Source organism: Sciurus vulgaris (genome assembly GCF_902686455.1).
Source record: "Sciurus vulgaris genome assembly, chromosome: 5".
In the NCBI taxonomy this organism is placed as follows: domain Eukaryota; kingdom Metazoa; phylum Chordata; class Mammalia; order Rodentia; family Sciuridae; genus Sciurus; species Sciurus vulgaris.
Genome location: NC_136465.1, coordinates 166,775,816 through 166,891,084, shown reverse-complemented (window position 1 = coordinate 166,891,084; position 115,269 = coordinate 166,775,816). Strand labels below are relative to the sequence as shown.

Below are 115,269 nucleotides of genomic sequence, written 5' to 3'. Positions count from 1 at the left end.
CCCAGTGGTAGAAAACCTCTGGTTTCAATCCTCAGAGCTACAAAAAAGTAAATAAAAAGTCATTTCATAAATAGATTACAACCCACAGAATGAGTCCACACTGATACAGCTGAATTTATCCATTCGTGAGAAAGGGGGAAAGCTCTTCTGTACAGGAGAATGCCAACCAAGGAAATAGAAAATCAGCATTTGGCAACCCCTGGAGGTGACACAGACAGGAATGAATACCAGTGCTAGTTGGCCTAAATTCGATAAAGAACAGGGTACTGGCATAATGCTAGCACACCACTCTCCACCACCAACACTAACCAGTTACAAAGGGCGGATTTATTTATTTATTTATTTATTTATTTTTGGTGTTGGGGATCGAACCCAGGGCCTTGTGCTTGTAAGGCAAGCACTCTACCAACTGAGCTATCTCCCCAGCCCCCAAAGGGCAGATTTAAAGTAGAGAGACCTGGCACAACAACAGGACTGGGTGACCAAGCTGAACATCACCAATGGTGGGACGAGTCCCATACCCTAGTGTGAGGCGCTGAGAGGAGCCCAGCACAGCCTCTGTCATGTTCCTGCCAAGAACACATGACCTGCCAGGCAATCCCAGCAGCTTGGGAGGCTGAAGCAGGAGGATTGCAAGTTCAAAACCAACCTCTGCAACTTAGCAAGGCCCTAAGCAACTCAGTGAGACCCTGTCTCCAAATAAAATATTTTTAAAAGGGCTAGGGCTGTGGCTCAGTGGTTCAGCATCCCTGGGTTCAATTCAAGGACTAGAGTTTAGCTGGGTGTGCACGCCTGTAATCTCAACGATTCTAGAGGCTGAGGTAGGAGGATTGCAAGTTCAAGGTCAGCCTCGGCAAATTAGTGAGGCCCTAAGCAACTTAGTAAGACCCTGTCTGTAAATAAAATATTTAAAAAGGACTGGGGGTGTGGCTCACTGATTAAGTGCCCCTGGGTTCAATCCCAATCCTTAAAAAAAAAAAAAGAACTAGAGTTCATTTTCTCTCTCTTCAAATCTAGGCAACCTTGTGACTTGCTTTGACCAAAAGAGTTCAGATATTATATGCGTCCTGAACCTTGGCTTCCCAAGGCCTTGCAGCCTTCCTTCTTACCTTCTTGCTACTTTGAAATCATCACGGAAAGAAGCCCAGTCCTCCTTGAAGTCAAACCACCACACAGAGAGAGAGGCCCAACCCTCAGACAGGCAAGTGGGGCCACGTAACAAGTGACCATCCAGCCACGCCAGCCTCATTGTCTATAACCACAGATATGAACTTCAGGGAGACCAGCGATGTGCCTCTGGTCAGCACACAGAATTGAAGAATAAGAAATAATAAGTTGTTGCTGTAAGGCTTTTTTTGTTTGTTTCTTTGGTGTGTGTTTGCTTGCTTGTTTTTGTAGTACTGGGGTTTGAACCCAGCAGCGCATTACCACTGAACTACATCCCAGCCCCCCCCCTTTTTTTTGGGGGGGGGCGTGCTGGGGATCGAACCCAGGGCCTTGTGCTTGCAAGGCAAGCACTCTACCGACTGAGCTACTCCCCAGCCCCCTAGCCCTTTTTATTATATTTTTTAAAAATTTGAGACAGGGTCTTACTAAGTTGCCCAGACTGGTCTTGAACTTGGAATTCTCCTGCCTCAGCCTTCCAAGTAGCTGGGATTACAGGCCATATACCACCACACCCAGCTTGTTGTGAATGTTGGCCTGGCTTGTTATACAGCAATAGGTTCCCTAGTATGTCATTGTAATTAAGATCTTAACATTGACTGACTTCATGTCGAATAGAATTTCTCCTTAGACCAGATAGTTGTCGTTCTCTGCAAAGCTGGCCCCTTCTTTCCGTTAGAGAATCTATTTGCACATGGATTACTAGTGATGGCAGCACTTCACGGTTGGTAGAGATCTTTTATTTATGTAACCTCATCGCACCTTTACCACACCCCTGTGGGATGGAATGGACGTTACAGTACTTCATTTGAAAAAACAGAGGAAAATAGTCGACTGCCATGCCACTGTGAATGCGCCCGATCTCATCTGAAAAATGAGGAAATGGTTTGAGAAAGGTCACAGCACTGTCACAGGGAACAGCCCAGACATGCCAAAGTCAAGACTGAAACCTCGGTCCTTCCTACTTTGTCTTGGTGAACCTCAAGTCCTGGGCTTTCTGAAGAGAATACTGTGTTCTCCTTTCAGGTGTCAAATCAGAATCCTATCAGGAAGTGTTCTGAATCTACCTTGGTGCTGTGAAGAAGACCCCCTAATCAGCCAGGACCACAAGAACACTTTATTCTGCTTGCCCATTTTTTTCCTTAACATGCTTAGTGTAATTTGAACATGACAGCCGTGGGTCTCAAACAAGAAGAGCTTATGAGGGACCTACTGTCTTAAATAGACTGTCGTTACTCCCAGTTACCTCGCCATCTGCCTTGGCCCAGGGCTGAGCCTCCACAGAGGGACAGGAGAAAAGATGTTGGTTTAAAACAAGGGTGAAAAGTAATTGGCTTATAAAAACTTTGCTTTATTTTTCTTCTTAGCCATCATCACCATCCAAAACATTATGTATTTGTGGTTTTTTATTGACTCTCTTCCTCTTACTAGATTTAAGCTTCATGTAGGGAATCAGTAACTATTCCTGATGGATGGGCGGGTGGAGGTATGGACAGATGGGTGAAAACCAGCTGAATGACGGAGGACGGACTCAGCATTGGTCTGCAAGCAGATGGCCTTCTATCACTTACCTATGTAAAGTCACTTTGAATTGCTCAGCCTGTTTTCTCATCTTTAAAATGGAAGTGGTATATAATATACACACACCCTGTGGCATCATTGTGCAGATCAGATGAGTACAATGCACCTAGCAGCTAGCCTGCCTAGCATGCATCCTCAGGAAATGTTAGCTGCTAGGAGAATCTCAGTCTTTAAAGATCTTTTTTTTTTTTTTAATACAGATAAAAAAAAATTGTTTCTTATAGTTTTAGAGGCTAGAAAGAACAAGAGCACAGTCCTGGCATCTGGTGAGGGTCTTCTTACTCAGCATGACATGGTAGGGGATGAGGATATAGCTCAGTTGGGGCTGGGGATACAGCTCAGTGGGTAGAGTGCTTTCCTCACAGGCACAAGGCCCTGGGTTCAATCCCCAGCATCACAAAAGAAAAAAAAGAAAAACATGGTAGAAGACATCAAATAGCCAGAGAAAGCAAGCCACCTTGTTGAAGTCTTTCTTCTTTTTCATGTGAAGGTACTAATGCCATCACTGGCTTTAAAGATCTTGTAAGAGAGAACAGTTACGCCCTGCACAATTTAATCCTCATTTCTTTAAAACCCTTGGGGCTGAAGGCCCTTTCTAGTCCTATGACTCAGAGTTAGAATTCCTCAGACTGCCTTCTTCTGTCGAGCAAATGAGAAACGTCTTCAGGAGCGGTTCCCTCCAGGCCTGCTCTGTAGGTAAAAACCAGTTTGGAGAGTTTTGTCATCTGGATGAATATCCTTCTGCAGCTTCTGTGGTTTTCATTTTGGCAGCGGTTAATGTCAATGAGGAGCTCATCACAGAAAGGACTCTGACAGAGCCTCACAAGAGAACCCAGCTAAACAACTGTGAGAGGATTAAAAACCAATCTTGCCACTCAGAGTCTGCAGGTAAGACAGGCGCACACCTCAGTGATGATCCTCAAATGGCTGAAAACAGTTTCACAATTTCAATAAAGAAAATCTAAAGCGACTTCAGGCCCTCGCCCGCCCACCTGCCTGCTGTGGAGATGACAGGGAGGGTGTAGGGGATGGGTTGAGGGCTTGCCCAGCGGGAGGACCTGCCTTGACGGCCACCACCCTGCAGAGCTTTCTGCTGGGCCACACTTCTAAGCAACTCTCATTCCCAGGGTGACAAACAGGTCTGCTATCCATTTTTGGAAATGACAGTCATAACTTTATGGGCGTTGAAGAAAACCTTTGCCTAAGGAGAAGCAGTTCAGAAAGCCTTTGACATGCACCATCTGTGCGACACCTTTGTTAACTTGGTCACACTGGTATGTGACACCTTTGTTAACCTGGTCACACTGGTATGTGACACCTTTGTTAACTTGGTTACACTGGTATGTCCGACGCATGCTGTCCCGGGACTTGGCTCTCCAATTCAATCTAGGGTTTTGTCACAGTCAGTTTGGGCTGCTATTACAGAGTAACTGAGCGCAGGTGGCTTCAAGAACAATCATCTATTTTTCCTAGTTCTGGAGACCAGAAGTCTGAGATCAGGGTGTCAGCAGAGCTGGGCTCTGGTGAGGGTCTTCTTTGGGTTGCACACCACCATCTTCATGGTGCACCTCAAGCAGCAGAAAGACGGTGAGAGAACTCTCTATAATTTCTATAATAAGGACACCAATCCCGGCCACAAGGGCTCCACCCTCATGACCTGATCGCCTCTGGAAGGCCCCACCTCCTGATGCCATCACCCTTGAGCTTAGGATTTCCATTATGGCTGGGGAAGTACACTGCGGGTGGACAGTGTCAGCTGGAGTCAGGTGGGCCGAAATTAAATTCAAGCGTCCACACTGATATCGCCCCTGGGCCCAAACTGCTTGGTGAAAGGCACAGACACCACCTCTGCAGATCTGGGTGACTGAGGGCATCTCAGTTCTATTCTCCTTCAAACCCTGTTCTTTCCTGGGTTTTTTATTCTTCCTCCCCATCCCCAGAAATTCCACAAGGGGGAGAAAAGAAGGCACTCTTCTCCTCTTTCTCTCCAGCCCTTCATCTACTGCATTTACTCTGGACTGTGTTCCTTTTTAATTTATTTTTTCCCAAACGATAAATGTTTCGGTCAGTTTTTTCATCACCTTGACCAAAATGCCGGTCAAGAACAACTTAAAGGAGGAAAAGTTTATTTGGCACTCACAGTTTTACAGCTCTCAGTCCACAGACAGCTGACTCCATTGCTCTGGGCCCCAGGTGAGGCAGCACATCATGGGGCAAGGGCCCGGTCCAAGCATGGCAGGAAGCAGAGAGAGGAGGAGAGTGGGGAAGGGGCCACAGGAAGAGCAACCCTTCCAGGGCACACCCCCAGTGACCCATCTCCTCCAGCCACACCCCACCTGCCTTCAGTTACTACCCAGCCCATTCAAACTAGGATGGATTGACTAAGTTATAGCTCTCATGATCCAATCATGTCACCTCTGAACAGTCCCGCATGAACACAGGAGCTTTTGGGGGACACCTCATATCCAAACCATAACAACAAGGATATTTTGGTTTTTATCCCAGGAGTCACAGACAAAATAATAAATAATAAGTTATTGAGCACCTATTATTTGCTGCTTGACTCTTGGGTAACCTGTGTTGCATATATTATTAATTCACATAATAAATACTATAGAACTTTCCAGAGTTGAGTCATGAAGCTTTAACCTATGAAATAAATATGAATATCATTTTTAAAGTTTCATGTCCTCACAGAGAAGTTTGAGTAAAATTTTCAAGTCATTAAAAACTGAACCCAATGGTTCTGAAACCAGTCGGTGCCAAAGGAACAATTCTAAACGCATGTGCTCATACTTTTCATACAGCTCTCTTGTTTTTGTTACCATAGCAGAGCCGACTCCATCTTTAAGGACTTCAGTGTCTTAGTAGGCGGAACCCCTGCCCTCCCAGGTCTTCAACCTCTCCCATTTCTGGGACCACAGCTTGACCTCAGGCTCCTTGATGACTGGTCATCACGGGCGTCTGAATTGACCAGAACTGTCTGACTCTGAAGACCTGAGGCTCAGAACCATCTTTGATGTTCCATCTTTTCTTCCCCAGGGTCCTACTGCGCCATTCCAACTCTCTTCACCATGAAGCGCCTTGAAAGCACAGTCTTCAAGTTTATCTCTATTTCTCACTTTCCATTTATTCTTTGGTCCGCTGCACCTTTTTGCAAAGGTCCCTAGTGATCTTTAAATGGCTCAACCCAGTGGGTTTTCCTTATGCATAAACCACTTGATACTCTGATTCATATGCTGCTGGAAACCACTCACTCCTTCATATAAATTTATATCCTTGTTTAATTGCCATGATCTCATACCAGCCTGGTTCTCCTTCCAACTTCTCTGGCTTCTGCTTGTCAGCCCTCTTCAAAGACCTTTCTTCAGTCACACCTTCAGTGTAAGCCTGCCCCGACTTTCTTCTCTTGGAGATCTTGGTTACTGTGACTACTACCTATATGTGTATGGCCTCCCTCCTCATCATGACAGTAGCTTTTCCAATTGCTTATGGGCAAGAGTAAGTAGCCTATCAGCATTATAAGTTAGGCATCTTCAAAACAAGATGAGTACCTTTTAAACATGCTTATCTTTCTGATTTTAATTGATGGGAATTCTCTGGAGCTCTCTTTGACTTCTCTCCCTTCCCCATCCTCCAGTCCATCCCCCGAGTTGCCAAGACCTGGCAGCTCTACCACATTGTCTCCCAATCCCTCCCTTCCTTTCCATTTCCACTTCCATTGCCTTAGCTTAGCCCTCACACCACTTCCTCTCTCAAAATACTGAAACACCCTTTGCTCCAGCCAGCAAGCAAAAATCTCCCCCCACCCCTCCTTTCTCTCTCTCTCCATATATATTTCTCCTTTGGTTAAAAAATGGAGTACATACTCCGGAGTCTGAGGCAGGAGGATTGCAAGTTTGAGGCCAGCCTCAGCAACTTAGCAAGACCCTACCTCAAAATGAAAAATAAAAAGGGCTGGGGATGTAGCTCAATGGTAGAGCACTCCTGGGTTCAATCTCCAGCACCAAAGGGGAAAAAAAGTCCAAGCTCTTTAGTCAAGCTCTCAGTGTCTCCTAGAACCTGTCTTAGCATGGTCTCCTCATTCCTAGCCTCTGTTGTTCAGCCTGTTCTCCAGACATACTCCCTGCCTTTTCAACAACCCTGGTCCCCTTGTGCCCTCTGCCTGCATTGCCATTCCATTTTCCTCTCCCAATTGCTTCTCCCGCAAACCCGTTCTCTGCTCGCTTGAAGCTGGAACAACCCAATCTTTTCTCCGTGTCCGTTCCGCATCGTGTTACAGAGCACGGGCCTGCCCTGCAGCAGCGCAACGGCACTGAAAAGATTGCAGACCCGCTGCAACAGGGAACAAGCATGGTTTCATTAGGAGAGACGGAAGAGGGGGAAGGGAAGGCTCTCGAGGTAGAAAGGGAGGCGTGGGTCCTCGGAGAGGAGAGTGATGGCACCCCTCCTGCCCTCCTGTTTTATTGGGTGTCCCAGGAAGGCGTCCAAAGTCCTCCCAGGTCCACCTCTCGACTTACGACTGACAACAGGATTGCATCAGACTTTCAAGTCCCCACTGCACGTGGACTTACCCCACGGAGGGGAGATTTTACTTGGGTCACTTTGGCCCACACTGACGGTTCTACCTGGAACTTGTTCCTACACATTTTATGGTAAGGAGGCTTTGCTTCTACCCATCCTCTCTACCTGCGTCCTGGAATCTGGTCTGCCTCAAGGTCACAAAAGTCCCAGCTTTGGGATAACCTGTGTTCCTATCAGCAGGGAGGCGTCTTATTTTGGGCCTGCATTTCTCCTACAGATATCAGGTTGTTTGCTGAGGAATGTAGCCTATCCTATTGATTAAATCCAGGCAGGGGTGCAAGTAAATTGCTTTTTAAAAGAAAGCATGTGGGGCTCAGCACAGGTCCCATTTGTAGAATCATCCTCTTAACCTCGTGTACCCACTGTTAGGGGACAGTTAGACGCAAACGGCGGGAACACAAGGTGAAGAGAATAATTCTATAAAACGGGCCCACTGCTTTCTTTCCCAAGAAGCAATTTACCTGCAGCCCTACCTGGCCTAAGTGAACGGGCTGTGTCACAGTCCTCAGCAAACTACCTGTTATCTGCAGGAGAAATGCAGGCACAAAATAATGTCGATAGGAAGAACCCATTTACCCTGAAGGGGGCGACTTTATGATCTTTTTCACAGACCAGATCCTGAAACTCTGGGAGATAAGGATAGTTCCTCCTAACTATAAAATCTATAAGAATTTATGGTTAGGATCCAATTAGAACTGGTCAGCATGGACCAAGGTGACCTAGAGTTGTCATGGCAGTGGGGACTTGAAAGTCTGTCACCCTGCTGTCAGTCAAAAGTCAAAAGGTGGATCTGGTTGGGACTCTCTGGAAACTTCTGGGATCCCTAATAAAACTGGAGTGCAGGAGAGGCACATCTTCCCTCTCCTTTCTGAAAGGACCCACTTTCTCCCTTGCTGTTCCTGAGTGGTATGTCTGAAATTTTTCTTGTAATACAAAGCTGCTCCCCTGCCCTTTCCATTGCATCACAACCTAGCTTGTCAGTCTGAAAGCTGCTCCTCCGCCCTTTCCCCTGCAGCCATTTCCCCGCCTCCCAACTACTGTCAGTCTGTGAACATCCTGGCTAGCTATTGGTTCATCAGTCAGCTTGCAAGTATCCTTCTCTGCTATTGGTCCCGTTAGCCCAGTGACTTAGAGCTTCGCTGCCATCTTCTCTCTTGCTTTTCTCTCCCCTACTCACTTGCTTTGGCTCTCCTCCTCGCTTTTCCACTCTCTCTAGTGCTTGCCCTTTCTCTTTTCCTCTCATTTTCTCTCTTACCCTGCAGGGACACTTTGTTTGCTTAATAAACTCCCTTATGTGATTTCCGGTGTCCGGCGTGGTTTTTGTACATTTCTGACTTGATTGCAAGAATTGAAGGGGGAATCGTTGCCTTGTCTCAGTGTCCAGGAAGACCCCAGTTCTGAGACACCACCACTCATGTCTGCCTGTTAACTATCGATAGGATTTTTCAGTTAGGACTTCACTTATTGAAGGATATGGAAAATGACAACCCCCAAGACAGTGTGACGGGGAGGAGAGGGGGAGGAAGAAGACCAAACACTGATCCTTCCTCAGTGAATCCTTTCCCAGTGACGGGACAATCCTGGGAAGGAGGCAAACATCAATTCTAAAATGGCAATCCCTGGGAAGAGGGCAAACATTGATCCAGTGACAATGGAACCACACACATTAATCCCATCCCAGTGACAATACGATGACCCTGGGAGGAAAAAGATAAGCGCTGGACACTGAGCTCTGGACCCTCCATTCTTTCCCAATAAAAACAAGTTTCAAATGTTTACGACCTTTTTCCTGAATGCTCAAACTGACATGTTCTGTTAAAGTTTCCAATGATTAAGTCACCTCTCAGTGTCACCTATAAAAACACAAACCCCTCCTGGAACCGGTGGCCATTTTCTACCCAGGAAGTGAGCCCCTCCCATGCCTGACTGACGACTCCACAGCTGACTAACCGGCATTGCCAATCTGTGAGGTCTGCCCGTCTCCGTCGTTTGTGCTTATACTTGTACCTCTTTTTTTCTTCAATTTAAGGTCCTACTTTTCCACCAGTAGGCAAAATTCTTCAAGTTCTAATCAACAAAAATTTATAAAGCTTTTTAAAAAATGATGTATGATAACAGCAACCAGGACTCAAAAAAAAAAAAAAAAAAAAAAAAAAAAAAAGGAGTAGCCTTTAGCACCAGGTTGTCACATTCTAGTGGGAAAAGAGAAATACAGGAACTGAAAGCCACTGTTCTCAGGGGCAGGAAGCAGGCATGCCTTATTAGAGGACTTTGCACAAACCGGATGCATGGTGTTTTAGAGCTAGAAGAGGCTAAAAGATCATGCAGTCCAATCTCCATGTGTCCTGGCATAGGGAACTGAGACCACAGTAGTCAGGGACTTGCCCAAGTCACCAAGTCAGTGAGATCCAGCCCCAGGGCCAGGGCACACGCTGTCGCAGCCCTCCTTCTTTGAGCTCAGCTATTACTCAGGGTCTAGACACACTTCCATGAATATTTCATTTCCACAACACTCCTCTCCACTCCATTGCTCCATTGGGAATTTATTATCTTGTCATTTTGGGAAGCACAGTTGTTTTCTGGTTTAATGAAGTGATGGGCACAGGAAAAGTGAAGATCAAACTCTTTTTTATTTTGGAACCAGCAATTGAGCCCAGGGGCGCTTAACCACTGAGCTGGATCCCCAGCCCTTTCTATTTGTGTTTAGAGAGGCTTGGAGCCTCTCTGAATTGCTTAGGGTCTTGCTAAGTTGCTGAGGCTAAGATCAAATGTTTTAAAAACTCTCATTCCTGGAATGGTATTCCTCTGTGAATTACCCTGAAAGTTCCAGAAAAACTGCCTGATTTTTTTTTCCCTCTAAAAAGTTTCTATGGTTGAGATGGGACTTTTATTTTTATTTTCCCAGGTTTCCCCAAATCATTGCCTTATTCTCAATAGGGTTTCAAACAAAACCACATTAAGTCTCCCAATGATTTGGCTGATATTCTCCTCCAACTCAGCCAGGCAGGTAACCTAGGTTTTTTACCAATTTTTTCCTAATTAGCAAATTCACCTCCCTTAGACTGGCTTCATGGAAGTTCCCATTTGGAATAACAACCAGTCTGGGGACCAAAATAGAGGAGGCATTTGTGGGGGGGGGGGGGGGTTCATTGAGTAATTTGTGAGAGAAGCAAGCCATTGCATCTTGTTGAATCAACTAGAAGGCCCAGCTCTTAAGAAAAAGTTTAGTTGTGAATCATTACACAGCATCTCTCTGTGTGATGCAAAACAAGCCATTATTATAAATATCAGTAATTATATATTTTAATACGGAGTCAGCATTCCAGGGGTCAAGTCATTCATTTCTCTAGAACCTTAACAAAGAAGGTAAAATCCTAATAGAACCTGGTTATTCTTTCCTTTTAAACACTGAAGAGATCATATACCTGCCACCCAGAGGTTATTCTTAACCAGGCTTTACTCTCTATGCAACTGAGAAATAGTATAGGACTTTCTCCAAATAATGACACAACCTGTGGTTGATGAGTACCTTGGAGAGAGGCTCTCCACCTCTCCCCTCCTATAAAACAGAAGAGCAGAGGAAACAGGAGCAGAGGGGGTAAGTTTGCAGGCCACTTGGCTAGCAAATAACAGCAAGAGAGCACAGTGCACAAGAAATCTGGGCTTGGGGGTCAGATGGACTCAGGATTGGGTCTCAGTTCAATCCTAGCAACCTGGTCAAGGTATATCACCCCTTTGAGTTCCACTTTTTTTAAGCACAAAATAGGAACATTATCTGCCCCACACATTTTTGAGTATAAGACAAAATGTAAAAAGCACACAACTTAAGTCCTGGCACGTAAAAGATCATGAGTGAAAAAACAGCTTCCCTCACATCTCTAAAAAGGGGTAATAAAACCTACCTCATGAAGCCAGTGTGGGGAGAAGTGAAACTATACCTGGAAAGTGCTCATTTCATATCCCTCTTAATGCCCCTTACCAAAGCCGCCTTCATGGAAAGAGAAGCTCGGCATACTGGGAGACACTAAAGAGAACTTTATAAGCTGGGTGCCTTTACAAGCGTAGGCCTCTGGAAGCCCAGTGACTCAGAAGGCGGAAGCAGGAGGATCACAAGTTCAAGGCCAGCTTCAGCAACTTATTGAGGCCTGAAGCGACCTAGCCAGACTCTGTCTCAAAACAAAAAGGGCTGAGGATGTGGCTAAGTGATAAAGTGCCCCTGATTTCAATCCCTACTACCAGAAAAAAAAAAAAAAAAAAAAAAAAAAAAAAAAAAAGAGAGAGAGAGAGAGAGAGAGAGAGAGAGAGATAGAAACTTTATCTTCATATGTTAGTATTCATCTACTATATCTGCTGAGTTCATGCTTCTCAGAAGAAAATACCCAGAATTAATTTTTGTTTGTTTTTTGATAGCACAGGGGATTGAACCCAAGGCCTGGGGCATGCTAGGCAAGCACTCTATCACCGAGTCCCATCCCCAAGCTCCTAGATTAGGTATTGGGGACTGAGCCCAGGGGTGCTTAACCACTGAACCACATCCCAGCCCTAGATCAAAAAAAAAAAATTTTTTTTTTTTGTGATGGGGATCAAACCCAGGGCCTTGTGCTTACAAGGCAAGCACTCTACCGACTGAGCTATCTCCCCAGCTCCCAAATATTTTTAAAGTAACTGTTAACAGCCAAAATCACTGGGTAATTTCAATATACCTGAAAGCCCTCAAGGATAAAAAGTTTGATAATGTGCCAAGCTCAATCCATCCCTTGTCCCACATTCCTTCTCCGCATTCAGTTCAACTACCAAAAGGCATCAAGTATATTTCCATTTTATTTTAAAGTCGCGGTGTCCCTTTGATCAAAGGTTCTTAGATAGGGTGAGAAGTACAAAGGCGAATGCAAAGAGGAGGAAAACCGGTGGACAAAAGCAACTGAGAAGGAAAAGAAGTTGTCATACAGATCTGGGTTCTCTTCCAAAGAGCTCATCAGCACTAAGACATTTTACTTGGTAAATGCTACGAGGTTCTCAAGTAGCCACTTATTGATAAAACTGTGCACCAAACACAGACTGGCTGCGCTAGACCAATGTTCAGAACCAGCGGTGCGCGCTGAATTCTAGCTGCGGGTACTCTTCTCCAGGACCAGCGCAGAGTCGCCTTCTCCCAGAGCGCCGTGCCAATTCGATTCCTGAAAGGATTCCCAAAGGAAGAAATGCAAGGAAAATGTTCCTCTCATCTAAAGGACTGTCGCGTGTGTGTATGTGCTAAAGTTCTTCTTTGGTTAACGTATAACTTAACCATATCACGAACTATGGAAAATTCCACTTTTTACCGCCCTGAGTTTTTAGATAATCGTGTTTAGAACGAGGCGCTCAGAATCTGAAACAGTGTGCATGTGCAGTTAAAAGAATGGGGAAAGAATGTCCTTAAGTTGCCGGCACGTAAGCAAAAAGGGCGAGGGGAGGAACAAAAGCCCCAAATGGCAAACCCCCTCTTCCCCTGAAGCACTCACTTCTTTTTTCCTAAGATTTAGGGCTGCAGAAGAAACCAGATTAAAAATGCAAAGCACTTTCGGAAAGGAGTTTAGGTTGCCTCCAGGGGCGGCAGTAGCGGGCGCGGGGCCGGGCCGGGCGGCTCGGGGGCGCTAGCCCGCAACCTCCTCGGGCTCGCTGCAGGGCGAGGGCGCCGACGAGGCCTTGGACTCGCCGTCGCTGTTGCATTCGGCCCTGCGCTGGGACCCGGCTGGGCCCTCGTGCCCGCGCGCGTGGCGCTCCAGCAGCTCCTGGAGGTGCTTAATGTAGCTGACGGCGGCGCGCAGCGTCTCCACTTTGCTGAGGCGCCGGGCGGCCAGCTCCGGGGGCAGGTGGTCTCGGAGGCGCGCGTAGCCCTCGTTCACGCAGCGCACCCGCTGCCGCTCGCGCTCGTTGCGCAGGCGGAGGAAGGCGGGTTCCAGGGCGCCGCGCAGCGGTGGGGGCGGGCGCGGCCGTCTCCGCGCGCAGCCCCCGCGCACCCGCTCCCAGCACGCGGCGTCCAGACGCATGGCAACCCTGAAGGGGTCCCGCGGCGGGAGTAGAGGCAGGGTCCCTGGCGCGCCCAGGGGCGCGGTGCGCAGCGCATACTGCAAGGTCAGCAGTCCGGCCGACTTCCGTTTCTCCATCATTCGCCGAAAAGCAGACAGATCACCCAAGAGAGTAATCTCTCGACCGAAGACGAGATTTAAAATCTGATCTCATCCAGATTCTGATCCATCAAACAGCCTGGCACCGCTGGTCTGTCTTTGGAAAAGTTTTCTGGGGGTCCGGAAGCTAGGTTCCAGAACAGGCGTCAAGGAAACTTTGCATGGCTTCTGAAGTTCACCGCACTCCTCGATCTCTATAAAAATTAAGACCAGAGGTGGTAGATGGATACAGGACCCTCCTCCCCCGCGCCAATCCACTCTTGAAACCCCGTCTTCCCCTCTGATCTTATTTCAAAAGATAACAAAGGGGGTTCCTCTGCTCGTTCCCCTAGCCTGGATATGTGGGCGCACACCAAACAGTAATCATCCAAAGCCACCAACGCTTTCAATTGCTGTAACACACCGTTCCGGGGCTTCAAGAGATGAGTTTTTTGCCAGCAGCCTAGGAATCTTCAAGGTTTGAGAATTCTTCCCAGGAACCTACCGATCTCCTGGCGGGGAGCAAAAGTTTACCCGTGGCTTTCTCCTTGAAAATCAAAACTTGACTGCCCTGTGGTTTCCGGCGTCCAGGTCTAATGGAATGAGCTTTTAGAGTGTTTGCAAACTTACACTTGCTCTTTCATTTCTGGGGAGGTGGAGGGAAGCGCTCATCAAAGGGAAGACTGCTCTCTTGTGGTTAGAAGATGTGTCAAATCAAGGAGGACCCCCCCACCCCTCCCCGGGAAGCTCGTTTTCTTCTCCCAAACCGAATCTTTTAAAAACCCAATTAGACACTTTTGGAAAGGAGCAAGAAAAAAAAAATACATTCTTCAGAAAAGAATATAAGGGTCCGCATATTATGTTCCAGCGTCTGACTCAGGGTGCTTTTGGTCTCGATGCTACTTTTTAACATCAAAAGACTGAACAGTAACAGGCACTTTTAGCCAGTTATTTCCCACACTGCTTACTGTAAACAGTTTCAGTACGGTTTCCCGACTGTTCTAATCCCACGCAGGATATAAGGACACCATCTTTCCTTAGCACTGAATATTTTTCCATTGTTTCCTTCTTTTTAAAATACACTGTTTTCTCCCTTGAAGACAGGAAAGCAACATCTGAAAAGTGGGGAGCCCCAATTCCAAGGATAAAAAAAAAAAAAAAAACGATGGCTTTGAAGACTTGTCTTTTTAACACACGACCAAAAAATGAATAATTAATCCATCCGTGTTGGTGAAGGGCTTTGAAGATGAAAGTGTCATTAAAAATCCAACTGTACTGGTTAATGTCAAAGAATGTGTTATCACACTGAAAATCAGATTTCCTGTTCTGCAAACCAGCACATTAAAGCATCTTCGACTTTAAAAGTCCAACTTAAAAACAAGAGAAGCAAAAACCCCCTACGTTTATGATCAGACCTTCTGTCGATTCCTTGGGAGCCAAGGTGTCGCCCTAACATGCTTTTTTGACAAGTCCTGTGCTTCCCTGTTTACTCCAAAATGATCTGCCCGGAGCAACTGGAAAAACATTTCCATCAAGGCAAATAATATAGAAATAATTATTCCTTTCAGGCATAAGTTAGTCACATTTTAAAAGGCATAGCTCCCTATGAGGCTTGTACTGGCAAACAACCTACCATGTCGTCAGGATTTCTCAGTAGAATTGAGGATTCTCTTCCTGTTAGGAGAGAAGCCCTCCAGAGAAGCAGGTAGACTTTTAGACCGCAAGGTGTTTTTTGGTTATGTCAAATATTTTGCTCTTTATTCTAAGAGTGATAAGAAGAAATTGAAGTATTTTAAATGGGGAGGTGACATAGAAGATTTGTGTTTCAAAAAAAAATCACTCTAAATTGGACATGGTGGCACAGACTTGTAATCCCAGCAACTCAGGGAGGCTGAGGCAGGAGGTTTGCAAGCTGGAAGTCAGCCTGGGCAATATAGCAAGGCCTTGTATGAAAAGAAAATTAAAAGGACTGGGAATGTAGTTAAGTGACAGAGCATTCCTGGGCTCAATCCCTAATATGGAAAAAAGAAAAGATAAGAAAAATATCACTCTTCTGCAGAGTGAAAAGTAGATTGGAGGGGAGCAAAAAGGAAAACAGTTGCAACCAGGTCAGGCAAGGATGTGAGGAAGGGCTCGAAGCATAAATTACTGCAAGCTCCGGGAAGGAAGCTATTGACATTAGCCAACTTGAGCATGTGTGCACCACTAGAGATCAAACCCAGGGCCCTGCCCATGCTAGGCAAGTGCTTTGCCTCTGAGCTATATCCCCAGCCCTTAAAATTAATAGTGCACATCACACACTCTTTGATCCAAAGAATTCTATAACTTTGCCCTACAAAAACGAATACCCCGAGTTGGGTGTGGTGGTGCATGCCTGTCATTCCAGCTTCTTGGAAGACTGAGGCAGGAGGATCACAAGTTCCAGCCTGGGCAACTTAGCAAGACCCTAATCCCAAAATAAGACTTAAAAAAGGCTGAGGGTGTAGCTTGGTGGTAGAGCTTTTGCCTAGCATGTGTGAGGTTCTGGGTTTAATCCCCAGCACCAAAATAAATAATTAAATAGACAATGCACCAGTAGTGGTTTATAGGTACAGCAATGTTTATTGTACCATTGTTAGTGATAAAAAAAAAAGGGAAAAGAGGCAGGAGGAAACAGCCTTAATGTCCATTCATAGGGAAAGGGTTAATACTTTGAGACTATAATGCTGTTATTAAAAGTAATGAGTAAGATCTATATGTAAGAACTTGCATATATCCTTGATGTGTTAAAAAATCATAGAGTAACAATTATAGCATGAACATAAAACCATCCTACATGATGCATGTGTCTTTATGTGTTTGTGTGAGCAGAGAGGATTAAACGGAAAGGCGTGCACCAAACTTAGTCATTGGCTGCCTAAAAAGGATGGCATTGGGGCTGGAGAAGTGTTCATTTTTCTTTATAGACCTTTCTACTGTTTAACTCACTGCAAACAGCACATATTACTTTTTAAAAAAGCTATCATAAGAGAAAATGTACAGAACACTCAAATGACGCTCTAATCTACACCAAGCCAACAGATTTGTCATTATAATTTAAAACACTAGAAACAGGGTTTCCAGCTCCTTAAAACTTCTGTCTTTGAGGAAGAAGTATGCACAGGATATATATGCCGATACTACAATAAAAAAAAAAAAAAAGGCTAGATCTTCATTCTACAGTCCAGTTTTAACCTGGATAAATGTTCTCTCCAACTTAAAGAAGTCTTGCCTAAGGCTGGTGGTACGGTTTTGATCTGGAATGTTCCCAGGATCTCATGTGTACAAAGCTGGGGCTTCAGGCAATAATTGGATCATGAGGGCTCTGACCTCATTGGTGGATTAATCCACTGATAGCAGGCAGAGTACTGGGTGGTGGGATCTCCGTATATTCTTCTTCTCAGTCCTTTCTCTCCCTCTTTCCCCTGCCCCCCTCTCTCTGTTCCTCTCTCTACTTCCAGATGCTTTTCTCCATTTCCTCCACCACATCTTTCCACCATGATCATCTCAGGCCCAAAGAAATGGAGCCAACTCACTCTGGTCTCAAACCAGAGTCAAAATAAATCTGTCTTTCTCTAAGTTGTTCTTGTCAGGTATTTTGGTCACAGTGACAAAAAGCTGAGTAACACAGCTGGCAAGATCAGATTACAGATATGCTAACCCACAAGAACATTTGGGACTGCTTTGTGTGGTCCTCTTTAAATGTGTTCCTAAAAGGAGGAAGGGGCACTCACTAAAGGCCAGGCTCAACAGATTTAAAAGTAGATTTAAGAATAAGGAACCCTTCCACCCCTGATACTAAGCGCCTACATTACCTGCTTAAAACATGAGAGTCGGGAGAGATTTGGGTTGACTTTTCCTGCGTAATATACCGGTTTGGATTTCCTAGCTTACAGCACTGAGGTGTGCACACCCTTCTGCCCCCATGCCTGTAATTTGCATCAGCTATGACAAGGGGAACAGGGACCTGTATGTTATGACCTCATGCTAGATGTATGATTTCTCCTAGGTGTAGATAACTACATCTCAAATTGATTATTTAACATGATTGAATTCAATTAGTCCTTTTCTACATAGCTCAACTATTAGCTATCTGTATAACCACGTGTAATATCCACCAAGTATAACTAAATCTCTAGATTCATAAAAGTACTGTGGGCCACATTTGGCATCATCGGATTCATCTGGAAGGATAGGGGAGGAATGACAGCCTGGAGCAGGGTACAATTAGGCATTCACCTTCCTGGGAATCCCTGTGCTAATCTAGGTAGCAACCCACTCAGCTGCTCCTCTCCACCCCACTGCAGCCAGGTAACCACACAGGTGCAAAGGACCAAGACACATCAGACAGTGTGGCAGCTGCTCTGACTTAGAAATCACCTATCCATTAGGAGCTAATAGATTTAATAACCACTCCATAAATAGCTTCCAGGGAACCTGGAGGGCTGAACAAAACAGACTCCACACATAGGGAAGCCCAAAGCTATATTTCCCCAGCCGGTCTTTACAGTTGTGTCAATCTACCAATCAAGTGATTGATGTGGGTGAGGTTACCTAACAGCGGAATGGACCTTCTACCTTTATCAGGTTGCCAGAGGAACCAGAACAGAAGGTCCATTGTCAGTCGGGGGGGAAAGCTGTATTAATCTTTTACTCATATCATTGCACTCTAAAGATTATATAAAATTTACAGCAAAATTTAAAGAACCATAAGTACTTAGGTACAACTTATTACTGTTTTTCCTGTTCTTCTCAAGCACTATTTGAACTTTAAACTTGTCTCTGCAGTCTTTTGTCATGTAGAAATTTAAAGTTTTTTTTTCGTTTAATACTGAGGAATTGGGCTGGGAAGATAGCTCAGTTGGTAGAGTGCTTGCCTCACAAGCACAAGGCCCTGGGTTCAATCTCCAGCACCAAAAAAAAAAAAAAAAAAAAAAAAAAAAAAATATATATATATATATATATATATATATGTATATGTATAAGTATACATATATATATGTATATATACTGAGGAATTAACCCAGAGGAGCTTTACCATTGAGCTATATCCCCAACCCTTTTTATTTTTCATTTTGAGAGAGTCTTGCTAAGTCATCCAGGGTGATTTGAACTTGCCATCCTCCGCCTCAGTCTCCAGAATTGCTGGGATTACAGGCATGTGCCACTGAACCCAGCTTCTAGTAAGTGTTTTTAAAAGATGATTTTCTAGGATTTCTTAAACTGTAACCATGTTGGCTACAGACAGTCTTGTATTTTCCTTTGAAATATAAATCATTCCTTTTCCTTATTGAATTTCATTGCCTGAGATCTCCAGTTTGATGCCAACAGTAGTAGTGATAGCAGGCATCCTTTTAATGAGAAAGCTTCTAATGTTTCACCATCTCATAGGTTTTGTTTTGTTTTGTTTTGTTTTGCTACCAAGTATTGAACCCAGGGGTGCTTAACCACTCAGCCACATCCCCTGCCCTTTTTATATTTTATTTAAAGACAGGGTCTCGCAGAGTTTCTTAGGGCCTTGCTAAGTTGCTGAGGCTGGCTTTGAACCTGTGATCCTCCTGCCTCGGCCTCCAGAGCTGCTGGGATTATAGGCGTGCACCACCTTGTCTGGCTCCCAAATATTCTTTACCAAATTAAGGAAATGCGCTTCTACTTTTAAGCCTGCGATGAGTGTTATGAGCAATGGCCTGTTGCCCTTCCTTCTGACTGAAGCACTCTTTCTCTCCATGCCCAGTGAACCACCCCCTCCCTTTCTTGATTCAAATGAGACAACTTCTTTGTCTATCCTCTTGAAAACTGTAACCCCAACCCTGAGCCCTTCCATGTGTTTTCCCAGCCATGGTTTTTTTTTAATGGTATTTCCTGCTATCTGAAGCATTACATATTTTAATTATTTGTTCATTCTCTATCTTTTTCTGTTATAAGGGTAAGCTCCATCAGGACCGGTATTTTCTGCTTATTTTGTTCACTGCTATCTTCCCAGTGCCTGGTACATAATAGACACTCAAAGAACATTTGTTGAATAAACTCTAGCCTTCCGATGCCTTTCTGCACAATTAAATCAAGAAATAGATCTGTTAGACTCCACTGTAATTGATCAACTGCATCAGATTTCTGAGGGAGAGTCCCAAGAATGCCCAAGAATAGGATTTAAATATTTCCAGACTCTCCTTAACATGAGAGACCAGAAACAGAATTTGAACTCATATAAAGGTCAATTGAAAGAAGATATTTTGACCATCCCACTCTAGACCCAAGCTTACCCATTACTACTCTGTGTTTAGTGCCAGAAGATAATGTTTAAAGGTAATTTGTTCTTTGCACCTGTCTTTGCCATCCAGGAAAAAGAAAAATTGTGATCTGTTGTCTTAGCTATAATCATCTCTAAGGTCTCTCCTTATATGTCTTGATCTCACAGTCTTTCTAATAACTGGGCTCTAAAAGAGGGGCTACTGTCTTCATTTCTACTGGCCAGGTTGGATGGTAGAATTCTCCCACTGTTTTATTATTTTAATGGCACTATGGGGTCTCTTTGAAGGGTAAGTCACCCTAAATCAGCAGATATGGCAATCTCTGGGCATCCATTTCCTGTACATCTCCAAGTGAGTAAATACACGAGTCAATATGCCTAGCTTCAAATTACGCCAGTTTGATTTTCATTTACTCATCAAATGTTTATTGAATACCTGATATATGCCAGGTATCACTCCATGTCCTATAGCATTAAAAAAGACAGGGAACTTGTTCCCCCAAATTAAAATCATCATGGCAAGATGGAAGCTTAAACAAGTCACTGTGATAATGATAGGTACAAAGAGACAGCACACAATGGATCTAATTTAGTCTGGGGAACGGAGTCAGAATACTTCAACTTTAAGGGATCTTGACTTGATTTTTTTTACATAATTTTTTAAAGAAAATAGACTTTTGAGGTATCTTTACATTCAGTAAAATTCACCAATCTTAAGTTATTTGACTAATTAATATATATATTTTTTGGTACTGGAATTTCAGCCCGGGGTGCTTTATCACTGAGCAACATTCCCAGCACTTTTTATTTTTTTTATTTTGAGACAAGGTTTGACTTTGTTGCTGAGACTGGCCTGAACTTTAGATCCTCCTGCCTCAGCTTCCTGAGTTGCTGGGATTACAGGCATGTGCACTCGACCCATTTGATTAATTTTGACAAAATATATACAATTGTGTAACCACTGCTACAAATGAGACCATTTCCATCATTCCTGAGAATGCCTTTATGCCCTTTGTAGTCAATATTATCACCTTACTCAAGAATTGCTCATCTGCTTTCTGTTACTATAGTTTGCTTTTTCTAGAATTTCATATAAACCGACTCATAATATGTAATCTTTTGGGGCTGGGGTTGTGGCTCAGTGGTACAGCCCTTGCCTCGCATGTGTGAGCGCTGGGTTCGATCCTCAGCACCACATAAAATAAATAAGTAAAATAAAAATATTTAAAAAAAATAAAGGTATTGTGTCCATCTACAACTAAAAATAATTTTTAAAAATGTTATTTTTTGTGTCTGGTGTCTTCCACTTAAGCTAATAAGTTTTTTTTTTTATTATTTTTTGGGTGCTGGGGATCGAACCCAGGGCCTTGTGTTTACAAGGCAAACACTCTACCGACCGAGCTATCTTCCCAGCCCCTAATAAGGTTTTTGCGATCAATCAATGTATTGACAACTTGCTCCTTTTCATTGCTGTGTAGGATTCCACTATACTAATACACTAAAATCATTCACTCACTAGTTTGTTGGGTGGTTTCCAGTTGTGGACTACAATGAATAAAGCTACTATAAACATTCATGTACATGCTTTTGTACTTATGTTTTTATTTCTGTTGGGTAAACACCTTGGAATGGAATTACTGAATCGTATGGTATAAGAAATTGTCACGTTGCTTTTGAAAGGGGCTGGACCAGTTTGCATCCTGGGCAGCAGTGCATTAGGGGTCCAGGAATTTGCTCCAAATCTACACCAATACTTGTTATGGTAGTTCTTTTTAATTTTAGCCATCATGTTACCTCCTGTGCTTCATTTGCATTTTCTTAATACCTAATGATGTTGCATGCCTTGTTTGTGTGCTTGATCACCATCCATCTATCTTCATTGGTGAAGTGGCTGTTCAAATATTTTGCACAATTTTAAAAACTTTAAAAATTGCCTTCTTTTTGACTTTAAAAGGTTCTGAAAATATTTTCTCTATGTCTCTTCATCTTGTTGACAGTCTTTTCAAGAACAAACGTTTTGATTTTTATGAAATTCAATTTGTAAATTCTTTGTTTTGTGCTGTACTTTCTTCTACGTAAATATGAGGGTTTTATTTCTTAAATCTATCTGACCTGATTTTCCAAAAAAAAAAAAAAAATTTAGTTGTCAATGGACCTTTATTTTATTTATTTATATGTGGTGCTGAGAATCAAAGCCAGTGCTACGCAAGGGCTCTACCACTAAGCTACAACCCCAACCCTATCCGACCTGATTTTTACATACATCTTCGCACTTAACAATATTGTTTAAAAAAAGAATAGGTGCTAAAACTTGTTCAAAGCTTTTGGACATTAATGCACATGACCATTCTGTAGGCCCCAGGTATTTTAGGGAATGCTGGGGCACTTCCTTGTGATATGATGATTTACATGTCTGTCTGGTCAAGAAGCAAAACCGGTGTGACCTGCCCACGTTCAGAGATAAGTTCCCTCAGAGGAATGTGCTTTCTCCTTATGAGAAGTCAAGCGAGGAACACGTTACAAGAATCCACACCACCCCTGCTCTCATCCAAAACGTTGTGCTTACTTCTGCCCTGGTGAAATTCACCAGTCCCCACTAAACTACGAGCTGTCCAAGGCAGGTCCGGGCATCTTGTTCTGCACTTCTATGTTTGAAAGGTAATTTATTAAATACCTTCTGGATGACGGGAAGAATCCCTGGGTTTGCTGTTCTGCGGGTGTATGGCAGACAGCAGGTGTGGTGCAGTTCCCATGTCACCCTCTTTAAGATTGGGATCATTTTCCTGCAATATTTAAAGCCTTCGGAGTATGCTCCAGTCTTTTAGCACGGCAAATGGCACGCAGTAAGGAACGGAGGGCAAAAAGAGAAGATCCGTGCAAAACCCCAACGCCACCATTTATGACTCAAAGCGGGGAAACCGGCAACCTTCAGGTGTAACATGCAGTGCAAAACATTCGGGATAGAATCTCAATTCCTCTGGGCTACACCACCCACTCCAAATTTATTTCGAAAATTTCGGGCTCGCGTGGACCCACGCATGCTTCCCTCTTGGGAGCTTGGAGCATGCCGCGAAGACCACAGCCCGGAATCTGGGCACTTCGGGGATTCGGAATGCACACGCAGCCTGCACAGCCGCACGGGTCGCCTAGCAACCGTGGATCGATCGCTCGGCGCTCGACCCGATCGGGCCGGCCGGAGATGCGGCGCTCCAGGCTGAGCCTCTCGAGGCCCGCCCCCTCCGGCCCGGGTCCCTGCGGTGCGCACGCGCGGAGGGGGGCCGGGCTGGGGGAGGGGCGCGCGCGCGGGGGGCGGGGCGGTGGGCGCCCCGAGTGGCTGAGGAGCCGGAAACGCGCCGCGGAGGGTGCGGCGCTGAGGAGGCGGCGGACCGGGCGGGACCGGGTGGGGCCGGGCGGGAAACGTTAGGGGAGCGGCCCCGGGGCGCGGGGGTCGAGGGCGGGGAGGGCCCCCCGGCCAGCTCTGCCCGGATGAGGAACAAAGCGGAGGGGCAGGTGCGCGCCCCCCGCGCGGCCGGCAGGTGGGCTGCGCGCGGGCCGGGCGGGCGAGGGCGGCCTGCGGGCCCGCGGCCGGCGGGCGGGCGAGCGCGGCCCGGCGGCGCTCCGGGGGCGAGGCGACGGGTGCGTTCCCCCAGTTTGGTGACCGCTCTTTCCGCCCCACCCCAGGTTGGGCAGCTCCTCCTCGAAGCTTCTGGAGGAAAGGCCCTGGGTGTCCCCCAGCATGCCCCATCCCGCGGCGGGGTGCGCGGCCACCGGCCCTCGGGAGAAGTTGGGCGGCCCCGGGCGGCCCCGAGGACGAGTGGCCGCGGTTGTGCAGCGGTTGTGAGCAAGATGCGGTAGCACGTGACGCTGGAACGCAAACCCCGATGCCCGTTCCCCGCCTCCGGAGCGCTTTTCTCTGCGACGCTTGGCCCCGAAGCAGATGCATCACAGGTAAGGACGTGGGCGCAGCGCGGGTGACAGCGCTGGCGAACCTCTGGCAAATGAGTGGCCGAGTTGGTGCTTCTGTTTTTGGTGCCATCGGAGGGCTACAGGTGTGATGGTGCATCTGGGTTTGTGTCCCAAGGGAATCAAAATCCAGAAACTAGCGTTGGGTCGAAGATACTCTCATTCATCCTGATTTACTCTGAGTGTGAACAGTTGTTCCAAATTATCCACAGGCATATGTTGGCTGGTTGACACCTTTTTCCAATGTATTTGAGTTATTTGATCATATCATTATCAGGAAAGTGCTTTTTTCCCCTCTTCCTTCCTTCCTTCCTTTCCCGTTGTGCTTCTCCTTGCTTGAGTTTTGTTGGTTACCCCGTGGCAGGGGTAGTAGAGTGGAGAGATTATGTTCTTAATTCTGCAGGCTGGTGCTTAAGGTACTTTGTGAACCATACCCATAGACTTCAGAGGCAGACCAAAGACAGTTGTTTGGTTCGGTTTTCAGGATTCTTTCGAAGGCTGTATATTTAGATTGAGGAACATGAAACATGAATTCATTGAAATAATCCAGATTGCCCATTGCTTTTGTAAAGCATGCATTTCAGTTAGCTTCTTGTATGTCATTCCAGGAAAAAGGTGCAAGACCAGCAACTGACCAGTGTGTACATAAATCAGTTAAAAATACATAAACTGTACAGGAGGATAGGAAATGAGTAGGGAAGTGGCCCTTTCTTCCAAGATTGCTCCTTAGAATCCTTCATGAGAAAGGTAGTTATTAGCATACAGTTGCCCTTTAGAATAAGAAAGTCTTATGAGGATCACATTGTACATTCCCTTCCTCTGCCTCTCTCTGTGGGATACTAGTTACCTCTGGTTTATGGCTGCTGAGGTCATCACATTTTAGTGACTCAGAACAAAGCAGAAATCTGCTGAGCCTCTTGCATTAAACTCTGGTTGGAACTGGTTTGAGAAGGCCCAGAAGTCAACCTAGAAACACCATTTTGGTTTTTATTTTGAGGTTAGATACATAGATAGATATTCAGGAATTTTCAGAATGGGAGTGAAAACTACAAATGTTAAGTTCTACTTTAAGAAATAATTGTATCCAATTTGTTGTGGGCTCTTAATTGTTCCAGTGATTATTGTGTTTTAGTTAGAGTTGTAGCTATTAAAAAATTATAGGAGAAGTCTGTTAAATCAAGCTCAAAATCTCCCAGAATTAAGGTATCTGTGGTTTCTTTAGGTTACAAGAAGTTTTTGCATTTTGTGAGTAATAAGTAAGATACTGTTGTTAATAGACTGTCCATATAGTGTGCTTCATTTGCCATGTGACTCTAGATATCTTTCTTTCAAGGCTGATGAGTTTTACATTGCTCCATCAAATCAAATCAGATGTTCAGAGTGCCTTTTCTACTAGGTTTGCCTTGTATACTTAATATCCAAGAGCTTATGAGATAACCTGGCTAGGGAAAAGGGTGAACCCTATGGGTGTAGAATAATTCAAGATACAGGTGTGTATGGGACTTTAAGATGTACCCTACTAAATAGGTCCTAAAGCATTAAAACTATAAAAGCAAAAACAGTTCTTTTATCATAATTTTCTCATCATAGTTAAAAGATTGGATTTCTTCTTCTTCTTCTTCTTTTTTTTTTTTTTTTTTTTGGAACCAGAGGTTGAGCTTAACCACTAAGCCTCATCTCCAGCCCTATTTTTATATTTTATTTAGAGACAGGGTCTTGCTAAGTTGCTGAGACTGGCTTTGAACTAGCAATCCTCCTGCCTCAGCCTCCCCAGCAGCTGGGATCACAGGTGTACATTATAATGCCCAGCAACAATTTGTGTTTCTTAAATTAGATCTGGGTTTAAATCCTAACCCTACCTCTGACTAGTTACGTGTTCTTGGGTTAAGTTTCTTAGCCTGAGTCTAGATTTCCTCATCTTTAAAGCAGGATTAACGGAAGTACCTATGTTGCGGTATTTATGAGGAGTAAATGAGACAGTTACATGTAAATTGCTTAGCCCAGTGCCTAACTCGTGATAAGGGAGTAATAAGTATTAGCTATTATTAGTTTCAGTTTGATTGTTAAAATGTCATTGCTATTTTTCAGAATTAAAAACCTTTTGGGTTTGCCTTCACTGCTGAGGAATATGGAGCCCCATTTGATTCCCTTCCCTTCTCCTGTTTCCCCCACCCCAAATATAGGTAGATACACAAAGAAGAATGTGTAACACTGTTACCCAGCATAAGGATTAAAGGTCGCTAGAGACCACCTTGAACTAGCATGTTGGCTAGCCTCTTGAAATGGTAGTGATGATAATATGATAGTCTCTGAATTCTAATTGGGAACTAATACTTTTTTGAAAACAACCTCCAATAATGCCGTGTTCAAATCAGTATTACTCTTGTTTTTAAGATGTTTTTAGTGGCACTGCAAGATGGATTGCATAGAAAAGGTGATTTTTGATGCTTAAGCCTGCCAAAAGTGGTCTGTGTTAGAAAACAGATTGGCATATAAAAAAAATAAACTTGGCAGTATTTTACAGGATGATTTATGTTCTTTCATTTAATTACTCTGTGATTTGGGGCAAATGTGTGCCACTTTTGAGTTTTAGTTTCTTCATATACCTTATTTGGCAGAATAGGTATGAGGATTCAAAGTAATGTTTAATAATGTTCTAGCAAAGCTTATGTAATGAACCTTGATAGAGGATGTTGATTGATTATTAAGGTATTTTTAATAAAATATTGACCCCTGGGAAAAGTATGCTGCTTCACACCATTGGTCATCTGAATCAGGCCCAGGATTGCCTCAACTCCTGATAAAAAGGATTGTTAAAAATTTTTGAATAGTTTGAAATAATAAGCCAATTAGAGAAAATAACTTTGGTGAGAAGAAAGACTTGGGTGATTGAAAAAACAAATTCATTGCAATGTGCTGTACAGATTGCAGACTTTCCTTTGAATGGTGTGTGTAGGGTTTGGAACAAAGCTAATCTGAATTCAAATCCTGTTTCTGCTATGTGACATTCATGTAGGTTAGTTAACTTCTCTGAATCCCAGTTTCTTATCAGCAGAAAGAATATCACATTAGCTGTCTCAGAGGGTTCAGGGCATGGAAATGAGTAGTTAGTTGGTCAGGCCATTTCCCATCCCTACAAATTCAGATTCTTGAATATCTTCACATGAAGTCACTGAGGTAATGTTTGCATAACTGGTTGTGTGTGATCTTTCCTAGGATGAATGAAATGAACCTGAGCCCAGTGGGGATGGAGCAACTGACTTCATCCTCTGTGAGCAATGCCTTGCCAGTCTCAGGAAGCCACCTGGGGTTGGCTGCCTCCCCCACTCACAGTGCCATCCCTGCCCCCGGTGAGTGGTAAGGGAGTGCCTCTGCCTCTGCCTTGCAGCACTTCACTGGGTGGGCCGGAATGGCAGCCCCACACATGGTAGCATAAAAGAAAATATTTTTGTAGAGTTGCAGGGTTCTAGTGGATAAGAGTAGTAGGGGTTTTTTTGTTGTTGTTTTCGTTTTTTTCTTTGTTTTGTTTTTCTCTTACAGTCTCCTTTGGGTTAGTAGCCTTTTGTCCAAACCTTGGCATTCTATCAGGTTATCCATTCATCTGTTTCACACCTTGGCACTCTGTCTCTGGGTTAATAGAAGAGAATCAGCTAAATTTACTCTTTAATTCCCAGAAGCATGGGGAATTGGATTTTATTACTAGATTTGAAACTGAACAAATGTGCCAGACCTGAAATTCTGGCAAAGAGGTATCACAGATGCAGCTCTTCTGCAGAGCTCCCTGTGAGCCTTATCACTCAGAGAGAATAGCACAAGAAAAGTTCATTCTTCTGTCACTGTACTTTTTTTTTTAAATTTTTGTCTAGTTTTATTTTTTGCTATTGAAATGGAGAAGAATTAAATAAGCATTGATTTGTATTAATCTTTGACATTGTAATATACTAGACTTTGTTCAAAATAGGAGTTAGTGTTTAGGATTATCTTAGATAAATCTGTAAGTTGTTTAGTTAGTTCTCTGTAGAGAATTATCTGATTAATTAGTAAAACGCAGCAGTTGAGTAAGATCAAAGCCAGGATCTCTTTACATTTAAGTATCCACAAAAGAAATTTAAAAAACAATTATTAGTGGTTAACTCTTCTGATTGTCTCTGTGGCATTCCTTTTGTTAAGGAGGAAAAGCTTATTAAAAAATATTGCTCCTGACAAAAATATGCAAAGTCAGCACTATCCGAGTTGGTGAGTATTCATCATGATACTTAGGCACAGTGAGGGCCACTTCAGCACTTTGCAAGTAGATGTAATTCAAGGTAGTTATCATCGAAGCTTTACATTTTTTATTGATTGTGAGGCACAGCATCTGTTACAAAAGACTGTATGAAAGTGTCTATGTACAGTTTTTTTTTTTCTTTCCTGTTGGTTTCTCACATTATATTTATTTATGCCATTAGGAAGAATGATTTAGCAGCACTGTTGATGCTGCCTAGGTACAGGCATTCTTTTTTTTTTAATTTATTTTTATTGTAAACAAATGGGATACGTGTTGTTTCTGTTTGTACATGGAGTAACAGCATACCATTTGTGTAATCATACATTTACATAGGGTAATTGATTCATTCTGTTATTTTTTCCTTCGCCCCCACCCCCCACCCCTCTTTTCCCTCTATACAGTCCCTCTTCCTCCATTCTTGCTCCCCCATTATGTTTCATCATCCACTTATCAGCGAGATCATTCATCCTTTGGTTTTTTTGAGATTGGCTTATCTCACTTAGCATGATATTCTCCAGTTTCATCCATTTGCCTGCAAATGCCATGATTTTATTATTCTTTATAGCTGAGTAATATTCCATTGTATATATATACCACAGTTTCTTTATCCATTCATCAATTGAAGGACATGTGTACAGTTTTATATCTGATTTTGAATTGCACTCTTGAAAGTAGAAGCATATCTGAGTTTTTAAAAAGTAAAACATTCTCACCATATAGAAAGGAAAATAAGTAAAAAGAAAATCCATACTCCACTCCTGTGAATAATTTTTCCTTTGTTTTTCTGAATATAATTTGTTTTCTTTTTAAATGTTCTTTAAACTAGGTTTTTAATTGTAAATTAAATGTTTTGATGCTTAACCCCTTTTGACCCATTGTTCCAGATGTGGAACATCTGTAAACACATACAGTCTATAACATAGATAATATTATAACAATGAAAATGACATGATTGTAATAATCATTATATTAATATACATGTAGATTATTATTTTCAACCTATTTTAATGCACTGTTGTCATTATATTCACAGAATTGAAAACTTGGGACTCAATGGGTTAAGAGCAATACTGATAACTGAAGGATCATCTTTCATTTTTGAACTAACTTTGGGAACTAATTCTGGGACTAAGACTATTTTGCTTAGTCATGTATTGGATATTTGTCTATCTAGGGATGAGAAAGGCTACTAAGGTGAGATTTTTGCTCACATGCAAAAACTTTTCTGAGTTTAGCCAGTGGCTGTGGAGAGAATTTTTAAGTATGTATTTTCTTTTATTTATGGGGAAAAAAATTTTTTTTGTAGGTCTGCCAGTGGCGATTCCAAACTTGGGTCCCTCCCTGAGCTCTCTGCCTTCTGCTTTGTCTCTGATGCTCCCAATGGGTATTGGGGATCGAGGGGTGATGTGTGGGTTACCTGAAAGAAACTATACCCTACCTCCACCACCTTACCCTCACCTGGAGAGCAGTTACTTCAGAACCATTCTACCTGGTAAGTTTTGTAGTTCTTCGTTAGAGGGGCGTTGGTGGGGGGGGAGCATAGAGCCAGCTTTTAACCTTAGTTCTTGAAGATTTGAATAAAACTCTTGCCTCATTGACATTATTGGATATTAATCCCTAGGTGGGGGGAAAAAAACAAAAACTTTGTTTATATTTATATACTTTCCTCTGGGAATGTGTATATATTCTTTTTTGTTTTGGGCACCAGGGATTGAATCTAGGGGTACTTAACCACTGAGCTACATTGCCAGCTCTTTTTATTTTTTATTTTAGAGACAGGGTCTTGCCAAGTTGCTTAGGGCCTCACTAAGTTGCTGAGGCTGGCTTTGAACCTGCAACCCTCCTGCCTCAGCCTTCTAACCTGCAGGATTACAGGCATATGTCACCATGCCCAGCTAATACATTCTTCATATAGCAGTTTGACTAAGCCAAATTTTTTAATTGCACATAAACAATCTTTCTTCTTTCTCCTTTGGCATCTCCTTGATATAGTTTTTCTTTTTCTTTTTCTTTCTTTCTTTTTTTTTTTGGTGGGGTGGGAGTGGAGTACTGGGGATTGAATCCAGGGCTGTTGTGCTACTGAGCCACATCCCCAACCCTTTTTTATTATTTTGATACAGGCTCTTCCTGACTTACTGGGGTTGTTCTTGAACTTGTGATCCTCCTGCCTCAACCTTCCAAGTTGCTAGGTTTATAGGTGTGTGGACTAATTCTGTAATTATAATTCCTATCAACCACGTGTCCTGCTGCAGTGCCATTGTTTTTTAAAGTACATTGAATTTTTGTTCTTTTAGGAAAGTGTTAGAAGAAAACCTCTCAAAGTCCCTGCGTCCATCTTTTTTGATGTACTTCCTTCCTGTCTAGTATTTTGGGTATAGGTGTTTACTGTTTTTCATAATTAAGGTCATACGTATACATGATTGTTTACTTTTTCACTTAATATTTTTCTCTGCTTCAACTTTATTTTTCTGCTGCTATGTGCTTTTCATTAAATTGCATATTCTTTAGTTCATTATATTAGTCTTTATTGTTGGACAGGTTGGTTTTTCCAGGCATTATTACCATTCTAACTGAAGTTCTTATGAATATCTTTGTGTATAATATTTATAAAAATGTGTTTGGGGAAAGTCACCATAATCAGAATTTCTTGTGTAAGATGGTATGAATATTTTTGAGGTTCTTCATAGATGTACTTTCCAAAGAGGTTTTAGTAATTTACACTCCCACTAGCAGTTTAGCAAGTACCATTTCACTATGTCCTTGCAAGCACAAGTTGAAAAGTTTTTTGGGGTTGGGAACATAGCTCAGTGGTAGAGTACTTGCCTCGCATGCTTGAGGCCCTGGGTTCCACCCCAGCATACCACACACACTCACACAGAGGCTTTGTTTTGTTTCCGTAGAAGTGGTACATTTGTGACTTGTTTCGGGTAGAGTTTAATGTGTTGTGATAGTTTAGTGAGTTAAATATAATTCATTAGTAGAAGATCTAAGAAAATCTGCACTAAAATCTTTTTACTTTAGTTTCTTATAGAGCAAATTTTAGCATTGTAGGACTCAGAAATTGCTACCACATAAATATTAAAGGAAGCATTTAAATGATTTTCTACCTGGCTTCAAAGGAATGTGGCTAATTTTTTAGGATTTCACAGGAAGAACTCATTTATTCATATGTTGCTATTTATAAAATGGATATTGACTAAAATAGGAGATTTTAGTTATATTTTTAAGGAAAATAGTTTCTAGCATTTGGAATTTTTAATATGTAGCAATGTAAAACATCTCTGATCCCTAATCTTTTATTTTTCTCAGGCATTTTATCTTATTTAGCTGACAGACCACCTCCTCAGTATATCCACCCGAACTCTATAAATGTTGATGGTAATACAGCATTATCTATCACCAATAACCCGTCAGCTCTCGATCCCTACCAGTCCAATGGAAATGTCGGATTAGAACCAGGCATTGTTTCAATAGACTCTCGTTCTGTGAACACACATGGTGCCCAAAGCCTTCATCCTAACGATGGCCATGAGGTGGCTTTGGACACAACAATCACCATGGAGAACGTTTCTAGAGTTACCAGCCCAATCTCTACAGATGGAATGGCAGAGGAGCTTACAATGGACGGTGTCGCAGGCGAGCATTCCCAGATCCCAAACGGCTCCAGAAGTCATGAGCCTCTCTCTGTGGATTCTGTGAGCAGCAACCTTGCAGCAGACACTGTAGGACATGGTGGTGTGATACCCATTCATGGGAATGGCCTGGAGCTCCCTGTGGTCATGGAAACAGACCACATTGCAAGTCGTGTCAACGGGATGTCTGATAGTGCTCTCAGTGACTCCATCCACACTGTGGCCATGAGCACCAACTCTGTAAGCGTGGCTCTCTCTACCTCACACAATCTCGCCTCCCTAGAATCTGTTTCCCTCCATGAAGTTGGCCTCAGCCTAGAACCTGTGGCTGTCTCCTCCATCACTCAGGAGGTTGCTATGGGTACAGGTCATGTAGATGTATCTTCAGACACTCTTTCTTTTGTACCACCTTCACTGCAAATGGAAGACTCCAATTCAAACAAGGAAAACATGGCAACTTTGTTTACAATTTGTGAGTGTGCTTAGCTTTTCTTTTTCAAAATATTGATTTGAAAAGACCATCATGGGCCAGGGTTGTAACTCAGTGGTAGAGCACTTGCCTAGCACGTGGAGTGCACTGGTTTCGATTCTCAACACCACATATAAATAATAAAAATAAAGGCCCATTGGCAACTAAAAAATATTTTAAAAAATAAAAGACCGTCATTCCTAATAGGGTTAGTGACAAAGTCTGGCATGGATTAAGGGAGTATGGAAAGTTATTAGACTTTGGAGTTTTTCTTTGTATTTTCCTTTTATTAATGTGTTACCTTTTTCTCAAGTAAGCCAAGTAATGTACACTTCACTGGTTGTTATAGCATCCTCTTGAAGAAAAGTAGTCATTTCTGTACGTTACGAATAAGTTTAGCCTTACAATAATAAGGTGTTTTCTAAGTTCTCATAAATAGAATTCCAGTAATAAACTGTCCTAAGGCTAAACTGTGTCACATGACTTGAATACTTTCAACACAAGACCAAAAGAAAAAAAAATCATAAGATCACTTTTATAACCCTATGGAAAAATGTGAGTGGATGCAAATGCATTTTTTTCTCGGAATACATATCATGTGAAAGTTCTTTTTGGTGGGCAACAAAAACAAGTGATCACACTGTGTGCCTCACTCATGCAAGCAACGTGTTGCGCTGCCAGTATGCCAGGCTGGGTGCCAGATGCTGGGATGTGGCAGTCCTCAGAGGGCCCTGTGACGGGGCGTCGCCAAGGGAGCAGGCACTGCAGCTGCCACGATTCAAGTGAGGAGCGATGATCTCCCAACCTGGGGTGGAGATGATGAGGGTGAAGAAATCAGAGGCCATTTACAAAGAACTCAGCAGAGCTGTGGACTGGATTAAGTTGGGGAAGGGGAGAGGTTTGGGAGAAAACCCCAGTTTTTGGCTTGAAATTTGTGTAGCTAGGATAATGAAAGAAGAGATTCGATTATTGCATTTTTTTGGAGTGATGATGAGTTCAGTATTGGGCATTTGATTTGTGTTTATAAGCTGCCCTGTGGAAATGTCTAATGAAAGGTTGAATCTGGAGCTCGGGAAAGGTCTGTCTGACTGGAAACATTTAGAGATTATTAACACCAAGACATTGATTGTGGCTAAACTGTCTAGTGTGTGTGTACAATGAGAAGAGGGCAGGGCTTATCTAGACACAGCTGTAGAAGGAGAGCTTCCAAAGTAGACTGAACAGGAGGGTGAGAGGAGGAAGCCCACCACAGTGTGGGGCTGCAGAAGTCAGTCTATGGATTGATCCCCTTGTATTAACCTTTAAAAGCTCAAGTTTATAACATGTAAACATTTTTTTCTTTTTGGTATTGGGAATTGAGCCCAGGGGTGCTCTGTCACTGAGCTACATCCCCAGCCCTTTTTGTTATTTTGAGATAGGTCTAAGTTACTAAGGGTAACCAGAACTTTTGAGCCTCCTGCTTCAGCCTCCCAAGCTACTGGATTACAAGCATGTACCACTGCACCCAGCTTACATGTACATTTTAAAATGTACAATTTAGTGATTTTCCGTATATTCAAAAGTTGTGCTACCATCACTGGTAATTCCAAACATTTGAATCAGCCTATAAAGAAACCTCATGCCCACTAGCAATTACTCCTCATTTCCTCCTTCCACTTCACTCTGAGGCAGTCATTAATCTACTTTCTCTCTCTCTGGATTTGTCTGTGTGGACATTTCATATTAGTGGAATCATAATATAAGTGACCTGTGTCTGGCCTCTTTCTTTAGCATAATATCCTGGCTTATCCATGTGGTAGCATGTGTCAGTACTGCATTCCTTTTTATAGCTGAATGGTATTCCACAATTTGAATATACTACACTTAGCCATTCATCAGCGGATGTACATTTTGGTTGTTTTCGCTTTTTGGCTATTATGAATACTGCTGTGGATATTCATATATAAGTTTTTGTATGAACAGATGTTTTTAATTCTCTTGGATGTACATCTAGGAATGAAATTACTCCATTATTGACTTTAAAAAAATTTGGACTAAACATCGCACAGTGGTAGAGCACTTCCCCAGCATGCATGAGACCCTGGGTTTAATGCCCAGCATTGTAGTATATATACATACATAAATGTACACTTTTACAAATTTCAATTGACACATAATAATTGTACATATTTAGGGGGTACAATGTTTATATTTAACTTCTTGGGAATCAGCCAGACTGTTTTCCGAAGTAGCTGTGCCATTTTGCGTTCTTAGCAGTATATGAAAGTTCCAGTTCCTCTATTTCCGTGCCCACCCATGGTTTCTATTTTTATTATAGCCATCCTAGTAATGTGAAGTGGCACCTCATTGTGGTTTTTAACTTGCATTTCCCTAATGACTAATTATGTTAAACATCTTTTGTACTTATTGCTGTTTGTGTATCTTTGGAGAAACCTTTAAGCATTTTTTGCAGTATGAAGTCTGAATCTCCTTCGGAGATGATCCTCTATAAAGAGCAGAGGAGAATCGTTCTCTTCAGTATAGGGGATCTCTAATCTGATTAGTTGATTTTTTTTTTTTATTAAGTAATAGTAGAAGTAGAAGTTATATTACTAAATATGAAAACTTGGACATTTTATGCCATTTGAGTATAAATTTCAAATGGATTGTTAGCAAAATAAGACATGACTGTGGTTCTAAGGTTTATGTATTCAGCTACTTTGTGAATGAATTTGGAAAATCTGAACTCAGTCATTGAATAACAGTGCCATGAATACTATTCCTTAACACAGAGAAAGGGAAGTATAAAGAATAGAACAAAACGTGGAAAAGTACACTCAGTGTGTAAAAGTGAAGTGGCAGTAAAAATCGAGAATAGCTCATAAAACTGGATGTCATGGTGCATGGTTGTAATGCCAGCACCTTGGGAAGTTGAGGCAGGACAATTCCAAGTTTTGAGGCCAGCCTGGGCACCTTGGTGAAACCCTGTCTTGGAAGAAAAAGGGCTGGGGATATAGCTGGGTGGTAGAGCACCCTTAGGTACAATGCCCAGGACTGAAAACAAATGAAAACCCCCAAACCAAAGAGAACAGTGAATGCAGGCAGTACCCTCTCCAACAATGCAAACAGAAGGACTGCATGAGCAAGTAGCTGGGCATGAATATGATTTTGCCTGTTCTGCACAAGAGCAGATCACAATTTTTTTTTTTCTTTAGAATGTGTTATCAACTAGGCCTGACGTAGCTGGCTCTGACTCCTCTGTCCACAATGGCATCTTTATTTCTACTCTGCATGACTAACAACAACTCGATTTTCTCTTATAGTTCAGAATTGTAATCTTTTGCACTTTAGGATACCAAATCCAAAAGTATTGCTTCATCTCTTTAATGTAAGGGATAATACTACTTGATTGTTGAAGTAATAGAATGTTACTTTTTCACTTTTGTCGTAGTGCTGGGGATCAAACCATGGCCTTGTTTGTGCTAGGCAAGTGCTCTACCACTGTGCAGTTTCTCATGTTTTTTTTCTTTAATCAGTTTTTCTTTTATGCACTGAATAGGAAATTTATCCTGTCAGATCAAAAGAAAATTAGATCTTGTTGAAGTGTGAAGAGATAGAAGTGTGGACATATATTTTAGTGTAAGAAAGTGATTCTTTGATTGCAGTATTTCTGTTAGAACCTTGTCTTGCTGGTAATGTTTTAGGTAATAGCATTTAAATTTTTAAAAAAGGTCATAATTTAACCTGTGAACTATACCCATTTGTGTTTCTCAAATGTGCTTGTTACAGGGTGCACTCTTTGTGACCGAGCCTATCCTTCAGATTGCCCTGACCATGGACCTGTGACTTTTGTTCCTGATACTCCAATAGAGAGCAGAGCAAGACTTTCTCTCCCAAAGCAGCTCATTCTCCGCCAGTCAATTGTGGGAGCAGAAGTTGGTAAGAATCTTGGGACCATAAAACTGCCTCAAGTCTCTTTTTATTGGGGTAGAGTTGTAAGAGTGGATGTGTATAATTTATATTATTTAGTGATTATTTAGTTGATCCAAAATTTGTTTATGGCTCAGTGTGGTTTTAGAGAATATTTTTACTGTCTGGTGGTGGAGTAAATAAAGTTTCAAACTAGTGGGCAACCTCCCCCTACCCTTTTAAAAAAACATTTTTTAAATTGTTAGTGGATCTTTATTTATTTATATGTGGTGCTGAATATCAAACCCAGGGGTCACACATGCCAGGCAAGTGTTCTACCACTGAGCCACAACTCCAGCCCTGCATCCTCCCCTTTTTTAGAATCAGGATTAAATAGAGGAAAGAGTCCTGGCTTGAGTCTTGAAGACTTGACTTTTACTCTGGCTGTTTCATGCACTATTATACTAATAGCACTCTCCTTGAAACTTGTTTATTAAAACATGAAAAATCCACCACCAATAATTGTATGGCACAAAAGATGTTTGATCAAATGTTTGTAAGTTGTCTTATTCTCCTTAGGAAAAAGGAATGTAGACTGCCAGAGTATGTTTTCTCATATTCAAATTTAACGTGGCTTCGAAGTTACTATACTGTTTTTTTTGAAGATATGAAATTAGGTTTCATTATTCTTTCAGCTACAGCTTGAGCATGAGCCTTGAAAGTGCTAAACAGCTTAGATAATATAAAGCAGTGCATACAACATGAAAGATTTTAGAAGTTTGATTTTTTTATAGTATTCACTTTATATTTTTATTATATAACAGTGTTTTCTTTCTTGTGTATTAACTTCAAAGTAATGTATATGGAAGGACAAGGTCAGATTCCTTGTATGTACAACTAGGATTGGAAATTTCTGATACTGCTTCTTACTCTGCATTTCTTCTGAGCTTCGTTGAATCCATTCATTGCATTTTATATGCTTACAGGCCAGGACCCACACACAGCCTTAGCTACCTCTCAGGAGTGCTGACTTGCTTGTAGTACTTAAGGTCAATGAAAATGAGTCTTTGCATGAGTGAAGCACCCGTGTCAGTATCCTGTTAGTTGTTTAAATCATTGATTGTGTAGTTGGTGTCCGTCCACTGATAGGTGTATGGACTGGAGAAACCATTCCTGTGCGCACCTGCTTTGGGCCTCTTATTGGTCAGCAGAGTCACTCCATGGAAGTAGCAGAGTGGACAGACAAGGCTGTTAACCATATCTGGAAGGTCAGTGCTAATGTAATGTTCCTGGCTTTTGGCTTTTTTATCATGATGCAGTAGTTTTTAAAAGTGATATAAAGTAAGTATTAGTCAGAACTAATGCAGTGCTATTTAGCTGTCAGTTCTTTGTTTAATATTATATCCTTTTTGTTATTCTTGATGGTCAAAAAATATAGCACAATACCAGCTCCTGAACAAATAGAGGATAAACTGTTTTCATCTCTATTTTGTGAGCTAATCCAACAGTTTTAATCCTTTTTATGAATTTTAATTACTTTCAGCAGCTGAAGCTGAGAGCTTTGTTTATGTGATAAAAGTCATTTTTTAATTAAGACATTCCTTAAATATTTTGCTTGGGAAATAGTTCTAGAATTCGAAGCTAAGACTATTTCTCTAGTTTTCTGATGGAAACACAAGATTTTGACATAAATAGCTATTCCTATAACATGTTTTTATAGAATCTCAATGAATTGGAAATGATGCTTGCAAAACTGAAGTGGTGAGAAAGTAGGTCTTATGATAATCAGAAAGGTAAGGTGCCACTGTTTTGGGGGACTTCAGTTTTGATGTCCAAAATAGAACACAAAAGAATGCTAGGTCCAACAGGAAAAATGAGGAAGGATGGTCTTTTGCCCTTAGTGAATAGTCATTACTCTGTGCCTGCCTTGTGTTAGTGATGAAGATGGTTGGATAAGTAGACTTTTTGTTTCTTTTCTAGCCAGAATGTGAATCATCAAGAACAGTTGTTCTGTGCACTAAGCCCTAAGTGGAGGTCTCTGGTGCTCTTTACTCTGTTGCTGAAGTAGGAGGATTGGTGAAGTGATAAGCATGTGGAGAAGGAGTCATATATTTTCACACTGGTTAGGAAAGCTGGGATCTGCTGTACATGAGCAGATGAATGGATTGCTGATCAAAATTTAGCGTAGTACTTTATCAAGTGTCTTATCACATGTGTCTGCTTTCTTTTGGCAGATGTACCACAATGGTGTCCTCGAATTCTGCATCATTACAACTGACGAAAATGAATGTAATTGGATGATGTTTGTGCGCAAAGCCAGGTAAGAGTAGTTGTGGATGAGAGAAGTTGTTTCCATTCTGGTGTTTTTCAGTAAGAAGGTTTGCATAAAATATGGAAGAACTGAAGAATCCACATTACATCAGTACCTGCACATATTTAAAACCTAAGACTTTTTTCAATATTTTCACTTTAGTGGTGGTTGAATAATGGTGATTATAAATCAGAACACACAGAACTACCCTTTTTTAAATGAATAGTTTATTCAGCTTACTGATGTAATGAGGGAACGTATAGTCGTTGAATTTGCAAATTTTTTCTTTATACTGGCTGTTAGTCAACCCTTAGGCCGTTATTGGAGTTAATTTTTTTTCTTGCATGTGCTACTGAGGATTGAACCCAGGGACACTCTACCACTGAGCTGTTCCCCCAGTCCTTTTAAAAGTTTTTATTTTTGAGATAGTTTCTCATGAAGTTTCCAGTGCTGGCCTTGAACCTGTGGTCCTCCAACCTCAACCTCATGGGTCACTGGGGTTACAGGCATATGCCACTATGCCTGGCTGCAATTAATTTTTGTTAGCTAACTATCTTTGTTTTGTCTTAGTACTTTTTAAAACTTCATTTCATTTACACTTTTTGCTTCCAGTAATAGACTTCTGTGTTTCTGACTATAAAGGGTAATCAACTAATGTACCAAAGTAACAATTCTGTTTCTCTGTAAGTTGCTCCTAATAGGTGGGATAGGGAATTACAAAAATGATTTAGAGAAAATGGTTCTAAGTTTTCATAAATGATTTCACTACAGGAGGTATGGGAGGCTTAGTATACATTTCAAAATTAATATGCTTAAGGAGCTAGGAATGTAGTAGCTGGGAATCTTTGCCTAGTTTGTAAAAGACCCTGGGTTCAATCCCCTGCATTGGGGGAAAAGATTCCATGAGCCAGCTGTGGTGATAAACACCTGTAGTGCTAGGTAGTTGGAAGTTGAGGCAGAAATGTTGCTTGAGCCAGGGAGTTTGGTGCCAACCTGGACAAAATAATGAGACACCAAAATAAAAAAGAATATGCTTAATCTATTAAATGTGATAACTTAGGAATCGGGAAGAGCAGAATTTGGTGGCTTATCCCCATGATGGAAAAATTTATTTCTGCACCTCACAAGACATCCCTCCTGAACATGAACTGCTTTTCTATTATAGCCGGGATTATGCTCAGCAGATTGGTAAGTTTGTAAGATTTATTTGTCACGAATCTAGCATAGTAAGAACACTAAGGATCAGGAGTATCCTTTTGGAAATAATTTACATGGCAGCTGAAGTAAATCACAAACTTTTTTATACATAAAAACAAGCTGTTACTCTGTATTTGAGCATTAAAATCTGTGAGGTCCATCATAAGCTGAATGTTGCTGATCAAGCAATATTAATGTGAAATTGCTTTTATGTTATAACTTTGATTTGGGAAGCTTCTAAGGTTTTTGAGCTAGCAGTATTGAGATTTAAGCTCATGAAGGTCAGCTAACTTCATTGAGTTGATTTAATTTGAGTTGATATAAACTCTACTGTTATGTTGACAAGTTAAGAGTTTGTGCTACAAAATCTGAAAGTTCTCCTTAGGAAAGAGGCCATATAATGCGGTATTTACCAAGTGTTCTTTATGTACTTGGTACACTATTTGAGATGCTGGGGATAGAGTGTTGAGTAAGACATTTTAATTGTGTGGGTGGTGGATAGGTTGGGAATTTTGGTAAAAGGGAGATTTGTAAGCAACAATTATTAATATCAAGGACAGTTTTGAAATTTTAAGTATCAGAAGACACTATTTTTTTTTAAGGTGTTCCTGAACATCCAGATGTACACCTCTGTAACTGTGGCAAGGAGTGCAATTCCTATTCAGAGTTCAAAGCTCATCTGACCAGCCACATCCATAATCATCTCCCTAGTCAGGGCCACAGCAGCAACCATGGGCCAGGCCACAGCAAAGAAAGAAAGTGGAAGTGCTCAATGTGCCCCCAAGCTTTTATCTCTCCTTCTAAACTACATGTCCACTTCATGGGTCATATGGGCATGAAGCCCCACAAGTGTGACTTCTGCAGCAAGGCTTTCAGTGATCCAAGCAATCTGCGGACCCACCTCAAGATACACACAGGTAAGCTCTGTAGGACCATCAGAATGGAATTTATGCAGCAATTTGAAATTGCAGGTAGAGTTGAGATATGATGTCTGTTTTAGTCAGCTTTCTCATTGCTGTGACCAAAAGACCTGACAAGAACAACGTAGAAGAGGAAAAGTTTATTTGGGGTTCACAGTTTCAGACAAACATTTCCACTGCTCCAGGCCCCAGTGAGGGGGAATTTATGGTGGGAGGTTATGGCAGAGGGAAGCAGCTGTGGACATTGCAATCAGGAAGCAGCGAAAGCACTCTGCTCACGAGGGACAAAACATAAACCCCAAAGACATACCCCCAATCACCTATCTCCTCTAGCTATACCCCCTGCCTGCCTACAGTTATCATCCAGTGAATTAGTGACACAGAGTCTGTGTCAGTGAATTAATCCATGATCCAGTCATTTCACCTCTGAAATTTCTTGCATTGTCAAACATTTTGAGCTTTAGGGGGATACTGTGTATCAACAATGTCAAGAGAAAGAATTCAGATGACTACTGATAGGACTTCATTGGGTAGTAAACCTTTGTGAGATGGATAACTGAGGCTCCTTGGAGGGTGTTACTTCCAGTTAGTAAGATGCTTCATTTTCTAGGTGCTTCCACCAGTAGTTTGAATGTATTTGGAAAAATGCAGTTCACCAGAAAGTTGGCCATGGTGTTTGGACATAAAGCAAAGGGAATTGCATAGAAGTAACTGAGCTTTCCACTACACAACTCAGCCTGGGTTACTACCTCTTTGAATCGTGCTCTGTAAACTACCCAGACTTGATTTTTGCACTTCCATGGTCTCAACTCCACACACACCAACCCTTTGTTTCAGTGTTTTTTTGTTTTTGTTTTTGTTTTTTTTTTCATAGACACTATAACTGATGAGTTTTTTTGCTTTCTTGGGTGATTTGTTCTCTAAATCTTCAGAAGGAAGGTTTTTTGTTTTGTTTTTGTTTTTTTCTTTCTTTGTTTTGAGGTACTGGGAATTGAACCCAGGTTCTCACTTGCTAGACAAACACTTTCACACTGACCTGTATCCCAACACTTTTTACTTATTTTAAGACAGGGTCTCCCTAAGTTGTCCAGGCTGGCCTTAAACGTAGTCCTCCTGCCTCCAGCTGTGGAGTAGCTGGGATTACAGGAGTGTGCCTCCACCCTTGACCATCTCCATCCTTTTATGCTATGACTGAGTAGTTGTGGATGAGACTTGTGACCCACAAAGCCTGATTCTTTTCTTTTTTTTCTGGTTCTGGGGATCGAACTCAGGGCCTTGATGCTTGTGAGGCAAGCACTCTACCAGCTGAGCTACCTCCCAGCCCAAGCCTGATTCTTTCTAGCCTTTAAGAATAGTTTTGCTGAGTCCTGACTTGGATCTATTTATGCATTCTTGAAAGGATCTCATTTATGTACTCTTAAAAGGATGTATGGCTTGTGGGGTCATATTATATGATAAAAAGAGAACAGTACAAAGCGTAGCTTATAAAAATTGTTTGCCTGCAGACAAGTGCTGAAATTCATGAGTTGTTCTTTTATGTTAGGTAGGGCACTGGGATTATGAGTATCGTTACCCCAAATTTTGTGTCATGTGTCAGCTACAAACATTAACACACATACTGAGATAAGAGGTGCAAGAAGGAGAACAGATTTACTAGCTTTAGTTGCAAAATATAAACGATTCTGAGTGTTTCTAGGTAGATAGCCCAAAAAAGTGAAGTTGAGGTACAGTCTGTCCTTATTCCTGCCTTGCTGCATTATATATTATTTATCTGGAGAATACCATCAGTTGTTTAATTCGCAGTGTGATATTTTGGGTTAATTTGCAGGTCAGAAGAACTATAGGTGTACTTTGTGTGACAAGTCTTTCACCCAGAAGGCTCACCTGGAATCGCACATGGTCATCCACACGGGTGAGAAGAATCTGAAGTGTGATTACTGCGATAAGCTGTTTATGCGCAGGCAGGACCTCAAGCAGCATGTGCTTATCCACACACAGTAAGTACCTGAGCCTGCCAGCTCCAGCACTCGCAGGTGCTCCCCCTATCTGTTGACTGCCCTGGCAAATGGTAGATGCCTCCTATATTCTACATAGCCAAGCAGAAATTTTGGTTTTATCCTGGAAGCAAATAAATATTTATCATGGTGTGTTGCACTGGATGCTGAAAAGCCATAGGAAAAGGGCACGTAAACTGCTTGAAGATCTGTCAAAGCTTCCTGGTAGTTTGAGCTAAGTCTTAAGATAAATTAGAATTATTCATGGAGGCAGAGAAGGGCAAGGAGTGAGAATGATGTCAGGTATGTCAGGGAGAGTGTCACAGGCAGAAACAGACGCAGAAAGGACTTTTGAATGTGGTTCTTTATGGTTAGAACACAGTGTGCATGTGAGAGCGATGGAGCAAGAGGCAGCCACTGGACCATGAAGAGCCTCTTAATAATGGGAGGGCAGGGGAAGATCTGCCCCCACCTCTGCAGTGTATCATGAACTGTTCTGTGCTGTGTATGTGTGTGTGCACGTGTCTTTGTTGTTGACACGAAAACAAGCAAGTTGCTGCCTTAGCCAATTTTAGGTTTCCAGAACAGTTATGTTGGTTACATTCATGTGGTTGTGCAAGTACTGCAGGACTTTAAGGAAAGGGACGTCGTGATAACTCACCCATTCTATAGAGACAGCTCTGACAGGTGGATAGAGAATGACCAGATATCAGGAGGTTGATTAGGAATTGATTGCTGAACCCAGGTGTAATGAAAAGCAGTGGTAGAAGAAACAGATTTTACAGTTGTCACCCGTGAGCAAGTGTTGGAAGAGGGACAAAACGTGGAGGTGCTCTTTAGAGATCCGTACTCACTGGAGGCTTTATGTTCTGTAGTTTGAAGAAACACCTTGCTTTGGTATCAGCTCTTTTGTTTGCTCTCTAACTACAATGCATCCCGAAACATTGAACACATAGCGAGTCAGGATCTACATCTCAACTCTCTAAAGGACCTTTTTTTTTCCCCCTGAGATGGGGTCTTGACATGTTGCCCAGGTTGCCTTTGAACGTTTGATCCTCTTCCCAAATAGCTGGGATCACAGGTGTGTAGCACTGTGCCTGGCTGTAAAGGACATTTTAAAATAATTTTTAGTTTTATTATTAGTATAAAATTTGGGGAGATTAGACACTAATTATCAAATAGGGAATTGTACAAGATTAGAGCTGAAAGTCGAGACCTCTGGGATCATCTAGCCAAACAGCCTGTGTGGTCAGCTAAGGTAGCCAGAACTAAATACCACAGACTGAATGGCTTAAATAGCAGGGGAGGAAACCAGCATGAGAAAGCAGCCGTGACGAGCCAAGAAGACAATGCCATCTAGAACCCAACACACCAGCACCCTGATCTCAGGTTTCCTACCCCAGAATGGTGAGAACCCCCTTCGGTTATTTAAGCCACCCCATCTTCCATTTGGAAGTAGGTAGAGAGAAAGGGATATGGAGAAAATGAGAGCTTTGGTGTCTTCCTCTTATTAAAAGGCCACTGATCCCACCCTGGAGGCCTCTTACTCAATCTGATTATCTCCCATAGGCCCTGACTCATGTAGCAGGAGTTAGGGTTTCAACATATGAATTTAGGGGACATGGAGACAGACATTCCATCTATAGCACTGCCCCCTATTACCACCTGGTGAGTGTGAGAAGCAGGTGGGGCCCAGACCCCACCCTTAGGGGTTCTAATTTAATTGGTCTGGGGTAGAGTCCTGGCCTTCCTAGTTAGAAAGCTCCCCAGGTGTCTGGTGTCCAGCCAGGGTTGAGAACCTCGAACTTCCTCCAAACAGGACTGAGTCCCACAATATCTGGCAAGTGGATATATTGTTTCTTCTTAAATACCATATAGTCATAGAAAAGTTTTGCTTGCCTCAAGCTGACATCAGCCTCTGCCCTTTCACTCTGGAATGACATATATAAGTTTAATATTTCTTTTTTTTTTTTTTGCGGTGCTGGGGATTGAACACAGGGCCTTGTGCTTACGAAGCAAGCATTCTACCAACTGAGCTATCTCCCCAGCCCCTAATATTTCCTTAAAGTGACACCTTTTGTGCAGTTTGTGGACACTGCCAACATCCCATTAGACCTCTTTTTGTCAGCCCAAATATTCCTAGTTTCTGTGGTTTTTTATATCACCTTGTTTCACATTTGGTCACAAGAAATGAACAAAGGTTTTCAGATTGTCTATTCGGAAAACAGTGGAGTTACTCTCTTCTTGGACCTTAGAGATGTACACACAGTTTTTGCCCTTGGATCCAATTATATTGCTCTTACGTGTGTTCTTGGAGAAACTCCTACATGTTGCAGAGTAACTTGTGAATGTGGAAACATTCATAAACAGTCTTGCCTGTGATAATAATAAAAACCCTGAAAATCACTAGGGTGTCCATTGGTAGTATACAGACCCAGTACTGCAGAATTGTGGCTCGTTTATCAATGATATATAGCATTGGAAGGGAGCAAACCACTGACGTGCGAGTGAGTTTCACAAGCTTCATATTCAGTGAAAGAAGTAAGACGCAGGAGAAATATAAACAGGATGGTTCTGTTTATGTAGAACCTAAAATGGGCAAAGTTAGCATATGCTCTTCCAACTGTACCCATGTTTTAAGACCTCTGTGTATCTAAAGCTAAACCCGATTCTAAAAGGGTAGAACTTCTCTGACGAAGGCTGAGGTTATAAAGAATTCAGTGTGTGCCTCAGCTGTCATTTATAACCCCAAATCAAATGTGTTTCTTGTTCCTTGTAGAGAACGCCAGATCAAGTGTCCCAAGTGTGATAAGCTGTTCTTGAGAACAAATCACTTGAAGAAGCATCTCAATTCTCATGAAGGAAAGCGGGATTATGTTTGTGAAAAATGCACAAAGGCGTATCTAACCAAATACCATCTTACCCGCCATCTGAAAACCTGTAAAGGACCCACCTCCAGCTCCTCAGCACAAGAGGAAGAGGAGGAGGAGGACTCTGAGGAGGAAGATCTGGCAGACTCTGTGGGGACAGAAGACTGCAGGATTAACAGTGCTATGTTTTCACCAGATGAGTCCCTCTCGGCTCATAAATAAAAGAAAAAGCAACTGCTTTAGATGGAAAATGCAAAGGGAAAAACACATATAACGAGTTATCCACTACAGTGGTTTTTATATGAGATGGTTTCTGACTTCCTTCCAGCCAGCAGTCCACGTGGACTGATGGGAATGGATAAAGCACTTACAGAAGAGTATCTGAATGGAAACACTTTAGAACAGACTGGGAAGAGAGCACATGTGCTGTTTTTAAGCGATGGGCAGGAGGAAAAGGTCAACTTTTGAGCTCTGTTCTTTCCATAGTAATTTGGGAGAAGCATTTACGCCTGAGTGAAAACACTCTTCTGCCCAGACAGACTAGATTTATTTTAAATTTCTCCCATTATTCCATTTTCCTCCCAGCCCTATGCCTTGGTAACTCTCTAAACCAGATCCCTACTCCACAGCCATCCTGAGTGCTGACTGTGTTTTATGCAGACTGTTGTAACTTACGTGCATCAAGAATGGATTGGAAATAGCAGTGGCAGTGTGGAACCTGCAGCTCACAGGTTTAAAGCAGCACCTGCCCAGCCTCTCCTGGCTACTTGGGAATTTAGGGTAAATCGTGCTTCCCAGACTTTCAGCAGGTGCCTAGAGGGCAAATCAGAAAAGACCCATCAGTCAGTAGGCAGTGATGGCAAGAAGAAGAAAAGGAGAGATGCCTGGCTACTGACAAAAGACAGTAACTTTAACAGAGGTCGGGGTGAGTCACCTGGTTATTGTTACATAGAGATCTTTGAAGGATAGCCACGTTTTTGTCTCCATTAAAGCCACCAACCATTCAGATGAAGGAGACTGGGAGCGCAGAGTGCCCAAATAATGTCTGGTGGACTGTCTACTGACACATACAAATGAGTGGACTCACCTGGCAAAGTGGAACCTCAGCTCATGGAAGGGAAGGAGGGGACTGGTCTTTGTGTTTGGTTTACCCTGTGAAGAGTATCAAGATATCATTAAATTGTTGCCAGCTCCAAGCAACACATGACTCCAAAGGCATTAGTGCATTTGCAAGGCTGGGTCTTCCCAGTTGTCTGTGCTAAGGACCTCAATGGATAAGCATGGAGGATGCCAAAGGATTTGGAAGGTAAAGAAGTCTTAACGGTCACTAGATGGATCTGTTTTCAGGTCCCAGGGAGCATGCATACCCAACTTTTTGCAAGAAGCAGACACATCCTTCAGTTTACAGAGTTGATGGAGCATGCCCTCCTGCTTGAAATCACAACCTTTAGGCTGGAGATGAAGGTTTTGCTGCTAATGTATTTATGAAATGAATGTATTTCATTCAAATTTGTATTCCTCTAGGAAGGATTAAAATTAAAAAAAATTTTTTTTTTAAATACAGGACTTTTCTCATAATTTCATTTTGTGGAGAAAGGGGATGAGTCTTTTATGACAAAATTAGGTACGACTTGAGTTTTTCTAAGGTTAGAAGGGAAAAACTTTGAGATCATATTCTAATTGTTACTGCATAATAGTACTTAGACAAACAGTGCTTCCTGTACCTTCCCTCCCCTGCCTGTCCTCTTCCTAAGGTGCCTCCTTTCTCTGCTGCCTCCTTGCGGAGCAGTGGGTCTATAGCCGAGGGCATGGTTGGCATGGGTGATTAGGGTTTGCTGCTAGTACTGGTTGTGAAACCTCTAGCCGGACAGCTCTTGTGCCTGGGCCAGCTCCAAGGTCAGTCTTCTGCTAAGGAGGGGTAGCAGCCCCCTACCTCTTCTGTTTCCCCAGAAACCTCTGGTAGTGGATCCACTCTCTTCATTTATCTCAGCACATGTTGGGTTAAATTCCTTTAACGTGGAAATATTGCCCAAAATAGCCTAATGTCCAAAACACCAAAAGCAAGAAGAAATCTAAATGTTCAAGTGAGAATGTAGCCATTGCCACTTATCTACAACTCTCTTCATTTTTCTCCTAATTTTAAATGACACATTCCAAGTCATTCTCACAAGATGATAAATTAGTCCCTCCCTTTTGACAGGCCTTTTCTGAGCCTTCTCTGTCCCATTGCAGGTGGCCTCATCCACTGCTGCTTTGGGTAAGTGGCCACACTAAGAGGCAGAACATCAGTGTGGGCTCTGGAGTTTACAGAGTGGTCTCCTGGGCTTTGCAGCATGGTGGTCTATAACCTTGGCCAAATTATGTAACCAGTGTCTTTTAACTTGTAAATAAAGAATGAAGGGGTTCCCATGTCTTAATATTTGGGTGTTAAGTGACTTAACATGTCCACGGCTACCATAATGCTTGACATAAACAGTAGCTAATATTATTCAGTTGCATATTAGCCTAGATTTTTTATATTAGCCTACTTTTTTTTGTAAGAAATTTTGACTATAGATGACCCAAGAGACTAGAAATACAATAAAGCTGGAATAATGGTTTTCAAGGCCAAAGCTGAGAAACTGGCTCAGTATTCTCAAGGATCAGTGTATGCTTGGTGTTTCCTTCCTTAACAGGCCAATTGCTCGCAATCCTCATGTGTCATGCTGAGGTCCTCGGCCACATCAGAGGTAACGGTATTGCAGGCTAGTCTGTCGGCCGATCACATTGCTGACCTACGTGCACACTTCGCAGTAAACACTCTGTTACCTGTGTCCCGAGAGGCATAACATGCTGGGAACTTTCAGCTCCACATATCAGGTGAATTTACATTATCTGAACACCAAACTGCAGCCTGGGGCAAACGCTGAAGAACAGCCTTGCTCCATGTAGGCAGATGATCCACTGTCCATTATGGATTGAATCGTGCCGCTCACCTGTCTTCATATGTTGAAATTGTAACCTCCAGTATCTCACAGTGTGACCATATTTGGACGTGATTAAAGAAGTGATTAAAATGAGGTCCTTAAGTTGGGCCCAAATCCAGTATGACTGATGAAGGTTTGCGTGTGGATTCATACAGAGGTGGACAATGTGAAAATGGGGGAGAAAGGTGCACCCCTGCAAGCCAAGGAGAGGCCTGAACAGGTCCTTCCGTCACAACCCACAGAACTGTCCTGCCAACACCTTTTCTTGGACTTGGAGCCTCCAGGACGTGGGATGGTGTCATTTAGGCCCTGCGGTCTGTATGTAGTACTTTGTTGGGGCAGCCCTGGCAAACCAAGCCCTGGCGAAACAAACATCCTCTCTGTAATGACTGTAAAGAGGAGCAGCTTCCAGAATAGTACTTATAGATGCTGAGGAGCAACGTTAAAGGCGGTAGCAATCATGGTCTGTGTTGCCACCAGCAGATTTTTCTACCATCCGAGGATGGAATAGCTGGACAAATCTCTTAGTTTCTCTTGCATAAACTTCTTGAGGGTCATTGGGTCCTCAGGTCTGTAAAAACCTCAGCACAGCTTGCTTTTCAGAAACCATTTAAGTGTTGTCACAGTTTAAGGCACGTTAGGGGAAATGGAAAAATAACTAGAATTCTGCCCCTACCTGAGGATACTCAAAATCTTGCAGTGCCTCCAAGATCTGAGTTCATATCTGGATTATTTATGGAAATAACACACATCAGGGGTCCAGTCAGCCCCATCTGGGCTCTGCGGGTGATTCTGAAGCAGCCCACTGGAGTCCTCTGGGGGTCAGGCAAGATACAGATGCAGACATCTGTGTCTTAAGGCGAGTCAGGCTCTAGCTGTGTTACGTACCCTATTGTAGGTATGTGTTACTCTCAGTTGATCGATTGCTGTGTGAACCTCCTAGAGTATAAACAAAACTGGATGGCGTACGTCAGTCACTTCATGTGGCCATGTGTGTGTGTGGTGCTGGGGATTGAACCCAGGGCCTTGTGCATGCAAGGCAAGCATCTACCAACTGAGTTATAGTCCCAGCCCCCATGTGGCCTCTCCATGTAGTCAAGGGAATAAAACCTTGATGTATGAGATTGAAACATGGTTTATAGTAAACTTTAAAAAAATAAATAAGCAGTACCTAAACTAGTAGGAAGTATAGTAGATACAAAACCATTTATTATTAAGTGTTGACACATATCAATACTTGTATCAAGTGTGCAGTGTACATATGCATATGTGCTGTACCTCGTAACGCCTGGTAGTGCAGTAGGTGTGCTTACCAGCATCACCACAGACATGAGCAACGCGTCCTGCTGTGAGGTTATGACACCTCTGACGCTGCTAGGCGGTAGGAATTTTCAGCACCATTGTAACAGGACCGGCATGGTTTTTTTTGACTGGAATGTCATTATGCTGCTCATTGTAGGTGTGAAGTATTTTTAAAGTCCAGGAGCAGGGGCTGGGAATGTAGTTGAGTTGGTAGAGTGCTTGCCTCGCAAGTACGAGGCCCTGGGTTCGATCCCCAGCACTGTTAAAAACAAACAAACAAACAAATCCAGGAGCAGCAGCGAAAAAGGTACTCCTAAGGACAGAAGATGAGTAAGGGAAGTGGACAGGCAAGCCTGCTTGTGAGGTGTGTAGTGAGAGAAGACTGACCCTGAGAAGAGAATGAAGAGACTGGAAAACCAGAGCGTGCATTGAAGTAGAGGACTGAGCAGCATGCTGGGTTTATCACATCGGCCATTTTCTGATTGTTTAAATTACAGGTAGTGTGTGTTTGTGGTAGGCATCGTGCTAATGCTTTATTACTAACAATCTGCAAGAAGATCTGGACTCACCTTAGTTTACAGAAGCTACTGAGGTACAGAGAGGTTAAGTAATTGGCCCACCGTTACACAGTAAGAGGCAGAGCCTCGACCCCGTCTGTGTCTAACCACTGAGCTTTATATTATCTATATTTTTAATGAACATATTTTTTAACTTTATTTTTTCATGTGGTACTGAGGATCGAACTCAGTGCCTCTACTGCTGAGCCACAACCCCAGCCCACCACTGAACTTTGTTGATTCTCCAATAGTAGCTGGTTTGGAATTGGGATCTCACCAAGGCATATATCTAGGTATTATGATTTGAATCTTAACAGTCCCTCAAAGGGTCAGTGTTGAAGGCTGATGATACTATTGGGAGATGGTGTGGAGGCTGTAGGAGGTGGAGCCTAGTGAAAGAAAGTTAGATCATTGGGGGAGTGCCTTCCTCTCTCCCTCTGCTTCCTGGCTTCCATGAAATGAGCAGCTCTGTGCCACCTTGTGCTCCCTTTGCCACAGGCCCAAAAGCAATGGAGCCAACAACCATGGACTGAAATCTCTGAAACCTGAGCCAGAACAAATCTTTCCTTCTTATATATTGATTCTCTCAGTCAAGTGTTTTGTTCACGTGATGGAAAACTGGCGAACACACTAGGCTATAATTCTTTAATGGAAATCTCTCAAAATCTGAACTATGCCATTTAGACAAAGCCTATCGATAGCCATGTTTGGGGGGCTTGTAGAAAGCATGATCTGTTCTATTATCTGCTCCCTGAAGCCCTACCTTCCCACTTCCAAACTCACCTTTGTATTTTGCTGCATATTTGCTGATGCTCAGACTGGACATAAGGTTTTGGGATAGGACCAACATCAAGATAAATTTATGGCCAGTGTAGGGAGAGAGAGTCATTTAAGGTGAAGGGTACGTACTTTGGGAAAATTTATGTCTTGAATGATCTGTCATTGATCAATAGTAAGGAATTCTGGTCCTTCTTAGCTACCAGTACCTAGACGATTGTGACACATTTGCCTGCAGATATAGTCCATTTTTATCTTTTATTTAGTCCTCGTAGAACATTATGAAAGTAGGTTTTATGCGGTTTTATAGATGTTGGAAATGAAGTTCAGAAAAATTAGTTTCTTGCTGCCTGGGAGTACCTTTAAAAAAAAATGTGTTTCTTCGGGAGTTCCATGTTAACCTACGTGGAGCACAGAATATTTTGACTGCTTTGGTTCTGACATATCTTTAGGGTGTCTCACACTGCTACCTGTTAGTACAGGTGTATATGTGCCCTGTGGTTGTAAAATACATTTTTTATAAGCAGAGAACACCTCTGTAGGGCTTCACTCCTCGTAGGTTAGAGACAGCTAACACTTGGCTATGAAAAATGAATTATTCAATAGTGTGAAAGAGAGCATACTATTCTGTTAGGGACTTTTAAAGATGTCTGACCTAGATATGCTGTAGCATAAAGCATTGCATTCAAAATTCCCAGCATGCAAACAGGGTGTTTCATGGTAAGAGAAAAGCAGGTTAGTCACTCATTCAGCAAGTATTTGTTTTCTTTAGTAAAGGAATATGTTAGACTTAAAGGCGTGGAAGTGGGTGATTATATGTAAGAAGAGTGGTGGTAACCAGGAAATTCAGTTCAAGCCCAAAGCACCCATCATCAAGGGAAATAACTCCAGTATATTAACCCTATAGTGTGTTAAGTATTTTCACAATAACAACCTCATAAGGTAGGTTTTAATTTCTTGTTCTGCTAGAGCCATGGAGAGTCACAGACGTTAACCCAGCTCTTAAGGTCTAGGAGTGGAATTCAGAGTCATCTGCTGCATCCTGTGCTTCCCCCTGTGTTCCACAACCAGTTATTAGTGTGATTATGGAAAAGTCACTTAACTTGGCTGACTCTGTCCTCATTTTGGTAGTTTATAATGATGATTCAAATTCTGATTGATTAATAAGTATTCTAGAGAAATTCCAAGTCTGAATGTTGTGAACATATATTTTGAAAATTCCAAGTGCTGAGGCATCCCATTTAGCTGAATTTTATAACAAAATCACAATCATATTAAGTCTAAGGAGAGAGACTATTGAGCAGTCATAAATAAAACACATCAATGTGGAATGCATAGCTCGTAGAATCTTATGTAGGCTGGGGGAAGAGGGGAAGCTTCTCAGAGTGACATTTAAGCTAAACTCTGAAGGATGAATGCAAGTAGCCAAAGAGTGAGGTTTTCCAGAAGGAAAAGCATGATGATTTATTTGTTAAGTTTCTGTCAGAAATAGCACACGGCAGGAAGGGGTGAACTATTGGATATTTCATAAGGGATGTGACCTTGTGGTCCTCTCGCGGCTGTTCTTTCACATGGCACCAGAGATTGTATTCCACGGAATAAGGCTCATGAACTACCCCCTTTTTCAGACAAACTATTATGTATCAATAAAATTAACTGAAAACTAAGAACGGAGAAAGTGTAGCAAGGTGCCCGGTACAAAGAGAGCATAAAAATTTAGTAGCTCTTCTCTATTAGGAATAGCCAACTTCAAAAGCAACTGAGAGTGTCCTATGTACCTTAGCATTAAAGTCATAAGACTTAGGCGTGAATTCCACCACTGGCAAAGTTTATGAAAAGACAACTTCACTGAAAAATATGAAAGAATAGAATGGAAAGTTGTCTCATGAACCTAAATGAGATACATTTAATGGCATGGAATTTTAAAAATTATAACTGTAAATCCATTAACACCATTCAATATCCCAAAGGTATTTTTATGAAACTTGATAAGCTTATTTGAAAAAAGAGGGCATAGAAATATTTTCTTTCTTGGGAGATGAATTATGAAGGCAACTTGTCCTTTGGGAACCAGAATTTACTAAAGTTATATTAATGTATTATAAAATAATTGTTTTGGCACAGAAAAGAACAAATAATACAAACTAGAAAGTCCAGGATAAAATGCATAGAGATAGATATGCCTATAGTACAATGTTGGCATTTTGATCAGGAAAGAATGGACTATTTAATATTGGGATAATTCACTATTCATTTGGTTAAATAGTATATTTTTACCTTAGACTATACAGAAGGAAATTCCAGATCCACCAGGTATTTTTAAAATCTTGGAGTGGAGAATGTTTTCCTAAACAACAAATTTATAACCACAAGAGACAAATGACATAGTGGAGAAAAACAACACGCAGAAGACAAAACTGCAGTTACTAATCAATTTTTAAAAGCACAAAACAATTAGCAAAATATTTAACAGGTAAAAAAGAAATACAAGTAAAGAACATTAAAACACGATCAACCTTACCAAATACCTAAAAGTGCAATTTTATTGATTTTGCCTATAAAGTGGCAAAGATGTACATGATCAGTACTATCCATTCTTAACCTAGATTTGAGAAAAAGGATACTTCGGGAATGTTATTGATAAAAACTCTTTTAGAAGGCAATTTGGCAATATAACAAAAATATAGGAGATTATACACTTTATTCATTAATCTACTTCTTTGAATCTATCCTGTGGAAATGGTCATGCATGTGCAAAACAGGTATGTACAGTATCATGGTCCTTTCTTATGGGTGTGTGGTGAGGCTATGACAGTATTTGTAACAGTGGAAATGGAAAAAGAAACAACAGCAAAACAATGAAAAAACCCCTCGAAGTGTTCTCGAAAAGGAGATGTTGAATATATCCCTACCAAGCAATATAATGCTGACATTAAGATGAATAAAAAAATCCATATGTACTAACCTAGAAATGGCAACAAGACACATGGAGTGGAGGCGCATGTTGTCTGGTTTTCACGTCTCCCTACATCCGTATTAACACATGGTCCAGAGGGCTCTGTAGAAGCCAGTGTGGTTGGAATGTTCCCACCCAAGCCTATTGATGAATGTAATTCCCACTGTGAGACTGGAAAGGTGGAAACGTAATGTGACTAGGGGGAGGTAATTAAGGTTAAAGGAGGCTGTAAGGGTGGAGCTCTCATGGGGTGGGATTATGGCTTTGTAGGAAGAGGAGACACCTGAGCTAGGATGCCATTGATGCCCTAGTTGCCTTGGGACTACAGAGGATTCCCCACGTGTGGCCACCAGAACTTCTAGTCTTCAGAACTGTGAGCTGAACAAAGTTATTCTTTCCTAATTACTCAGGCTGTGGTGGTCGGTTATAGCAACAGAAGATGGACGAAGGCACTTTTCAGTGTTTGGTACTATAGAGATGAGAAAGTTAAAAACTCTCTGAGGGGCTGAGTTGTGGCTCAGTGGCCTAGCATGTGTGAGGCACTGGTTCTCAGCACCATATAAAATAAATAAATTTGTTGTGTCCATCTCCAACTAAAAATATTTTTTAAAAAACTCCCTGAGACTCCTTTTCAGGTAAGATTCCAAACAAACCTAAAGATACCTCTAATCAGATGACCTATAAGACTGATTTGGAACTGAATTACGTGGGGGGAAGAAGCAGGGTCTGAGGCATCTACTGTGCCGGCTTGTCATATGATGAGGGTGGTCATGGTGGGTGCAGGCTTTCCAATATGGCGGGAAGCCTCCTGATCACAGGAGCAGCTGTGCCTTGCAGGCACACTTTTGTGGGATGGAATTGGGAGTCATTCCTAGGAGTCAGCTTGGATTCATTGCTTTGGCCTCTTTGTGCGATTGCTGGGGATTGAACCCAGGGCCTTGTGCATGCTAGGCAAACACTCTACCAACTGAGCTATACCCCCAACCCCCATAAATCCCTTTTGCTTCAGCTAGCTAAAGGAGTTTTTTTTTTTTTCCCCCCTAAACATAAGAATCCTGAACAAATAATCAATTTAGGAAGTGTTGTAGGAAACAGCTCCTTAAGGAAATGGCCTCCTGGTCTAGTTGTCTGACTGGCCGGGGTCAAGGCAGCAAGGGTCCAGTTCCCATTAGGGGATGGGACATAGAATTGCAGCTGGTGCCCATGGCTGGTGTAAGGCCCCCCAAAAGGAAACCCCAACTCTGTCCCATGGATCGACGGCAACCCCAATCAACCACAGGAGGCGTCACTTGATGCAAACCGCAAGAGGTGTTTATTCCAGCGCGCTGGGACCCGACTCGTGACTCACACAGGAGTCCAGGAGTCGAGTCCTGAGCAAAAAATCTTGTAGGTTTACAAAGGCAGAGACCACACATCAGGAGGGGTCGCACATGAAAGGGAAAAGGGGAACAAAGCTGCCGGGAAATTTCAAAGGGGGTCTGGGTTTGCTGATAACATACAACATGTTTCACAATGTTTTACAACAGGGTGTAGATTCTGGTGTCTTAACTGCCTGAATACTATCTTGCTCCAATTACTCTTTTACTCTCTGTTTGGGGCTGTTTCCTGGAACAGCTTTAAGGGCTTTGTTCCCGTCACTGGGAGGGAGACCTTAGGGAGTTGAGATAAAACAGACAGCTTAAAAAATGTCCATTCTTTCATTTCCCCATTTTCTTTTTTGGTAAGTTCTAATCATGGAACTTCTGTCTCTATATACTCTTCTCCGAAGCTATTTCCTTGGCGGAGGGACTGGTATTGTTGCCTGAGCATTAGTACCTGTACAGCACTTACTCTCTCCCTGATGAAGGTGACTCCGTGAAGGAGATGTTCAGAGGGTTACATCACCCTTGGTTGTTACATTTGGGTGCCGTAAGATTTTGCTGTACAGTTATCAAATCCCAGGAGGAGGTGGGGCGCCAATAAGTGTTGCCAGTAGTCTCATACCCCCATGCAGAGCAATAATAATGGTCGATACCTCCACACGTCCTTGCCATATTCTGTGACCTCCCATCCTGGGGGCAGACATAGAAAGGGGTCTGTTTTAGATTGTCACGGGAGCGTGGGTAGTTACTTCCTGGCTTGTACCCTTCAACTAGGCAGTATTCTGTTCCCCCGAAAGGCCTGGGTGATGTTGGCCAATGTCTATGGGCCTCCTCAGAAGTCAGGGTAGGGATGTCCCAATTATCTAACCCAGCTACTAAGGCGCAGATGTCTGGGGTTAGGGACGCCCACCAAGCCCAAAGGGGTTTCTCCCTGGTGGTGCTCCATATTATATCTCCAGTCTGGGAGAGGACCTGCCATGTTAGTCATTGGGGGGCATGAGGGTTGGGACTACTTATTGGCGAGAGGTGCGTCAACAGGAGCAGGAACACGGTGGATGCGGCGCTTGAGGAGGTTGTCCAATTTTTCCACTTTCCACGTTGGGTCTGGTGGGGGTGCAGGCTTGACATGCGAAGCGTGAATCCAGGCGGCGATGCCATCGACTTTTCAGGCAGGCAAGGGCCCAGGGGGCACCAATTAGCAGCCCCTTGTTTGCAGTCCTTGATAAACAGTCCTTGATAAAGGCAGGTAAATTTGGTAATCAATGGCCTCATGAGATCCTTGACATTCCATTCTTCCAGGGGCAGTCTCCAACTTGCAGAGGCAGATGACTTTATGGCCTCCACTTCATTGATTTGACCCGATCCCCTGTTTCTACACTAACTACCTGTTCCCAATTCTGGCTCTGGCTTCATTCCCCCCTTTAGCTTTAGGAACCCCTAACTGCTTGTTAAGGAAATGAAAGGGGGTGTCGGTCATTCTGGCTGCTTCGAAGCTGAAAGGGGGCAGCGAGGGGCAAGCAGTTTGGAGTTCCTTTTTTAAAAAATTTCGGGTCAATTGAGGGATCCAAGGAAGAAGTCTGGTTGGGGAAGAGCAGGTTGTAAAGTCATCTGGGGGTGGGTGCTTCTATGATAGAAGAACAAAAAGACATGAGTACTGAAATGAGATTAGTACAAAGTAAATGTTGCAGCATCTGAAACATGCCACTGAGTATCATGAAAATGACAGAAGTCAATCTCTCACCAGGAGGTGGAAGAACTGAGAAATTGTTCCCATAACTAGGCCTAGCAAAGGCTGGAGAGGACAAGGCCTTTATTTGGGGACTTTAACATTGTCCAGGTTATCAGGAATGTAAACACAACATTTAACTCTTAATGTCATAGATGTCCCCAGAAAATATAGTTAAGCTACTTAATGTCATCTGATTTTGTAAAATATCCCTTTATTACCTGTGTTTAGTAGAGATCTCTATACTTCTGTTACTTAGGAATAGATAATCATACTAGCAAACATAGATTAAGTCTACCTGTGTAGCTTAGGAAGTTCTGCAGGCCTTAAACTGACTTAAAACTTCTGACTCTGGCAGTTTCTCTTGATAGTTATCAGGCTACATCTAAAGTTACATTTAACTATTATTTCCTTTAAATGCCCAAGAATGGCTATACTTTGGTTTTAACTGTTTTGCTGGGTGTCTAAGATCAAGCTGGTCAAATTGACCTGGTTCCTGTCTTGTTAAAGAGTCAGTTGAGTTCCCACAGGGGTCACTCATTGAGAACTTAAGAGCGGCTTCCTAGTTCCACCAGTGACTTTGGTTAGGCAGGGTCTCTTGATGAGGTGACTTCCTTTGGAAGCATCAAGGGATGTTTCCCTTTTCCCATGACCCTCCTCTGCAGCAGATGCACTGAGTGATTTTTCATCCTCTAGTCTCAACAATCTCCTTGATCAGGAGGTTGTGTGACCCAGAGTTGCAACGCTCCTTAGAGAAGTCCTCTTATTCCCTGGGTTCAGGCTGACTTTGAGGGCAAGACCCAAATATGGACTTTTCTTGACCTCTGTATTTAACTCCAATCTCTAAGTTTGATCTTAATCATCCAGCAAGCCAGTCTCACCAGTCATAAAGTAAGAGTACTGGGCTTTAACTTCAATGTCTATAACTTTACAGTTATTTACCCCTTTATCTAACTGGAGTCTGTATTAGTACTGGAAGTTACACTATCTGTTCCATAGGTGATGGCTTATTATCACAAGTTACCTAGGTTGTGTGTTCTTGAAGCAGCTACTTCTGCAAAACATTAACAGGTAACAGTTTTACAAAATGAAATTAGCAAGAGTAAAAATATATTCAGCTTGTATAATAGCTATCTTGAATTTTGATTGAGAACCACATTCTATCCCCTATTTGAGATCACAGTACTTTTACAACAAGAACCAATTTTTTTGACTATAACTTTAAATAAGCTGAAGTCTGACTTATTTTGGAGCTATTCTACACACAGTGAGGTGGGAGGCAGAGCCTTATCTCAGGTAAGGTGTGGCTCTTTACAGATCTTAAGTGTTCTAATTCTGATGTTGATCTTTGCTTCTTCCTTAAATATCATTAAGTAGTTTACATATGCTGTTTCCTGAGTCTATATAAACTTTATAATAACACAATTTAACATAGTATCTAAAATATGAATCAAAGAAAGGCTGAGAGAGCTTTTAACTTTCCTTTTGTGTGATTAAGTGGCAACATGTTTTCATGTTTCTTTCAGGTTTCACAATATTAACCTTTAAACAAATCAGACTCTAATGTTTAGAAATACATTTACATTTGAAATTCTTTATCTCAGTGTAAAAAGTGACAAATTTTACACATACCCTATCGATAGCAGGTCCTATAATAGAACATTAAATGATAGAAATAAATCCCCAATAAAATTTACTCTTTATGAGTTTAAAATTACCATTACAGACAAGTTTAATCTGGAGTATAGCAGAGCTTAATAAATTCCTTGCTTTAAAAACTTGTGTACCTGAAAAATATGAACACATTTAATATACAACTAGTGACCATTTCACAATTACCTTGACACTTTTATCTTACCAAATTTAGTTTTTAAAGAAAAATGTAGACTCTGTAACATACTACAATACTCTATAACAGTTGTTTAACCATAATTGTATACACCCCAATTTTTTTTTTCCAAGAGCATATGAATGTTTATTTCAACGAGCTGAAGTTTTGAGTTTGATGAGAGAAAAATGTCTCAGTCCAATTTTGCAGATCTCTTATTATGGGACTGTATATCAGATGCAAAGGTGTAGTATTTTATAGGGAAGCAACTAAGATTAGGGCCAATTTTTCCAAGGCAACCCTTTTGGATCTATTAAGCACCCAATATATCAAAGGATGCTTACAAATGGATACATCAGGTGTATTTACAATATTCTCTTGAGAGTTTATTATAAACCAGTCTCATAGGCCACAAGGAAATAAAAGGACTATGTACAGCCTTATGGGAAACAGGCAGGGAGCTGAGGAGGGCCAAGATGAGTCTAGGGCCTTGGTGAGTGCATTCCCGGGGGAGGGGGCCCTGTAAGGGAAACCAGACAATCCGGTGAGACTCCAGGAACAACAGCATAACAAACAAACAGGTCTGTGGTAACGTGGCCCTGGGGGATCGGGCCCATGCCTCTGTGGAGCTACTTCCATAACTCTGTGGCCAAGGGTCAAAGGAGGCCTCGCATCCCTGGGGGAGGGGGCCGTATTCCTGGAGGTGGCATGCCCATCAGGGTCCCTCGTCCAGGGGGAATCCCCATTGGGGGACCCACGGGAGGCCTCATACCAGGAGGCGGGCCCATCATGCCTGGAGGGGGTGTCCCTCGGCCCATAGGTGGTGGAGGACCGCCACGGCCTGGTGGGTACTGGGTTGGAGCCCCTGCAATACTGGCAGTGGCAGCAGCTGCAGCAGCTGCAACAGTACCTCTTCCTTGTGGGGTCATCACCTGTTGAGATGGCCCACCAACCCCGCGGACTGGTCCAGCAAGACCTGCAGGAGCCTGGGGCATAGGAACACCAGCTGGGATTCCTCTGCCAGCAGCCCTGCCAATTCCTGGGCCTCCAGCAGCTCCAGCACTCGAGCAATGCCAGTATCTTTGGGAGGAGGTCCTTCTACTGTCATTGAGACCAGGTTCTCCCCTCGAAGCAGCACCAGACTAAGGACTCGTTTCTCTTCCCTTTCTGCTTGTTTGGAGTTCTTCGGCTTGATCTTCCTGAACTCATCACAATCACAGAGGATCAAATTCATATGCTTGTCGAAAGCCTTGAAGGTACCAATGAAGATCCGGCCATCTTGCAGGATGCACCTCATCCTGTAGTCAATGTGCTGCAGCATCTTGCTGCTCTTGCCCACAGTCATGGTGGCGGTTCTGATGGCTTTGATTCCTGCTGGATTCGCCTCCACTGAGGCCTAGACGCCCGCCAACAGCCGGATTCCTGCCGTCGCTACCGGAAATGCAGCCGCCAGCGAAATGTACACCCCAATTTTTAAGACTAATTGTTCTAAAGAATAAAACTTAATAGACACAAAGTTAAGAGTAAATTAGTGTTCCAAATCCTTGTCATTTTACCATGTCATTCTACCATATAGATTAAACTTTGGTTTATATCAGAACATTAGTATTTCACCTTAGGAAAAACCTTAAATAGTTTTAGCTGTCTCACATACATATAACCAATTTAGTTACACTCAAACTTGTTGAAATTTGCCCTTTACTTACACAGACTTTCTTAGCACTTACTTAGACCCTCATGTGTTTCATCACACAAGCACTTTCTTACCCAGAAACATTTCCTTTTTCCTTTTACTAAATATATTTCCATACCCAGAACTTTTTATTTTCTTTTTTCCTTTCTGTCGACACCTTTTTGTTTACGTTCTGAAACAACTCTCATGAAATTTTTGAATTTAGATAAATTACTCCATTTTAACAAGATAAAATACTTTGTTGTTATAGTACTCTAACTGAAACACTGTGAGAGGGGAGACGGTAACATTAAAACCAAATCTAAGAGCTCCTTGGAGCTTAGCAGATGGAACGCTCACCCTCCAGGTTGGGGTTCTACCTGTTAGGACATAACTCTTAATAACCTAGTTTTTAGTAATGACACAAAGCAATTTTAAACACTTTTATTTACCAACCTATGAAAACACCAATAATGTTTAAGTATGATACTCCATGGAATTTAAGGAGTTAAAAGTACTCGATGTTACTTAACAATTAGCATTTTAACTTTGTAAATTAATCAGATGTCTCTACAAACACATTTGAGTAATCCCATACATGTTAACTCTAATTCACTTATTCTGTAAAAACCAAGATATCAGACAAGTGTCCTGAGCAGTATTTGCTGTCTCTTTCCTGTTGAAGAAAAGTCCTAGAAACAATTGATATTAGACACTTTATTAACATCAATATTTTATTAGCTTGACCACCTAGAGACTTGTGAGTTATTTTCAAAGACATTTTACTTTTATTAGTTTACCCAATTTGAACCTTTTTAAATCACGTGAATTAAAAGTATCTGGATCCATTTTTAAATTTTAATTTTAGGAGCGCTCAGTTTTGATACAGACAAAACATGACACCAGACAGCACAACATACAAATAACACAAAATCAAGGCCTTGTAACTTTATAGGTGAATCTCCATTGCAGTGTAACAGATGTTCAAACACTCTAGTTGAATAAAAATAGAACTGATCAAAAAATCTTGAGCTCAAAAAAACATAATTAAAAAAAAACCAAGAGTCCTGGAAAAAAATCATACGGCCGTTAATTACTTTAGTAAAGTACCATAAAATTTACTTTGCTGGAGTTTTAAAGACTCTTTTTAAGTTTTCTTTCCCTGGGTTTGAGACCGGTCTCCTACTGAGCCTTTAGGCTTCTTTTATTTATATTTCAGTGAAAGCCTTGACTGAGATCTGGAAGGATCTAACAGGTTTTAACAGAAACCTTGTGCCTAGGGCATTTTAGCCACCTCATCAGGACAGGTTGGATGTTAAAATTATGAGACCTTATTTTCCATTACTTTTGAGAATGAAGCTACTTTGCTAAGTTACCCTTCAGAGCTGTCGGGAGGGGGAGTCCGGAGAAGGAAACTTTGGGGTCCACCTGAGAGTAGCCCGGGCCGAGAACCCCGCAGTTGTTCCAACCCTTCCTCCACCTTGTCCGCCACAAACACACAACAGAATCAGACGGGCGCGATCTCAACCTGATCAGCGCCCTTACCGATGGAGACCACCAGGCGTCCCTGGCTCTCCTCCACCCTTGGGGCGTCCGCCAGGGCTGCAACCTGTGGCCCCCCAGGCACGTCTGCCGACCACTGTTCAGCCACTCTCACGAGTCACCGAACGGCTGCCAAACTGAAACCGGAAGCGCGCTCACAGAACCAGACCAACTAACAAAACACAAGACAAAGACAGACAACTTCGGGGTACCCCTTCTTACCTCCAAGGTCGACTCCGCGGATGAGGGGGGGCCGTCTTATCCCGGATGAGCCCCCAAATGTAAGGCCCCCCAAAAAGGAACCCCAACTCTGTCCCATGGATCGACGGCAACCCCAATCAACCACAGGAGGCGTCACTTGATGCAAACCGCAAGAGGTGTTTATTCCAGCGCGCTGGGACCCGACTCGTGACTCACACAGGAGTCCAGGAGTCGAGTCCTGAGCAAAAAATCTTGTAGGTTTATAAAGGCAGAGACCACGCATCGGGAGGGGTCACACATGAAAGGGAAAAAAAGGAAAAAAGGGGAACAAAGCCGCCGGGAAATTCCAAAGGGGGTCTGAGTTGGCTGATAACATACAACATGTTTCACAATGTTTTACAACAGGCTGTAGATTCTGGTCAATCGTTTCTGGTAATCTTACTGTCTGAGCACTATCTGGCTATCTGGCTCAATTTACTCTTTTACTCTCTGTTTGGGGCTGTTTCCTGGAACAGCTTTAAGGGCTTTGTTCCCATTACTGGGAGGGAGACCTTAGGGAGTTGAGATAAAACAGACAGCTTAAAAAAATGTCCATTCTTTCATCAACTTGTTGCTGTGATCATTGTTGCTATGGGTTTGTCAACTTTTTTACTATTCTAAAGAATCAGGTTTTTTTCTTTGATGACTTCCTGTACTGTGTATTTGTTTTCTATGACATTAATTTCTGCTTACTTATTTCCTTTCCTTATTTTTGGGATTAAATTGTTATTCTTTTTGTAACTTTGTAAGAAGGTCGCTTAGATAGTGATTTTCAGTTTTTGTTTTCTAATATGCATTTAAAGCTATAAAAAATCTGAATGCAGTTTTAGTTACATCCTGCAAGATTTGCTATGCCACACTTTGTCACTCAATTAAAATATTTTCTCATTTGTTGTGCCTTGTCCCTTTACCCATGGATTATTTAGAAATGAATCACATTTCCAAATACTTGGAAATTTTCTAGTTATTTTCAAATTGATTTCTAGCTTAATGTCAGGACAGAGAACATAGTTTGAATAATTTTTTTTTCTTAAAACTTTGTTGATACTTGGTTTATGGTCCTGCATGTGGTCAATTTTAGAAAATATTCTGTTTACTTGGAAAGAATGTACATTGTTATTTTTAGGTAGTGTACTATGAATCACAATTAGATCAACTTATTAAATCATGTTGTTTAGGCCTCTGTACTGAATTTTTTTGTCTGCTTATTTCATCAGTTACTGAGAAAGTTATGTTAAAATCTTTCATTCTGATTGAAGATTTCTTTCTTTCAGTTCTGCCATTTTTTGCTTTCCCTGTTTTGAAGCTGTTATTGGATATTTAAAATTTAAAAACGTATCTTTCATGTTGGATTGATAACTTCTATCATTATAAAAAGGAATTCACATTTATGTCTTTCCTTAAAGTCTATTTTGATATTAGAATACCACCTTAAATTTGTGATTTGAATAGTATGAATTTCTCTTTCTTATATTCAGACTTTGTGTCCTGATACTTCAGCTATGGCTTTTGTGAGCACCATAGTTATATATATTTTTTTTATATATTTGAATAACCTGCCTTTCACTTTACTGAATTTAATAGTAAACTGTGGCTCAGTGGCAGAACGCTTGCCTGGCGTGTGTGAGGCACTGGGTTCCATTCTCAGCACTGCATGTAAATAGGTAAATAAAAAGTAAAGGTCCATTGACAACTTTACAGAAATGCCCATTAATTTACATATAATTGTGAATTGGGCCTAAATCTTCCATCTATTAATTTTACCCACTTTGTATTTATTTCCCTCTACTTGTCTCCTTTGGGTTACTCTCCCTGCTTTTGGCTTATGTGTTTTTTCAGTAATCTTTTAGTAGGTAGCTTAGAGATTGCAACATACAGTCTTTACATGTCAAGTGTATTATCAACACTTTTATTTTTTCCGAAAGAATGTTGGGATCTTAGTGTAATGTACAAAGCTGCTCCCCCGCCCTTTCCATTGCAGCCATTTCCCCGCCTCCCAACTCCTGTCAGTCTGTGAACATCCTGGCTAGCTATTGGTTCATCAGTCAGCTTGCAAGCATCCTTCTCCGTTATTGGTCCCGTTAGCCCAGCGGAATTACAGCTTCCCCGCCATCTTTTCTCTTGCTTTCTCTCTCCTACTCACTTTCTTTCTCCTCCTCGCTTTCCGCTCTCTCTAGCGCACGCCCTTTCTCGTTCCCTTTCTCATTTCCTCATTTTCTCTCTTACCCTGCAGGGAGACACTGTTTGCTTAATAAACTCCCTTATGTGATTTCCCGTGTCCCGCGTGGTTTTCGTGGGATTCCTTACACTTAGAATACCTTAACTTTGTCTCCTTTCACCCTTTTATGTTGTGAGGCATTTTAATTTTACAAACATGTTAAGCCCTGTACATTATTATTTTATGTAGTGATGTTCATTTAAATTTACCCAGATTAATAATTTTTCCTCTTTCTATTTCCATGTTCCCATCTGGAATCATTTTTATTCTAAGTTTATTGTAGGATTTAAAATGTCTTGCTCTTTTAAAAAAAACATGTTTACTGGAATTTTATGGTAATTTATCATAAAATTCATCCATTTTAAGTGCACAGTTCAGTGGCCTCTGGGCTGTGTAACCCGCACCTCTATCCTATTTATTCCCATCGTCCCCCAGAGCTCTCTTGTGCCCATTGCTGTCATTCCTTAACCGTACCCCAGTTCCAGGAAATCATTACTCCAATGTCTCTACAGATTTGCCTTCTATGAAAATGAAGCCAGAATTGGGGACAGGCAGTTAGTGTAGAAATGGGGATCGAGTCAAATCCAGGAAATGAAGCCATGAAAGCCACCTGCCTCTGGAAGTTGGAGACTGTCCCTGGGAGAATGGAGTGTCAAGGATCTCCGGAGCCCATTGATTACCAAATTCACCTGCCTTATCAAGGACTGCAGGCAGGAGCTGCTAATTAGTGCTCCCTGGGCCCTCGCCTGACTGAATCACCTTGGCCCTCCTGCTGCCCATGGCTTCTCACTTTATGCAAAACCGGGCCTAGTCAGTAGGCAGGAAGGGGAGATAAGGGGGGAGAGAACTGGAGAACAAAAAAGTCCTTAACCTATAAAAGATGTAGGGTGTGCTTGCGTCTTGGGACTTTAGAACATGAGCCATGGCCCCCTTCTTCCTCCTGGGAGAAGTCTGTATTATTATTACTACTACTTTTAAATAAAACCTGCTTAATATGCTTGCCTTGGCTGCTTCTCTAGTGTTCAGACTTCAACATCAGAGGGAGCAGAACTCGTCACCGGTAAACGGGGGTATCAAAAATGTCATATAAGTGGAATCATAGAATATGTGGCCTCTTGTGTCCAGCTTACTGTAGCATTTTTAAGGTCTCATCAGTCTGTATCTTCATTCCTGTTTATCAGACTAGAAATCCACTGATGGATGTTTGGACTGTTCCCACATTTTAGCTTTTAACGTTTGCATACATGTTTGGACATGTTTTTTCTGGGTGTATACCTGGGAGTGGAATTGCACGTTCACATGGTAAATTTATGCTCAACTTTTAAAGAAACCGCGGAACTTCTCCAAAGTGGCTGCACACTTCACATTTCTACTAGCAACAGTTAAGGGTTCCAGTTTTTCCGTATCCTCACAAACACCTGCTTCATGTTTTCTTTGGGTGGAGCCTTTCCAGCTGTGAAGAGATGTGACTCTCATTTTGGTTTTGATGAGCATTTTCCTCCTGACCAGTGATATTCTGCATCCTTCTGCATACCTCTTGGCTTGACATTTTTTGTCACTTTGGAAAACTTCTTAGCCATAAGCTCTCTGAATTTTCGCTTTCCCCCCTCCCACTCCCAGTTACATGTCAGACTTCTGTACTGTCTGCTCTGTGTCCACGCTTTTTTATACACTTTTTTCTCTATGTGAAAAAAGAATACTTCTTCAGCTAATGTCATCAATCCCATGTATAAAATATACTGTTTCATCCATATGCAACAGAATGAAACTAAACCCCTATCTCTCACCCTGCACAAAACTCAACTCAAGATGGATTAAGGACCTTGGAATCAGACCAGAGACTCTGCAGATTATAGAAGAAAAAGTAGGTCCCGATCTTCAACATGTCGGCCTAGGACCAGACTTCCTCAACAGGACTCCCATAGCACAAGAAATAAAAGCAAGAATCAATAACTGGGATAGATTCAAACTAAAAAGCTTTCTCTCAGCAAAGGAAACTATCAGTAATGTGAAGAAAGAGCCTACAGAGTGGGAGAATATCTTTGCCAATCATACTTCAGATAGAGCACTAATCTCCAGAATCTATAAAGAACTCAAAAAACTCTACACCAACAATACAAATAATCCAATCGACAAATGGGCTAAGGAAATGAACAGACACTTCACAGAAGAAGATGTACAAGCAATCAATAAGCATATGAAAAAATGTTCAACATCTCTAGTCATAAGAGAAATGCAAATCAAAACCACCCTAAGATTCCATCTCACCCCAATTAGAATGGCGATTATCAAGAATACAATCAACAACAGGTGTTGGCGAGGATGTGGGGAGAAAGGTACACTCACATGTTGCTGGTGGGGCTGCAAATTAGTGCAGCCACTCTGGAAAGCAGTGTGGAGATTCCTTAGAAAACTTGGAATGGACCCTCCATTTGACCTAGCTATCCCACTCCTTGGCCTATACCCAAAGGACTTAAAATCAGCATACTACAGAGATACAGCCACATCAATGTTCATAGCTGCTCAATTCACAATAGCCAGACTATGGAACCAACCTAGATGCCCTTCAATTGATGAGTGGATAAAGAAACTGTGGTATATATATACAATGGAATATTACTCAGCCATAAAGAATGACAAAATTATGGCATTTGCAGGCAAATGGATGAAATTGGAGAATATCATGCTAAGTGAGATAAGCCAATCTCAAAAAGCCAAAGGACGAATGATATTGCTAATAAGTGGAGGATGACACATAATGGGGGGGAGGGAAGGGTTAATGTTAGGGTTAGAGTTAGGGTTAGGGAGGGGGGCAAGTATGGAGGAAGGAAGGACTGTATAGAGGGTAAAGAGGGGTGGGAGGGGCGGGGGGAAGGGAAAAAATAACAGAATGAATCAAACAACATTACTGTATGTAAATTTATGATTACACAAATGGTATGCCTTTACGCCATGTACAAACAGAGAAACAACATGTATCCCATTTGTTTACATTAAAAAAAATATACTGTTTCAGTTCTGAATTTCCCATTTGATTCATTAAAGTACTTGGATGATTTAGTCATTCTTGTTTTCTCTTTTCTTGGATGTATGAATACGGCTATTTCAAAGTTTAATGTCTAGTATAAATCCAGTGTGCATATTTCTTGTAGGTCTGTTTCTTTCTTGGTCCTGTTTCTTAATATTCTTAGTAATTTTTGATGGAGGGTAATTTTTGATGGAATGCTGGAGATTGAATATGAAAAACTGTGAAAGCAGTACATGGAACCATCCTCTGCCAGAGAAGATTCACCTTTATCTCTGACAAATGGGGCAGGGCCACCACCTTCCAGCCAAACACCAAACTTCTCAAGGACAGGCTTCAGGTGTGCTAGAGCTGGCTATACCTCTGTCTTACTTCAACTTGCAGGTGTGGCCTCCGGTTACAGTGTGAGCCGAGTGTTTTTAGAGCCTTCCTCCTCAGGTCCTTTACCTCAACTTCCCTTTTTCAGTATTGGGCTACCGAATGCTCTGCTGCACTTTCTATCCCCACCCCAACTTTCTCACTGCATAACATAAAAGTTGGTAAATGCCTGAGAAGAAAACCATCTTAGTGTAAGGGGGCACTGCTTTGCTCATCTCTTCTCCCAGGATTTTTGTCCAGCAGGTCCTGGCTGCCTTAAAAGCTTTCCAGTGACTTCAAATAGATGTGGTATGCATTCTGTCCAGCTTTTTGCTTGTTCTTGGTGACCAGACAGTACAAGCAGTTCTGTCAGCTGGAAATGTATGCAGTTGGCCCCTCCATATCTGTGGGTTTCCCATTCATGGATTCAGCCAACCATGGATGGAAACTATTTGAAAGCAAAAACTGCATCAGTACTGAGCATGTGCAGACCTTTTTGTTATTATTCCTTAAACAATACAGCATAACAACTATTTACATAGCATCTACATTGTGTTAGGCATTATAAGTAAGCTAAAGATAATTTAAAGAGTATGGGAGGATGTGCATTGATCACATGTAAATATTGTGTGAGGGACTTAAGCATCCCTGGCATACCCCATAGATACCACGGGAAGAGAGTATACATAAGTCATTTTAAACCCAAATTCTGGGTGTTTGCTGACAGAATTTTTTTCTTTGTCTTTCAAAGACTTCCTCTTGCCCGCCCCCCAAGTGCTTTTAATATTTCACCTCTGTTGAAAAGAGCTTCATAACACATAGGTGGGATTGTCCTGAAATTGATTGTCCTGTAAATTATATATTACATCTATATAATGCTCCACCATCCCATCTAAGTTTGTGTTTAAAAGGTAACTTTTAAAACTGGACTCTGAACTTGAATTCCAGGCTATAAGTAGTTGTAGGCTCCTTATATCTGGGTTAAATGTTTTTCACGTTACGTTTTTCACTTTGACAGATAGGCTTGACTCCGCAGCATTTCCATGTGCTACCGAATGAAAACACCAATCACAACAGACCATCAGTGAGAAAAAATAGTGCTCATTCCCCCATTTTTCAAGCCAGGAAGGCCTTCTCTCTAGGCCTCGACTCTTGAGGCCCAGGTTCATCCTCACTTCAGTGTAGTACACGCACGGCAGGAAGTGACAGGACCCCCTTCCTCAGTCTACGGGGCACAGCTGAGCCCTTCTGAATCCCTAGGCTTGATGCTGCCGTTCAGTGTACCCGGTGTTTCACCCGCCTCCCTGAATTTCAGCACACTGTGCGCCTGGCCAGGGCCGGGTCCCGCGTCCAGGTCCTGTGTCCAGGTCCCGTGTCCAGGTGTGCTCCAACAGTGCTTTAGAGCACACTTGGTTCTGAACACACGCCATGCTTGCGTTCAGCAGCCTTGTGATTTAAAATTGAAAAGAGAAGTGTCTGACCTATTTTAGCACTTAAAGTTTTTGATATGTGAATTTTTATTGTATGTGTATTTAGGCTGATCCATATGTCTACAAAAAACAGTAAAAGTTCTTTATGTATTTAACTCTTCCTGAGAACTTGAAGGATGCATTTTTTAAGAGTTTTTTTTTTTTTTTTTTTTTTTTTTCCTTTCTTTCTTTCTTTAGGTCCTGGGAATTGAACCCAGGGCACTGTACCACTGGGCTATATCCCGGCCCCTTTTGGGATGGTTCTTGCTAAGTTGCCCAGGCTGGCCTCAAACTTCTGATCCTCTTGTCTCAGTCTCCTGAGTATCTAGGATTACAGGTGTGTACCACTGCACCTGGCCAAGAGCTACTATTCTTTATAAAACACATCAGATTCGAGAGAAAATTAACTATTGACTTAAGAGTGATCAGACATCTCCCTCTAGATGTCATTTTAAATATGTTTTATTAACACATCAATTGTACATATTAATGGGTTTCACTGTAGTATTTCCCTGTACATATACAGTGTGCATTGCTTGAGTCCACCTCTGCCCCCGAGAAATTTCCTGGTCCCTAGTAATCACTATTCTACTTTCAGGTCAACTTTTCTAGTTTCCACATAAGAGAACATGCAGTACTTATACATGTATTTAGGTTACTGCACACCTGGCCAGTGCCCTGGTCCTGTGTCCAGATGTGCTTAGTGGCTTATTTCACTTAAGATGATGTCTTCCAGTTCCATCTGTTATGCTGCAAATGACAGAATTTTATTCATGTGTGTGTATATATACACGTGTTTATGTACACATATATACATCTATGTATGTATACACGGATATATATATATAAACTTCATTATCCATTCTTCTGTTACAGGCAGCTACATCCATTCTATCTTGGCTATTGTGGATAGTGCAATAAAAATGGGCATGTATTTTTTTCTCTTTTGTATGCTGATTTCATTTCTTTTGGATATATACATAGGAGTGAAATTATATGGTTATTTTTAGTTTTTTTTTTTTTTTATTAGAGATTGAATCCAAGGATGGATGGAGCGAAACTTCATCCTTTCTATTTTTTGTGAGACAGGGTCTTGCTAAGTTGCTGTGGCTGGCCTCAAACTTGTAATCCTTCTGCCTCAGCCTCCTGAGTTGCTGGAATGATAGGCAGGCACCAGTGCACACAGCTTATTTTTAGCTTTCTGGGGAACTTCCACATTGCTTTCCTTACTGGCTGAATTTACATTCCCACCAGTCATTTTCATGACTTCTTTTTTTCTCCACATTATCACCAATTGTTGTTTTTGATAATAGCCATTCGAACGGGGCTGAAATGGTATCATATTGTAGTTTTGATTTACATTTTTCTGATGGCTACTGATACTGAACATTTTTCATATATTTATCTTCTTTTGAGAAATGTTGATTCCAATCATTTGCCAATTAAAAACTGGGATTTCTTGCTTCTAAGTTCTTTATGTATTCTGGATATAACCCTGCCATAGGAATAGCTGGCACATATTTTTTTTTTTTTTTTCAAATTCTTTGGGTTGCCTCTTCACTGTTTGCTTTCCTGTGTCGTGTTTTAGTATGGCACACTCCTATTTTTTGTCAATTTTGTTTTCTCTGCTTTTGGAATCCTATAGAAAATCACTGTGCCAATATTGTGTTTTCCTATAGTTATTTCAAATCTTACATTAAGGTCTTTGACCAATTTTGAGTTGACATTTATATAGGGTGAGAGTGGGGTCAAGTGTCAATTCTTCTGCGTGTGGAAATCCAGTTTTCTAAGCACCACTTACTGAAGAGACTGTCCTTCCTTCCTTGTTTTTTGCACCCCAGTCAAATCAGCTGGCTGTGGATGTGAGGGTTCATCTCTAGGTTCTGTTCTGTTCCACCATCTGCCTGGTTTCATGTGAGCATGGCTTGGTGGTGTGCCTGAAATCAGGTATTGCTCCCTCCGGTGTGCTTGCTGCCCATTGCTTTGGCTACTTGAGGTATTTTGTACTTCCACTGGAATTCTAGGATTGGTTTTTCTAGTTCTCTGAAGAATGTCATCGGTATTTTGACGGGAATTGCAGTCATTCTGTTGAGTGCTTTTGGTAGTATGGACAGCTTAACAATATTATCTTTATAATTTCTTTCAGCAGTGTTTTGTAATTTTCACTGTAGAGATCTGTCACTTCCTTAGTTTATTCTAGGCATTTTTTTAATAATGTATTTTTTTTATTGTAAACAAATGGGATACATGTTGTTTCTCTGTTTGTACATGGCATAAAGGCATACCATTTATGTAATCATAAATTTACAAAGAGTAATGTTGTTTGATTCATTGTTATTTTTTTCCCTTCCCCCCACCCCTCCCACCCCTCTTTTCCCTCTATACAGTCCTTCCTTCCTCCATACTTGCCCCCCTCCCTAACCCTAACTCTAACCCTAACACTAACCCTTCCCTCCCCCCATTATGTGTCATCATCCACTTATTAGCGATATCATTCGTCCTTTGGCTTTTTGAGATTGGCTTATCTCACTTAGCATGATATTCTCCAATTTCATCCATTTGCCTGCAAATGCCATAATTTTATCATTCTTTATGGCTGAGTAATATTCCATTGTGTGTGTATATATATATATATATATATATATATATATATATACCACAGTTTCTTTATCCATTCATCAATTGAAGGACATCTAGGTTGGTTCCACAGTCTGGCTATTGTGAATTGAGCAGCTATGAACATTGATGTGGCTGTATCTCTGTAGTATGCAGATTTTAAGTCCTTTGGGTATAGGCCAAGGAGTGGGATAGCTGGGTCAAATGGTGGTTCCATTCCAAGTTTTCTAAGGAATCTCCACACTGCTTTCCAGAGTGGCTGCACTAATTTGCAGCCCCACCAGCAACGTATGAGTGTACCTTTCTCCCCACATCCTCGCCAACACCTGTTGTTGATTGTATTCTTGATAATCGCCATTCTAATTGGGTTGAGATGGAATCTTAGGGTGGTTTTGATTTGCATTTCTCTTATTACTAGAGATGTTGAACATTTTTCCATATGTTTGTTGATTGCTTGTAGATCTTCTTCTGTGAAGTGTCTATTCATTTCCTTAGCCCATTTGTCGACTGGATTATTTGTATTCTTGGAGTAGAGTTTTTTGAGTTCTTTATAGATTCTGGAGATTAGTGCTCTATCTGAAGTATGATTGGCAAAGATATTCTCCCACTCTGTAGGCTCTTTCTTCGCATTGCTGATAGTGTCCTTTGCTGAGAGAAAGCTTTTTAGTTTGAATCTATCCCAGTTATTGATTCTTGCTTTTATTTCTTGTGCTATGGGAGTCCTGTTAAGGAAGTCTGGTCCTAGGCCGACATGTTGAAGATCTGGACCTACTTTTTCTTCTATAATCTGCAGGGTCTCTGGTGTGATTCCGAGGTCCTTAATCCATTTTGAGTTTAGTTTCGTGCATGGTGAGAGATATGGGTTTAGTTTCATTCTGTTGCATATGGATTTCCAATTCTCCCAGCACCATTTGTTGAAGAGGCTATCTTTTCTCCATTGCATATTTTTGGCCCCTTTGTCTAGTATGAGAAAATTGTATTTATTTGGGTTTGTGTCCGTGTCCTCTATTCTGTACCATTGATCTACCTTTCTATTTTGGTACCAATACCATGCCGTTTTTGTTACTATTGCTTTGTAGTAGAGTTGAAGACCTGGTATTGCAATACTCCCTGTTTCACTCTTCCTGCTAAGGATTGCTTTGGCTATTCTTGGTTTCTTATTCTTCCAGATGAATTTCATAATTGCTTGCTCTATTTCTGTAAGGTACGTCATTGGGATTTTAATTGGAATTGCATTGAATCTGTATAGCACTTTAGGTAGTATGGCCATTTTGACAATATTAATTCTTCCTATCCAAGAACATGGAAGATCTTTCCATCTTCTAAGATGTTCTTTAATTTCTTTCTTTAGTGTTCTGTAGTTCTCATTGTAGAGGTCTTTCACCTCTTTTGTGAGATTGATTCCCAAGTATTTTATTTTTTTCGAGGCTATTGTGAATGGGGTAGTTTTCCTAATTTCTCTTTCTGAAGATTCATCACCTATGTATAAAAATGCGGTGGATTTGTGAGCATTGATCTTATAACCTGCTACTTTACTGAATTCACTTATGAGTTCTAAGAGTTTTCTGGTGGAATTTCCAGGTTCCTCTAAATATATAATCATGTCATCAGTGAACAGGGATTGTTTGAGTTCTTCTTTTCCAATTCGTATCCCTTTAATTTCTTTGGTTTGTCTAATTGCTCTGGCTAGAGTCTCAAGAACGATGTTGAATAGAAGTGGTGAAAGAGGGCATCCCTGCCTTGTTCCAGTTTTTAGGGGGAATGCTTTCAGTTTTTCACCATTTAGAATGATATTAGCCATGGGCTTAGCATAAATGGCCTTTACAATGTTAAGGAATGTTCCCACTATCCCTATTTTTTCTAGTGTTTTGAGCATGAAGGGGTGCTGTATTTTATCAAATGCTTTTTCTGCATCTATTGAAATAATTATGTGATTCTTGACTTTAAGTCTATTGATATGGTGAATGACATTTATTGATTTCCTGATGTTGAACCAACCTTACATCCCTGGGATGAAACCCACTTGATCATGGTGCACTATCTTTTTAATATATTTTTGTATGTGATTTGCTAAAATTTTGTTGAGAATTTTTGCATCGATGTTCATTAAGGATATTGGTCTGAAATTTTCTTTCCTCGATGTGTCTCTGTCTGGGTTAGGTATCAGGGTGATATTGGTTGGCTTCATAGAATGAGTTTGGGAGGGTTCCCTCCTCTTCTATTTCATGGAATACTTTGACAAGTATTGGAATGAGCTCTTCTTTAAAGGTTTTGTAGAACTCGGCTGAGAACCCATCTGGTCCCGGACTTTTCTTTGTTGGTAGGCTTTTGATGACCTCTTCTATTTCATTACTTGAAATTGGTCTATTTAAATTGTGTATGTCCTCCTCGTTCAGTTTAGGCAATTCATATGTCTCTAGAAACCTGTTGATGTCTTCGAAATTTTCTATTTTGTTGGAGTATAGATTTTCAAAATAGCTTCTAATTATGTTTTGTATTTCAATCCTGTCTGTTGTGATATTTCCTTGTTCATTCCGAATTTCAGTGATTTGGGTTTTCTCTCGTCTTCTCTTTGTTAGTGTGGCTAAAGGCTTATCAATTTTATTTTTTTGAATAACCAACTATTTATTTTGTCAATTTTTTGTATTGTTTCTTTTGTTTCAATTTCATTGATTTCAGCTCTGAGTTTAACTATTTCCTGTCTTCTACTACTTTTGGTGCTGGTCTGTTCTTCTTTTTCTAGGGCTTTGAGCTGTAGTGTTAGGTTGTTTATTTGTTGAGTTTTACTTCTTTTATTAAATGCGCTCCATGAAATAAATTTCCCTCTAAGTACTGCTTTCATAGTGTCCCAGAGATTTTGATATGATGTTTCTTTGTTCTCATTTACCTCTAAGAATTTTTTAATTTCCTTCCTAATATCTTCTGTTATCCATTCATCATATAATAGCATATTGTTTAATCTCCAGATGTTGGAATAGTTTGTGTTTTACTCTTTCATTTATTTCTAACTTCAATCCAGTATGATCTGATAGAATACAAGGTAGTGTCTCTAGCTTCTTGTATTTGCTAACATTAGCTTTGTGGCCTAATATATGGTCTATTTTAGAGAAGGATCCATGTGCTGCTGAGAAGAAAGTGTATTCGCTCTTGGTTGGATGGTATACTCTATAAATGTCCGTTAAGTCTAAATTATTGATTGTGTTATTGAGATCTATGGTTTCTCTGTTCAATTTTTGTCTGGAAGATCTGTCCAGTGGTGAGAGAGACGTGTTAAAATCACCTAGTATTATTGTGTTATGGTCTATTTGGTTTCTGAAATTGAGAAGAATTTGTTTGACATACATGGATGAGCCACTGTTTGGGGCATAGATGTTTATGATTGTTATATCTTGCTGATTTATGCTTCCCTTAAGCAGTATGTAATGTCCTTCTTTATCCCTTCTGACTAACTTTGGCTTGAAGTCCACATTATCTGAAATGAGGATGGATACTCCAGCTTTTTTGCTGAGTCCATGTGCATGGTATGTTTTTCCCCATCCTTTCACCTTTAGTCTATGGGTATCTTTTTCCATGAGGTGAGTCTCTTGTAGGCAACATATTGTTGGATCCTTCTTTTTAATCCAATCTGCCAGTCTATGTCTTTTGATTGATGAATTCAGGCCATTAACATTCAGGGTTATTATTGAGATATGATTTGGTTTCCCGGTCATATGGTTCGTTTTTAAAATTTTATTTATTTATTTATTTGACACTACTTGGTTCCTCCTTTATTTGACAATTCCTTTAGGATAATTCCTCCCTTTGCTGATTTGCTTCTTTGTTTTTCATCTCTTCCTCATGAAATATTTTGCTGAGAATGTTCTGTAGTGCTGGCTTTCTTTTTGTAAATTCTTTTAGCTTTTGCTTATCATGGAAGGATTTTATTTCATCGTCAAATTTGAAGGTAAGTTTTGCTGGGTATAAGATTCTTGGTTGGCATCCATTTTCTTTCAGGGCTTGAAAAATGTTGTTCCAGGCCCTTCTAGCTTTTAGGGTCTGGATTGAAAAATCTGCTGATATCCGTATTGGTTTCCCCCTGAACGTAATTTGGTTCTTTTCTCTCTCGGCCTTTAAAATTCTGTGTTTATTTTGTATGTTAGGTATTTTCATTATAATGTGCCTTGGTGTGGGTCTGTTGTAATTTTGTATATTTGGAGTCCTATAAGCCTCTTGAACTTGATTTTCCATTTCATTCTTCAGATTTGGGAAATTTTCTGATATTATTTCATTGAATAGATTGTTCATTCCTTTGGTTTGTTTCTCTAGGCCTTCCTCAATCCCAATAATTCTTAAATTGGCCTTTTCATGATATCCCATAGTTCTTGTAGATTCTGTTCATGATTTCTTACCAGCTTCTCTGTTTGTTCAACTTTGTTTTCAAGGTTAAATATTTTGTCTTCAATGTCTGAGGTTCTGTCTTTCAGGTGTTCTATCCTACTGGATATGCTTTCTATGGAGTTCTTAATTTGGTTTATTGTTTCCTTCATTTCAAGGATTTCTGTTTGTTTTTTTTTCAATATCTCTAACTCTTTATTGAAATGATCTTTTGCTTCCTGTATTTGCTCTTTTAACTGTCGATTGGTGCAATCATTCAATGTCTGCATTTGCTCTTTCATCTCATCATTCAGTGTGTGCATTTGCTCTTTCAACTCATTGTTTGCTTCCCTGATCATTTTAATTATGTACATTCTGAACTCCTTTTCTGTCATTTCTTCTGCCATGCTGTCATTGGGTTTTATTGATGTAACATCTAGATTTGTTTGTGGCATTTTCTTTCCTTGTTTTCTCATATTGATCAGGTATCAGTGGACCGCTGAGATATTGCAGATTTCCTCTATTGACTTACAATGTCCCTGAAGATTTCTATATATATCCCCTCTTAGCCTTCAGTAGGCTGAAGTCTTGGAGGAAGTTGATAATGCGGTGTGCCACAAAGAAGTTGCCTCTCTAGGAGTGGTGGCCTTCAGGTGGGGTATATTCCCTGCTAGTGGGCAGAGGTGCCTCCACTTGTTGACCAATGGTCATCCAAAGGGGAACTAGGCTGCGGGCTGAGGCAAGGCCTGTTTGGGCCTGTGTCTCTGGTTTTACCATCCTTTTGGGGAAACCTCACCCAGCAGGGAAGACTCACCCGGTGGGGAGGTCTCACTGGTCAGTTTCCCTCCTAGAGGTTCCCCTCAATTTACAGCTACCGCCTGGGCTGGGCTGCCTTCCTCTGCAAAGTTCCCAGGGGCCCGGTCCTACCTCCTGGGCCTGGGAGCCTCACCCTTTGCAGATGTATCTCCTTAAGCTGCCCCTCCTCAGAGAATCTGCCTGCAGTCCTGGAACCTTTGCTCCGCCCTAAGCCTGTCTCTGTGCGGCTCTTCCACCCAGAAGCCTCCTAGATCCTGGGACCCTGCTCTGCACCTAATCGCCTGGCTATGCGGCTCCTCCTCTGAGCAGCCGCCTGGGGCCCCGTACAATCGCTCTGAGTCCCAGAGACCTGCCGCACGCCTCTTCCTCCAGACAGCCGCCCAGTATTCCGGTGCGGTCACTAGGAGTCCAAGCAACTCACTGTGTGCCTCCTCCTCCCCCCACCAACCGCCCGTTGTCCTGGGCAATCACTCCGAGTTGAAGTGACCCGCCCCGTTCCTCCTCCTCCTCCAGGTAACCCCCCAGGTGTTCAGGAGCGGTCGCTCTGAGTGGCTCTGAAGCCACGTGACCCGCTGCACGCCTCCTCTGGGCAGCTGCCCGGAGCTCTGGTGCGGCCACTCGAGGCCAAGCGACCCACCGCGCTCCTCCTCCAGGTAGCCCCCCTGTGTTCAGGAGCGGTCGCTTTAAGTCCAAACCACTCACCAATCGCCTCCTCCTCTGAGCAGCCGCCTGGAGCTCTAATGCAGTCACTGCGAGTCCAAACGACCCGCCGCGCTCCTCCTCCTCCTCCTCCTCCTCCTCCTCCTCCTCAGGGCAGGCCCCCGTGTTTAGAAGCAGTCGCTCTGAGTCCAAACAGCTCGCCGCGCTGCTCCTCCTCTCTCCAATTTGTTTTTAATAAAGTATTTCCCATTTGTTTCCAGTGAATCAAAATGCAGTCTGGGGGGCTAGCGGAAGGACCAGTAATGGGCCAACTCTGTGGAATCGGTCCACCACCCTAGGGTGGCTGTCAGTGTCAGTGCTCTGCCACAAGAGTGCCAAGCCAGATGAGTCCAGTTAAAACCAAAAGGCAGATGGAAGGTCAGCTGCACCGGGAAATAAGACGTTCTTTTGTGTGACGACACCTCCCTGGGTCTCAGGACCCGTCTCGAACCGCTGGTGGCACGCTGCTCGGTTCCTGTGGTGGGGTGGGGCTATTCTAGGCATTTTTGTGTGGCTCTGTGTGAATGGGATTGCTTTCTTAGCAAATTCATTATTGTGTAGAAAAACTACTGATTTTGTATCCTGCCACTTCACTACATTCCTTTACCAGTTTTGTCTTTTGGTTTTTCTGTGTATAATCTTAGCATTGCAGAGATCATTTGACGTCCTCCTTATTTATACACCGTCACTTGCCTAGTTTCTAGTACTGTTTCGAGAGTGGTGAGAGGAGACACCCTTATCTTGTTCTTAGAGGAAACTGACTTTGCTTTTCCCCATTCAATATGCTGTTGGCTGTGGGTCTGTCATATACAGCTTTTATCAGACTGAGGTCCAATCCTTCCATACCTAAATTGTTCAGGGCCTTAACACAAAGGTATGCTGCATTTTATTAATTGCGTTTTCTACATCTATTGAGATGATTTTTTAATCATTCCATTTATGCGATGTATTCCATTCATTGATTTGCGTATGTTGAACCAGCCCTGCATCCCTGGAAGGAAACCAGCTTTATGATGATGATCATTCTGATGTGCAATTGAATTGTTTGCTAATGTTTGGAGGTTTTTGCATCTGTTTGTCAGACATGCTGGTCTACAGTTTTTTCGCTGTGTCCTTGTCAGGTTTTGGTAGTGATACTGCTGGCCTCAGTGAGTGTCAAGTTCCCTCCCCTTCAGTTCTGTGGGATAGTTTGAGAAACTTTGGTAAAACTCAGCAGTAAAGACGTTGGTTAGTCCTGGTCTTTTTTGTTGTTGGGAGACTTCATTACTGATGTAATCTCATTACTTGTTATTGCTGTCATTAATTTTAAATAATCTAGGGCTTGTTTTGATATCTGATTAAAAACGAAATCAAAACAAAAAAATAAATAGTTAATCCATCCTTCAGTCTGCTGTTCCAGAGAGGTTTCGGTGAATTCAAGTTGCTACAACTTTATACAGTGTCTGAAGCTGGAGTGACATTCCAGTCACATTCCTAAGTTATACAGGAATGATGACGTTCGTTAACTGAAAGCTCTAATAAGTTAGGGATGGATCCCATGATTCAAACTGATTTTTGCTGCCTGTTAACATGCACACTGAAGATAGTCTGTAATCACTGAGTGGAAAGCAAAACCCTTCCTGTTCACACTCTTCCCTCGCGTGTGCAGCAAAGGGAGCCCGGCATCCAACATCTGAGAGAGACGGTCTGCCTCTTCTCTTTGACCATGCTGGAAAAAGCAGCACACCACTTTTAAAAAAGTAGCACTGAGAACATTTTAAAATCATGAGCATTTGATTGAGAACAGTCAGGAAAGTGGAGTCCCTGGGGAGTCTGCCTGTTGGTGGCTATGCAGTCTTAGCCAGAGCACCACCTTCCGGGCCTGGGCTACCAGCTTCTGAAACCACAGGCTTTTCCCTCTTAACACTGTAAAGCCCGGCGTGTGCCTGAAATCCCAGCTCCTCAGGAGATGGGGGCAGGAGGCACACTCGAGCCCAGCTGTTCAAAGCCAGCCTTGGGCAGCACAGCATATCCCGTCCGAAAACAACAATGACAAAACTTTGAAGTTACTACCTAATTCACTAACCTAGATTTCCTGCGATAGATGGCAGGCTTAAGGAATTCGTTTTTAAAAACCTTTTTTATTATTTTCAAGAAATCCAACAATAACCCACACACCACCCACCTGGAGGCCAGCACGAGGCTGCGTCACCACTACAGCCACAGAAAGGAATGTGAGGCAGTAGGAACCGATTTTGTCTCCATCCCTGCAGAGCTGCAGCTGCATGGGGACAGTCTTGGGACCACTAGGGCTAAGCTAGGCCAACAGGCGATCTCATGATGCTCATCAGGTCTCCATGGGCGCGTGCGAGCTCCTGCTCCCAAAAGGGCCACTAACAGATGAGCTTCTGGCGTTGCTGAGAACCAGCCTTTCTCGTCTTCCAAATGCTTCATTTACTAAAACGCAGACCAACAGTTAAGAAACCACCAGATCAGGAAATTAAGTAATGCAAAAGAGACTAAGATATAGAAATAAGCCATAAAATTCTATTTTGGGGTGCCTGTGCCCTCCCCCTGTGCCTGCCTCAGCATCCTGAGTAGGTAAAATTACAGTGGGAGCCACTGTGTCCAGCTAAAAAGTATTAAGTATATTTTCATGACAGTTTCTATGCCATGCTTGGTGTGGTGGTGCAGTCCTGTAATCCCAGCTACTTGGGAGGCTGAGAGAGTTTGAGGCTGGCCTCAGCAACTCAGCAAGATCCTGTCTCAAAATTAAAACAAAACAAAACAGGGCTGGGGAGGGCTGGGGATTTAGCTCTTGGTAGAGTACTTTTCTAGCGTATGCAAGTCCCTGGGTTTGATCCTCAGCACCAAAAATCAATCGGTCTGTCAATAAAAATGGCTGTAGATGTGGCTAAGTGGTAGAGCGCCCTGGGTTTAATTCCTAGTACTTGGGTGTGTGGCAGGGCAATTAAGTAAATGAGAAAGTAATTAACTAACTTGGAAGTTAAAGGTAATATACTGCATGAAGCCAATAGTTTGTCTTTTTTTGTACTTTACCTCTGCTTGCCTTGGATTAATCTAGAATGTTTGGATAATGGCTGTCCCAGCCCTTCTAACAGCAACGTCCTTCCCGTATTCTACTCATTGTCTCTCGTTTTCTTTCATCTTTTTCTACGTCGTGACCAGCAGAGAACTTTTGGCATTTAGGACTCTTTATATGTAAATTCTAATTAGAATAACCCAAAGAGAAATCTCAGGATCCTTCTGCATGGAAGGGAAGATTCAGGAATCACATAGTGGGGACACAGTATCTCTATATATCTAGGACACAGCAGACGATCTTAAAATAAAAAAAGCAAACAGGATCTCCTGAACAAGGGGACTGGTCTCTAGGAAAGCAATCTTATAGAAGGTAGTTGAGGAGAGGGCAGATTTATTCACATTGGTAAAGGGAGAGCATGCTACATTCCGCCCAGCTCTGCCAGATCTTCCAGTTTTAAGACATTAAAAAAAATAATCTGCATTTGAGCCGGTTGTGGTAGCACATGTCTATAATCCCAGTGACTCAGGAGGTTGAGGAAGGAGGATCCTGAGTTCAAGGTCGGCCTCAGCAACTTAGCAAGACCCTGTCTCAAAGTGAAATATAAAACAGGCTGGGGATGTGGTTCTGTGGTAGAGCACCCCTAGGTTCAATCCCTGGTACAAAAGAAAAAAAAAAAAAAAAATCTACATTTGAGTCAGGGGCAGTACTGAATGCCTGTAATCCAAGCTACTCAGGAGGCCAAGGAAGGAGGATTACAAGTTCAAGGCTAGCCTGGGCAACTTAGGCAGACCCTATCTCAAAAAATAAAAGGGCTGGGAATGTAACTCAGTGGTAAAGGACTCCTGGGTTCAATTCCCAGTACACCCCAAAACAAAAACAAAACCCCCTCCTCCAAGAAAACAAAACTAAAAAGTGTGACAACAAGCTTACTTGTGAGTGTGAACACTTCCACAGTAAGGAGACCACGCTGCAGGCTGCGCACTGAATCTGCATCTGCTGCCTACCTGGCGTCCAGCCGCCCTCTGGGTCGGTACTTACAGAGCTCCTTCAGAAAGCACGGGAAGCTGAAGATTCTTACCTGAGGAGACGGTGCTTATATCCCAGACACGCAGCCCTTCTTTCTGACCTCCAAAGGCGTAAATAAATGGCAAATCAGGACAGCATGACGAACAGAAGAGAACTCCCTAGGGAGAAAGGAAAAGAAAGCCGGTGGCTTCTGTCCTTCCAGAGCCCTGGTGTCTGGATCCCAAGCCTCGTCTGAGGTCTCAGTGTGGACAGTTCCAGCGACTCACTACCACGGCGGCCTGCAGTCCTGAGGGAGGGGTGTCACCATGTCCAACAGGACGAGTGCAGCACAGTGGCCGTGCCAGGGAGATGTGCGCCTGCCCTGACCACTTAGGTCTCTTCATTCTAGATGCCATTTCCTAAGAAATCTGATCTGCTAAGACCCAGAAGCTGTTCTTTTAAACAATGAAAATAACACGAAGGCCACTATTTTTTTTTCAAACATTGCTGGGGCTTGAATCCAGGCCTCACATGTTAGGCAGGTGTTCTACCACTGAGCTACATCCCAGCCCTCAAGTCATGAAGTTTGTGATATTCTCACTTTTACATTTTTATTTCTAGATAATATATATGCATTATAGGAAATACGAATAAAAATTAGATAAAACTTCGTATTTTGGGATGTAATATGATGAACTTAAATATAGGCACTTAAGCAATTAGGCATTTATAAATATACACGATGCTGTAAAATATAACTTAAAATGATACTATAAGTACCTGCTGTAAGTTGATACACACAAACACACCTGCACACACACACTTTCTAATAGCCGTGTGGTGTTCTGTATTTATAGTCTAATTTAAATAATAGTGCCTTGCACACAGAAGGTGCTTAATATTTGTTCAAAGAATCCTGGTTATTTCAGAAATTTTTAGTACTACAAATCAACTTCAGTGTAGTCAGAGCTAGTTACGTGAGAAGGTAGTGAGAGGTACATACACTGACGCCAGCAGCTCTGTTGCCCTAAGGTCTAAAACTTCCTGGAGTGGTCCTGGTTTTAGGGTAAAATAATAGCCATGTCACTTGTTTGTGTCCCCTTCTCATCCTTTTTGGTCTTACTAAGTGAGTGATAATCATGTGAACTGGAAAAGGAATCAGAATAGTCACTGATTTTTCCAGAACTTTCCTAAGACATATAACTCCCACTAAATTTAAAGCTCAAAATTAACTTCAATACGTTCTTTAGTGCAATGATGTCCAGAAGAAGACAAGCAACGCGGGCAGGATCAGAACAGCAGGGAACAGACAGGCCAGGAAGTTCTTACCATCTTCATGTCCCGGGAATGAACTAGACTTGGTCTGTCTCCTAAGATGTCCCAGATCTTCACATATTTGTCTGCTGACGCTGTCACAAGACAGCCCTTGATTTGACTGCTGAGATCAAGACCTGAGGAAGATAATGATTAATTCAGAGACTCACTTTGAAATACAGATTTACTTCATCATAAGTTAATGGAAATTACACTATTCTTGCTCACCAGAGATCTCATCATTGTGTGCATTGAGTGTGAAAATCGGCTTATCTGAACGTGCATCCAAATTATATACAAAGCCATCATCTGTACTGGCCTGGAGAGAGGAAAGAAAAGGCCAATGAAATTAGCAATGGTTAAGTATAAATCCCAGTAAAAATCGGCTACACATCTCACCTGTGGAGCTTATAAAAAATTAACACGGACACAAAGAACTTCCTCTGGGCTGAGCCAGTTATGCCCACACGGACTACTTGCACTCCACTGGCCCAAGGCAGTGAAACATGACCACAAAACTCTCGGGGTGGCTGCGATGGCAGCAGGGCTGTAGGAGCAGAGGGGCAGTCACACCACCAGGGCAGAGGGTCAGACCTTGGAGTGCAAGTCTAAAGGGCAGGGCTGGGAGCAGAGGCCTGGTGACATGGCTGTTCCAGGTACAGCCGGGGAGGAGCCACAGAACCAGAGCCAGAGATCAGGTGAGAAAAACAGCTTCTGGAGAAAGGGCGGTCAGTGCTGTCGGTGTGGTGGCGGAGCAATTCAACCAGGTAGGAGGTGGAAATGGAGGAAAAGTAGGCAAAAAACCCCAGCCAGTGCAGTAAGAAGGGAGATGGAACCACTGGGGCCAGGGCCAAAAACTGAAATGGAAGGTCTTTTTCTCTGAGACTAGGAGGAAGGCAGCGACCATTTCATCACCTCCAACTTCCCTACATTTTTGTGACTTTAGCATCTATGACCATTTTTCAGCAAATAACCTCAGGAACAATCTGTGCCTGACTTGTGAGAGCCAATGAAGAACACAGCATCAAATACAGCTGTAGCTTCACTCCTGGTCACAGTGAAATCTGGCTCCCGGTAGGCAGCTTAGCTGGGATCTGCATGTGTGAAGGATGCAGAGTTGAGATCATTCTCAGAATTATTACTTCAGGAAACTTATGAAAACTGTCCATGTCTTTAAGAAAGCTATTTTTAAAAACAGTATTTATTTGAGATGGGGTCTCGCTACATTGCCCAGGCTGGTCTCAAACTTGCAACCTTCCTGGCTCAGTCTCCTGGTGGCTCTTTAACACACTTTACTCCCTTTTCATTATTTAGGAAAACGAAAGCACATGAAGGTCTCACAGCTTAATGAATATTCCCTGTGGGTGAGAGCTGGTTGTATTCCTCCTGGACTGAAATGTTGGTGGAACTCCTGGGGACTCTGGGAACTGTCCTTCCCACACAGCGAGGGTATTTGTTGAAGGGTCAGATCCTTCTTCCCCATTTGGGATGTGGGGCTATGAATGAAATAAAGCTGGCACTGTCATCACTACGACTCCACTTAAGCACGAGGATTTAAACAGAAGACTATCTTCCTGGTCTGATTTAACCATTAAAAATCAGGAATAGAAACTGTGCCTAATATTAAAAAAAAAAAAAGACACTAAAAAGGGATCAAAATCAGCAAGTAAAAATAAGATATGGCACACTCTTGAGTGGTTGGCGGTTAGCAAAATCGTTCCCGTGTGCACTAATGTTTTTGTGGCTGAGTCATTCAAAAAAACCCCCAACTTATTTCTTTGACCTTAAGACCCAAATGCTTCCCTCATAGTTAACACAGAAAAGGGTTTTTGGCAAATCTCTCTGCAATGGAATCAGGGAATCAGCTGTTAGAAACCTGGGAAAATCACAATAGTAACATTTGCGTTCTTACCAAAAAATGACAAGGTGAAAAGTGATTCCAGGTCACTCTCTCAATCTGCCCGCTGAAACGCCACATGCGATGGCTTTCGTCTGGACTTCGGCAGTCATAGAGAGCCACTGACCTGCAAACGTGCAGGCAAAGTTAGGCCTGAAGAGTTTAGTTCCCCTTTATGTTCTTAGTATTTTTATTCACTTTTTGAGACAGAGCCTGTGTTGCCTGAACTTGAAATTATTCTCCCTCAGCTGGGATTACAGGTATGCCACTACCATGCCTGGCTGACAATTACCTTTTTTTTTTTTTTTTTTAAAAACTAAATCCCAGAAACTCATGCATTTTAATTATAGTATTAGGTATGTAGTCTTGAGAGGATAACCTCAGCTCTGTTGCCTTTTTTTTTTTTTACTCTTTTGAAGATTCTTTTTTTTATATTTTATTTGTTCTAATTAGTTGTACATGACAGTAGGATGCATTTATACATTTTGAAAGATCATACATAAATGCAGTGTAATCTCATTTTTCTGATTGTACATCTTGCAGGATCACACTGGTCATACAGTCATAGAGGTACATGAGGTAATAATGTCTGTTTCACCCCACTATCATTTAATAACATAGTTAACAACAGATTGTGAAGTCAGGATCCCATTATTTAAAGCCTGTTTTAAAGTCCTAAAAGTAGAAAAAAAGGAGCTGCTTCTCCCCAATAGGTAGAGTCTAGTCTTGCCACATGAAGGTGCTGGTGGGCTCCGAGTGTCTGCAGGGCAAATCCTCCACTGACCAGATGAATCCTATTTCCAAAGTCCAGAACAGTATCTAAAATTTCTTAGCCACAGTTGCTCTCTGCAGTCAGATCACTGTTTTGGGGGAACTGAGGGATACCCTTTTGTAATTTTACAGGCAGGATACCTAAGAAATGTCAACTTACTACTCTTCAAACGGTAAGGAATCAAAACAGAGCAAGTCAGTCTGATTCTACTGCTGTACTTCCCACCCTCAGGTTGAGTCAGCACAAGGAACACACAGGTGACCGGAGGCTATCGCCTGTCACAGGTAGTTGCCTATAGTGGCCTTCACTCAACTCTCCTACCTCAAGCCTTCTACCTGGGATGTGGAGATTTCTCATGAAGGCACAGTACACCTCCCGACTCCATGTCATCTATTTTGGTCAAAAGAACAAGACAGGGAGGGTACTAGTTCTGAACCTAGATCTTCAGAGGTCGTGGTATTTCGCTTATATGTCTGCCCTCGCCCTAAGAATGTGTGGGCCAGCCTGCAGGTCTAGAGCCAGATCCCCTGCTGCTCAGCTGACACAAGCCAACAGGAGCAGAACTGCCAGGCAACTTCAGCCTGCGTTCTCCCAACCTCACGCAGGCATCGGGGACAAACGTTTATCATCTAAAGTAACTGAATTTGGGGACAGTTTGTTTCATAATAATGGTTAACTTGCACATACTCAAAAAACTGAAGAAGTTACTAATTCCTGTAGCTACGTTATTATGATAAAACCACACTTCTTAGACTCCAAGGACCACAGCTGAAAACCAGAGTTAAGTGGTGCTAACTGAAAGGACCACAGCTGAAGAGGACAGTAAGCAGGAGCCTCGACAGTATGTCCCATCTGGGCATCAAGAGAAACTTCTTGAATTAGCTCAAGAGGATAAAAAAGGGCAGCAATGATTCATGAAGTGCTTTCTTACTTATCATATGATCCAGAAATTAGAGTCTGTGCTTCAAATGGATGAAACTGCAGAGTCTGGACCTAAGGGGAGGAAAAGATAAATGAAGAGATCTATCTTTATTTTTTGTAACATTACCTAACATGGTGAGAACGGATTTCCATAAATTATTCACTTAGAAATTAGTAGTGTATTAAAAAACATAAATATACAGCTGGGCTCAGTGGTGGATGCCTGAATCCCAGCAGCTTGGGAGGCTGAGGTAGGAGGATCACAGGTTTGAGGCCAGCTTCAGCAATTTAGCAAGGCCCTAAGCAACTTAGCAAGACTGTCTCAAAATAAAAAATTTTAAAAGGGTTGGGGATGTGGCTCAGTTGTAAAGTGACCCTGGGTCCAATTCCCAGTGCCAAAAAAGGGAAAAAATATATGCCAAACTATATTCCCAAACAAAGGCCAGCACTTTAAATACATAATGCAGTATTCCTCAAACTTTTACATATATAAGAATACATATGTATATATGTACATGTACACACACACGGATACTTATAGCCCTCAAATGTTAAAAGATATTCAGAAGAAAAGGGGGGAATGGTCCAATGTCTCTGGGCAACTACACAGGCTTCTAAGTCCCACAGTGCACTTTAGCGTTAACAGAACCCAGAGGAATTCTGTAGTCAGATCTTGTCAAGTGCTCATGAGAAGCACTCTGTAAACCCCAGGACACCATATGGAAATGCCCAGATTTTTAGAATCCTCTTTATTCACTCAGTTACTGTACCTTGTCTGTGTGCACAGCGAGGCTGGCTGCTGGCTTCCCCAAGGACATGTCCCACAAAATGACTGTGCTGTCAGCTGACGCACTTGCCAGCACGTTTCTGAGACAGGGAACACACAAATTAGGTGTGATCATTTAAAAGCCAGAGCATTAAATTAAGAAAAGGAATCAATTTACCATAGCATCAAAATGAATAAAATACTGAGGAATAAGTTTAATAAAAGAAATGCAATCTATATACTATAAACTACCAATATACTGGAAACTACCAAAGATTATCAAAAGAAACAAAAGCCTGTCTAAATGGAAGGATATTGTGCTCCTGTATTGGATATTTAATATTGTTAAGATGGAAACACGGCAAATGCAAGATACCTAAAATAACCAAAAATCTTAAGAGCAAAGTTGGGAAGCCCATAATTCCAGATTTCAAAACTTAAAAAGTTATGGTAATCATGTGTTACTGGCGTAAGGACAGACCTATAGATTAACAGAATAGAATGAGAGACCAGAAATAAACTCTTGGCACTTATAATTTTTGACAAAAGTGACAAGATAATTAATGTTCAGTGGGAAAAGAAAGATCTTTTCAACTTAGGTTCAGGGACAACTGCATATCCTATACAAAAGTTAGGCCCTGCCACCTCACACCATAAATGAAAGAACAACTCAAGATGGATCACAAACTTAAGTGTTAAGAGCTAGTACTATTAAAGTCTCAGGAGTGTTCTGAGAGCACGGGTGTAGATCCTCACGATGCTGGGTTAAGGCGACGGTTTCTTAGATACAACCCAAAGCACAGACAAAACTGGGCATCATCAACCAAAAACACACTGCAAAGTAGTCTATAAAGAAAGCAAAAAGACAACCACAGAATTGGAGAGAATATTTCTGATTAGGCACTGATATCCAGAATATGTAAAGAACTCATACAACTCAGAAAATGGACAAAGGACTTGAATATACATTTCTTATAGGGAAGATAACACAGTGGCCAAAAGATGCTCAACATCACTGATCCTTGAGAAATGCAAATCAAAACCACAACGAAGGTCAGGCACGGCGGCACACACCTGCAATCCTAGGGCCTCAGGAGGCCGAGGCAGGAGAAGCACAAGTCTGAGTCCAACCTGGGCAACTTAGTGAGACCCTTTCTCAAAATAAAAAAATAAAAGGGCTAGGAATGCAACTTGGTATAGTACACCCCTGGGTTCAGTCCCCAGTGCCAAAACAGCAAACCAGATCACAACATGATGAGGCATAACTTCATACTTCTTAGGATGGCTATTGTTAAAAAAACAGAAAATAAATTTTGGAAGGACGGGGAGAAACTGGACTATGGAGTCCGTGTACACTGCTGGTAGGAATATGCAACGGTGTAGCTGCTATGGAACAGTATAGAAGTTACTCAGAAAAGTAAAACTAGTACTATAATAAGATCTAGCAATACTTCTGGGGACATGCCCAAATGACCTGAAAACAGGGACTTGAGATATTTGTACACCCACATTCATAGCTGCATTATTTGCAATAGATAAAAGATGGAAGAAATCTAAGAGTCTGCTGATGAATGGATAAACAAAATGTGGTATTAACATACAATGGAACATAACTCAGCCTGCAAGAAGGACACCGTGACATGAACAACAACATGTATGACCTGGGAGTCTTTATGCTGAATGAAGTAAGCCAGTATGAAAAAGTAAATACTGTATGATTCTATTCACATGAGGTGTTTAGAATAATCACAGGGACACGGGGAGTTAGTGTTTTAGTGTTTACAGGTTCAGAGTTTCAGTTTGGGAAGATGGCAAAGTTCTGGAGATGGATGTGGGGATGGCTGTGCGACAATGTGAATGTATGGAAAGTCACCAGACTTAAAAATGGTTCGAGTGGTAATTTCATGTTATGTATATTTTACTATGATTTAAAGATCCTATGACTTGAAACCCAGCCATCTGCACCCTGGGCGCCGCACCACATGCTGTGGGGGGAGCAGCGGTCACTCGGGGATGAGGAAGCAGAGCTGCTGCCCTCACAGCCACCCGCCGCAGCAAAGGACGGCGGAAGTGAAGGCCAAAACACTTAGGCAGACAGGTGTGGTGTAAAGCCACCGTGTCCACCCTTTTACAGTCCAGCAGTGCCAGTTCCTTTTACCTGATCAGTTTGTTCCATGAAAGGTCCAGGACAGCATCCGTATGCCCTTCTGCTGAGGAACTCTGCAATAATCGTTTTCATTACTTTCTGTATTGAAAGCCCCCCCTCCATAAAACTGATATATTAATTTGTAAGATGCTTTAAACCATAAGATTATGTTTTACTGTAACACAAACCTACTTGAAGAACTAAAGAAATAGACACTGTCTCCCTGTTGCCATAGAGAACCAGGACACCTGTCAGCTCTTAAGTAGGCACTGATCCTGCAAGTATCAATGTTGCCTTGCCTCCCCCAATCGTAACAATTAAAAATGCTACAGGAATTAATACATGGCTATTTAGAATTCAACACACAAGAGGCTAAACAGAAACATTTAAAAAGTTCAAAACTAGCATATGAGTATGAAGTTATTATATATGAGGGAGAATCACAACCTAAGCCATGTTTTGTGTGGGAAATAATACAATAGTGGAGGTATTATGCAAACAAATATGTTCCTTGGATGGAGTTTTTGAAAGTCGAAAAATTATAATACCTTCCTAACTACCTGTTCTGTCCCAACAAGACTATCTGGTAGAAAAAGTGTACGTTTGTATATGTTCTTATACTCTCCAGTAAACTTCTCTGTGTTTTTTAGAGTTTAAATATTTATTAACATTTTACCTTCTTTCCTTTCTTTTTCTTCTTTTTTGAAAGTTTACTTCCAAGTGTGAAGACTGGCTCTAAAGAGTCCACTATATCAAGGTCCCACACTTCAATAACAGGGGTCATGTTTCCCACAGCAATGTAATTTCCTGCAGGAAGAAACAATGTGCTTGTGATCAGGCAGGAAAAAAAAATACAGAAAAACAACTAAGCAAATACATTACACTGTAGATTAAATGAGTAATGGCTTCGAGCAGTTGCTCACACTTCTAGATGCACCATGTAAAGGTTGTTAACCATGCAAAGTCTATTTCAGGTGACCTTGAGTGGGCTCAGTCTGCATTTCTAAACAGTTCCTGGGTGACACACATGTTGTGCTGCTGGTATTAGGACTACAATTTGAGTCACAAAGGTTCAATCTTGCTTCAGTGTCCTCACTAACACAATGAGAATATCTGATGCCCACCAATACCACTCCTTCCTCAGGGGCTGCTAAAAGGATGAGGATCAGGTCAGATCATGAATGTGAAAAGGTCTTGCAAACAAGACAGATGGTGTCAGTACTGTCAGTGTGTACCTCTCTGAAGGAGTACTGCCAGAGCACATAGCGGGGCTGCAGGTGTGGCTAAAAGGACCCGACTAGTGATAAGCCTCTTCATTTTAGTTTTATCTGATGTTTTCCGAAACAGAGCGTACCACTCAACTCTAGCAGTTAACACATACCACACTACTTTGTATTGGGTTTTTATGGGACCACAACAGTTCTATAGTCCAAAGAGCTTTCGGGCTTTGTCCCTCAGCCTACAGTGGGGCTAATCTTAAGTCTAAAGATATACACACCCAAGAAATTAAGCATTGCTGTGTTAAGGACTACATGATCATAACTTCAGAAAATAACAGCAACTTGAGATCAGCAACAATTTTGAACACACTCATACAGAAAATAGTTTATTAGCTAGGAAAATGCCACAGGACTAGGGACCGTAGGGCAACCTTAAGTTTTCCAGTTACCTGTAGAATCATCTGGGCTGGGATCAAAATTCAGCCATTCCACACTGAGAGGATATGCAGACAAGAGTATATCATGGTGTACATAGAAAGAGTCTTCTTCTTGATTATAAACTGAAAAGATTGGAAAAAAAAGAAGTTAATGCATCAGAATAAGTCATCAGAAATTACACCCCACACAAAAGAACACTTTCCCTATAGAGACACATCTGATGACATTATAAGGAGATTCCATGATCATCATTGCCAGCTGAAAATTATCCATGTCTAATATATGCACATCATCTGCCATGCCCCATATAGGGACATGAACATCCACAGGTCCCCCACCCGTATGCCTGCCAGGCAAATGGTCTTGATCTCTAGTTTGTTCATTACAGAAAACAAACATTCATGACATATCCTCCAGAAGTACTTATTTGATTTTCTTAAAGGTCTAATTGATTAAAAGCAAAACTATGTTAAAAATCCATGACTAGGAAGTCATTTATTAAGAAATAAACATCATAAAATAAGCTGTGGATTCCTTATTTATTTTAATTCCTTGGGCCTCTGCTTCTGGGATGGCTCCTGGGATCAGCAGATTCTATGTAAAGTTCTAGCATATCAGTCTAGGATGAGAGTACATGTTCAACACGATCAGACTGTGGTCCTGCAATAGTCTTAACCATGCTCAAGGTACTCAGTTTACATCTTAAATAAAACTGGTGATGATACTTTAAAACACATTCTTCTTTTAACCACTTCAGAGCAACAAATGGATCCGTTTTAGAATACGAGTTTTGAAATCTGAAAACAGGTACGCTGGGTAATTTGGAGATTCCCTCCAAACCCAAATAATAAAACATATCTACAATGGCCTAACTTAGTAGGGAGTGGAAATGCACTGCAAGAGTAGAACTCCTTTCTACTCTTGGATCCCGAGTTCAAAGGAATGACTACAGTGTTCTTAGATGAGAATGTACACAAGTGATGACAAGAGACTGTCTTACAATTTAATTACTTGAAATTAGAATTGGTATTAAGAAAATCAAACGACATGGTTCTCATCTGAAATTTGTAACAGTTCAAAGATATCAAGAGTGAGAAAAATTTCACATTTCAGTGCCTGCTATTGGAAGCCCTTTTAAAGAAAAAATTTATAAAAAAGGTCACAATGAGTCATGGAATAAAATTGGCCTAATCTATAGCTTCCTGCAGGCAGTCCTGAAGTTTCCAAGAGTCACTGAAATCCAAGCTGGAACCAGGGGCCTCGGGTGCAGCACAGCAGCAGAGTGCGTGCCTAGCAGCCTAAGCCTTGGTTCAATACCCAGTACTGCAAAAAATAAAAAAAATTTAAGAAAATAAATAAATAAAGTAAATCTGATTTAAAACTTCATATCACTGTCTACTTCATGTCTCTCCATTCGCCTCTGGCTTTAGTATAAATATTTGCTGAGCTGGGAAGGTGAGCAAAAAATTTTGGTTCCAAAAGAGAATTATGGCTTATCTGTTGAATTATTATGAAGAAAACAAAGTGTTTCACAAAGAGGAAATACCTGAAACAACTCTGAAAAAAGCAGGATAAAAATCTGTCTATCCAGCATAATCACAATCACATAAAAGTGTTTGGGGTGAGGGGCAAGAAGGAAAAACCAGGGTGGCAAGTTATCACCTCAGGGTAACGGGATCATAGAGTTTTGTTATTTTGCACACAGTTTTCCTTCCATGTCTACATCGGAAGTGGGGAAAACTGGTGAACATATTTAAATAAAAGACTAAAAACCCCTATTAGAATTTTCCAAGGGACCTACTTCCATTAAAAAAACAGTTACCAAAGTGACAGTTCAGATTACACATGCCCAGAACAATAATCAGGAAAGGGACAAGTTGCATAAAATTTAACTTTGTAATTAACTCCAATGAAGTACAACAGAATTTAGCACTTAAGACTTCATAACAGGAACCATGACAGTTATTTTAACATCACTCAGAAAACCTCTTAGTAGAGGACTAACTTCACTTACCATGCACCTCTAAATTACACTGTTCCTGTTCAGCTCTGCCACAAACTATGAGATTGTCACTGGGCTTAATCAAGAAATCTTCACGCTCATATTGTTCCTAAGGGGGCAGAAAAAATAGTCATGGGCTAAAGGAAATATCCAGTGAGGTTTCTCAGGACACTCAAGGACATGATTAGAAAAGTGCTGTAAAAATTTACCGTATCTTTCAGAGTAACATAAGGATCTTGATCATTACTCCCATAGACTGTAAGACCCAGGAGAGATTCACCAAGAGTCTCAGCATCTAAAAGAATTCATCAAAATAAATAAAATGATCATCTTGACAAAAATGGTTTTCTGAAGACATCCATCTGTGGACTTAGACCCAATCATCTATTTTGTACTAACTACACATTATCCACAGTAGAGAAAGGACACAGTGCAGGAATTTTAAAAGCCATTTATATTTGATGTTTGGAATGCATTTCTGATAGTCTTGGGGTTCACAATCTTCCAATGAAAGAATTATATCAAAGAATTAAATCTGCTGGGAGGCTGAGGCAGGAGGACCACAAATTAGAGGATATCCTGGGCAACTTATTAAGACCCTGTCTTAAAAATAAAAAGGGCTGGGGCATGGCTCAGTGGTAGAGCTTTCGCTGAGCATATGCAAGATCCTACATTCAATTCCCAGTACCATGCCAAAACCCCCCAAAACAAAACAAAAGACCCCCCACCCTTTTAGAAAATATTAGAACTGTGCTCAGATTCTCTAGCTTTCTCGCTGCAATTGTGATTCAAAGCGCTACAGAGTGGCCATTTTGAGGACCTGGAAATAAAATTGCCCCAAAACACTAAAATCAACACAGAATAAACAAAGGCCGTCTGGTCAAAACTGAGAGTTGCCAGCTGCTGTAGTGTAAGCATTCTCAGAACTGTTGATAGGCTACTTTGCCTTATGCATCTGGGGGGGAAAAAAAAAAAAAGAGTTATATGCCCTTTTCACTAAACTTACTTGAAAATGGAATTATTCTTTCATGAGACATCTACAAGTATAGCATAGAGTTGACCCAGAGTAACATAAAACTCAAGGCAAGGAGGATATGCTGAATTGTTAGGGGAAGCTACTTTAAGAAGACAGGACTGATAGGGCCCAGACAAACGCTATTCCCATAGCACCATGTTCTTAACAAGGTGGGGGCCCACAACCCAGGGCTGAAGGATCACACCAAGAGAACACCGAAAAAGAATGAAGGATTTAGAGCCAGAGTGTGTTCAAACCTTACCACCACCTCCCCCAGCTATGTGACACTGGTCAATGGAGGTGACACTCCATTTCAGTATTCCATAATGCAGAATGAGGTAAACAGTAGTGTGCAGGACACAAGGCCAGGGGAATGGGGAATATGGAGGAAGGAACATCCAGATGGAAATAAATGGACAAATGACAATAGAATCTGACAATGGAGTAAGTCAGGGTTATTTATTGGAAGGAAAAGGGGTATACCACTAATAAGACTGAAACTGGGGGTACCAATTCTGGCAGAAAGCATCCCCGAGGATGATGCAAAATTCCTAGCCACCTCTGCCACCTTTTTCTACTTCTTCCTCCTCCTTCCTCGTAAGCCAGTCCGGGTCCTCCATGCTTCTGGCCTAATCTAGCTTGAAGCTTCTTGCTCTTCCAACGAGAGGGTCACCCTTTCTCCCAACTCATTCTCCACTGCTGCCTCAGGCAACTTCCTAAAATCCCTATTGAGTTGTCCTATCCAGTGCACATACCTTTAACAGTGTCCCCCCGTGCAGACCCCCAAGCCTGGAATTCAAGCTAGACCCAGTTAGTCTTCCTGGACAGCTCCCCACATACCTCCCGCATCTTCACTCACACAGATGGACTCACGGGCATTTCCCATGGCGGGTCTTCATTCCAGCAGTTTCTTCTCCCTGTCTGAGCTCAACCCTGTTGCGACACTAAGGTTCTCTCTAGTCTGCCCGTCTGCACTAATGTCTCCTCTCCTGGGGTTGACTCCCCCTCCACGCGTCACCTACAGCACTTGAACATGCCCCCACTGGAGGCATCAGGCCAAGCGAGCTCATTTCCATTCCATCCTCACCAGAACCCACTTCCTCAGCACTCGCTCTCCTGCCCTATTTACCAATCTCCCTGTGCCCAGTGCAGACCACCTCCCCGTGTCCTATTCTTCGAGCACTCCAACAACACCAACTGCTCTCTGGGTTCCCCACAGTGCTCACTGTCACCCCACACGGGCCCAATTTAAAAAACAACAACTGCGTATTACAGAAATTTCTAAACATGAACAAAAAGAGAAGAGGCATTAAAAAAACCTATGGCATATCCCCTAGCTTTAACAATTAACAATATTTTCCCCCTGTTGTTTTTTTACCCTTTCTCTCCACTCCAATCTTTGGAGAGCAAATTCTAGAAAGCATATTATTTTTACTTGACGTTTTACTGTGAACCTTTCCCTGATACGGGTATTTTTTGGTGCCTGATTATAACAGCTGTGAAACTTTTTCAATGTACTATGTTAAATGCACTTCATCATCCCAAGAACATCTAATCGTAAGGCAAGATATTTAATAAAATTGGTAAGATTTTATACTGGGTCACTGAATTCTTGCACAAATCCAGGCTCTTAGGAAAAAGAAACAGCATTCTTTGACTCCTCAGTGTCACTCAGTATAACACTCTGTTAAAGTATTATTCATATTCCCTTCCCACCCACCTGTTGAGTAAGCCAAGGGGATCAGAGCTTTAAAAGTATCAAAATAAAGGATACATTATTTCAAAATGGTATCATCTTTGAGACTTTATACATTGTGCATCACATAAGGAACAACTTTTGCTTAGTATCAGTCACTCATCAGAAATCCATCCAGAGTTGCTCCTCCATAATCAATAAAATGGTAGTGACTTTGCTTTGCTGCAGATAACATCCCTATTGAACTGATTTTTTATGTGTTGGGTCATTTATGGTTTTCTGATTTTATAACTTGGAAGTTGCTGATTCTGTTGGAGTCCCACCAGGTCCCCAAAATGCAGAGCAATTGATTTAGAAGTTACATACGTAAAATAATTAAATCATGCACCAAACATGAATGCCTATTTCTCAACCGTCAGGATCAGGTGTGAGTGCCAAGCAGGGTAGCACACCAGAAGACCACCATGGCAAGTGTGTCCCAGCTTCTGCTGGCCCCTTTTATACACATCTTCACAAGTCCAAAAAGATCAATAAAGTTCTGTTTTTGCTTTCTGAGTTCACTTTATTTCCCCCAAGACTTTCTACCTGAACTGCTCTTCTGTTCTCCCTTTTCTCTTCCCATCTGGGGTTCTCTTTTTCTAATGATCTCCAACAACACTATCTGAACATGCACATATTGTGAAAAGAGTCAGTGTAGTTGAGGAAAAGGCATAAAGATATAAGTTCAAGTACATTATAACTGCATACCAGAACTCACAAATGAGTTACAGATTAATATACCTAATACATGCAAGAAAATGCATAATATTTTTTTAAAAGATCTTAGATTTATACTTTAGATCAGTGGATTATGGTTTATCTTCTAAACTAGTTTAAAAATATGTTCTCTGTTTAAATCTTAGACCAGACAAATTAACTGAAGTCAGGGGTAATGGAACTTCGGGTAAAGCCTTGGACACCAGCATGGTGGAGAGTACTGTGCCCGTATATGATCAACAGCAGAAGTGACCGAGGCCTCCTCACCTGGGTCGCCGTCCTCATCGTATCTGTCTAGGTCGTACTCAGCCAGCTCATCGTCTTCTAGGGTGCGGTCATCCTCTGGGTCGCCATCCTCCAGGGGTTCCCTTGGTCGTGCCTGGGTGCGGGCGCTCTGCATGCCATCTTCTGAAGGATTGCCTGTCTCCTCTTCCTCACTGCCACCCTCTTCTCTATGAGAACAAAAAGAAAAAAGAAATCACCCAATGGCACTGTCTAATAACAAGACCACTAAGCCATTCTTCAAAACGCACACCTCGTCTGGATTTGATCACAGACAGCAACGTTTCTGAACTTACTGTAGCTTTTCCTTTGCTTCAGCAATGAGACGTTTTACTTCATCTTTACTTAACTCTACCTATAAGAGAGCAAACATTTCATTATGACTTTTTTGTTTGTCTGGCACTGAGGAATGAACTCAGTGGTGTTTAACCACTGAGCCACATCCCTGTCCCATTTTTGTATTTTATTTAGAAACAGGGTCTCACTGAATTGCTTAGGACCTCACTAAGTTGCTGAGGCTGGCTTTGAACTCATGGTCTTCCTACTCAGTCTCTGAGTTTCTGGGATTATAGGTGTGCACCACCATACCTGGCTTCATTACAACATATTTAAGGAAATCATCAGAAGTTTTTGAATGAACAAGTTTGTGAAAAAATGTAAAATATAACTTCAAAAGACATCAAGATGAGAGTCAAACATCAATCCAGGTTCTCTTGATTTAACATTAATAGAGTTTTTACAGGTCCTTACAATCAAGATCCTGTCTAAAACTGTCTTTTTGATTTTATAACTTGGGAGTTGCTGATTCTGTCAGAGTCCCACCAGGACCTGTACCCTAGTAAGAGTTCAAAACTGAGGTCACTCTCTTTACTTCAAAACTGGCATTCCGTCCCATTAGCAGTGCTTCAACCTTTAAAACACACTGAACTCTAATAAAATACAAGCTTCTTGAAGACAGAGGCCGACATGACATTGTATAAACAGTTTAGTGGCCCATGATAGTGATGTTTAATAACTGATGATGAATTCAATCATTCACCCAGTTTCTACTAAAAAGCCTTTGAGAATGGCATTCCATTGTGGAATAGCTCCAGAAAACAATTAAGTTTAGTGAAAATAGTTATTTGTCTAATTTTTCCTTTTGGAAATTTCACAGAATTTAACTACTTTCTTCTATAAACTCTTCAAATTTGTCTGCACCCAAGAATCACCTGGGGGATTTCAGGCCATGTCCTGGGGCTGTAGTTCAGTGGTAGAGCATTTGCCTAGTGCGTTCACTTCCCTGGTGCCACAAAAATAAACAAACATTCCAAGCCATACTCTAATCTCAATACTTCAGAGTGGAGCATGGTAATATCTGAAGCTCCCCAAGTGTTTCTGATGCGTAGACCCATTTGGAATCACTGTCTTCAAGAATCTGAAAGGCTGTATGTCCCCCTTTAATAAGAACTGCTTCCTCATTTAACAAATCTTAATGAGATAATTTTTTGTCCCTGTTCTATAAATATGCATTGAGTGTCTGCTGCAAGCCAAACATATGAGGAAAAAGTTAATAAAACAGTCCTTGCTCTGATGGAATGTGCATCTGTTGGGACTATTCCAACCCCCTACTCCTGTGAACTCCATGTCCAAGCCACTCACATTCCTACCGATTTCCCTATCTGTCATCATTGGCCCAGTCAATTACATTCAAAACGACCCGTCTTACAAGACTTATTCCCACTGACATTCAACAAACGCACGTTCACTCCATAAAGGTGGGGCCTTTTCTGTATTGTTTGTGCTTCTCGGATCCCGAACAACGCCTGGCCTGCAGAAAGCACCCAGCGATCTTCACATGTGCTACAGACTAAGTCTGCTTTTCATTCATGGGTCACGTTCACTCTTCACCCCCTGCCCGATCAACATCTCATTCGGATTACTCCAAGAAATTCCTGATTCGAGTCTGGGCCTCACGACATGGCAGCCTCCACGCAGCTTTTCTACATAGCTTCCATCCTCACTCCTCCGAGCACAAAGCACGAGAGTGGAAAGTGGAGTTTGGTCCCATGCGCTCTCTTCCCAAGGATGCCTGAAAATGCACTGGGCTGGGAGTGAAGCTGTGCTGCGGTCCGTGAGCGTTTTGCGTTGCTTCGCACCCGAAGCAGCACCCCGCCCCTTTCCAGTCCTCCAGTCCACGTGCGTGCGGATTTGGGGGTGTGGCTGGTCTTGGACGGACCCGCCCTGAGGAGCAAGGTCCTGACAGGCCCAAGAGACCCAGGCCATCGGAGCCGCAGCTCTCGTCGCCACAACCAGGCCGAAGCCGGCCTCGGCCGGCCAGTCGCACCAGCTGGCCAGGCCCGTGCAGGGTCCCCAGGCCAGGCTGACCGGCATGCCGCTCCCCCCGATCTCGGAGCGACCAGGCCTCACCTTGTCTGGCGTCTCTTTGGCCACGCCGCAGCGGACCCAGGCCACGCAGGTCACCTGGCGGCTGCGGTTCATGGTCCTTGGCTCAAGGGCGTGTCAGGCTGGAGACCCCCGCCGCAGGGGAAGGTGGCGCGCCGCCCCGAGAGCCGCACGCTCCTGAGGAAGCCGGCAGGCAGAGCGCAGGCGCGGGCTCTTGTCCGGCCGCGGCGCCCAGTTTGACGTCATTCGCGGGCGCCGAAGGCAAAGGGCGGGGAAGGGTCCGAGGCGGAAGCCGCCGGGGGGGTGGGGAAAGGCTGGAGGCGGAAGCCGCGGTGCGCGGGGGCGCGGAGTGACGAGCTGGGCGGTGTCCTGCAGCTTGAGGGGCTTCGGGACCGTCCGGCCGGTGGCGGCGTCTGCGGACTTGGTGGGAACAAAGGAAATATTTAGAACTGCAGGGGTTAATCAGAGGCAAAATGCCGCCAGCCTTTATGTATTTCGCTTGCAGTTCCGTAGACTTCGTGGTGACGGGTGGCTCTCTCCGATTTTCTTCTCCGTTGCTGGGGATCCAGTCCAGGGCCGAGCTCTCTACCACTGCCTCACTCGTGCCCGCCATTATTTTCTTGAATGTTGCCTTCTCACCTTAAAACATTCTGCACCTGTCATATACGAGGTGTCCGGTGGCATTGGGAATCACAGTGTGCTCTTTAGGTTGGAAGCAGCATTTTAAGTGCCTTATGTTAAAATGGTGGCTTAATTTTCTTTATCCTTCCCTCGTTTTTATTAAGGCAAGAGATAACGTAAAATTTGCCATCTGGACCATTTTTAAGCGTACGGGTTTAGCAGCACTAAGGTCGAGAATTTTTTTTTTTTTTTTTTTTTGAAGCAGGCAAGAACCGTACTATATTTAGAATAAAGCACATGAACTGATTTATTCCTCCAGGCTGGCTTATTAACATCTGTCTAGGCTTAGTCAGGTGGGCCCAGATGGGCATATGGAAATGGGCTTGTGTTTGAGTATTTGACTCTGGCTCAGTTCCCTCGGGGTTGCCAGTTTATGAGCCAGCTGCTGCTGCAAGATGACCAGATCCTTTGCAGCTGCACCCAGCTCAATGCCTACTGGGCACTTGATAAATATTTGTTAAATGAATGAGTAAAGAATAGAAGATGGGCTAGACTATGGTTATTTCAGGCCTGCCGAACCTACCCTCTTTTACTGAACTTACTACATTCTGCCACTCCAGCCCAAGGTGTGAATTTCCTTTGAAAATGAAAATCCAAATGCAGCTGGTGTAATTAATTCTTTATAACAAGAATTGACAAGAGCCAAGTTCTATTAGTTCTATTCCTAAGCCTTTTTATTGGGAACTGATGAGCTCATTTAATGTTGAAAAGTCTCTTTGCCAGAGGCCAGAAAAAATGTGCTTGGCAGCATGAAGGCTATTCTTAGTTAAAGGTCCCAGAGGATTGAACCCAGGTCCATGCCAGACTCTTGTGACACCTTCTAGCTCAGCACCCTGTGTAATTAGGTTCATCAGCCTTATTAACAAATGACCTTGAGTGCTGGGAAGGAAGTGAAATCTATCATATTCTTCTCCCCATTGTACTAGGCCCTATTTCTTGCCCATCCTCTAGCTAACTCTACAATATCACCTGATAAAGAGTTGGAGGAATAATAACAACTACCAGTTTCCAAATGCCAGAGTCTCATACCATGTCATTACCAGTGACAGGTGTACCAAGTTGGAACTTCATTGTTCCAGAACTGAACTTAATTTCCATCTTTGCAAGGACAGGAACCGTGAGGATCTCAACCACAGTACTGCCAATACCTGGCAGAGTGCCTGGCACAGCAAATACCAGTAAGTATTTGTCAAACGAATGAATCAGAATTCTAAACTGAAGTTCACAGACATTAAGAAACTTGCCTAACATCACTCAGTGACAGCAAGATACTGAGTCCTAGTCCAGGATCCTTTCCTTCATGCTACACAAGTTTTCTGGTAGTTGCTTGTCAGTTGATTCATTCATTTTCTTGGATGCAAATGACAGGTGACCCAACTCTAATTGCTGTAGGCAAGAAATGGAATTTTTATGCTAGGATGACTCAAGAATCTAATGACATAAATGACTTCAGACATATCTAGGCCTGGGGTTTAAACCACTGTCATCAAGCTTTGACCTCTCTTCCATATTTTCACTGTCTTCCAATATGTTGGCTTAATTTCAAGCCTTCAGCAACTTCAGGCTTGCAGCATCACCAGCAGAAAAGCACTTGCATTTATTTCTCCTTCTCCCTGTGCCCCTTGGTAACTTGGGCTAGACTTGGCTAGCCGTGGGATCAAGGGAAGTGCAGAGAGATGCCATCTCCTGATGGGAGGGTCTGTAAAGTATTTGTGACCATATTTAATTTACTATAGATGAGAAGGCGAGACCCATAAAAAGGAAGTGATTTACTAAGCCACACATCATGTAAGTGTCAAAATGGGTGACAGAGCCTAGGTTCTCCAACTTCAGTGCTGGGTGGTTCCTTCCACACCTGAGTAGCCTCTTTTGGAAAGGAAGTCGTGGAACTGTGTGCCGAGGGAAGAGTGAAGGCTTTACCCAAAGCCACAGATAAAATGAACTTGGTCACAGCCTCATCATCTCAAACCCCACTTAGGTGGCATTCAGGGATATTTCTCAAGGGACATGGACCACATCATTTACAGTATAGAGAGAGAGCTGACAGGGCGGAAGTTCTGATCTTCCCTTTCATGAGGCCAGGGTGAGAAAGGACTTGATGTTATTTCAGGGGTCCTGAGTTCTCCAGTTCAACTTCATAAACGTCATTCCCCCTGCAGATCAGGCCAAGTGGTCCTGGGTCACACGTTTGTCTATACTACACTGTCTTGTCCATCCCAGCATCTTTAGGTGGTGGCAGAGAGTTCAGACCAAATAAATATTTGAGAAAGGGAAGAATGAGATCTCTGGACCTTTTTAATGCTGAATAAAAGGAACCGTGGAGTTGCTGCATTGCTATGAGATTCCTTACAGAAGCAGAGAAGTTGCCAGACTATAATTACAGTGCTCACAAGTACAGTGTTTATTGTATCCCATGCCTGGTGTTAAGTATTCTCAGGCTCAGTGAATATTCAATGAATGAATGGATGGGTGGATGAGTGAGTGAGTGAAACTTCTCAGTCTCTCACAGGACAGATTGGTGTTCATTTGAAAACACACACACACCCCTGGAACTCCCTAATGCTGGAGTGTGGCTCCACCTAGTGGACACTCCCAGATTATACCTGGACCTTGACTGGTTTTCTCATTCCTTTTGTTCTGTGGCTTCTCCACTTGCTCATTCCTGCTTTACTCACTTTGGCACATGACCACCGAGCTGCAAGAGAACAGAAGCCTATCTGGAGTCCTGAAATGAGCAACTTGAGAAAGATGTTGTTAGGGGACAGCGTGGACTAGACAGGATGAATTGCTTTAGAGCTGATGGTGATGTGCAAAGGACCTTATGTCCTGAGGCCAAAAACTAGTTTGATGTATGGCCTTGACTGACCCCCCCACCCACTGTCTGTGACCCTTGTTTTTTTTTTTTTTTTTTTTTTTTTTTTTTTTTAATTCTGGGGAGGCAGGAGCTGAGCTTAGCACAGCTGTGTTGACTGAGTCCTTGCTGCGTACTCCTGGGCTAGTTCTCAGATCCCAACAGGATCTTGCTTGGCATGGGGGGACTGCTATATTCATATAACAGCAGAGCACACTGGCTTTAGATAAAAGTAAGGCACTCAAGGGATCCAGGTGGTGCATGCCTGTAATCACAGCAACTCGGGAGGCCGCGGCAGGAAGATCACAAGTCTGAGGCCAGCCTCGGCAACTTACTGAGACCCTGTCTCAAAATAAAAAAAATTAAAAGGGCTGGGAATGTGGATCATTGGTAAAGTGCCCCTGTGTTCAACCCCCAGTACAAAACAACAAACAAACAAACCAAAACCATGAATTCGGATCTTTCTGACTCCAGTGCCTACACCGTGGGCACTACACGGTACCACTCTTTAGAGGCTCCGGATCAAAATTGTTAAGGTGTGACCGCTGGAGACTTACTCCCTCAGTGTGGATTTCTGAGTCTATTTATGTACCTCTCATGAGATATGTGACCTCAGGTGAGTCTGCATTTTGGCTTCTCCATCTGTAGGATGGGATAACAATACCAAAGCGTCACTATACAATTTTATACAGACACACACACACACCCCTTAGAATACTGTCCGGCATTTCCAGTCTTTGTTTTAACTATAAATTCAGAGTTACACAAATTTGTATTTCATGCCTTCACAGTTATTTTCTGCCTCTGAACTTTTGCAGCTCCTTATGACATTGCCTGAAGGAGCTATAAATTTAGATCTTTAATATTATTTCCAAGCAAGGTTATATTTATAGTTACAGAGACACACTGACAGTTCTCAGGAAAAGAAAACTTTCTCTGTGCCTCTTAAAGATTGTGTCCCATTACTGCCTCCCAAGAAGGCACTATGAATTAAAATATGTCAATTTTATGAATTGTACTGTGCATGGTACAAGCACATTCTATTCCATTATTTGGGAAGTGGAAGTATTAATTGCTTATATGCAAATGTTTCAAGTGAACAGAAGTTTTTATAATCTCGTTTTGGCCTTTCTTCATTTCTGTACCTGCGGCGTCTGAAATGGGCATGACCTGGGTTTCTCTTGACCTCCCAGGACCCTGATCCATTCCAAGACACCAGAAGCTAAGTCCCTCTGGAGGACTGAAGTGTGAATAAGAGTCTGCCATTGTGGGATGCCCCATGGTGGCAGCAGAGCACGACTGGAAGTGAGTCAGGGGCATGGTGGGACCTGGCTCGTCCCTGGAGACTTTGCCTTGACTCTCCTGTAAACCACGGGGAAGCAGCACGGCTCCTGTCCTTCAGTGCTGCTGGCGTTTTCGCTGAGTGGAGGCTCCAACCATCTCAGACTGAGCCTGGTGACCTTGGCGCCATGACTCGCAGGGCCGGACAATTGTCCATTGTGTGGTCCTTCAATGTGCAGTGCAGTGTAGCATGCTGGTCAGCACCCCTGCACCCCTGGCCTCTACCCACCAGGAACATCTACCCAGTTACGAAAACCAAGAAATGCCTCTGGACGTTGCCACTACCCCCTAGGGGTAGAACTGTCCCCTGGGGAGAGAACTGTTGCCATAGAGTAAATGTCGGAAGTCCCAAGGCAGGTGGCTTGCTGTTTTAGTCAGCTTTTGTGTCTTCATGACCAAAATATCTGACAGGAACAGGAATTTTAAGTTTAGAGGAAGGAAAGATTATTTGAGGATCATGGTTTCAGAGGCCTCAGTTCATAGACGGCTGACTCCATTGCTCTGGGCTCAGCACGGGAGAAGGGCCCAGTGGAGGAAGGCAGCTCAACTCATGGGGTCCGGAAGGAGTATGAGGGTGGGGCAAGGGCCCTAGAGAAGCCCACCCTTCCAGGCATGCCCCAGGGACCCACCCCCCAGCCACGCCCCAACTAGTCCAGTTACTACCCAGTCAGTCCATTCAAAGTAGGATGGACTGATCAGGTTACCACTCTCTTAAGCTAATCATTTCACCTCGGAATATTTCTGTTTTCCCAAGTAATTTATTTTTTCTTTTGTATTTATTTTTTGAGGCTATGGTGAATGGGATAGTTTTCCTAATTTTTCTTTCAGCTGATTCATCTTTGGTATATAGAAATGCAATTGATTTATGGGTATTAATTTTATAGCCTGCTGTTTTGCTGAATTTGTGTATGAGTTCTAGAAGTTTTCTGGTGGAGTTTTTTGGGTCTTCTAAATATAGAATCACATTGTTGGCAAAGAGGGATTGTTCGAGCTCTTCTTTTCCTATTCATATCCCTTTAATTTCATTCATTTGCCTAATTGCTCTGAATAGGGTTTCAAGGACGATGTTGAATAGAAGTGGGCATCCCTGTCTTGTTCCAGTTTTTAGAGGGAATGCTTTCAATTTTTCTGTTTAGAATGATGTTGGCCTTGGGTTTAGCATATATAGCTTTCATAATGTTGAGGTATGTTTCTACTATCCCTGGTTTTTTTAGTGTTTTGAACATGAATGGGTGCTATATTTTGTCAAATGCTTTTTCTGCACCTATTGAGATAATTGTGTGATTCTTTTCTTTAAGTCTATTGACATGATGAATTACGTTTATTGATTTCCATATGTTGAACCAACCTTGTATCCCTGGGATGAACCTCACTTGATCATGGTGCACTATCTTTTTACTATGGTTGTGTATGCAATTCACCAGTGTTTTATTAATTGCATCTTGTTCATCAGGGATATTGGCTTGAGATTTTCTTTCCTTGATGTGTCTCTGTCTAGTTTTGGTATCAGGTGATACTAGCTTCATAGAATGAGTTTGGAAGAGTTCCCTCCTTTTCTATTTCGTGGACTAATTTGAGGAGGATTGGTGTTCTTTTATTTATGCGGTGCTGGGGATCGAACCCAGGGCCTTGTGCTTGCGAGGCAGGCACTCTACCAACTGAGCTATATCCCCAGCCCGTGTTCTTTTATTTTTAAAAAATTATTTATTTGTTTATTTTTTTAGATGTTGATAGACCTTCATTTTGTTCATTTATGTATCTGTGGTGCTGAGAATCAAACCCAGTGCCTCACACATGCTAGGCAAGCGCTCTACCACTGAGCCACAACCCAGCCCTGGGGTTAGTTCTTGACTATTCCTGTTTTAACACAGGAGCTTTTGGGGGACACGTTGAAGCCATAACATGTGTTAAACCTAGAACAAGTAACATGAGTTATCTTCCCACAGATAGTTTTGGAAAAGGTGATGATGATGGTTTGTGTATAGAGGTAGTTAGAGTGGGGTTGGCCTGGAATTATCTGGAAAATTGATCAGTACTCTTCCCCCATGCTGCATGCTGCACTATAGACAGGACTGTGGTCTCTTTTGGGTGTGAATACTTTTTTTTTTTTTTTTTGGTACCACTTAAAAGTCACTAGAAGGGATACAGATGTATAACCTAGAGGCTGAAGTGTTAGCAACTTGGAACATTCTCTAAATAGCAATTTCTTGTTACTGGTTTTATGTTCTCAAAGGTCATTTATAAGGAAGATGTTTCAGATGGTGACTTTCTTCCCTAAAGGCACCATTTAAAAGTCCTCCTTCAAATTAGTCTGTCTGGGCTGCCGTAACAAGAATGCGGTAGCCGGAGCTTAAATAGCAGACATTTGCTACCCACAGTCCTTGAGGCCTGAAGTCCAAGGCTGAGGTGCCAGCTGATTCCATGTCTAGTGAGGTGTCACATCCTGGCCACACAGACCTGGCAGAGGGGTGAGGGAGCTCTCCGGGTCTCTTTTATAATGGCACTAATCCCACTTGTGAGAGATCCACCCTCATGCCCTAATCGCCTACTGACGGGCCCTGGTCCTAACACCATTGCATGGGGATTAGGATTTTCTACATCCAGTCTGAGCACAAACCTTCCAGAAACTTCTTTCTCTGAAGCCCCCTCCTTCACTCCTGCCCCTTTATGGCTTGTCTGTCCCACTTTGGACACAAACTGGTGTTGGCAAATCTCATGCATTTGTATGTGGTTCCATATATATGAACCTTAACTTTCTGGGTCCTCTTTCCCCAGAATGGAAGGATGGTTATCTAATGCTTGGTAAAGATGCTGATTCACACAGTTGTCAGCAGAAACAGGCGGCTGGGCGGGACGACTGCATGTACAGCGTGCTGAAGCCCCTTCGTAACACTCCCCTCGGCGGAGACTTCAGGGGAAAAGCCACCCAGGGTTTAAGGTGATTTAAGCGACGTTCACAGAGGGCTTGAAAGACATCTCACACCCACAGGAGGAGGAATCCTTGGCAAAAGGACACACGGGTGTCAGAAAAGGTCTCTGAGAACATGGAGTTCTTAAAATGCCGCCTTATGGGTGAATAGAGAGAACTTCTTAAGACTCTTCTTTCACATTCCACTCTTGTCCCCTCCCCATGTCCTGACCACATACATATGGTGTGTCTGGGCACTCTGAAGTATCCTCCGAGAGAGAGAGAGAGAGAGAGAGAGAGAGAGAGAGAGAGAGAGAGAGAGAGAGAGAGAGAGAGAGAGGTGTCACAGCGGCCTAGAAGAACAGAGCATCGATTCTCAGACCTTGGTGCACTCAGCAGGCACCGGGCCTCGGTGGTAGATTGGGGGCAGGGCTGAGATTCCTGACAAGCCCAAGTGATGTCGGGGCTCCCGTGTGCAGACCCCACTTTGAGAAGCAAGAGAGTGCAGCATTGATTTTGGAAATTCTACATGTGCTTATGCAGAAGGAGGAGCCCCAGGGGGTGGGGGGAAAGGAGAAGTCGCCTGCTTGCCCCAAGTCACACATGCCAGTGAACCTGAGCTAGGTATGGCTGGCACCCCTGGCTCCTGGGCCAGTGCTCAAGTCCAGATCCTGCTGTTTCCCTCTGTTCCATGTGGACAGAGCCACAGATGGACTATTGCTTCCCCATCGGCCAATTAGAGGATTTTCCTGCTCTCTTACCTGAAGGAGCCATTGCCTTCCTTTAAAGCCACCGTGGGAAACCAGAGTACTGAGACGACCCCACACAGTGAGCATGAATCCAGAGTTGGACCCTCTACCTCAAGGTGCACTTCTGGAAGCTTAACACCCTGAGGACCCCTTCTTGCAGCTCAGTCTGGAGTCCACAGCCTCACTGGTAGCCTGGTCAGTGCCCAGACTTCCTGCTGCGTTGACAGCAGAGCTATTTACCTATTTCCTGGTTTTGCAAGTGGGGTGGGGAGAGAGAGAGAGAAAGAAAGAGAGGGACCCGCATGCCCTGGCCTTTCTCAATTTGCCCTTGTGTTCTTCTGCCCAAGAATACAGGCATCTTAAAGATGCTGTGTGTATAGTAGGGAATGCAAGAGAATAGAAGAGAGTTTCAGCTGAGACGGGTCAATTTTTTTTTTTTTTTTGAGTCAGTAACTATAAAACAGAACACCTACGGGAGGGTGAGGATTTGTTTTTGGTGGCTTAGTCTCAGTTCACTTTTGGAAGGTTGTAGCTAAAAGCAAAATCTGTTTTGATAGCAGCAAAGGAATTTGTTGTACTGGTGGAAGTGAAAACAGGAAGCCAGGTCGGCTGGTCTCTGCTCCCCAGGAACTGGCCACAGATGTGTCTTCTTCCTCCCCAGGGGAAGGTATTGCATGCAGGCTTTGGGGGACTTTTCTTATTTAAAAATCTCTAGAAAGAGTTGAGTCTTTGAATCTTTCTCAGCTCTAATGAGAGACTAGAAGTCAAAGTCCCTAATTCAGATTCTTACCTGGGCCTGGAAAGAGGAGTCACGGACATCACTGAGTTGCTGGGGTGAACCGGGCCTTGTGGGGAACTTGGCCCAGATACTTTCTTTACCAATGAGGCAGGGGACCCAGTTTGGTAGAAGAAAAGCCCAAATCTGAGTTGGGACAGATGCAGCTGGGCGCAGAGAGGAAAGCAGGCTCTCCCATCTCCCATCTGATGCAGCACCCTGCACAGAACAAGTGACCTCAGCAGTGACCTCAGGCCCATCTGCCAGACGTGCGGGGCTGGTCCTAGGGGCGGTGGATTTGCAGGGGCTGCCTGCCCCCTCTTGCTACATTGGGTCACACCAAGAGCTGGCTGGGCTTGAAGGTCCCCAGGCGGTGCCTGCAGGGTGGGGAGCACTCCAAGAGGTTCCATCGTTTGCATTTCTGAGGTTCCAGTGATAATACCTGTTAAGTCTTTAGGCCAAAGTAACTCCATTTTGAAAATCAGCACCTGCCCCCGCAGGCATGAGCTTCCCAGTAGGCCCACCGGGAAAGAGTCCCTAACTATTGCAAACCCAGCAAAGATGTCAAGTAACAGTTACAAGGCCAGACCGGGTGTTCTTAAACTAGTCTATGGTACATGACTATAGAGTTTGGAAGTTCTTTCCAGCAGGCTGCTGCTCCTTGCAGAGGGGCAGCTCAACAGGCCCTCTCTGTCCATAAACCTTTGCTTGAACTCAGAGCTGTGTCTCTTGTGGATATTTGCGCCAGTTTCCCTAACGATACCCACTAAGTACTGGTCAATATGAGCTGAGTCTTTACACAGTCAACACTTCTTTCTAATCCAAAAAACACTCCCAAGAAAACCTCGACCCCGGGGACACTCACGGGAGACGTGCAGGGCTTAGGCAGCCTGGGCAAGATGCCGAATGGGGAGGCGGGGGCAGGGCCAGAACAAGGGCGCATGCAGAGGGTCTTCCCACGAGGCCAGCTTCCTGCCTGAGGAAAGCACTCGAGGACACTCGAGGACACAGGGGACCCGATCAGACAGACACTTCCGTACTCCTGCTCCTAAGGGGGGATCCAACAGAAAAACTAAAGCAGACGTGTGCACAGAGGGGACACCGATCAATAACAGTGAGGACTCCCAGCTCGGGGGCCCCTTCTCTTCGGAGAAGTATCTGCTGCTTTTGCAGTAAACCTACTTCCTGCTTGCTCTCTCTGGGCCCTGTTCTTCCATTCTTTGCTGAACAAAGACAATGATCCCAGCACCCTGGATGGTAACAATTGGCTTTTCCAGTAGCTCATCGAAGACACATAGCCACGTCCACCTCAGCACAGAGGCTTCGCCTCCCTCCTCCCATCCCTCTCCTGATTGATCATGTTCTTGCAAGGCGTGGAGAGAAGAGAGCGCCTTTTCTCCCACCACTGACAGCGAGGATGGTCAGTGAAGCTGCATGGAAGGTCTTAGGCCAGACTCACGCAGGTCTGCGTCCCAGCTCTGCCACTTACTTTCTTAGCGGGTGTCCATAGCTCAGTTTCCCTACCTGGAAAAGGGAAATAAAGATTCTTACCATGTGGGGTTTTGTGAGGATTGAGATCATGCATGGAAAGAGGAGCTTGGAACATAAAGGAATGGGAAACCCGCCCCGTGCACTGAGATTAATCCACGACGTTTCAGTGACAGAAGCAGCTCTGGTGTCAGCATGTACTCGGGCACTGTTCCCATTGCCTCTGGGACGAAGTGTGACAACCAGCTGACAGTCACACAGTTAAATTCCCCACCTGAGAGCTCAGAGCAGACACGCTGGGGTCCCTGGGGGCTCCAGGAAGTGAGGCTGTCAAGAGTGTTAGGAATCAAACTGGAACCTACTCCAGAGTGCAAGGGGGAGCTCTTAGCTGCCCCAGGCCACTGCTGGCCTTTGGGGACAGGAAGCTGCCAGGGAGGTGGTTTTAGCCAACCAATGATAAGACTGCAGGCTGGGCCTGAGGCCTGCACTGCCCCCAGCCCCCTCTTGCTTCTCCTGCTTGCACGGCCCCCTGTGGACATGATCTTCTGAGCTTTCACAGACTCTCCCCCTCCCTGCTGCGGCAAAGTGCCTCCATCTTCGGCTGGGCCGATGCCAGACATCCCCATTCTGTAGGTGGGAAGACTGAGGCCAGCAAATGAATTCACTCACCAGGCACTTGTGCCATGCTGATACCAACTCAGGGTTCTTCTATAGAGTCCAGTTTAAAAAATGCAGACGAGTCATGGCAGATTTCATTCTGCCCTCAGAACGGTCCCTTCCTAACTTGATTGATTCACTGAAATCCATTTTTTCGCTTTATAAAAAGAAGCCCCATTTTTCAGTGCCTGAGTTGCTTCTGGTTACTTTCTTCTTCCCAGCTGTGAGGTTCTGAGGCCCATGTCTCTTCTTTCTGTATTACATAAGTAAGAATAATGAATTGGTCTGCTGCCTTGCTAACTTGATGAGGATAAATAGGGTTGCAGGCTTTAATAAAAGGCAGTGCTGGAAAAAAAAAAAAAAAATTAAGGCCGAAAGGTCATTACCAATTCTACATGTGATCTATCAAGACTGATACCCGTTTTCTGAGACCAAATAGATGATTCCTTTCAGGAGAAAATGAATCATGATGACATCTCTGAGTTACAGGGACCTTTAAATTCTAAAGGTCTTCATGGCTCGAACTTCTCTCAAAGGGCTGACTAGCATTTTTTGAATGCTTCCTGTGATGGGGAGCTCATTACCTGTTCATCTGCTCTTTTTTATACTTGGGTGGAATCTGACCCTTGAAGAGTCCTTTGTTGGAGCAGCTGTAATGCCTTGACCTTCCTGAATGAAGCAAACTCCTCTGATCTAAGACCCTCTTCTGCGGAGGATGGCAGTGACCGTCACGCCCGTCTTCCCTTCTCCAGGCCAAACAGCCTGGCTCCTTAGCTTTCTTCCACTTTCCAGTAACTTCCTTCTGATGAAGCTGCGGTTTCTCTGTGACCTTTGTCAAGTGTAGGGGACATTTGTCTTGTTCATAGTTACCCTGAAAGAATGGACATTTTTTTTAAACTGTTTTATCTCAACTCCCTAAGGTCTCCCTCCCATTGTCTCAACTCCCTAAGGTCTCCCTCCCAGTAATGGGAACAAAGCCCCTAAAGCTGTTCCAAGAAACAGTCCCAAACAGAGAGTAAAAGAGTAAATTGAGCCAGATAGCTAGATAGTGCTCAGACAGTAGGATTACCAGAAACTATTGACCAGAATCTACGCCCTGTTGTAAAACATTGTGAAACATGTTGTATGTTATCAGCCAACCCAGACCCCCTTTGGAATTTCCCGGCAGCTTTGTTTCCCTTTTTTTCCTTTTTTTCCCCCTTTTCCCCTTCCGTGTGCGACCCCTCCCGATGTGTGGTTTCTGCCTTTATAAACTTGTAAGAGTTTCTGCTAGGGACTCGACTCGACTCCTGCGGGAGTCACGATTGGGTCCCAGCGCGCTGGAATAAACACCTCTTGCGGTTTGCATCAAGTGACGCCTCCTGTGGTTGATTGGGGTTGCCGTCGATCCGAGGGACAGAGTTGGGGTCTCTTTTTTGGGGGTCCTACAACCCATCGTCTCTCTCCTTGTAGAAGCTCCACAGTCTGCGTCCTGTTTCCCCCACAGCAGTGAGAACTGGACCTGCCCACCTTCCCCACTGCCGGCGTGTGGTCCCGTGGCCCTGGTTTTGCCAGCCGGGTGCACCCAAAGGGAACCTGGCTGGCGAAGGGAACGCCAGGATCGGGGGAGCTGGCGGCCCGTGGCGTGGAGCTTGGCAGGGCAGGTTGATCTCTGGTGCAGGCACAGTAGTGGAGCCCGCTGCGAGGGCATCGCTGAAATTAGTTAAGTCGTTTCTGCCTCTGTGGTTTTGGTGGCAGCAGCGACCGCAGTGACCTCATCAGGCCAGCTCTGTGTCATGGCTTCTTAGTTGTTTCTCAGGCTTTGCCTTTAATGGTTTCTCCAGCCCCGGCAGCACTTGGATGGATCCTCTAATGCCTTTGGATAAACCCCCTTTCATTTTGAAATTGGCCAGGAATCTCCACACAAATGAATCTTGAGCTGAACGTGTGATTGCGGGGAGACCCTCAGTGCACCAAGGGACCCCATCTCCCTCATTCTAGCAACCAGGCTTCCTTCCCCCAGGGTGGCTCGTGGCTGCGACCACGCCGCCACAGCTGACTCCCATTAGACTCACCGGTTAACCGAACCCCTGTACTGAAGAGGCAGAGGTTCATTGCTTCGTCCAGGGAATTTACTCTGGGTACTTTTTTATTACCTGTTCAGCAGAAAACGGTCTCGACCTCCCCCACCTCCCCAGACACCATCTTTAATGCACGAAGAGTGAGTCCTTTGAAGCCATTCCCTTGACAAGGAAAGAAAGTAATGAGGAATTAGGGATAAAATCCTGCCACTGCTTCTTCCCCACCAACTCCTTCCCCCACAGCACGCAGCGGACAAGCTCAAGGTCACCCACAGCCATTTTGAACCAGATACGTGGCTCAGGACAGCATCTTCGATTCTTCCCCTCTTGATCCTTCCCAGTGTCCCTCCCACCCCCAGGGGCCCTCGGTGAGTGCACAAAGAAGCCTCGAAACACAGTCTCCAAACCAGAATCTTCTTCCCCTGCCAGCTCAGAAGGGAAAGGACAATAAAAGAAGGAGAGGGGGTTGCTCAGGGCCATAGCAGAGCTGGGTCCCTTATGTAGACAGGCCATCTGTACGCACCTGTGAAATAATAAGTCTTATTCAGACAAATGGCAGATGAGGGAAAGGTGAAGGGAGAAGCAGGTGATGTGTTAGTAACTCCCTAGGCTTAATGCAGGCTGAATCCTCGCCCTGCAAATAGGATTGCAAATGATTTTCTCAAAGTATTGCTAAAATGTCTTGACTGCCTGAGTCATAACAACCCTCTGGGTTGAGAGTCCAGAAAGGCCAGGTGACAGGACAGAAGCAGCTGGGTCTGACAGCAGAGAGAGAAATCTATGACCTCTGTTTTATTTTATTTTTTATAACTTCGCTACTCAAAGATGGTCCTTGGACCAGCAGCAGTAGCAGTAGCAGCAGCACCTGGATCCTCAAGCCCCAACCCAGCCCTATGGAGCCAGGTCTCGCATTTCACAGAATCCTCAGGGCTTTGTATGCAGAGTAGGTTTGAGGAATATCACCTTGACACCATCAGACGATGTCAGAAAGTCCGGGGACCATGGAAGGACCTTGTTGCAGAGCTGAAGGCCATTTAGCCCAGATGGAAGGATGGGCCTCCAGGACCCATCATCCGCACAGACGTGCTGGGCAAACATCACGGAACAGTGTTACCTACAGGTGCTTTGTATATACTCATTAGAATGAGGAACCTGTGTTTAGTGCTCAGGAGACAATTGTTTCCTGAGAGCTACGACCAAGAGAGTCTCTGGCATCCTTTCTGATGTGCTCCTGTGTTCATTTAAAGGGATGGAGCTCAGTAGTAGAGCAGTTACCCAGCATTCTCCAGGCCTCAGTTCTAGCCCCAGTATAGCAGAGACTGAGAGGAAGTGAAAGAATGAGATGGAACTTCAGGGAATACTACTCGGCAATGAAAAGGAACAAACAATGGATACAGCAACACCCTTGGTTGGATCTCAAGAGCATTAGGCTGAGAGGAAAAAAGCCAATCCTGAAAGGTGACTTGCTGCATGATTCCTTTTAGGTCACATTCTTGAGGAGTGACTGCCAGAGTTAGGGCCGCAGTGCTCAGAGGAAGGGGTAAGGACAAGAGAATGATGCAGTAGTGTGTGGAGGTCCACGTAAGTCTACGTGTGCTGCAGAGGGCCCAGCCCACGCCGTAACCACATCGGCTTCCTGGTTTTGATACTGTACTGGACTCACATAAGATGCCACCCCCAGGGGCACTGGGTGAGGTGCACAGCACCCCTCTGAGATTCCTGCAGCCTCCTGTTAAATCTGTAATTATTTCAAAATAAAAAGTGACCCCTGAGGTTGAGGCAGGAGGCTCACAAGCTCAAAGTCAGCCTCAGCAACTTAGCGAGGCCCCGAGCAACTCAGCAAGAACCGGTCTCAAAAGAGAAAAGAAAAGGGTTGGGATGTGGCTCAGTGGTCAAGTGCTCCTGGGTTCAATCCCTGGAACCAAAAAATTAAAAAAAAACTGACCATGTCCCCAAATGGAAAAAGAGACAGTAGCAGTGCGGCCATGACATGTGAGATGCAATCTCAGAGTGAAACGGCCAGGAGCCCTGTTCTCAGGCCACTCCGCTCTCCCGATGGAGGCCTGTTTTACTGGAGGTGGAGGTCCCTTTCTCTAAGTCTTCCCAGATGTGATCCAGAATGTTCTATCACGTTTCCTGGTGTTCTCACAAGGTTCGCCTGTGAATGTGGTAAGGGGAGAGCCACATGTCCCTGTCAGATCGTCAGCTTGAGAAGACCCTCATTTTAGAGCTGAGAAAACAGGTCCAGGCTGGAGAAAAGGGCTGGCCAAGGTCACCCAGGCTGCAGGTGGCAGAGGCAGGACCAGGGGTGGGATCTGTCATCCCGAGCTGCCTCCACTCTTGGCAGCTCTTCCTCTCGGAGGTCCGAGATGGCATTAAAATTCA

The 115,269-nt window shown here is 42.8% G+C and overlaps 4 protein-coding genes across 12 annotated transcripts; 1 reads left to right on the top strand and 3 right to left on the bottom strand.

Moving 5' to 3' along the window:
• Positions 1 to 12,043: 12,043 nt before the first annotated feature.
• ASCL4 (achaete-scute family bHLH transcription factor 4) lies at positions 12,044 to 22,833 on the bottom strand. 4 transcript variants are annotated; one of them, XM_079143107.1, is made up of 2 exons: positions 22,310 to 22,833; positions 12,044 to 13,690 (listed from the first exon to the last, which is right to left on the bottom strand). In XM_079143107.1, exon 2 carries the CDS (start codon positions 13,476 to 13,478, stop codon positions 12,963 to 12,965), a length of 516 nt encoding a protein of 171 aa, XP_078999233.1. In that variant the 5' UTR covers positions 13,479 to 13,690; positions 22,310 to 22,833; the 3' UTR covers positions 12,044 to 12,962. The 4 variants fall into 4 exon arrangements, 3 of the variants coding, with proteins under 3 accessions (XP_078999233.1, XP_078999232.1, XP_078999231.1); XM_079143106.1 differs by lacking the exon at positions 22,310 to 22,833 and adding an exon at positions 13,900 to 16,767; XM_079143105.1 differs by lacking the exon at positions 22,310 to 22,833 and adding an exon at positions 13,981 to 16,767.
• A 149-nt stretch (positions 22,834 to 22,982) lies between these two features.
• PRDM4 (PR/SET domain 4) lies at positions 22,983 to 46,815 on the top strand. Of its 6 annotated transcripts, none has more exons than XM_079143086.1 (12): positions 22,983 to 23,105; positions 23,425 to 23,691; positions 26,923 to 27,056; positions 29,280 to 29,465; positions 31,283 to 32,077; positions 35,843 to 35,992; positions 37,091 to 37,230; positions 38,197 to 38,282; positions 39,334 to 39,461; positions 40,073 to 40,387; positions 42,219 to 42,387; positions 45,164 to 46,815. In XM_079143086.1, the coding sequence occupies exons 2-12, from the start codon at positions 23,681 to 23,683 to the stop codon at positions 45,474 to 45,476; spliced, it is 2,427 nt and encodes an 808-aa protein (XP_078999212.1). In that variant the 5' UTR covers positions 22,983 to 23,105; positions 23,425 to 23,680; the 3' UTR covers positions 45,477 to 46,815. The 6 variants fall into 6 exon arrangements, with proteins under 6 accessions (XP_078999212.1, XP_078999214.1, XP_078999211.1 ...); XM_079143088.1 differs by lacking the exon at positions 22,983 to 23,105 and adding an exon at positions 23,152 to 23,279 and having other exon boundaries at positions 37,112 to 37,230; XM_079143085.1 differs by lacking the exon at positions 22,983 to 23,105 and adding an exon at positions 23,152 to 23,279.
• Positions 46,816 to 59,241: 12,426 nt separating this feature from the next.
• Positions 59,242 to 60,181, bottom strand: LOC306661318 (small nuclear ribonucleoprotein-associated protein B-like). The gene is given in 2 exon segments (XM_079140194.1): positions 59,242 to 59,790; positions 59,793 to 60,181. Coding segments are annotated over 2 exon segments (687 nt in total). The 5' UTR covers positions 60,073 to 60,181; the 3' UTR covers positions 59,242 to 59,383.
• Positions 60,182 to 80,023: 19,842 nt separating this feature from the next.
• On the bottom strand, positions 80,024 to 99,591 carry PWP1 (PWP1 homolog, endonuclein). The gene is made up of 15 exons (XM_079141412.1): positions 99,399 to 99,591; positions 97,286 to 97,344; positions 96,975 to 97,159; positions 93,450 to 93,535; positions 93,253 to 93,349; positions 91,250 to 91,360; positions 90,257 to 90,387; positions 89,593 to 89,654; positions 87,439 to 87,535; positions 86,679 to 86,740; positions 84,991 to 85,102; positions 83,307 to 83,397; positions 83,094 to 83,215; positions 81,838 to 81,943; positions 80,024 to 80,170 (listed from the first exon to the last, which is right to left on the bottom strand). Exons 1-15 carry the CDS (start codon positions 99,468 to 99,470, stop codon positions 80,061 to 80,063), a joined length of 1,503 nt encoding a protein of 500 aa, XP_078997538.1. The 5' UTR covers positions 99,471 to 99,591; the 3' UTR covers positions 80,024 to 80,060.
• Between the last annotated feature and the right edge of the window lie 15,678 nt (positions 99,592 to 115,269).

Coding starts and splice junctions, on each gene's coding strand:
- PWP1 (XM_079141412.1), bottom strand. CDS start 99,470: ATGAACCGCAGCCGCCAGGTGACCTGCGTGGCCTGGGTCCGCTGCGGC. Junction 85,103..86,678: donor ATTTCTGGATCATATGATAA/GTAAGAAAGCAC, acceptor GCACGTTTGCAG/GTCAGTGGCTCTCTATGACT. Junction 80,171..81,837: donor TATAAGCACCGTCTCCTCAG/GTAAGAATCTTC, acceptor TCTGCGTTTTAG/TAAATGAAGCATTTGGAAGA.
- ASCL4 (XM_079143107.1), bottom strand. CDS start 13,478: ATGATGGAGAAACGGAAGTCGGCCGGACTGCTGACCTTGCAGTATGCG.
- PRDM4 (XM_079143086.1), top strand. Junction 38,283..39,333: donor ATGTTTGTGCGCAAAGCCAG/GTAAGAGTAGTT, acceptor GTGATAACTTAG/GAATCGGGAAGAGCAGAATT. Junction 40,388..42,218: donor CCACCTCAAGATACACACAG/GTAAGCTCTGTA, acceptor GTTAATTTGCAG/GTCAGAAGAACTATAGGTGT.